At 38.2% G+C, this 128,561-nt stretch overlaps 3 protein-coding genes across 15 annotated transcripts; all 3 read left to right on the top strand.

Annotated features, from left to right (window-relative positions):
• Positions 1–9,309: 9,309 nt before the first annotated feature.
• Positions 9,310–12,245, top strand: LOC307137557 (granzyme K-like). Its single transcript, XM_079835296.1, has 5 exons — positions 9,310–9,438; positions 9,542–9,686; positions 11,147–11,285; positions 11,378–11,632; positions 11,732–12,245. Exons 1-5 carry the CDS (start codon positions 9,375–9,377, stop codon positions 11,900–11,902), a joined length of 774 nt encoding a protein of 257 aa, XP_079691422.1. The 5' UTR covers positions 9,310–9,374; the 3' UTR covers positions 11,903–12,245.
• Positions 12,246–19,372: 7,127 nt separating this feature from the next.
• On the top strand, positions 19,373–80,427 carry rai14 (retinoic acid induced 14). 13 transcript variants are annotated; one of them, XM_079835287.1, is made up of 18 exons: positions 19,373–19,676; positions 20,321–20,392; positions 52,317–52,447; positions 57,864–57,952; positions 58,067–58,131; positions 62,890–62,947; positions 63,705–63,775; positions 68,426–68,532; positions 69,078–69,265; positions 72,112–72,137; positions 72,593–72,673; positions 72,861–72,950; positions 73,261–73,380; positions 73,890–73,991; positions 74,212–75,753; positions 75,836–75,988; positions 76,528–76,593; positions 78,763–80,427. In XM_079835287.1, exons 2-18 carry the CDS (start codon positions 20,357–20,359, stop codon positions 78,838–78,840), a joined length of 3,003 nt encoding a protein of 1,000 aa, XP_079691413.1. In that variant the 5' UTR covers positions 19,373–19,676; positions 20,321–20,356; the 3' UTR covers positions 78,841–80,427. The 13 variants fall into 13 exon arrangements, with proteins under 13 accessions (XP_079691413.1, XP_079691415.1, XP_079691407.1 ...); XM_079835289.1 differs by having other exon boundaries at positions 19,409–19,676; positions 76,981–80,427; XM_079835281.1 differs by having other exon boundaries at positions 19,409–19,676; positions 74,209–75,753.
• Positions 80,428–98,231: 17,804 nt separating this feature from the next.
• Positions 98,232–127,337, top strand: fgf10a (fibroblast growth factor 10a). The gene is made up of 5 exons (XM_079834693.1): positions 98,232–98,279; positions 108,468–108,604; positions 108,789–110,009; positions 124,919–125,022; positions 126,393–127,337. The coding sequence occupies exons 3-5, from the start codon at positions 109,703–109,705 to the stop codon at positions 126,585–126,587; spliced, it is 606 nt and encodes a 201-aa protein (XP_079690819.1). The 5' UTR covers positions 98,232–98,279; positions 108,468–108,604; positions 108,789–109,702; the 3' UTR covers positions 126,588–127,337.
• The last annotated feature ends 1,224 nt before the right edge of the window (positions 127,338–128,561 follow it).

Here is a 128,561-nt window from a genome sequence, read left to right as displayed (position 1 = left end):
CCTACCCTTAAAGGGTTAGTTCACCCAAAAATTAAATTTCTTCCATTAATGACTCACCCCAATGTTGTTCTACACCCGTAAGACCTCCGTTCATCCTCCGAACACAGTTTAAGATATTTTAGATTTAGTCCGAGGGCTTTCAGTCCTTTGAATGTAAGTGTATGCACACTTTGCTGTCCACGTCTAGAAAGGTAATGAAAACATCATCAAAGTAGTCCATATGTGACATCATTTGGTTAGTTAGACTCTTTTGAAGCGTCAGTGACGTCAGTCAGTCTTACGTCTTTTTTGGCGATTAGGGCATCCGGGACATGCACACTTACGCACCATTTAAAAAAAAAAATATAGCAATACAAACAATGTAGAACAGCTTGTTTACAGCGTGCGTCTCCCTCAGACTACAAACGAAGCTCTGTCGCACCAGATAACACGTCACAGCGTCTTACGTCAGTAGCGTCACTGTGGCGTCGTGAACGTGGATTCAAACAAAACCGGAAGAGAAGACAATGCTTAATAAAGTCTTAGTTTTTGTTATTTTTGGACCAAAATGTATTGTCGACGCTTCAAAAGAGTCTAACTAACCAAATGATGTCACATATGGACTACTTTGATGATGTTTTCATTACCTTTCTGGACGTGGACAGCAAAGTGTGCATACACTTACATTCAAAGGACTGAAAGCCCTCGGACTAAATCTAAAATATCTTAAACTGTGTTCCGAGGATGAACGGAGGTCTTACGGGTGTGGAACAACATTGGGGTGAGTCATTAATGGAAGAAATTTCATTTTTGGGTGAACTAACCCTTTAAACTTATCCATCCCACCACACCTGTCCCTAACCCCATATCCCACCTCAATATCAGCAAAGGTGTTTTGCAATACAATTTGAACACAGTATGTACATTGTACTTATTTTTTGATGTAAGTACATAGTACTTAAGGCCACCTAATATAAAATGGGGCCCATGGACATTATGTTGAGAGTGTGTCTTAAGAACTAAACTCTGACCAACTGGCAATTAGTTAAGGAGTAATCAGTCTTACTTTTCAGATTCAAATTATACCAATCTATTTTGTTAATATATCTAAAAAAAGTTATGACCAGTCTTAATGAAACAAATTAGATGGCTAATTTGTAAGAAGCAGTTTATGCAGCGGCCACTGTTTTTACATTTTCAATAACTCTTTTTTAAATAACAGCTGTTAGTTAAACAAGTTTTTTTTTTAAAACCACACTGGCATACTTTCAGGAAAGTGTAATGAGGGTATATGACAAAATTAGGACAAATGTATTTTTCATAATTGTCATAATCATTTTATATGTTGGTGCAAGTTGTCATGTTTTAAACATTGTAAATACCATTCATTCATTCTTTTAAATAAACGTTACATTTATTTATTAATGACTATATCTAAAGATCTGTTGACCAAAACAATGCTTTTTATGTATTTGATTATTCATGAATGGTTGTTTATATATAACAAAACTAGGTTCCCACTGTGACAATGTGCCCCACTATTATGAAAATATATATCTGTGGAAATTATGCTTTTTTTCCCCTTTTCTTTTTTGTGGAAAATAAGAATTTTAGGTATGCATAATTTGACTTTTAAAAAGGTATTAGCCCTTGTTTCCACAATATCTTCTACTTTGTGTCCTCAGAAAAGATACAGATTTGTATATAAAGTGTTTTTGACCTCTTCAGTGTGATAAAGTAGTCTCGCCTATTTTCACACCTTTTGTCAGTGTAATTTATTTGATTAAAGAAAATGTTAATGTTCTTCATTGATGGCATACTGATCATATTTGATTTTGCTTTGACATATGAGAGACCAGGCTAGCAATATTATACCACTTTGACACAAGTTTTCTCTGACAGTTCAAGTTTATTAGCACCATGGCTCCTTTAAAAGTTTTATCATGTTTATCTTAAATAAAATGCTGGAGGGTTGTTTTGCGCATAAGCTGCTGTATCAGGTCTGATCTAATGAAGTGATCTCTGCCCCTATCCAAATCCTCATCATCAGCTTGTGAAAGTGCACAAAACCAGTTTAATGAAGCTCTGCGGTGCCTGTGGGATTAAAGAGGCGTGAATAAATGCAGTAAATGTGTTTCGTTTTGAAAAACATGTTTACTTTAAAACTATCTTTTAATTAACATTTAAAAAAACAAAAACAGAATGACAGTTTGAAAAAATCAGTTTGAAGCAGCAGATATTCCAAGGTATAGATTGTTAATGCTGACCTGAGACGCTCCCCAGCAGGGATTCTGTAATCTCTCATTGCTGTATTTAGTAATTTTGCTCTTTAGTTATGGGACTCTAACAGCTTTCTAAAGGCAGCTCACCTAGCAAAACAGTTTCTTGGCAACCATGTTGCATTAACTATTGTTACAACTTCAAAGGTCAGTTCGAATCGGTCTCTTCCTAACAGAACAGGCTCAATTTCTCGCTTTGGGTGCCAGTGGCGGAGCTTGCCTTCCAAGGGAGGAGTGTTTCTCCAGAAACTGGATGAAGGATTCAATCGGAAAACATGGCCCAATATTCTTCATTATATATTTATTTACCATAATAACATAATATTATTGTAACGCATATAGTCAGATAATGATGATGATGAAGATACAAAAGATCATATTTTCTCTGGCAGGTGCTATGGTTTAGCAGCAAGGATAACCGGTATATCTAATAGTTATTACTAGAGGTTTGTAGGTTTAGTCATAGTCTGTCTGCTCTCAAACAAGGTCACCGGAAACATTACATTTTCTACTCTGAATATGGAAAATATATATTCAAAATAAGTGAAGGTGGAAATCATATCTGACAAATCTAAATCTGACATCAAGCGGTACACAAACATTGCTCTTGACAGGACTTTTATTAATCTGAGTGCATATCTAGAAAGTGGCAGCCCAGCGATCAATCAATTAAGTCTCCACAGCAGCTGTTTTTTGTGCTCGTATAAATAATGAATCAGATCTCCCCACGGTGTCCAGGCAAGGGAACATGTATGTCCGAGGGTGGAGCACAATATGGTCAGAGCATTCCCTCAGTCCTTTTTGAACGATACATGAAACAGTCTCAGCTCATGTTTTCAAAGTGGAACACAAGCCTGTTTGTGTTCTGTTGTGAGTTCAAACCTAGGTCAGACATTTCAGGTGCGAGTCTTGGGAAGATTTCCTGGTGTCACTCCATGCAAGACAGAATGAAACAAACATCTATTGCTGAATATTTCATTAAACATGACAAGCTCAAATGGAGTGAGAAGGAAAGTAAATGTAATGCTGCATGACAGTGTTATCATGTTCAATTTTTTTATTTTTAAATGAGCAGACTGTGTATGGCGGAAAAGATGCATGAAATTATCATAAGCTTTGTTAATGCATAAATTGTAACAATTTATGCATACAATTTCAGCTAACATATGTGAAACCAGCTGGTTCCAGGGACAGTTTTGAAACTCATAAACTACTGTTAGGGACTTGTGCACCTATTTTATTGTTTTCTTGGCGCAACAGTGATGACAAGACTAATGTGATACACACAGACTAATGACAAGACAAGTGACACCTGTGAACAGTGATTAAACAATGAACCAATGACATGACACAACACATGAGGGCATGGGAATCACATGACAAAAACAGGAAGTGAAAGAACAAGACAAACTTAGAAACATGACACTCAAACATAACTCGAACATAATCAACTTAAAACATGAACAAGGAACAATGAACATGAACCAACACCAAAACACCCTGTGACAGTTTCAAGTTACATAAGGATTTTAGATACTTGTGTACATGTACATTAAAAAAAAAAAAAAATTCACGTTATGTTTTTGTCACATGTTTACTTTATATTTTATTTGTCCCTTTAAGGGAAATTAGTTTTGGACAATACAGGTGAAGCTGTATAACGATACCCACATGGCCAATTTAATATCAGTTGTATCTAAACCTTGGGGTATGAAAACGTCGACCAGATGGAAGTGCTTCGAATTCTAGATAAAGCACATGAGAAGGATCATTTTGAGAAGAGTGAGAAGAGTCATTTTCCTTGCCTGTTTAAAAATAGTTTGCCATATGCACCAAACGGTTCAACTGAGATCTAAGGATAACTGTCAAATGACCAAACCAGGCCGCTATTCCATACAGTAAGATGGATTCAACACAGGCATGATAAAACAGCAACATGATCTAAAAAGTCTGAGCCTCCGTAAAAAAATAAAAATAAATCTTGCACCGTTCGACACAGATTGGTGTCAATAATTGTATCAACAATTGCTCAATCATCTGAATATTCCACCAAAAAGCATTTTTATTTTGAGTTAACTTTGATTTCATGCATTTTCTTGGGGAGTAATTGGCTTTGGTGTTTGCTTCAGGCTGTGAGAAATGAGTCACAAGCTTGTATACAGGTAGCTGCTCCCACTGTGCCGCATCTACTTTGTCGATTGATTCACCATTCTGTCATTTTATTTCCCCAAGGAAACCAATTCCCATTTGAAGCAAACATACATTGGTAAGGCAAGGCAATGCAAGTCAAATTTATTTGTAGGTATAGGTACAGATTAGCCCTTGGTCTCTTAGGCCATGTTCAGACTGCCAGCAAAAATCAGCAAATGCTGCCTACAAAGTCAATGCCTGATAAGGCAGCGAGGCAACAAGTCGGCTGCCTACGTTTTTGGACGCAGCCAATGTTAAAACCAGTGACAGAAATGCCGGAAGTATTGAATTAGAGTGGAGATGCGAGCCAGGCCTTCTCATCCTACATCAGTGCCTGACCTCACAAATGTGCTTCTAGAAGGATGGTAAAAATTCCCATAAACACACTCCTAAACCTTGTGGAAAGTCTTCCCAGTTGAAGCTGTTATAGCTGCAAAGGGGCTAACTCCATATTAAACCCTATGGATTAAGAATGGGATGTCATTCAAGTTCATGTGCATGTATCTAGTGTATATACATACTGTATACCGGTCTCCTGCATTGCACAAGAAAAAATACACATGGTATATATATGTAGGAATGTATGAATACTTCTGGCATCTCCATCAACAGTTTTGACATTGGCTGTGTCCAACATTGGCAGTTCTGCACCATGACTTAACAAGGCGCTTCTATAGGCTGCATCTGAAAACATAGGCAGCTGACTTGTTGCTCTACTGTTGCTCAACCGAATTGAATGCACAGGATTGTGGGATATCAAAGGCAGCGAATACATCTATACTGCCTTCAAAAATCAGATCAGATGAAGGCATCTCATGAGACAGGAAGTGAAGCTAACTTTGGATTCGGAAGTGCCTTGATGCCTTCCTACCTTGGAATGCATCCTCTGAAGGCAGTTTTCGGATGCAGCTTTAGAGAGCAAGATGATGTACCTCCATTTTTCCTGCATCCATTTTGAAAGCCTCGTCACATACGTGCATGGGTACGCCTATGTTGTTACCAAAGCAACCCATGCAGATAGGTTGGTTATGTCCGGACACACAAATCTTATTTAATCACTCGCAGTTAATAGTGCGGACAGTCTGCCGGAAAATATCTGATTTGAGAAAAATACGATTTGCCTGCAGTCTGAACATAACTGTACACTGCGTGCAGAATGGTTGATTATTAGGCATGTGGATTTTTTGATCATATTTTTGTTCCAGGCACATTACCAATTCCAAACCACATTAACACTAATAACTACTATTAATTTTGTATTTAATAATTTATAAGTTATATGTAATTGCTCATGAAAGCTGGAAATGAAAAACACTGTATTCAGGTGTGCAGAATTATTAGGCACGTTTTCTTTTACAGATAAAATGAGCCAAATTTTTTTTTTAAACTCAGACTGAAAAGTCAAAAATTATTATAAAAAAAGAAAGAAAGAAGAAGTTATTAAGATTAATGTGGTTTTGGAATCTGTAAAATGCGCCTGGAACAAAAATATGATCAGAAAATCTATTTGCCTATAATTCTGCACGCAGTGTATTTGTTCAACAGGTGAGTAAATCAGATGTCCTGAAACTCTGTGTGATATTTACTTGGACATGTGTCATTTAATTTATGTTACCTAATCCAATTACACTATGAAAATGTTTGACAGGTTACACTGAACTTTTTAAAACAAGAAATAATACATGGCATAAAGAACTGTAAAAAATGAAGATGAATAGAGGTGTTGTGGAAGATGTTGCTTTGTCAATGTGACATTCTACTTAGCATTTCTTACTTTTATTGATGGAACAAAAAACAACTAATTTGCTCTTGCTCCCTATGTTCTGTTTTATTATTTCTGAGTAAAAAAATCCCACCACAAAACATTCTAGAGAGGCTTGAACACGTTAATTAGAGAGAAATGCGTAAAAAAATATCTCATTTTTGCCTAGACATTCGTAAAGAACATTCAGACTTTGACTTTCTTTGTACGGATAAAAACGGATGAAACATTAATTAAAATATTTTCTTTTGTGTTCCACTGAAGAAGGAAAGTCAAAGAGGTTTGGAACGGCATGAGGGTGAGTAAATGATGACAGATTTTTCCTTTGTGGGTGGACTACAATCTCCTGAGCCATGAAATGAAAATATTTGTTTTTCTCTGCAAAGGTCCATACGCCAGATCGTCTCCGTAGGCCATTTTCTCAAGCCTCCTTTTAACAAATCACCTTTCGGTTCAGCAAATAAATATACAAACATATAAATAAATACTCCAGTTATTTTTGAGAGATCTCGTGGAATAACCTCTTAAGTAAAGGCTGTCATGCCATGGGCATGAATTGGATAAAGCCTCTCGGATTTCATATCCATTAATAAATACGCTGAAGGTGCTTGAACTCTGTAATTATGCCTTCAAGCACAAGAATCCCTTGATGAAAATGACGCCACACGATTTGCATCAAGGGCATGTATTTGAAGCTGCCTGTTTACCCAGATTTACTCTGCCAAGGCATGAGCACAGCCAATTTAATCATGCAGCTGTAAAGCACAAACCACCATCATGGAGCTGTAGTGTGCTAAAGGAGTGTACCCATTCATGCAGATCTGAACAAGGAAACATGTTAACAGCAGCTCTTCCAATCTCAAGGATCTCTTTATGACCTCACGAGAAAATCATTGAGAGCTTATGAATGGAGAAGTGACACAGACATATTTATTGTACTAAAGGTTACTAGTCGGCTATTTTCTGTGGTCTTGAACTGTATTTGGCCTTAAGAATGTCATAGAAATGAGATTGTGGGTAGTTGAAGCATAACTCTGCATTCTTGAGTCCCTCATCTTAATGATAGCATCTGTGCAACACACTTTAGAAATCTGAAAGGCACTCGATGATTGTTAGCTTTCTCAACACATAACCACATGGGAATTCTGGGAAGTTCAAGTTAAACACTTCACAGTCAAAGGTCTTTAGTAGTTGCTAATTAAGATCAATTCTGTTTACTCGAGATTAGAGTCTTATCATTTAGCTCTAATAACCTTTGATCAGTGATGAAACTTTTCGCAGCTTTTGAAATCCATCCCATCCAGCTGTTGCCAGCGGTTACATTATGGCAGATGGGTAATGTGGCTTGAATAAAGTTGACAGCCCCTTAGGATCTCCTGTCAGTTTTGTAGTTTTCGTCTTATTCACTGTGTTTCTGTGTTGACAGAGGAGCTGTGCAGTTCTTCAGTCTATTTGGATTAAGATTGTTAGCATAATTCAACATAATGCGTGATGCCGATGCTTGTTGTTAAAGTAAAACTTAAATAATTGTCTTTTTTTTTGTTTTTTTTTGAAAAGCTTTAATTATTAATGTGATCGCTGGTAATGCGAAAAATATTCTTGCTTTAGGAGCGTGTTAAATTGAACGTCTTTTTCAAATGTTGATAGGTATTATACAAAAAAAATAACGATAAACTAAAATTTTAAATGTATTGATGTTTATGCCTGTGTAATGTCATATCAACTGAATTGATTGAAATCTTTTTCCCCGTGTTTTCAGTCTAGCAAGCTGAGGTTTGATTTCAAACCTTCCGAGTGCCCCTAGAAACAGTACATGAAAAAGAAAATGGAAAATGTAAACCTCACATTTTTTTCCATGTCCTTTTTGTTTGTCATGGTGGTATTTTGATGCGTATTTTGCTCTTCAGCAGAACATGATCAGCAGATGTTCAAAGGGTGTTCATAAATGTGATCCCACATCTGGAAGAATGTAGCAGTGTGTGTTTGTTACCAAGACCACAACATTTTAAACATGAAAATGTGTGCTTCGTTTCCTGTTCTGAAAGAAAGTTTCAATTTCCCAAAGTTTTGCTTTGAATGCCACTTCCAGTTGATTGTGGCATTCATGGTGATCATTTGACCTCAGGAGCTAGGCTATATATTGTTTTTTCTTTCTCCGTATTAATGTATCTGTATTATAATCTAAATTATTGCATCATGGTATTATGAAAATCAATGATAATTAACCACAGCACAACTCTGTTACAGTCGTCTTGAAATTCTTTACATCAGTTTTTCCAAAAGCCTTGTATTTGTAAATGTCAAAGAAAGTAAAACATTCTCATTTGCAAGCATCAACTCATTTTTATAAAACAGTTTCATTTTACACTCCAAATATCTTTTATTTGATCTCCTTTAGGTTAAATAAAAACCTCTGGGTCTTCATTTAAATCTCCAGCTGTGATTCACACGTTTATGAGTTAGGCGCAGCAGGAGACTGCAGCCGTGCGTTCTACTTTGAAGCTTCTGCTTTGCTTCTAAAGGTGTGAAAAACCGTTAGTCATTTTAGCTTCACATCAATCCTTCAGTGAGAGCTACATGTCCCCCAATGATACTTTTTACTTTCATTACTTTTTTACTGAACTCATGTCACAAAGAGACCCTCTCAGACTTATTTTAATAGGGGAGGAATACTTTATAAGAATGTAATAAGAATGTCCTCTGTTTACTGATTAATGTAGAAAATACGTGCTTGGTTTGTAGAATACAATCCCTTACTAAATAAGTCTTTAGGGATAACTGTTGCTGTTCGTTGATTGTTCCATAGAATTTAGTAAATTCCTTTCTGTCAATGTAAATAGTGTATGGGTTCAAATTATTTTCTTATCTTCACTTTTATTTTTAAAGTTCTCCTCTCTTCTCTAAGGTAATTATTGTTAAATAATTGCTGTTTTCTGTTTTGGATTCTTAAAACAGAGATTAACTGAATGTCAACTTGTTGAAATTTGCAAAAACAGATGCATCACATTGCACTCCCACATCTACACACCTTTTGTTTCTGCTCTGACCACAAAGTAACCAAAACGTGCATTGAAAAACAGTTATTTCCTCATTGCTCTTACACTTGACATTGTTGGATGTCTGAGGCAACACATTGACTTTTAACTGAGAGAACAGTCTGCAAGATGGATGTTGGCAGATATTTGATTGTGTATCACTTCTTGGCGTTCACCTTTTTCAAAGTGGCAGGTAATGGTTATTTGTCTGTCAGGGAGTTTGATTAAGTTCATAAAACAAAATCATCAGTTTGCTTTTGTTGAATCTGCAACTGTTTTTAAAATCTCTATTCCAGCTTGTTCTGAGGTGTCCATTATCGGAGGCAAAGATGTCAAAAAACTTCAGCCGTGGATGGTGTCAATTCAGAAGGACCAGATCCATGTGTGTGGGGGAATCCTCATTAAAGACCAATGGGTTTTGACTTCAGCGCAATGCGAAGAGTAAGGCAACCACTTTGAGCTAGAAAAAAATCAACTTGCAAAATCTATGTGAAGCATAATATAATATAATCGTCCAAATTAAAGATACAATTATTATTTAAATTTTTTTTATATATATATATATATATATATATATATATATATATATATATATATATATATATATATATATATATATATATATATATATATATATATATATATATATATATATATATATATATATATATATGTTTTAAAGTTGTAATTTATTTATTGATCTATTTGGTCAAAAAAAATGTAAGGTGCAATGTACTTATTGAGTTCCTGTTGTATTTCAAAACAATTTTGCTGCTATTGAGGTGGGATACAGGTAAGATTAGGGATAAGTTTCGTGATATGGTTAGGTTTAAGGATGGGTTGATAAGTAAGGGAAGGGTCAACAGTGTAATTACAGATGTAATTACAGAAATTATGTATGCAAGTGTAACCTTTGGCTAGGGGTACTACAAATCAAAAGAGCCAAACGACGGCACTCAGGGGATATTACCACCCAGGAAAAAGAATATGAAGGAAAAAGGGTAATTTGAAGGACCCTGCCAATCCGTTTTTGGATTGAGACATGAAAAAAAAAAATCTTCACATAAAATTATAATGCAATGAAATAAAATAGCTTATATCTTCCCTTCGAATGATGCCATGGAGAATGTGAATATACAATTTAAAGGCAAAACCAAAAGAAAAGGTGATCTGTATTAATCCATATTAATTTCAGTATCAGTTGTAGAGGGCGATCCTCTTAAGATGGAGGCGCCTTCAGCATGCAATTCGGTGTTACGTATAGCTTGACATTCTCTATTGACAAACACAAATATTTAGACTGAATCATCTTGACTGTGGGAAAGGAAATAATAGACACAACTCACCAGGGAAGAGAGAAAGAGATAGAAGCCTAATCAACCTTACAGCCCCCCCAAAAAGCATGAACCCGGCATACAGGGAGGAGAACAACATTCCGACGCTACATGGTGGGGTTTTTTTTAAGCCACTGAGACTTGTCACCTACCTAATGTGCCTCAAACACAAAGCTACACAGATGTGCTCAATGTCGAGACAAGGCTTTACGCCAGTGGGCGTCTTTACCCTTTTGAAACGTATACGCAAAACTCAACTCAGAAAACCAAATTCTAATTAACTAAAAAAAGTTATATTAGGGACATTTGCCTGGTCTAACAGATTTTTTACAATGTAAAGGCACGAATGAACAATAAGTACATTGTATCAAATGATTAATTTAAATGTTAGTACACTTAATATAAATTGGCTCCATCTATTTAATGGAAAAAATCATATATTGCAAATTCACTTGACCAGGACATATTCCCCTAGTTTTTTTATGCTAAGCCCTCAGTTTCTTAGCTTAAAGTGCTCACTGTAAAGTATCTGAACCTAAGCACATCTAAGTCAGTTTTCTATTTCAGAAAACCCATTACATCTGTGACAGTTCTCACAGGAGCTCTGTCTCTGAGTAAAGGCTCTCAGCGGGTTGGCATCCTCAGTTATGCGAAACCTAAAACATTTAATGCAAAGACTAGACAAGATGACATCATGCTCATTAAGGTAAGGATGAATTGAATGTGGTTTTTGTTTAGATATGGCGATCGTATGACTTTTTCACAGTATGCATTTGAACATTGGCTTTTATTTTGCAGCTAAACAAAAAAGTGAAAGCAAAACCCAAAAAAATCCCTAAAAAGGAACAAGATGTTCCACCTGGAACAAAATGTGTTGTGACAGGTTGGGGAACTACTCATTTTAATGTCATGGAACCTTCCGATAAACTGCAAATGTTAGAGGTGACAGTTGTGGACAGAGATCAGTGCCACCGCGACTACAAGAACGATCTTGTGATCACCAAGGACATGCTGTGTGCAGGAAACAAGCAGGAAAAGAGAGGCACCTGTTGGGTATGTTATATTGCTGTCTTTGATATATGGCTGTTGCAGGCTCTTTGAAATCATCCCTTTACCTGTCTGAAGGAAAAAGAACCTTGTTGTCTTTTTCAGGGAGATTCCGGTGGACCTCTGGAATGTAAGAAAAACATGGTTGGATTGGTATCAGGGTCGAGAGGATGCGGTAATCCCAAGAAACCAACTGTGTACACATTTCTCTCCAACAGACATATCTCCTGGATCAATAGCATACTGAAAAAGCAATTCAACAGCACAACTTTTTAGGAACCTAAAGATTTCCATATACTGTTGTTTGTTCAGATTACTGTAACTTTAAAAATGTTAAGATTCTGGAATTGGGGTTATATTCACAAAGCAATGCCAAACTTTTTTTTGTAATTGTTTTTACAAATAAACAAGTAAAACAGAGCTAAATAACAATCCTGTAAAAGTATCTGATACATTAATACATATTCAATGAAGATTTTCCACTGTGTTTAGTTAGTGATGGACACACTCTTGTTATGGTTAAACAAACATCAGAAAAATGATTTATTGTCTGGTGAAACTTATGAAATGGAATAAATCTTTTTTTTGCCAACCGAAAATAAAATAAATTGTATCCTCAATTTGATGATTACATTTTTTTTTAAACACGGCAGATTTGTTTAATTAGTAATGCTTTCTGTCTTGTTTGTCTTCCATTACATTGAACACATTTCACATTAAGACACTTCCTCTAAATAATTTAAAGTCTCAAAAACAAACTGATACCTCCTGGTGAGGACGCAACAAATCTTATTCAGAGTCAAGGAAAGAATTGATGGGGCAGCATCCAAAATCACATACTCTACTTATTTTGAATAAGTACTTACTTTGCGCACGCTAAAAAATACATTCAGTTTGAATGTGTGTAGTATGAATGCAATTCGGACGTACTTCCTTCGCAATGTTGTCATTATCATGAGACCAACCAGCATCAGTTGTGTCGCTTCTCTGGCTGTGCCCGAAAACTGGAAAATGCTGCCGTCAGAAGACACATTTCAAGGTAGGAAGGCGTCAAGGCACGTACGAATCCAATGTTAGCTTCACTTCCTGCCTCCTGAGAGACCTTCATCTGAGGGACTTTTGAAGGCAGTATAGATGTCTCCTTCACCGCCTTTGATATCCCACAATCCTATGCATTCCATTCAGTGACAGCTGAGCTAAAAAAAGAAAGATGGCGTCTGAAATTTGCGGTTGCTGGTCAGTTTGTGTGCGTTTAAATGTACATTTTTGACCAACGATTTCCACTTCTGATGCCGTTTCCAGCAAGAAATTACTACTCTTCTAATAAAATATTTGTTTAGTTCTCACTAACGCTCACGTTATTTTGCTGTAGATCATTAAACTATTGTGCTGCCTCAGAAGTCTGTCCGAATTCAGTTTTGTGAGGTACCTTCATGCTTACACTGCCTTACAAAACATTGCCTGATAAGGCAGAGAGACAACAAGTCAGCTGCCTACGTTTTCGGGTGCAGCCGCAGACATTCATAACTCCTTTCCTGTGGCATCATGGGATAGTAGGCTTAAAGGTTACATCATATGCGCACTTCAGAATCTTGGCGGAAGAAGTAAGTCATTCTGGTACTTTTTGTCTACTCTTTTATGAGTGGGCTGCAGTGAAATTGAACGTACTTCTTTCATCACATACTGTTTTTCGCCTATGTATAAAGTATGGAAGTATGCGATTTTGGATGCCACCAAGGTTTGAAAGTGCATCTGAAAAATTGTGCAACGGATATATATATTAAATATTTAAATTTAATGTTGTGTTTGGTGCATGGTAAACCCCATGGAAATCAATAAAAATGTATTCAGTGGCTAATATGAAATTCTTATGTCATACCATTAAAGATAATGTAAAAGTCTTCATGTCATTATGCAGTATAGCCTATTCCTTGAGTTGCTACATTTTTTTTTTTACTGTGGATGCTGTGTTGTAGGGACTTTAATCAATGTAAGTGGAGACACAAGTCACCCATCAATATATTCAGAATAATTTGTGTGCTTGTGAGCTTATATGCCTGTGCTCACTGCCAGGTTACAGCTCAAAGTGGATAGCATTCAAAGGTCTTTCGTTGAAAGCGTATGATGCAAGACCCACTTCAAATCTGCTCTTAGCAGAAGGACGAGAGGAGAGGGGATGCCAGAAGGTGTCAGTGAAATTGAGTGGTAGTTATCACAGAACAGTACTACCCCCTCCTGGACAGAAAACTTCAATTATCAAGCACGTTTGAGAGAAAATCCCCAGGAAGAGATGAGGTGTTTATTTACACGCTGTGATCCTTGCCTTCTTTACATTTTTAATTCAGTTCAGGAACAATCCTCCAAACATGCCGAGTGTGTAATCACTGATGCCCTCATTTGCCTTTCAATGTTGTTTTGAAATCTTCACATCTTTCATCACAGTTAGTTTTCATTTTTAGTTCTAAACTGAATGGTGCATGTCTAGCACTTGAGTATTTTGGCATGCATATAAAACTACTGATTTGCATGTGTGTGCAATATATTATTCATGATAGGGGAATGGTGCAAGATTCATCTTTACTGAAATATTTAATACAACTAACTGTGTGGGAACAGTGGACACATTGTCAGCACCCAGAGATGGGCATACATGCATGGAAATGTATTTAAAATACAAATACAAAATACTGTGTGGAAAAATGTATTTAAATACAAAGTGAGAGCACATTAAGCATTACTTTACTGAGGAGCGCGCGCAGTAAGCAGGTTTGCGGTGTAGAGCCATGCGAATTGCGAAAGTATAAACAAGGCTTCAACCAGTGTTGCCAACTTAGCAATTTTGTCGCTAGATTTAGCAACTTTTCAGACTACCTATAGCAACAAATGTAGCTATTTTTTTATTTATTTGGCAACTTTTAGCAACTTCTGGAAAGTGACTCTAATCCAAACAACACACATACAAGCTAGCTCAATAGGCCGAGCGGTTCATTCATAATTCCTTAAAGCTACACTGTGTAACTTTTTGAGTTTATTCTTAGCTAAAAACACTTAGTTCTTTCAAAAATATATGTGCTCATTAATGTATATTTACTTCTTTCAAGTAATAAAGTATTCTCGTAAGTTTATAATATGCCATTGAAAATACATACGGGTAAGGGGTTCGAATGCGGGTCACCATGTTGCCCCTCCATCTTGAAAGTACATTAGCCAAAGAGGGACACACCCGTAAATTCAAGCTTCGCCTTTCGCGTTTTAACACTCGATGGCACCGTGTCGAATGTGGACGAGGTTGAACTGGAAGCCATGTTAATCTTGGACTAAATCGGCCACTGTAGGAGTTAAAACGAAATCGGAATTGAGAGGAACAGAAACTAAAATACACTGGATGGTCATATACCTTTTCACCACTAGATGGGGGAAAATATCACACAGTGTAGCTTTAAGATCGCTGTGGAAATGTGGAAATCGCTGTAAAAACCGAAAGATCATTTAGGGAACATATCACGGAGCCCTGCATGAAAAAACTAGTAGGCTAAATCGTGCACACGATTTATAAATCGAGCCCATGCAGGAAAAAAACTAGTAGGCTAAATCGTGCACACGATTTATAAATCGAGGGAACAAATGCGTAAATTGTGTGGACGGTTTAGCAAATCGAGGGAACAAATTAGTAAAATTTGCGCACAATTTACTTTTTTTTTTCTTTCACGTCATGTGTGGGGCTCCGTACATATTAACTAACACATTGCTTTTGTTTATTTTACAAATAAATCAAAATTAGCATTTAAAATAATATCTACGCGTTACATAATGGCGTAGTTTTCCCTTGCGATTACATAATGATGTCATACACAAAGACGTCACAACGTCATTTATCAACTTTTAGCAACAACTCGATCTGCCTTTAGCAACTTCCCCTGAAAATTTGTTGGCAACAGTGGCTTCAACATTCAACATTAAAAAGTCCTTTAAGTCAAAAGTGTAGGCCTATTTGTCAGCGTTCAACTCCGTCTCGGAGCGCGCGTGCAAAAAAACTGCCTGCCAACGTGCAAGTGCAAGTGCGAATTTGAATTTCCTTTTGCGTCAGTTATAATAACACAAATCACATAACGCCCAATAACTCATTCACCCTTTCTTCTTTTTCCGCTCCAACATTTCAATTATTCCTGCCCACTAAAAGCTGCACAGATATATTTGCTTACCCCAATAGGCCTATGTAAACGATTTAGAAAAAGTTCCATCGATTCACAATTGATATCATCGGTACGAATCTACGATAAGTATTGTCATATGATATCACCCATCCCTAACATGCAGTAACGTTAATACTTCAAACACATTTGACAAGCTGTCAACAAGTAGAATTGACCATGAATGTTGGGGTTGGGGGGAGGGGCATGTCTGGTCTGAACTAGTTGATGCATGAAAACAGCACTCTGATAAAGAGGTTGACTGAGTATTTTTAAAATACAAAAATACTCATCTTAAATGTATTTAAATACAAATTACATTTGTTTTTTTCCAAAGGCTTTAAAGTACAAAATGCAAAATAGTATTTTAGTATTTCAAATACGTATTTTAAATACATGTATCTGAAATACTGCCCATCCCTGTCAGCACCAATGGACATCATGAGCCCATCGAAACTAGTACCTGTCATGAGAGGTTTTTTGAACTGGAGACATTTTATGATGAAAAGCTGAGCTACATCCAATATTTGGTTGGTGACATATAGCTGTTCCCGTACATTGCTAGCTCAATGAAATCTTCCTGCAGCATCAGTTATTGAAGTGAGGTGAGGGGTGTCACCTCTAAGCCTACATCCAATCCAAACCTTTATTTAGCCACTGAATGAAAAGATAAACCAGCATATTGGCCACGAGAATGAGTGCGGGGAAAACAGAATTAACAGCCCTCTGCAGATTCTTATTTTTAATGAATATGCAGGAACACATGGCTTTGGTAAAGGCTCTAATTATTCTGTACTGTGTGTAGGCCATTTGGTATGTGTAAGGCTGTACAAATGTTGTTGTCCTTGGTTGTAGGTTACAATGAAGCCAAATAAGCAGGAAATGCTGCACCTTTTAATAAGTATATACTTAAAACCCTCTTTATATAATTCTATATGCAATACTGCATACTGTACTGCACTGCTCACCGCAAAATGTATACCACTTCTGCGGAGGTGAATATGTGGTTATTGCACTTTCTTAGAAGTCCTCATGCTCTGTGTATAGTACTTTTGTATACTGTTTAGGCTACTACCTGTATTTGTGTCCCTTATGTTCTGTGTATATTGCAATATGTGTGTGTGTTGTTAATACTGTACATGTGTCTATTGTGTATATTTTCCTATACTTGTTAACCATACTGTCATGCTGTGGAGATTGCACCAAAGAATTTCACCACCGGTACACTTGTGTTCGTGGTGTTGTTACAGTAAAGTAATTTGATTTGATTGTGGGGCAAGTTGTCATGCGTTTTACATTTGAGAAAATTATCAAATATAGTACAAATGGTTTGATCTTTTTGTATGTTATACATTTTCAGTTTCTGTGTTTCAGTGTGTTTGATATATTTTGGTGTTATATGTACCTTTCAAACGTTATCCTCACTTCAAAACGGTTTTGTTGGGATTTACGCATTTCAATTAATAGTACAATTTTAATTGAATATTTGAACAATCCTTAATCAATTATTCAATTAAATTATGTAAGGATTATTCAATGCAATTTGATGGAATTTTACTATTAATTGAAATGCGTAAATCTTTTTTTTTAAAAAAGGCTTATTTTTTGAGTGCCTCTGGGTTGGTAATATTTTTTGTTTTTGAAAAAGCCTCTGCATTTATTTGATTAAAAACACAATAAAAAAAAACTGTAATATTGTGAAATATACCATAAAAAAAACTGTCACATGATCCTTCAGAAATCATTCTAATATGCTGATTTGGTGCTCAAGAAACATTTCCTACTATCAATGTTGAAAACAGTTGTGCTGCTTAATATTTTTGTGGAACCCATGATACATATATTTTTCAGTATTATTTGAAATTTGAATAGAAAGTTCAAAATAACAGCATTTATGTATTGCATCCATGCTGAATGAAATAAATTACTTTGAAATAAATCTTTCTGACACAATTTGGGTATATATTTTATTTTTATTTATTATTTTTAAAATAAGCTCAACTTGTGTTGCAACTCTTTCTGTATAGGGGCTGTGTTGCTTTTATATGATATTTTCATATTCTCATCATGACAATGTTTTTATAGGTAACCTAAAAAAACCTGTTGTTTAAACTTGTTGTATTTATTACTCTGTCGCTTGTGGCAATGGACCACCAAGGCACAGACCCACCACACTAACCAAAGAGACAAGCATGGGATTGGTGTTATTCTTTGTTCTGGTGCTGCATGACCACAGATGTGTTACAGCTCTGAGGAAATTACAAGGGCGGGCTTCTTGTCAGTCTATTAGCCCTACTATATCAACGCGTTTTATTCTCCAGTGAAAGCCAAAATTACATAACGAAGCATGTATGTGCTTGATGTTACAGCAGTGATTCTAATACAAGCCCTTTATTTGTCTCTGGTGGTTTATTTGGAAAGAAACAGCAAAAATGAATTCTGTCAACTGCAATTTTGAGTAGCCTATGTGGGCCACACAGTTCTGTTTGATGCAATATGTGCTACTATTATCAAGCTTTTGCATGGACTTGGTCTGATTTAGTATACTGTACACTGGCAGTATATAGTAGCCTATATGGCTTTAAAATCGTTGAACGTGTCCACCTCGCGGCGCCCTTCCCCAGCACTGCACTGGATAGTAGGTCACTATATCGAATCTGCACGTTTGGCTTCAGAGTTCAGACCCCGAGGACACTTTTATGGTCCCAGTGGAAAGTAGGCTATTGCATATCGCTCACAACTTCTATTTGCAGCCTATATACATAATCCTAAAGATATCTGCTCTCGAGCGATTACTGACGCTGGTAAATTCCCCGGATAGAATAGAAACATGGTCTCGTGAACCTTGGTAATCTAATCTAAGGGTAAAATAATATTCTTAATAAAAAATAAAAAAACGTAAACGTAGCCTGTAGCTTTAAAAATCAAGAATATATTGCCCTTATTCGATATGAAGCCTACATCAAAAACCGCGTTTGATTGATCTTTGATGGTAATGGTGTTGACATTTTTTTCCCCAGTATTTTAATGAAATATTTCCTAAATTAGCTGGCAGTCAATAAATCAGAAGTAGTCATTTGTTTATTAATTAAAATTCACAAATCATGGATGGTTTGATAATGACAATAAAGCTCACAGAACACCATGTAAACACTTTAATTAGTGAAATTAATTTTAAAAAGCGTTAATCTAATTATGCTACATTTCCTGGCAGATGTCATACACGTAGGCTACAAACGTTTATAACGGATAAATTGCACATAAATACCAAGTGATCTGAAAATATTATTTGCACTTATAAGTATAATAGCTACTTGCTGTATACTTTCTAAGATCGTTGGGGAAACGGCAACATAGGCTATTATGTACCCTACCCTTTTTTTAAAAATTATTATTATTATTTTTTACATTTATTATAGAGAGAAACTTAAAACGTCTCGGGACATCCTAAGGGGAACAAAGTTCCTTTAATTAAATAATTAAAACGATATTTTGGCGAACATTATTTCTATCATGGTACACATGTAGTAAGGAGAATATAAGACATGTATCGTGTAGCTACTGTAAGTATACAGTCAAGCTCGGTAGTCACGAGGACACATGGGTGGTGACGTCACTCTATCTGCCCGGGGAACAATCAGAGGCAGCGCGAGCGCCACTTGAATGGATTGTTGTCGGTGAATAACTTTGCTCCTGATTTCTCCCCTTTAGCCCACCGCTATCGGTCTCCGACTTGTTTTCTAATATATACGAGTCCAAATTGCACTAAATGGTATATGAAGCACTTAACACCACTCGGAAAAGTGTGTTAGCAACAAACCCCTGAGGTCTGTGTGTGCGGCTTAACTTTTGCAAAGTGGGTAAGTGCAGAAATCTAAACACTCTTTTCCCGTGTGTTTTTCCGTCCAATTTTAAGATAGTCCAATTGGAACTCTGCTGAACGTTATAACTAAACATTTCTGACTTCACGCTACCGAATGAAATAGTTGTAATTTCGCTTCAACGTTACATTTACATGTCATTGTTGTTTACAATCATCATTCCTGTCAGCTATTAGTTGGACACAATGTTGCCATTGTTCCTCAGTGAAGCGCGCGGGTCAGTCCTGTTTGCTTTTCTTATCTTGTTGGAGTCTTTCTGAACACTCCATCTAAACTTTTCACTTTCCCGCGGAGACTCCTCAGGAAGATCCAAGAATATCTGTGACCCCAGTTTATGTGTATTTATGGAGCTCACAGTCAGTCACAGAGTGTCTGGACGGAAGTGTCTGGAAGGGAACACAAAATGCTCTGACATTGTAAAATTTGCACAGTGAACACACATTAGATTCAGTACTACTGCCACTGGGGCCACTGTAACCTGATACACTGTTTTGCCTCCAAAAGCTTGGTTCTAGTTTTGCCATTAATAACAGTGTTGACCTGATCCTCAGTTTCCGCCGTGTTGAGCAACCGTTTGCTTTGGAGTATGCGTGTATGACTAACTAAAGTTTTATTTTATTCAGGTGTCTTGGGATCTGCTCAAATCTGAATGGACTAATATGAAGAGCCTGAAGGCAAAGTTTAGGAAGAGTGATGTAAGTATGACCTAGTGTACTTTCAGCTTGGGAACTGAATGGTGTTGTGCTGGGCTTGAACGCTTAGTTCCTCCATGAAATAAAATGAAAATGTAACACCTTATTCTCATGCATGACATTCAACATTTCATTCATTTGGAATCTGAAGTTTCCTAATCTGCTTCTGTGAATGTTCTAGACTGCACGATGAGTGAATGACTCAGAATCAGACATGTCTGCAGCTTTATTATGATGACTGAGTCATAACTGGGAGTATAATTTTAAGGCAGAGAACTTCTGCACTCCCAAAAAAAAAAGAACGAAAAGACGCCCCTCAGAGGAGCTTCCTGCCACCAGATGTGATTCAGCAATCATTTCTAAGCCTATAATAGAACAACATCGGTCTCAGGCTGAAGTGTAGGAATGTGCACGAATGAAACGCCGTTGTGTATAATTTCATGTTTTGGCTTGCCAAATCATTGCCACTTGGGCTGAGTCAGCGGATAGAGATTACTGTGAAATTCTATGTGATCATCAAACCACAGTACTAAGCTGAGTTTTAATATACTTTCTGCCAGCACATGGTCACAGTGGCATTTTGAACATTTGCACGGAATGTTGTTAAGAGCAAGCTCGCCATAGCCACATTCACAGCTCATTATATTGATTTTCTCCTTGTATGGAAGCTAAGTCATGCTTTACTGTTTTTATCTTTACTAAATGGTGGGTGTTTGCTTGCACAACAATGTGGTTGCCTAGAAACAATACTTCAACATAATTTTATAGAGAAATCATAGGTAGAACTTTGCTTGGCTGTCTTTGTGCAAGATGCGATAGTGGAAACCATAGTATGGGATTGTATAGTCCAGTCAGTTGGTTGTTACTTACTTTTTTTGGCATCTGGCATTTTTAACAAAAAATTGGAGATGCACTAGGGATGTGATGGTGAGGAAATTTTCCCACTGATTAATCGACGTGTGGCGGGGGCTTTTCAAATCGCTGATTTTAAACCTAAAGTAAAATGCACACGGCCGCTCGGGCATTCATAACGGAGCGGTGCGGAGCAAAGCTAGTGTTTTCAATGAATTCCTATGAAAGTTAAGCTTCCATAGACATGAACTGAAAACGGGCCAGACTGGACACGCACCGTGACTGTGCGGCCGTGAATGACTGCCCGTGCGGCCGTGCTCATTTTTCTTTCGGTTTAGAATTAGCGCCAATTTGGGGGCTGGTTGCTCGAATTGTGGGTTCATTAGCCTATTATTCTTAATGAAAAACACAACAATAAAACAGTACATTGACAAACTCACTTAAATAGGCGTTTTTACATTTCACTTTGAAACCAAATCTTCCGCGATCATCTTGTCTGTCAGCTGTTTGCTCTCGTGATGAATGACTCCTGCTGCGTTTGTGCTGCGACTCCGCCTCACAATGTATTGAGCAGACTAGGGATGTCACAAGTACCGGTACTTCGGTACCAAGTCGGTACTGAAATTATAAAAATGTGACGATACCAGCATTTCTGTAGTACCGACTCCCGAGTATTTTCGGGTATGCAACAGCTGCGTTCAGTGGCTTCCGTTTTTATCTAAGCGCAGGGCTCCAGACTGTAGCCGAATATACAGGGTTTTTCCTGGGTGAAAAATGGTCTTCGGTGGTGGCTGACAGACATGGTCACACACACACACACACACACACACACACACACACACACACACACACACACACACACACACACACACACACACACACACACACACACACACACACACACACACACACACACACACACACACACACACACACACACACACACACACACACACACACATAAATTTGAAATAAATTCAAAGAAAGTTTGTAACTTTTGCTTATCTTATTTTGATACCTTGATGTTTGTTTTTGTTCCTCATTTTTACACGATTTACTGATAATTGTTTTGGTAATCATATCAATATTAAAAAATAGTATTAAAAAAATGAAAAAATAGCCTAATTTCCTGCCATATACAATTTTCTGCCATATACAATCAGTAATCTAACAACAAATTTGTTCTGGGTTCACCTCACTCCAGTCTAAACTAAATGATTTTAGGCTATTTATTTTACTACACATTGTCCACATAAATAAGCTGAAAGACTGTTGATAATTAAAAATAATTCTTACTATCTACTCTTGCTAAATTGGGTAAGCACACTTGTGTTCTCATTTCAGGTGTTGTTCTGAGTAAATGATTAAACTGATTTGTGAGTTCAGTGTTGGACAGATCAGTTGTTCTAACCAGTCGTTAAAATGATTCGGTTCAAAGGAGTCATTAGGTCGCGAATCGGACATTAGCTGACGCGTTGTGTGTGAATCCCGTCTTTAGAACATCGCTAAAGATTTGTCAACACACAGAAAACACTTCATAACCGGATAGGATTTGTTTCCTGTTTATTTAAAGTATGCTTTATGTCAGCTGGTCAGAGAATAAGTCAATGTTTTTTGAGCGCATTTCACACCCAGCGGTAATTAAAGGAAGACGTCTGATAGCGCCACGTCTGATAGCGCCACGTCTGATAGCGCCACGTCTGATAGCGCCACATGCAACATGGATTCGGTCTTCCGACCTTTTGATTTTGATTAACGTAATGTATGAAACATTAGAAAGCTAAGAATGCTTATTTTGAAGACAGAGAGCGTGCGAGCGGGGTAGGAGCTCTCTGGTCGTTCTCTCTGTCACTCGGTTAACAAGTGCAGCAGTCATCTGTTCTACATCACTCATAAATCACAATAACTGATCAAATAAGGCTTTGGCGGGACAAAAATTAGTTTTGGCGGCCTCCAAAAAATGTTCAATGTAGGAAAAACCCTGAATATATACTAGTATCTGTGGATATTAAACTGCAAAATACTATTTAAATATTACTCCTCCATGTTCTGCGTCTCTGTGTGAATGACGGGGCGCAGAGGCGCAGGCGCGCGCGACACTCGCTGTCTTTGTAGTCTCTGCCGTGTGTCACTATATGAGGACACGAACACACAAACCGTCCCTTCATGAGAATTTACCGTTTCATTTGAGAAAACTGTCATATCATGAACACAGACATTCAAAGGTCACGGCAACCCGTCAAAATAAAAGTTTGATTTAAAAAATTTAAATTGACAGAATATATCAGGCTAGCCTACTGTTGTAGCCTACAGTAGATTCAGCTATATGTAATAATAATACGTCTCTACAAATAATAATAATTATGCCTAAATGGTTGATTATTTTTCTCTTGATTTATAAACAATGTTTACTTTTAAACAGCATACAGCATTTAAATGTTTGTATTATTTACTTATAATGATTATCATCATAAATAATAAACGTAATACATTTAATATATATTTTTTAAATAGTTAAATAAATAAGAAAACCATTTAGCTGTGGTACCGAAATTGGTACAGAGTACCGTACAATTTTTATGGTATTGGTACCGACTACTGGAATTTTGGTACTTTGACATCCCTAGAGCAGACGCGTTCGGTTTTGAATTGTAGTGTCCGTTCTCTAACTGAACTAAATAATTTTATTACTGTAAAAATCAAAACGAGGGTGGGGAGCGGTGCCGTGGTGGGCGGTGATGCAGATGGGCAACACCACCCATCGCAGCAAGCCTAAGATGCATCATGCACCGATTGCACTTTTCTTGGCCGATTCCGTGTTTATATGAAATAAACAGCTTTAAGTTTTTCAGGTCGGTCTAACAGTAGGTTAGTATTCAGGTAAGAAATACTACAGAAATTAAAGTAATCAAGTGTAAAATAATGGTGGATAGTCTTCATAGTAAAAATTAAATGCAGATTAATGCTTACAATTAAAGTTACAAAAGTTATTCTGTGAAGAGCAGAGTGCTTTTCTTTTTCTTTTGTTCTTTGATTTACATGACAGACAGCAAAAGGAATATCAGGCTGCTGTCACTTTAAGAGTTTATGCACAGATCCAATATACTGTTAAACAACACAGTTTAACAGTATATTGTTATTGTATAAAGTTATTTCCACTATTTACATTCCAGAAATGATTGTGTTTAACTGAATACTCTCCAAGACTGACATTTTGACATTTATTTTGTGTGTGTTTGATCGTTTAAGCTCAGTAAGCCACTCATTTTGGTACTTGCGACTCACAAGCTGTTTGAGAGGGAGCTTTATTTGCGCGCCACTTATATCGATCAGTTGTGTGTGTGCTTTTGATCTCCTGTTTTGCTCAAGAATGAAAGCCTGGCCTTACATGAAAATTCCTGTACAGTTCTGGGCTGACACACAAAACCTAAAATAGAACAAGGAGGATATTTAGTTTCTCTTGTTCTTGATCACCTTTTTCCACACACACACACACACACACACACACACACACACACACACACACACACACACACACACACACACACACACACACACACACACACACACACACACACACACACACACACACACACACACACACACACACACACACACACACACACACACACACACACACACACACACACACACACACACATAAATTTGAAATAAATTCAAAGAAAGTTTGTAACTTTTGCTTATCTTATTTTGATACCTTGATGTTTGTTTTTGTTCCTCATTTTTACACGATTTACTGATAATTGTTTTGGTAATCATATCAATATTAAAAAATAGTATTAAAAAAATGAAAAAATAGCCTAATTTCCTGCCATATACAATTTTCTGCCATATACAATCAGTAATCTAACAACAAATTTGTTCTGGGTTCACCTCACTCCAGTCTAAACTAAATGATTTTAGGCTATTTATTTTACTACACATTGTCCACATAAATAAGCTGAAAGACTGTTGATAATTAAAAATAATTCTTACTATCTACTCTTGCTAAATTGGGTAAGCACACTTGTGTTCTCATTTCAGGTGTTGTTCTGAGTAAATGATTAAACTGATTTGTGAGTTCAGTGTTGGACAGATCAGTTGTTCTAACCAGTCGTTAAAATGATTCGGTTCAAAGGAGTCATTAGGTCGCGAATCGGACATTAGCTGACGCGTTGTGTGTGAATCCCGTCTTTAGAACATCGCTAAAGATTTGTCAACACACAGAAAACACTTCATAACCGGATAGGATTTGTTTCCTGTTTATTTAAAGTATGCTTTATGTCAGCTGGTCAGAGAATAAGTCAATGTTTTTTGAGCGCATTTCACACCCAGCGGTAATTAAAGGAAGACGTCTGATAGCGCCACGTCTGATAGCGCCACGTCTGATAGCGCCACGTCTGATAGCGCCACATGCAACATGGATTCGGTCTTCCGACCTTTTGATTTTGATTAACGTAATGTATGAAACATTAGAAAGCTAAGAATGCTTATTTTGAAGACAGAGAGCGTGCGAGCGGGGTAGGAGCTCTCTGGTCGTTCTCTCTGTCACTCGGTTAACAAGTGCAGCAGTCATCTGTTCTACATCACTCATAAATCACAATAACTGATCAAATAAGGCTTTGGCGGGACAAAAATTAGTTTTGGCGGCCTCCAAAAAATGTTCAATGTAGGAAAAACCCTGAATATATACTAGTATCTGTGGATATTAAACTGCAAAATACTATTTAAATATTACTCCTCCATGTTCTGCGTCTCTGTGTGAATGACGGGGCGCAGAGGCGCAGGCGCGCGCGACACTCGCTGTCTTTGTAGTCTCTGCCGTGTGTCACTATATGAGGACACGAACACACAAACCGTCCCTTCATGAGAATTTACCGTTTCATTTGAGAAAACTGTCATATCATGAACACAGACATTCAAAGGTCACGGCAACCCGTCAAAATAAAAGTTTGATTTAAAAAATTTAAATTGACAGAATATATCAGGCTAGCCTACTGTTGTAGCCTACAGTAGATTCAGCTATATGTAATAATAATACGTCTCTACAAATAATAATAATTATGCCTAAATGGTTGATTATTTTTCTCTTGATTTATAAACAATGTTTACTTTTAAACAGCATACAGCATTTAAATGTTTGTATTATTTACTTATAATGATTATCATCATAAATAATAAACGTAATACATTTAATATATATTTTTTAAATAGTTAAATAAATAAGAAAACCATTTAGCTGTGGTACCGAAATTGGTACAGAGTACCGTACAATTTTTATGGTATTGGTACCGACTACTGGAATTTTGGTACTTTGACATCCCTAGAGCAGACGCGTTCGGTTTTGAATTGTAGTGTCCGTTCTCTAACTGAACTAAATAATTTTATTACTGTAAAAATCAAAACGAGGGTGGGGAGCGGTGCCGTGGTGGGCGGTGATGCAGATGGGCAACACCACCCATCGCAGCAAGCCTAAGATGCATCATGCACCGATTGCACTTTTCTTGGCCGATTCCGTGTTTATATGAAATAAACAGCTTTAAGTTTTTCAGGTCGGTCTAACAGTAGGTTAGTATTCAGGTAAGAAATACTACAGAAATTAAAGTAATCAAGTGTAAAATAATGGTGGATAGTCTTCATAGTAAAAATTAAATGCAGATTAATGCTTACAATTAAAGTTACAAAAGTTATTCTGTGAAGAGCAGAGTGCTTTTCTTTTTCTTTTGTTCTTTGATTTACATGACAGACAGCAAAAGGAATATCAGGCTGCTGTCACTTTAAGAGTTTATGCACAGATCCAATATACTGTTAAACAACACAGTTTAACAGTATATTGTTATTGTATAAAGTTATTTCCACTATTTACATTCCAGAAATGATTGTGTTTAACTGAATACTCTCCAAGACTGACATTTTGACATTTATTTTGTGTGTGTTTGATCGTTTAAGCTCAGTAAGCCACTCATTTTGGTACTTGCGACTCACAAGCTGTTTGAGAGGGAGCTTTATTTGCGCGCCACTTATATCGATCAGTTGTGTGTGTGCTTTTGATGTGAGCGTAAAACCTGCGGGAATTAGTAAAATTAAAGAGACATGCGCAATACAAACACTATTTAACCAGAGCGAATGAGACGAGTGAGAGGAGAGGCGTATTTGTGTCTCTTTGCCGTTGTGGAGAATAAAGCGAGAACTCGCATCTGACGTTATTGCTTGTTATTGCCAGCAAAACGGACCGGCTCAGAATTGGAAAGACGTGAGACTGCGAATGACTGCCGAGCATGCAGAAAATCGGCGGATTCCGGTCCATGGCTGGTCGATCGGTGCATCACTACAAAAAAATAATATATATTATTTATTAATAAAAAGTAAAAAAAGGAAACTTCCTCTTTAAGATTTTGTTTTAAATTGTTTTATTCGTATTTTGTCATCATCACTTCTGCTTGTATCAGTTGTAACCTGTACAAACCCAATCAAAAGTCTTGTTTCAGTACTTTGCCATACAGGGTGTTTTCTGGAAAAAGGTGATCAAGAACAAGAGAAACTAAATATCCTCCTTGTTCTATTTTAGGTTTTGTGTGTCAGCCCAGAACTGTACAGGAATTTTCATGTAAGGCCAGGCTTTCATTCTTGAGCAAAACAGGAGATCAGAACTGCCAGTATAAATACTTTTACAAGAGCATCCGATTGCCAAGTTCTTGCAATATGTATGGTGTTGCTCTACCAACACTTCATGTGTTTGTAGTCCCATTTGAACCATCCTAGTGTACCCATAACATACTGCATAACAGAGAGTGAGAGAGAGTGCTATTATTCCACTTGTTGGTATTTGTGGCATGTTTGAGAATTATAAAAAGCTTTTTCTAGCTTCTTGCTCAGGGTGGCGTGAAATTCCAGTCCTTATGTGTAAGGAACAAGACATTAAAAACAGCTTGTTGTAGACCAGGTTTATTGCATCTCAGTTGGATAGCGGCATTATTGACTTCCGTCATTCATCTGCAAGGATAGACCTTTAGTGCACACAAATCAATTGCTGGTATATGTCTCGTTTTGCTATGTTAACATGATGAGAGCTGCCTTTTTTCTGTTCATAGACTCACTTTGGGTCTGCTTAAGTCATTGAGAATTTGGAAAACCTCCACTCCTGCTTGGGGTTCTTTTCCCATGTTAGCATCTAGTTGTTAGCTGATATTTTTCTGGCTGCTGACGTTACCGTCTAATCTCTTTATTTATTTGCTTGTCTCTAACGAGCTTTTTAGTCAATTAACATTTATTATGTAATGTAGTTAATAGGGTCCCTGGTTTTCTTATCCAATCTCATTTAGTTGTTAACTTTATTTCAATGATGCAATGGAAAAATTGTATCACAAATTGCGGGATAATGTTGCATAACATTTAATCACACATTGTGGCCTGAATGCACTGTTAATTGCTTAACAGACAGATTTGCAGATTTTAGTTTAGTTTAGTTTAGTTTATTTTCTTATAGAGCACATTTCTACTGCCTCAGGTGCTGCCCAAAGTGCTGTACAAAGCAATCAATAAAACCAAACAGAGAAAAAACAAAAACACCACAACATTAAAATTAATATTTAGTTCTCTATAGGGATGAAACGGTATGGAAATTTCACGTCACGATTATAGTGACCCAAATAATCACGGTTATCAATATTATCACGGTTTTGTTCCAACGAGATGAAAGTGTTCAAAAAGAACAGATGCACACACTTAAAACATTTCAACAAGTTTTATATTTGAAAATCAACAAACAACAAATAAATCAAGCAGCTCTTTGCACTTTTTAAAGCAAGGTTCTATTCTGTGGGATTTACTTCCTTTATAATGGCCGTCGTCAATAGCAACGCATAAATAATAATAATTTGGTGTAAATATAATCTCTAATATTATCTCTGTAAATATATTCTCAAGCAATATTCTCATCAGTGTTCAGCTATGATGCATTTAAATCTATTTAAAACATATTTTGTGTAAGAGCCCAAACAGTATCTTAGTGAAATAATGCATATCCATATTTTCATGATTTGACTGTTTATTTTATTAAATATCAAAAGGTGTGCATCATACCTGACACCTAGATGAACACTTTACAGTCAGTTTTATGACTGGAAGTCATTCTCTTCAAATGCTATTGAAGTAAGAAACGCGTATAACGTTACCACTGTTGTATGTAACTTTAGAGACGGTCCCTAAATTCGCCAACTTTACTCCAGTCATATCAGATGCGCTGTGATTCTGCTGTGTTTGTTTGTAACTATTTTTGCTGCTGAAATAGAACAGAAACCACGGTATGATGAATGAATCTCCTGTGTACATCGCACGTTTATCTCTGTGTTGAGTGCAGATTTCAGCGAGTGAGAGCGGCGTACGCTCTGAACATACATTCTGCCATTTCTTCTCATTCAAAAAACAGCGCTGCGCCAGACTGACGCTGACTGGACAAGATTTACCGCGAGTTTTCAAAATCGTGATAATCACACGCGGTTTTAATGATCATTACATTTTAAACGATATTACTAACCGTCACTAAATTTTATCGAGGTTTATCGTGAAACCGGTAATCGTTTCATCCCTAGCTACTGGGTCAGAGTCAAACGCCAAGCTATAAAAGTGCTTCTTCAAAGCTGTTTTAAAAGCAGTCCAAGTGGGGACAGAGCGGACGGCAAACGACAAGTTGTTCCATAGCCTAGGGCCGGCTATCGAAAAGGCACGATCACCTTTTCTCTTGAGTCAGGATTGTGGTACATGGAGCAATAATTTATCTGCCGATCTCAGATTCTTTACTGGTCGGTGCGGAATAATTTGGTCTGACAAATAAGAGGGCGCGAGACCATTTACAATTAAAAGAAAGTCCGAAATCTGATAGGAAACCAATGAAGGGAAATAAAATCGGGTTGATTCTGACCCTCTTTCTTATACCAGTCTATAGTCTAGCAGCGGCATTTTGAACCAGCTGCAATCGATTCACCCATGACCGGGAGAGTCCTAATTACACGACATTACAATAGTCCAGTCTGGATGATATAAAAGCATGGATGATCATCTCTAGATGAGAGCATAGGTTTCATTTTAGCTATTAATCTTAACTAGTACAGGGTTTTTCCTGGGTCAAAAATGGTCTTCGGTGGTGGCTGACAGACATGGTCATCCATACACACACACGCACGCACACACAGTAAAAAAGTACCCTACCCACGTGATCTGCAAGCACAATACTGACAATACATTTTATATAAATTCAAAGAAAGTTTGTAACTTTTGCTTATCTTATTTTGATCCCACATGAAAAAATACTAGAGTATATTATAGTAAAATTACTCAAGTAAATACTATAGTGTTTTTGAACCTTACTATAGTAAATATACTACAGTAAATTAACAAAGTGTAGTAAATACTATAATATACTACAATTTACTGTAGTATCTTTACTATAGTATGGTTCAAAAACACTATAGTAATTTTACTATAGTATTTTTCCATGTGGGATACCTTGATGTTTGTTTTTGTTCCTCATTTTTACACTATTTACTGATAATTGTTTTGGTATATAATCATATCAATATTAAAAAGTAGTATTAAAAAAATGAACAAATAGCCTAATTTTCTGCCATATACAATTTCATAAAATTATCAGCTAGCTAACAACAACTTTGTTCTGGGTTCACCTCACTCCAGTCTAAACTAAGTGATTTATAGGCTATTTATTTTACTACACATTATGAACATAAATAAGCTGTAAGACTGTGGATAATTAAAACTAACTCTTACACTCTTGCTAAATTGGGTAAGCACACTTGTGTTCTCATTTCAGATTGTTCTGAGTAAATTAATAAACTGATTTGTGAGTTCAGTGTTGGACAGATCAGTTGTTCTAACCAGTCGTTGAAATGATTCGGTTCAAAGGAGTCATTAGGTGGCGAATCGGACATTAGCAGACGCGTTGTGTGCGAATCCCGTCTGTTAGAACATCGCGAAAGATTTGTAAACACACAGAAAACACTTCATAACCGGATAGGATTTGTTTCCCGTTTATTGAAAGTATGGTTTATGTCAGCTGGTCAGAGAATCAGTCAATGTTTTTTGAGCGCATTTCACACCCAGCGGTTATTAAAGGAAACATAGGCCTATTGTCTGATAGCGCCACGTGCAACATGGATTCGGTCTTCCGACCTTTTGATTTTGATTAACGTAATATGTGAAATATTAGAAAGCTAAGAATGCTTATTTTGAATACAGAGAGCGTGCGAGCGGGGGAGGAGCTCTCTGATCGTTCTCTCTGACAGTCGGTTATGCGCAGCATCTATTCTACATCATTCATAAATCACAATAACTCATCAAATAAAGCTTTGGCGGGACAAAAATTTGTTTTGGCGGCCGCCAAAAAATTTTCAATGTAGGAAAAACCCTGTAGTAGAAAAACTAGTTCACAGCACAGCACTAACTTGTTTAGCAAAATTCAGCTCTGAGACAAGAAATACACCCAGAGTTTTTTTGCGCATGGACAAACATTTCTAAAGAGTGTCCCTAGGTAGCTAGAGATAAGTGGCAAAGAATTAAGAGGACCAAAAACAACGTCAGTTTTGCTCTTATTTAAGTGAAGGAAATTCTTAGCCGTTTTATCTAGATTTATCTAGTTATCCAGAGTATTTTAGGTGGTTGACAAATTTATAAACAGGAAATATGATCCTTTTTTAGCACGATTGTGTCATTTTCACTTAGGCTAGATCAGATGAACTTTCAAGTGTAGCTTTCCAACCCAGTCTCATGAAAAGTCATAATTTGTAGGAGATTGCAAAAGCATTAGAAACCAGACATAAACGGTATAAAACGAAACTGCCTGAACCTAAACCATGAAGTCCAACTCCACAACCCAGCCTTAAATTTGTTCTGTCGATCAATAAATTAAATATTTTTAGATAGTCAGGGCTTTTCTCTTGATATCTGTTTATTACCCATTCACACTCTGAATTAGGGCTGTCACTTTTTATTCGATATTCGAATATGCATTCGAACATGACGTGAAATATCCGTAATCAAAACTATCCGGTTTTTAAAGTGCCATGCAGAGTCCTGCACGGGTGCGGGTACCCGCGAATATTGCTGAAACGGGTGAAAAACATCCTAACTGTGTCAGATACGGGTGCGGGTCAGGTCGGACAAGGGAGAACACGGGTCTAAACACGGGTTTTAAACACGTGCAAACGAATATATATAAAAATATATATGCATGTATTTTGTAGATGTACAAAATCATCTACAATACTTATGCCTTGCCTGTATTTCAAGATGATAAAATAATTTCAAATCCGTTCATTTGATGCCAGCGCAGCACGCGCGCCCTCCCAGGAGAATCACAACCGCGCGCGCGCGATCTGCCTGCACTCGTCGAGATGGATCCTGAGGAGTTGAAGAAAAGATAGCCGCAAATCGTTCATCGGAAGTTCATCGCTGAGGAAGCACGCAGATAACTGTGGTAACAAACCAAGTACACGCAGTTCTATCGAACAGTATTTTTGTTATGTTTCCTGAGTTTGGTCTCTTAATAACACTGTCTTTGTACATTAAGCCACGTTAAGCGTTTTCTTATAGCCTAATGGTTTTCTATGGGAGAAAAACGCTTAACGTGGAATTAAACGTGTTGCGTTCATATTCTGGGGTGCTCGTAGATATTCGAATATATTCGAATACATTGCTTGATATTTGATATCCGTTCAAATTAGATTTTTCTCAAAAATGACAGCCCTACTCTGAATACAAGTTTTGTTTTGTCATGCTGCTAAGTACGCAAAGTTTCTGTTTAGCGGCAAGATTGTTAAATTAGAATTTAATTAAATCAGAATGGATAAGTGTCTGTGATCCATTAAAAACAAAATGTAGTTTAATTTTTAATTACGCAAATAGCAGCACCTGCGGAGCTTCTGTGACCTGAGAAAAACAGAATAAAATTATATACATAATAGGCCTATACTCAAAATATATTTTACTTAATTAACAGATTAACAAAAATAAATAAAAAACAGTGCGACAAGTAATATCATTTTCGGTAAATTTTGACAAGCTCCCCAAAAAAGGAAACCGAGATCCTGTTTGTCGTCTTTATATTACAAAAGCACAATGTTTTGTTTTTATTGTGAATCAAAACCTTTCACCGCTTCGAATGATGTCTAACTCATCTTATCTAGTATTTTAATTTGTTTCTATTGTTATAAGGAAAAAATTCAAGCGATCACGCAGGCGCCTCAAACATATCAGTTTTAGCATTGCTAACTTGACATCTCAGCCAGTTCATTATCAAAATAACATTCTTCAATTGAAATAGTCCGTAGCACAATCTGTGGCCTTCGGCACGAGCACCTCCCTACTGTGAAGTTATGCCAAGCACATTTTTGCGCACATGAAGGAGGATGTTTTACGTCGATATTGGGCCATGAGTGAAGGGCAAAGCCAACAGTTTGGCATCCAAATACATCACAAATATGCAAAAAACATTTGGATTTGTGCTGAATGAGCCCAACGCCAGTTTCTGTTTCAGTTTTGTTTTAAATATACCTATTTTTTTCATAACTAATCCCTTTAATTATAACCATGATTATAAAAACAGGATAAAAAGTTGTACCTTTTATAATTTCTCCATATTGTATGAATTATATCAAGTCGTCACAACACAAGACGATGGTGGTTTAACTTCAAAGAGTGCATCATTTAGCCAACATCAGGTGTGGCCCCACATTAACAATCAGGGGCCCGTTCTTCGTACCTCGCTAACTCCGTTAGCTGGATTTGATTGTTGACGATTTGGCATGATCTTGGATTGTTTGGTTCTTCGAAGCTCATCCTGGACTTGCTGTCATAGTAACAGGTCCGTAAGCTTAAACCTGCTCGGGAGCAGGCTTATTTCATGTAAACAGGATTAGATTGCATCTTGAGGTGATACTTAAAATCTGTCCCAGCCACTGCTACTTTATTACAAGAGTTCATTACTGAACCAGGGGCAATAATAATAATTTTAAATAATAATATAAAAATTTTATATTGTATATGTATATGAGAATGTATAATGTTGTGTATAATAGGCTACTATAGACACAGCCACTTGATTGAGCGATTTATTTGTGATGGAATAATTACTTTATATAATTTTATTTTTATTGGTTTACACACGTTGTACAGTTAATCTGAGCCGTGCATTAAGTGATCACGGATATTATGGGAGTGGTTTGATGCAGTGCAAGAGAGGATAATTTGATCTTGACCCATAAGAAACTTGAATACTGTCACGTTACAAATCCTTATAAAGGTTCAGAAATTCGTGGTTTTTTTTTGTGTAATTTGTCAAGTTTTTTGCCAGGTGGCTTTTTAATTATATGATGTCATTACGTTGCTTTCTTGACGCCAGCCAATCGCTGCATTGCTGATCGTGGTTTCGAGTATCGATGCATCTGCCCTCTTCAGGGGAAAAAAGAACGCTCAGTAATCTTAGATCATTTAATCCAGATATTTTAATCCAATCCGCAAATTCGTTTGAAGAACCAAATTAGCCAGAGATCAGTTATCACGATTAAAAGATCTGGGATCTGTCTAATCATCTTAGATGTATTAAGCGAGTTACGAAGAACGGGCCCCAGGTCAAAATGTTAACGTAAAGCTAAATGTGTTGTGAAATGTAATAGATTATTTTTCTCTTCCAAGCCTTTTCCCTTAAGAATGTCAGTTCACATCAAGACTCCCAGCAGACTGGATTGATCTAATCTGGAACATAGCCACGTCCACGGCGCTTAATTAGTGTCCTTACCCTTTTCCCCATTAACTACAACCTTTAACATGATGAAACCCTCAGTGAAATCTATCCTGAGCTGTCTGAGGAGATAAGGACTTATTTTACTCTTCCCATAAAACTTTAGTCAACAGAAAAATGTGGATTAATGGTATCTTAATGTTGTTAATGGTATTTTGGTTTCACCTTAGGTCAGTGCGTCCATTCAGGGAAGAAATAGATGTGTCCAGTGCCGAGGTTAAAGTGGTTTAGGAGGGAGGCAGGATTGTGATAAGGCTAGCTGTGCTTTTGTGGAATTACCTCATCAGTAAGATATGGCTGCCAGGGGATTTAGAAACAGGGTCTCTGCCATGTGAGGGTAAAACACACAACCCTTCATTACATTGTATAACCTCAAATGGCAAAGACAAACGTCTCCTGTGTGATATTTATTTTGTGGGTTGAATCGGAGTCTACACTATTTCACAGGCCCTGTAAAAGTATTTGCAGTGAACATGCGTGTAGCATCCCTTCCCCCTCCCTTCTCGGTGTTTAACTGTATTTGCTTGGCCGTAGCAGACTGCCCAGACGCTAAATCCTTTCTATCCTCCTCTGTCGGAGAATGACACCTTTCATTCAGTCTTTGCTGCTTAATTCAAACCTTAAAGGGAGTGGATCACGGTCTAGGCTGACCGAGTAACGGCCCCGTAGCCTTTCCAAAAGTAGGTTGTCTTATAAATAGCACCTTCTATTGACAGCGCCAGGTGTGTATTAATCTCATATATTTGGTTGTGCCAGCCAAACATGAAATGATTGCTAAAAATGACACCAGTATAAGTGAGGTTTATTTTGACTGACTGTACGTGTCTGGTCATTGTCTACTCAAACAACTGACCCCCATACCATCTCTGTTTCCAGTTCAGATTTCAATGACCAATCAAATGTTTACAGCTCTCATCCATTTGGTCCAGGACCAATCAGATGAATCCCCAGATGACCAATCAGAATGAATCTGGCAGCAGTGCCGACCGTAAAGCGGATGAGAATGGGCACAGCAGGTATCCGCACTAAGAAGAGGGTTTCTGTATTAGCCCAGACCCAGCTGCCTGTCTCTTAGAGATTAGCAAATCTAGCCCCAACAGCCCCCTCCCCTTAACCTCAGCCCTTCCAGTTCACATCCCTTCTGGTCTACATATTGCATCCTCCGACCTAATACAGCTATCACAGATTCCAATTTTCATTTGCCTGGTTTTCCCTGCATGTAATTGTGGTTTGATAAAGTGCTGTCCTGAGAGTATAAAATGGCCTTTTGTATCTCCCCAGTGACATTCTGTGAGCTTTCAAATTGTTTTAGGCATGAGCCCTCTCAAGATTCAAGAGTTTTATTTGTCACATACACAGTTATATACACAATATACAACTGGCAGTGAAATGTAAACAGGTCCGCTCCATGGACAGTGCAAATAACAGTTACAAGAAATTAAATAGAAATAGAATAAAATTAGAATAAAAAGTATTAACATAAGTAGAATTATAAATAAATCAAGTAAAAGATAAAAATAGGAAATAAGATAAAAATAAAAATATAAAAAATATGTGGATATGATAAGTGAGATAAACTGTAGACTTAAAAATAAGTGGTTAACATAAAATATATAATATGTATATATAAAGAAGTATAATGTGCAAGGTTTATTACAGGTTGTTACGCAGTAACAATAGGGACGTAAAGTGCAGTGCAATTGCAGTATGTGGATGTTAATGTTAAAAGACTGTATGTTTATGTGTGTGCGTGGGTGAAGTGAGTCACGTGACTGAGTTCAGGAGTCTGATGGCCTGGGGGAAGAAACTCCTCCTGAGTCTTTCAGTCTTTGCCATCAGGCTACGGCATCAGTAACAGTTGTCATGGTTAAGTAATGACAGGCTTTACAGGTTGAGAAATTAGCCGTCAGGTTGAATCAAACATGTCTGGCTCCCTAAACTGGTGCATTGAGACTAGGAACTGTTAGTTTTACTGCTTCAGGAAGCTCATCCCAGATAATGGTTTGTGAGTGTGTTGATTGCTTACAGCAATGCAATTTATTTCAGCTGGGGGTTTTTTTCTTCATTTTTAGTATATTATCTTAATAAGAATAGAATGTGGGGTTGTCCCCTGGTGTAAAAATGTGGGGCTGATATTTTAATGTCATTAATTATTTAAAAACAACAATGCAATTAATCATGTCCACTAAACCATAGATTTGTAATGAAGAGTTATCCTAAAGAGGCACATCCTTTATGTGTGCTTTTGCCATTTAAAATTTACAAAATGCTACCTTTTACCATTCAAAATTAATCACTCTAATCCAGTTTACTCAAATACATGGTCATAACTTTGTTTAGAGCTAAAGGGAAATGCAGGAAAGGGGATCTCGAGGGCCAGAGTTGTCCAGCCCTAGTCTAGAGGTTGACTTGCGAGGAGTGCTGGGTTTGAAATCTATATAATGCGAAGTGACTTGTATAATATAAAAACTTTTATATATAATAATACTGCAGCTGTATGTCAGTGGATATATGTCAGGAGTTGGGGGTGTATTTGTATGCATTTTATTTTAGGATATCACTGCAGGGGTTAGCGAGCCGCGGAAGAGAGCTGTAAATGAGAGAACGGTGTTGTTCTATAACAGCAAATGTTGACAACCACAGTGAACACACAGCAAATTTAACAGTAGTGATCACCACCAGAATGATGTCACTCACAATAATGTATTGTTTTTTTTAATTTTCTTAATTTGGGGGCTGATTTATCAATTTATTTACACAATTTATAATGGATTCAGTACATTTTTACTTTTTAACAGATTGACAGCCCTTAAAAAATAAAAATCTGTTCTTAGGCTTTATATTTTTGCAGACAAATCTCACTAATCTTTAATCACTACCAATCCAGACCTTCTGAACTTTTCAGAGTCCTCATGTCCTCTGAACTTTCACTGTCTGCAACATCTTCCAACCCGTTGTTTAATCTCTTTTCAGAGGCAAATTACCTAGAGTTCCTCCAAGAGATTTGGCAGAGGACCCAATTCAAGTTCAAGGGATTAAAAAAAGCACATTCTTTTTGAGTGGATGAGTTTGTTGGAATGTGATAATGAATGTTCAAAGTTGGGTACAGAAGGTCTATTTTAAGTCATGTGTTTTTTGTCTTTTTAATCTTCATATCTATTCAGACTAATATAAACTACCCCACATTCTGCAATTATTTAAGAAGTTGCAGCTGTAGTTTAGTAGAAAAGGTGCATTGTTTTTCGGAAAAGGTTCATATGGTTGGCATTAGAAAGTACTGGAAGTCATAACATCACAATTATTTCACAGAGCTACAGATACTTGCCCCTCATATTACTCAGGTCTGCTTTAGATTGGACCTAGACAACATCTCTGGGATTTATTTAGAGGTTAATCCACAGATGAACCACAGAAGAACAGTTTCTGGCCAAATAGGTGCAGTTATTACTAGGGCTGGGTAAAAAAAATATTGATTTCTCAATTTTAATCGATTCTCATTTTTACAAACCGATATCGATTCTTAAATCCCAAGAATCGATTAGTCATCCTGTTTTCAGTTGATGAATGAACGGGACATTGTAGCACACCTCCCATCCAATAAATCGTAATAATATTTGTGCTTTGCTACTATTGATATGAAACACATGGGGATTTGGTGATTGGCATAAATATCGATTTCGGTCTTGATTCAGTATCAATTCATATAGCCTACTGTACATATAGGGGAAAATAAGTTTGCATTTTCAGCACTATTTTAAACTTTTCTTGAGTTAAATTATATTTGCTCGCATTCATTAATATTCACTTGTGTGTGCTTATATGAGTATCATTCAAAAATATTAGGATGTAAGTTATATATTATTTATACATCACACAACTATTTACAACACAACAGAGGTTGGCTTTGCTTGAGTTGTTGCTCTGGATTTTGTTGCTTTTAAGAAAAAAAAAAAATGTTTTGCCTGTTTAAGTTCGTCACCTTCTCCATTGCATTTTTACATTTTTACCATTAAAGTTATTACACGCAAATCCGTGTTTTTTTTTTTTGGGGGGGTGGGGGGGGGGTATATTTCAGGGCTCAATGCTAAGGATTTTTTTCGGGGGTTCAAATTTTTACTTGCCCTGTCAGAATTTTCACTGACCCCACCACAAAAAAAAACGACAAATAAAATAAAATAGGCCTAGTATTGTTTTTGAGCCATATAAGCTTAATAAATAAGGTTATCCCACATTCTGCAATTATTTAAGAAGTTGCAGCTGTAGTTTATATATAAATACAGATTAACCCTTATTAAAAGGGTTATAAAATATATAAATACAGATTAACCCTTATTAAAAGTTATTCAGTCAAGAGCAGTGAGTGATTTTTTTTTTTGTCTTTTGTTATCTCAATATTTATATAGCCAATGACGATATTTTCCGGCTTTCCATGTGTGTTCACTGTTATACGGTAGGGGGCGCTGTAGCGCATTTCCTGCACGAGAACAGAATCTCCTGATCAAAACAGCCGAAGAAGGAGGAACGTGCGCTATCATAAGCAGATGCATATGTAAAGTAACGCGATCATCACCATTAAACAGCATATAAATCACAACTGCCTAATGTTATTGAATGAAATGTCAACCCAGGACGAGTTATAGGACTGTCAAGCTTTGGGGTGTTGATGGACTCGATCTACAACATCTGTGTTTTGTTCATCGTTCGGACGTAACGTTTTTACAAAAACGTGATTTTTTTCAGCTTTATGCTCAAAATGTTGCTTTTTCATGAAACTTGCAACATTCAAGTGTTGATTTAAAAAAGAATATATGAAGCTGGAATAAAACAGTGGGTCTGTTCTTTCTTTTGATATATTGCATGTTTAGATATTCTGTGGACCATTAAAACTTGTGAAAATGACCATAAATGATGGCGGTGACTGGCAAATTTCATGTTTACGTTCATTTAAAAGACCTAACCGACTATTTTTACGATGATACTAAACAAGACAGTCATTTTGATATAATTTTGTGTGAATATTCGCGCGCTGTGAGAAGCGTGGCCGTGCGTGGCCGTGCGTGTGTGTGTGTGTGTTGTTGCCCTTCGCGAGTATCAAACTGAGAGAGAGACACTTTCTCGTCTATGAGCGCTTGAATATTTAAATTGCCAAGGCTTAAAAATGCGCAAATGATCAGTTTCCGTGAAGATGCAGCTCTGGGAGTGTCTTTCATGCTGGCACTGAACCATCGGGCAATTCTTATTGTCGACCGTAATGACAAATATTTTTTGTCATTCATTCGGGGGGGAGGGGGGGTCGTTTTGGGAGGGCGGGGCGCCCCCCCAAAACAATGGTAGGGGAAACACTGATATTACAAGAAAAATATTTTAATTAATTAAATGGTCATTAATGGACCATAATTATTGCACAAATAGTAGGCCTATTTAGTACCAAAAGATCTCCTCAAAATATTCAATAAATATTATTAAACTAAAATATAGAACATTTATTTAATTGAAAAATAGTTAAGGTGTAAGGTCACATTTGATCACCAATGAGTATGAGTGTGACCAATTAGTAAGGCATACCTGAGGGCTAAATACAAGAAAAACATTAACATTAATGTGAACAATGTTGCATCTCCATCACTCTCCATAATAAAATGATACTGTAAATGGTTGACGTAATAATCAATGCTCACTATGCCGTACTTTTTACCAAAAAATGCTGCAAACAACTGTATAGTGAAACTATCGTCTATCCAGTCAAATGCATTGACACTGAGCGCAGGTTTGTTTGGAACTATTGAGCGCTCCGTGAACCACGTGACAGTGCGCGCCGCCGGGAGATGAGAGCATGTCGCACCTGTTTTTCAACGCCTCTGGCTTTAACTGCCTCATTAGCGTTAAACATTTTTAAAGCTTAGACTTTTTCATATCAAAAGTAGGTTTGGCCTTTTGAGAGCGAGAGGCGCGCGTGAGTGACAGAGAGAGAGAGAGCAGGGAAAGGAAATGCAGCTGAACGAATACGCTGCGTGTTTTAAACATGGTTTTAAATAGTGTAAAAAAGAAAAAGAAAAGATTAACGACGCGCAATATGTGGCGGCCGGTGATGATTCTGTGGTGCGCCGCCACGTATTAGTCTGTGTGTGGGAAACACTGGCATGAAATAAACATGAATGAGCATCTGAAATTGTGTTAAAAGATAGAGTACAAGTTCAAGTTACCGAAATCCGTATCGTCACGTGAAATCTCTCAATCGATCGTTTCAACCGTGGAAAGACGTCAATAAAACAGCTTGTTAACAATGCCTTGCTCAAGGACAAACTGGTGGTGACCACTGGGATCAAACCAGCAACCTTCTGCGTATCAGTTCCATGGTTTAACCCCCTGGACCACCATCTCATAATGTATAATGTTTTTTTTGACAGCCACTATTTAAATGTTTGTATTTCAGGAAAACGAATTGGAGAAGAAATATGATTATGTAATTGTAAAGTTAATGTTTGTGTAATTTAAGTGTTTGTATACAAATCAGTTAATTTTTACCTTCAATATTATAAACTAATGTAGCCAAGTAGGCTGACCTCTGACTCCCATAGTTTACAACATTAGTTAAGAGATTTGTTTTCCTTGAAAAAATTTGCCATATATTGTACCTGATATATATATATCCAAAATAATCGATATCGAATCAAATCGAAATCGAAATTGAATCGAATTGCAAGCTTGTGAATCAAAATCGAATCGAATTGTGAAATTTGTGTCAATACCCAGCTCTAGTTATTACTCAAATCTCTGGACTTCCATGGTATGTTCGCTTCTGAACTTTGTTAAACAAAAGGAGGCATTTGTATACCGTGTAAAAGTTTCCCACAAAAAGACTCTTTGCTCTTTATGAAAGGTTACTTGAGTAGAGTATGCTTTTAGTAAGTGGGGGGTTGGGGAACGGTTCAAAAACCAGATTTGAAGAACATCTCAATATGTGTGAAAACAAGCTTTAGGGAATAACATAGTGGCTTTAACAGCTGTTGTTTATCTGCACAGACCATTTGCATGAATCTAAACCAAGGATTTTCTCTAAGACATCTCAGCAGATCTATCTGGATGCCTTTTGTACAGTGCAGCACTGAGATTTGCACTCAGACCATGCAAATGGTAAACCCCTGAATGGATATCCAGAGCCTTCCGTTTCAACCCCTCAAGCTCTTCTCTATTCACTGGGGTTTTATCAATATGCCACATGGCTGAAAATCTAATAATGAGATTAAGAGGGAGATTATGTCTTTAGTGTACTTTCACCCTCCTGAACTGGCATCGCTGGTGCAGGCTGGCTGGACAAATATTAAAACTAAAAGCGTCATATTTCATTCATATCATCCTTCAGATTTTAGAGCAAGCAGCTTTAATGGTCTTTTTGGACTGCATAGAGAGTTTTGAGTGGCAACTTTTTTTCTCTACTATATAACTTCTATATAGAAAAAGTGTTTTTGTTAATATTCTACTTCAAAAAAATGCTGTTCTTTTGAACTTTTTATTCTTTTGAACTTTCTATTCATCAATGAATCCTGAAAAAATATATATTACGGTTTCCTCAAAAATATTGAACAGCACAACTGTTTTAAACATTGATAATAATAAGAAATGTTTCTATCTGCATATTAGAATGATTTCTTTAGGATAATGTGACACTAAAGACTGGAGTAATGGCTGCTGAAAAATAAATTACATTTTAAAACATGCAAATAGAAAGCAGTTATTTTGAATCGTAATAATATTTCACAAGATTACTGTTTAACTTTTCAGGGCTCTAGACTGTGACCAAATGGTCGTGTTATGAGACTTTTATCCTGCCAGTGCGCATACATTTTGTTAGAGGTTGCACTGGTGCCACCACCAAGTTGCCCAACTGATAAGAGCTGCCATTGCTGTTACATATGAGAAAAATAAAACGGCAAAGGAAACAAAAGTTAAACAAAACTGCGTGACCCGTTACTACGCAGTGCTGGGAGATCCAGTGAGAAAGCATTTGAATTTGCCGCAAAATTACTGACATTGCAGCGAGATCTAGTGGGAGGCATTCAAATTCGGCACAGAATTATAACATGTAATATTAGACTGTGAGCGAATTGAGGGAACAGTCAGAGGAGCGGAGATCTTGCCTTGGAATTTGTAAACCGTTAAAAGTTCAGATAAATATTCTGGTGCCAGACAATGCAAGGCCTTATAAGTAAGCATTAACATTTTAAAAATGTACATTTTAAAACCTGACAGGGAGCCAGTGTAGAGATTCCAAAATAGGAGTGATGTGCTCTCTCGACCTGGTCTCTGTCAGGATTCTAGCGGCTGAATTTTGAACATATTGCAATTTATTTAGGGTAGTTTTCGAGACCCCTGCAAGCAAAGCATTGCAGTAATCAATACGAGAGAAGACAAATGTATTGATAAATTTTTCTGCCACAGAAAATGACAACATGGAGCGCAATCTTGCAATATTTCTGAGATTAAAAATGTTAAGTGTTCTGGACATGAGGGTCAAATGTGAGTGTCAAAAATCATCCCCAAGTTTTTTTAATTTTTGTTTGGAACTCCAAGACAGAGCCATCTACATTAAGTGTTAAAGATCCGGCTTTACGCACCTGATGGGTTGAACCAATAAGCATAACCTCTGTCTTATCACTGTTAAGGCAAAGAAAATTGTGAGACATCCATGTTTTTATCTCAGAAATGCAGTGTTCCAGAAAAGCAACAGCCACATGATCACCGGGTTTTGAGTGAATGTAAATCTGGGTGTCCTCTGCATACAAATTAAACTTGAGTCCAAGAGTTCTAAGGAGTTGACCAAGAGGGAAAATATACATACTAAAGAGTAAAGGACTCAGAGTAGATCCCTGGGGAACACCAAATCTGACTGAGCCAATTTTAGACTTGTGTCCACCCATGGCAAAGTCTTCGAGATGCCAAACACAGATTCCATACGAGAAAGTAAAAGGGAATGATCAACAGTGTCAAAAGCCACACTGAGGTCAAGAAGAATCAAAATTGACAGGCAGCCAGAGTCCGCAGCAATTAACAGATCATTAGAAACCTTCACTAATACTGTTTTGGTGCTGTGATATTTGCGAAAGCCAGATTAAAGGGGCTAAAAACTGATTGTTTAATGTAAGATGAGTAACCAATTGCGATGCCACAGTTTGCTCAATAATTTTAGCTAAGAAGGGGAGACGGTAAGAAATCGGACGGTAATTATTGCGATTGTCCAAATCAACTTTTTAGGTACAGATGTAACCGCAGCAATTTTGAAAGCTGTAGTGGGATCCGGTATTTATCCCAGTTCCTGATTAACCCTTAAGATACAATTATATTAATTGCAGATAAGCAGTCTTGTGCTGTCAGGTCAGTATTAGGTCTACGCCTACACTAGCTCGTTATCTCATACCATTAATCTAGTGATATGAACATCTCGCCCCTTAATGAACAATACAAAATCAATAAACAGTCAATAACCCTTGTAATGAGACCATACTCACCACCCGGTGGTTTTTCTCAACGATGGTTGCTTGACCCCTTGGCCGTGTCAGATGTGATAAAAATGCTCTATCTATTCTTTATGCAACTGACTTTATAAGCTGAGGTAAAAAACTGAAAAATACTTTTTCTTTATAAAATGAAAATTTATTTATACAAAAGATAAAAGTACTGGTTAAACAATGATCCAAAAGTAATTAGCAAAATAATAAAAGGTTACAGGTTATAATACTTCAGCTTATCCAATCTCAGACAATCATGAATGAGTGGGTCAATATAAAGGTTTAAAATACCTTGTATGCAGTTTCAAGCAATAGATGTAAAAAAGTAACTTGTTCTCGTCCGAGCAATACAAGTCAGAATGATACAGCAGAGCAATGCAAATAAAAATACAGAGAGAGAGAGTAATTCTCAATGATGGTACATCAATCAAAAGAAATCGAAAAGGAATGCACACCGACAGAAAAAATACGGGGGTATTTATACCGAGCTGTTTACATGTTAAGCAATCTGGGTTCTTTCCAAAGAGGAAGTCTAGTTTGTCTGCAAAGGAAATCAAGTGTGTCGATATCTTGTCATCTTAGTTACTCTTGTACAGACGATGCTGGCTCTTGCAGATTCTTCCATACTTTATGGTTCTTCCTTCCTTTTCTCCCCGTCATCTTAGGATGTCGTTTAACATGAGTGTGGGTGTATAATTCAGGAAGTGTTTTCGTTAGTTCATTTATACTCATATAGTAGCTTTCCCTCACAAAGCTGCTGGCACCACACCAGAACACAGCGATTTAAAATACTCAAAACAGCAGAGCTAACAGTGGCAAAGCATGCTTTAAACAAACCAGTTGGTATCGGCAGCCTTCATTAGTGAAACTTCTTTGCCCATAGAGATCAAATCAAGTAGGGAGAAATTAGAAAAAATAGTGCCAGAATATTGAGAGGTACTGTGAGCAAAACGAGCTGGGATGGTAGAGATAATCATACAACTACATGCCTGCACTTATTAATGCAAAACAATAGTCATTTTATGATTAAATTAACTTTGATACATTTTCCCCCAGCACTACCAAATCAGGTGCTGGCGCCACCATCTGTAGAATTTAGTGGCACTGGTGCTACTGCTCTCAAATGTTAGTCTGGTGCCCTGTTCACTGTCTTTTTGATCAAGTACATGCAGCCTTGGTGAGCATATGAGACTTCTTATCTTAAGACTTTGTACTGACCCTAAATGTTCGAAAGGTAGTGTATTGTGAGTAAGCCTTGGACAAGTGCAACAAACCGCTGCAAATAGGAAAATTGCCATCTTTCATTACATTTATTTAGCTAAAGCTACAGATTTGATCTTTTTACTTCAAGTATTTGTGGACATTGAAGCTTTTTTTGGATCATGATTTATCCATAATGTAACAATAATAATACGTGAGAGAGTGATTCTGAGGTTTAAACATTCTCACGTAGGAATGTGCTTTTCCGAGCATTCACTAAACTGTTCTGAGCTTATCTCAGGAATCCTAGAAAGAGAAGATGTCCAAATTTTAGCAATGTGAGTGTAATCTTTCAAACGGAGAACTTGGCTAGTGCCAGGCTTAAACAGAGATGAGTGTGATAAGAGGTCATAGTCCAGCCTGTTCTCAAGGTGCTCTGCTGCCACACTAAATGTGAGAATCCATTAGATAACTAGTTCACACTAGTTGTGAGTTCACATGGACATGGTACATGATTATTTGATCCATTTGGCTTATGTACAGCTACAGGCAGTATGAACCCATTTACCACCATATCAGTTTTCTATTTAGCACATTGTTACACTTATTTTGCATGCAAACCAAAGTATAGTCTCTCAAGTTTGATTCAGCATTAGTGCCCAGTGTGCTGAAAATATTCTGCATGACATGTCAAGTACAAGGGCCACAACTTGGCCATATGCCTACATTGTTTTGCCAATGGGAAAGAAAGTAAAATGATCTATTGTTTATTTTACTTTCGTGAGGTAGTGTATGAGCACTCAAAATCAAGGAGATTATGCAATGTGCTATAGAAATATGCCTTACGTCCATTGATTCTCAACGTCTAAATAATGAAATTGCCATGTTCTATCCTACTTAGTTAACTGCGTATGTTTATGAGCAGATAACACAAATTCAACATGAAAACCGTTTGATCTGAACCACTTCTCTTGCCTCTGGCTCTAAATATTGCACAGCTGAAGAGGACCTTTATCAGATAAAAGTTAAATGCTTACACTGAACGATGGGTGGAGGTAATGTTTGTGCCATGTGTCCCTGTTCTCCACTGGTTATTTAGTCCAACAGGCCCTTAAGATAATGTTAAGTGTTTCCTGTTTTTGCAAAGGCCCACCATGACAAAAAGGAGATCTCCAGGCTATTGCTAGATGTTCAAAGTTTCTTTTGGAAGTTTGTTTAGATTTTCACATAGCTGGAAAACTTATGTCAGTTCTTCCATTCCCACTTAACAGTGGATTAAAAGCGTATTTATCACATTGGTTCTGGCATTAGACTGGCAGTTTGTTCTTTGTGGTCCTTTGTGATATTGTGTCATCTAACATTCCTGCTTTATTTGTGTTTGCTTATGTTATATTCTACTACATGCTATGCATTCTGTTCAAGCATTAGATTATTTATTTTTAAATTGTGCACCATTCTATTCTTCTCTCTCTCCAGAAGCTGTTTGTTCTGAGATTAAGGATATTAATCCAAAAAATAAATATAAGGGGTGTAATGGTTTTCGGTAAAAAAAAGCAACCATCTTTTTCCACCCACGGTTAGGCACGCACTTGCACCGCAGTTCATCTCAAATCTGACTGTATCTATAATATGGTTTGTTGAAAATAACAATAGAACAACAAACACACAGACAGAGTTCGGCTAATGTATGTTTCTGTCGTCGGATTCCCAATACGTTACAACAGTGATGATCAAAAAAACATGGACAAAACAGTTACTCTTTATAAACTTAGTTCATTAGGAGGTTAATATGCTCTAATCTGACCAGCCATTTATTCTACTATCTGTTTAATGTTAATCAAACAACAAAAGACAAGGAAATCCCTCACTGATCTTGACTGAATAACATTTGCAACTTTAATAATGATTCATCTTTATTTAATACAGTAAAGAATATATGCAATGCTATTTTACATTTGATTACTTTATATAATTTCTGTATCTGAAAACTACTGTCGGGCCAGTGCGAGCCAAGGCTAAAAACGTGCTGGGCGGGGCCAAATGGCCAATGGCCTCAAACCTCAAGCACCGAGACCAAAAAGTTGCGTTTCCACTACCGCAGCACTACCCTAAAACCCTTCCTTAACTCCTACAACGACGTCTATACTAGGGCGGATTACAACACAGAACCCCTGGCATGCTTAACAAAATTTTTACCACCAGACCATTAGGGCACACAAACATTAATGGCATATCTATGCATTTATTATATTGTATTATAGTAGATGGAAGGATGAAATTTAAAATCTTAAACATGAGTTTTATTTAAATTGATTTCTGGACATTGTAATGTATTTTTTTCTGCAATTATTATTGTATATACAGTATTATACTTCTGATATTTCATTGTATTAGCAACCCCGCCCCCCACCTGTCCCACTTTTTAAAACAAAGTTACGCCACTGTCTGAAGTACATCATTGTTAATGATGTTTGAGCACCCTGGGAAGGGTGCAAGGCTGATCCAGACTCTGTTTCTTTACAAATGTCTGTTTCTTTTACAAATGATGTTCATTTGTTTCATGAGTTGACTTTAAATAGCTTCAGCTGATTGCAGAGAGTAGGCCAAAGTCAAACAGGTCCCAAAATAGTGCTGGGTTTACTGTGGCTCGTGTAATGTTACACTGCATTTTAAAAATAGTGACAGACTTAAGTAGTGGCCTCTGTGTTTTGCCGGCTGACCTCTGCGGTCTATGTTAAGAGCCTAGACTACATTTAGAGCAAATTAATTTAGGTTTGTTTAGAACTCTTCAACATTTTAGTATATGTGGCCTTCTCAAAATGTTTTCTTGTTGCATTGATCACTTCAAAGGGGTCTTCAAACAGTTGCTCTGATTTGCAATGTTCAGCAATCGGCATTGTTTCACTGTTATGCACAGCTACAAAGACACATTTTAAGTAGATTTGTCTGCATATGAATCTCCGCTGTGAATAAGCCCTTGTTAGGAAATCAGTTCCTGTGGTGTCTGAGAGGTTTTAGAAAAACCGGAGGGAAATAATGTGATTCATGCCACAGGCATTTCTTCCCCTTGAGATGACTCTAAATTATAGGTGAAATTCAGACGACTTCATCTATTGTTTATATGATTGCTTTACTTTTGACTTGAACTCATGTTCTTTGAGTTTGAATTATAATTATACATTTTGTGAAGGTCATGGGTGAAGACAAATGGGGAAAGCTGATTGATTTCCGTTATGGTATGCTAAAGACAGGAAAAACGATGTTGTTAGCGGATATCAATCATGAACTTAAAATATTTGCTCTTTTAAAAATTACATTTCATTACACAGTTACACGACTGAATTTACACTGAGGAAAATTAAATGGTGTTTTAACAGCTCCCATACAATAAACCTTATTTGTGGGAACGCTTACAAAGATGCACATTTTTGTTTGTTATTGTAAGTCCCTTGTTACTGTCAAAGTTCAAGTCTTTATCATAAGCCTATATACAGTGGAGCCCAAAAGTCTGAGACCACCAGAAAAATGTTTTTCTTTTGAATGTCTTCACATTTTTTTCCCTATCATTACAAATGATTAGGGCTGGGCTGACACTATCAATTTCTTAATTTTAATTATCTTTTTTGTAGGGCTGTAATCTCCCAGTCGATTAGTCGATACGTTCTGGCTCGACCAAAATTCTGATTGGTCAATTTTTTTGCAGCGTTCATTTCAGTAGTTTTGCCTCGTTCATTTCATCAGTTTTTTCCGCGTTCATTTCATCAGTTTTGCCGTGTTCATTTCGTCAGGTAGAAAGCACTAATTGCTAATGGGGGTGTTTTCAGAGCACCCCTGTTTCACAGGTAACAGTCTGTCTTCAGAACACCCCCCTTGTTTTCACTTCTTTTGGATTAGCCCAGCCCACTGGAGAAGAGAGACAGATTGAAGTAGCGTTTAGGCTACTTTGCTGTATTGGCCTATTATTTATTTAATTGTGAGAGCGTTTTCCTAGTCAGTCCACTTCTACCATGTCAACAAAGACATTGGCAGTGTGGCAGCATTTTTTAAAAATAGAAAAAGGGGAAAAAAGTCGAATGCAAAATTTGCAAGGAACAGTTTGCATATCACAGCTCGACGACAAACATGTCATATCACCTAAAAACGGTAAGCTAACTAGTCCGCGTTAGGTTGCCCCGTCTGTTTTGCGGTGCCCCATCCCTTTTATTATTGTGCATACTGCAAATTTATTTCTAGTATTATTTATTGGATTTGTGCACTTTATTATTATTTTTGTTATTTGGAGCCTAATGCGCGATGCGATGTGCCCACTGTTTGTATTCGTTTTGAGCCTATGCTTTATTTTTCAGTTATGCACTTTATTTTGTTTCTGCTCTTGATCGTGCTTGTTTAATAAATATTCCTTTTTTATTAAATTGGACATGCCTTTTGTGTTTAAGAGTAAAAGCTTTAAGTTAATAGTCTATTCGTGTCTCAGCCGCGAAGCTGAGCTGAGCTCCTGTTCGAGCTGCACAGAGCGGCTGAAATGATAGTGTCTGTCAGTTATTATAATACATTTGACAAAAACAATTGTCTAAATTATGTTGCATATTCCTCAGAATTCTTGTGATATCACTAGTTGACAACATAGTACTATATTTTCGGAAATCATAGGCTATGATATTGCGCAGGTGCACGTGCTGCAACGCTGTCAGAGCCGACAGACTTGTGTGTCAGACTCATTTCAGTCCAAAATAAAAATGTCAAAAACGATTTAATAATATACTGCAAATAACCTACTAGTTTTTTATGTTTATTTATAATTAATATAGGCAAACAACAAGGCCACCAAGTAGCCTACTGCGCACAGTGCGCAGCTAATTCATTTAACGTTGTTTTTTTTTTTGTAACGTCATTTTTAGTCCATTTTTTGTCTAAAATTTTAGGACTTCAGTCGACCAAGATTTTCTTTGGTTGATTACAGCCCTACTTTTTTGATGAACCGATATGATTTCTTAAATCCCAAAAATGATCTTTTCGTCTGTGCTGTTTTCTGTTGATGTGTAAACAAAAATGCACTAAACATGCCTTGTGTAGCATGCCTCTCATTCAGTAATCACAATAATCTTTGTGCTTTGTTAGTTTTGATAAGAAACAAAAAGTTTCAGCTTTCAAATTCTGTAAATTGTATCACAAAATTCAAACAATAAAGTGTCATGTTGACGCTCTTTAATGTGGTGTCACAGATTGCTGTACAACCTCAGTTCAAGTGGCTGCACAAAGCGTACATCGACCAATCATCCCTTCCTCTTTACTGCTAGTTATAGCATGAAATAAACAATAATAAACATCAGAAGGTATGTTGAAAGAAAACGTACAACTTTTTAAAATCTGTCATTTTTCATGTAATCGCTTAGTGTTTCAACCACTGAAAGACATCAATAAAACAGCTTGTAAACAATATATCAATGTCATCATTCTACATTTACCTCAGGAAAGCCATTCAGTGTCTATAGCTCGTTACTTAGCTGAGGCTCCGCTCTAGAGACAGGTACATTTGGCTAAATATACATATTCTTTTATTAATTTACTATATATATTTATAACTGCTCTCTGAGCAGTTTTTATTTGACTGTTGAACAAATATATATGAATATTCACATTCAAAAATTGCTATATATTTAAAAATAATAATTATATATATATATAATTATTATTATTATTATTTTTTTTTAAATATATAGCAATTTTTGAATTTGGCCTCTGTTAATATTATATTATTATAATATATAATACCAACTGACGGGTTCCTTGTACTATTTACATTTTAGAAAGATATTTCCTTAAGAAAATCTGACAAGTACTGTACCCGTTATATCTAGCCAAATGAATTGATTGGAATTTAATCCAGTCGAATCGAGAGCATGTGAATCAGAATATTATGTGTCAATACCAAGCCCTACAAATTATATTAGCAATCAAAAGTCTCTATATGTCTCAGGGTATACTCACACTAGGCGATCTGAACTGTGCCAGAGCGTGTTTGACCCCCAAAGTCTGGTTCGTTTGACTAGTGTGACCCCTGGGCGCGGTTCGTTTAGCTGCCTCTGGCCCACTTGGAAGAAGTGGGCCAGAGCGCGGTACACATGTAGTGTGATCGCAAAATGCGACGGAACAGCTGTGCTCTGCTGTCATCATTACGTCAGCAAACACCAAACTATTTCTACTTGGATACACTTTTCAATTCATTAGAGTATATTTTATAAAGGCTCTGTTTCTCACTTTATTGACGAACAGGGATTGTAGTTTGCGAGTAAAGCTGCAAAGTCCTCCATCAAAATCATATGCCTCCGTAATAATCTTCTGATACGTGCAGTACAATCAATTGAAAATCGCTGCCTGGCATAAATTATAAATCTTTTATACCTAGAAATAGTGAAGAGTCTTAAATGTTTTTTTCTGTTTAGATTTTTTCAAAATCCTAAACCTTTACATAGATAATATAATATATTGTCAAAAGATTCAATAGTCTTTGTCCAGCTGATTTTGCAGTGCTTTTAAATGTTTTAAAAATTCTTTATAGGCTCATGAATGGAACAAGAACGATGAGCGTCTCCTCAGTGCAGTGGAGCATGGAGAGGCAGATAAAGTCACCTCCCTCCTGTCGAAGAAAGGAGCCTGTCCCACCAAGCTTGACAGCGAGGGCAAGTCTGCGTGAGTACTGGGAACTGAAGTTGCTCTCATTCCTATTTGATTTAGACATTTACTGCTCTAATTGAGACTTCAGAAGTGTTTCTATAGAATTTCTAGACTGTTTTCAGCTATCAACTTAATAGTTTGCACGATGTGGGTGTTTATACTCCATCTGACGGAGAGATTTGAGTTGTGGGTTTTTTTTAGCATCCATTCATCAGGGTGTTTATTTAGCAGTAGAAATTATAATCTAAACCTCACTTGAACAAATTTAGTCCTTCATTCATCCCAGCAACATTTTGTTTCATTGCATTTACATCAGTCTTCATTTTCCCTTATTTACCATAATAGGCACACAGATGTTCAGATGTGAATGCTAGATTTGTTTATGCTAGTCATCCAGTTTTAAAATGGTGTGTGAACCAACAATGTCTGTAAAACCTCCTGTAAAGAGAGAGCACAGCTTTTCTGACTTTTTCATTAGCAACTTTGTGTTATGCTTTAGAAGTGATATAAAGAACACTTAAATATATGTTTTACTATTTCAAAGAACTTTGAATGCTTTGTTTCGTTGTCTTGGCAGAGATACTGTAAATACAATTTTATTTTTATTGGAGCCTGAACCTGAATAATTACATGCTTGTGTCTACATTTTCAGGGGAAAATATACATGTTTTGAAATGACGTGGACAGATTTGTAGTGTTTGTAGGAATAACAGGAAGTTTAAATCCACCATAAAGGAATTTTCTTAACATAATATTTTAACTACAGTCATGGCCAAAAGATTTGGCAGTGACATACATTTTGTTTCGAAAAGTTTACTGATTCAGTTGTGGTGTTAATTCACATTGTTTCTAGATTATTTGTATTTGGCCCTGGTACAAAATGACCAGCTAACATCATTTCACTAATTATATCATCAACAGCACATGGGCTGGTGTGAACAAGTACTAGTTATGATCCTATCATTCTGGTTAGATTAAAAGGAGATAAGTGCTTCTTGTGTTAGCAGTGGTTTCCTCCAAATAAATGTAACGTTAGAAAGATGTGCAGAATCATCGCTTTGCATCAAAATGGCCTCACATGCAAGGAAATTGCTGCAAAGAATATTGCATCTGAAAGGACCAATTACAGGATTGTCAAGAACTTCAAGGAGAGGGGTTCAACTGCAGTGAAGAAGGCTTCAGATTTCACAGAGTGTCCACGTCCAGCAAGTGCCAGGGCTGAATTGTGTCACCATCAGGGCAGATCTTGCTCGATATTGGCAGCAGGTGGTAGAAGACTTTTGGACAACCGTCTGGTGTCAAGAAGGGCAGTAAAGCATCCTGAAACCATCCATGTGTGGGGTTGCTTTTTGACCATGGGAGTGAGCTTTCTCACACTTCTGCCCAAAAAACACGGCCAGGAATAAAGAATGGTATCAAAACTTCCTGCTAGTGTAACTTCTACCAACGATTGAGGAGCAATTTGGTGATGATTCATGCATTTTCCAGCATGATGGAGCTCCATGTCACAAGGCAAGAGTGATAATGAAGTGGCTCTGAGTCTGAGATCATTACATTGAAATTTCGGATCCATGGCCAGGCAACTTCCCGGATCTTAATCCAATAAAGAACCTGTGGTCTATCCTCAAAAGGCAAGAACTAATAAGGCAAGAATGGATCACTATCCATCAGGATTTGGCACAGAAGCTGATATCCAGCATGCCAGAGCGAATTGCAGAGGTCATCAAAAAGAAAGATCAATGCTGTAAATATGATTTATTTGCATATATTGAATGTTTTTGCCAATAAAACCCTTTCAAACGTATGAAATGCTTATAAATGTTTACCAGTATACCATAGAAACATGAAAGTATTATCTACAAATACTGAAGCAGCCAACATTATTGGCAGTGACATAAACAAAATTTGTCTCTGCCAAAGCTTTTGGTTATGTTTCCTAGGATTTTCTGAGTGATTTCTTGCTGGTCTTAGAGTAAATGAATATAAAATGAAATGTTTCAACTGCACAACAAATAAATGGATGATGTGCAAAATTTCCTGTAAAAGACTTTCTAACCGAATGTGTCATGAAATGCATGAGAAGAATACTCCCTCTCAAGTTAGATGCAGTTAAATGTAATTATTAACACATACGCAACCTTAAAAACATCAGCTATAAAGAAAGTATCAAAATTCCTAGCAGCACAGTATAGATGGATGAGTGATGAATGATGAGATGGATGAATGAGCTCCAGTGAATGCAGAGAGATGAGCTTGCTCTCTTCACTCTGTAAGTAATGAACTCAGACACTGCCGACCTGAATGAGTCTCCAGTGTCCTGCGTTAGGACGGCTTGAGCTGAAGCGCTCTCATAGGCTCACAATAAATCCTTATCTTCCTATTTGAGAATTTCATTGTGTTCGAGTGCTTGCGCTCCAGAGGGTTCACGAGCCAGAGAGGCACATGTAGAACACAGAGCCGTCACAGTTCCAAACCGTCACAGTTGCCATGGAGATATAATTTCCTGATTATGGAGTCGGACACGAGACCCAGTGCGATTTGGTAAAAAAAAAAATGCTCTCGTGACCATGCCGTTTAGCTTGAAAAGGACTGCAAGAGAGCACTTGATAATATTAATTACAAAAACTTGGGAGATATGCTGCAGCAAATGCGTTACCTCTAATTTTCAGGATTACAGAATCACCCTATCTTGTGGAGAATGCGGAGTGACTGAACATTTAATTGACTTTTAATTAACATTTAATGAAATCTAAGGACACCAGTGATCAGGATTCATAATTCCCTATATTTCAAAACTTTTTTTAGCAATAAAGTTTTTCTTATTTTTCGAAGAAATAAGAATAAAGGTATAGTTCTGTCATCAATTTACTCACCTTTTATGTTATAAGAATTTCTTTTGTGGTACTCAAAATAAATTATTTTAAGAAATTTCTTTTTTTTGACAATAGTAACCAAAACTTCTTCAAAATATAATCTTTTGTGTTCCGGGGAACAAAGTCATATAGGTGATGACTTGCTTTCTTCTGTGGAACAGAATGGTCATTTTAGTTAACTATTCCTTTATATTTTATGTTTCAGACCAATTAAAAACAACTATGATGTGTCACGTGTGTTGCTTTAATTGTACCAAAAACAGTGAAGTTTTTCCTGAACTGACCTTTAATAGCATTAGAGTGATGTACATTGTGCTTAAATTGCCATATTTTAATATTTAAAGTTCTTGGTTTGTTCATTTAAAGGTCAGAACCATGTAGCTGTCATGAGTGACAAAATCATCAAGGTCATTATCAGGGCGTCTTGCATAGCTTTAGTTGTTAGCTCCTTGTGCATCTTGATCCTTATCCTCCAGAAGGGTGTAATCAATTTCATATAGATTAATTTGTGTTTTTTTCCCTGAAGTTTGTCCTTAATTGTCCTAAGAGCCAATTAATGAAGCAATGGTCGATGTCAAACCAGTGGGATTGACTGAAAGCTATTTATTAAGTGTGACAGTGACAGAGATTAATTAACTTTTTAATCACAAGGAAAGTTTTGAACTTTTCTTCATTTTTCTGTGCCCTTAGGTCAGGGATTTCATGACTGATAAAGGATTTAAAGGAATAGTTCACCAAAAAACGTATATTTATTCTTTATTAGCTGGGTTTCCAACTATGTATTTTAATGTGAATTTTAGGATTTTTCTTTTTATTAAATTTGGGTTAATAACGGATGTAAACACCAAGATGCAGAAAGAAATCTCCAAAATATGCATAAAAACACTAGCCTGGATGCCAGCCGAATTTAGCCCCGCCCACAATTTTTTTGCTCGGGCAATTCGGTCTGGACTCGCTCCATAGAGGAGTAATTATGCCCGAACAGAAACTGTTCGGACCAATGAAATTGTCAGGGCGGGCTTTAGACGATGATGGACAGATGATCAACAGTAACGTAATCATCCACGTCATCGAAGGCTCTTGGGTTGAATTTGCTCTTATCCTAAACGGAGAACTTGTTCGTATGCATTCACCTTCACTATTTCTCTCAGAAACGATGATCGTGTTGGTAAGTACTTTGTGTATCCTTAAATTATTGTATTACTGGCAAAGATCGTTTACACTCATATTTTTCTTGTAACGTTACTTAATCCAGCGTGCGTGCAGACAGGGTTTCCAAGTGTTTTTGCAATGTCGCGCACAATTGCTACTCAAAACTATAGCCCAAAACAATAACTTTCCGGGGTGTTCTCCGGAAAAAAATGGCGTTTGGTTGGCAAAATATGTTATTTTGGCAAGGTTGCCTGCTAAAATTCGCATTCCTGGGTTTATATAATCACATAATTGGGGTCGCTTCAACCCGCGGACATGGAGAAAAACACGGACTTGGCAACACAGTGCAGTTGAGTTCTGTTGACATTTGACAACTAACGTTACGCGTCGCTCCGTTGCTCTGATTGGTTGTGGGTCTATCCAATTGAGGTCTTTCCTGGCTCGGTTGAAACACGCCCCATAATCAAAGCTCAATGGAGCGGTACCAGACTCAAATTCTGACTAGAATTGAGTATGGCCACGCCAGGCTATAAAAACACACTACAGTTCAACATTTTGGGGTCTTTAACTTTTATTCAGCAAGGATGCATTAAAGTGATCAAAAGCGCTAAGTCAAAAGTGACACTAAAGACATTTATACTATTACAAAAGATTCATATTACAAATAAATGCTTTTTTTCGTTCATCAAACTTAAGTATAAGAAATGTTTCCAGATCAGCATAGAATGCTTTCTGAAGGATCATGTGACCCTAATGGCTGTTTACTTGAATGTATTTTCAAATAAACAGTCATTGCTCCAGTCTTCAGTGTCACATGATCCTTCAGAAATAATTATATGCTGATTTTCATTCTATGCTGATATTCCTGCTTTGCCATCACATGAATAAACAGTATTTTTACATTTAATATTGCACAATATTACTGTTTAATACATTTCACAATATTTCCTGTATTTTTGATCAAATAAATGCAGCCTTGGTGAGCATGAGAAACATCTTTCAGAAACATAACAAACAGTACTGTGTATGCATATACTCATTTGGGGTGACTTTTTTTCTTTCTTTGGTAAGACGAAAATGACCTTGCATATGTATGTTCATGGGTCCTAATAAAAGTTTTGAGAATGGACAGTTCTGAAGCTTTGTGTATTTTGACAACAATGTTAATTACTGTTTTGTGTTCTAATTGCTACACAGAATGAAAAGGATTGATCTAGTGTCACTCATTCACACTAGAGTGCTTTACAATTGCCTTAGGACAAGTATATATGCAGAGCATGCAGGCATTGACCTACCTTTTGAATTAAAGAGCCCTCTATTTACTGCATGTAGGTTACAAGCAAGTTATACATGGCATAAAAACTTGCCAACGTGACATGGCTAATCTGTAACTCTTTCTTTCTCAGTCTGCATGTAGCAGCCACACAAGGTCAAGCTGAGTGTCTTGCTGTCATCCTGGCTCACGGGGCTGATGTTTCTCTGCAGGACGCTTCAGGTTGGTTACAACTTGATCAACATGTTTTCTTGCATTGCTTTTATGTTACGTCAGTAATGCATAATGAATAAAACTATGTAAATAACAAGCCTTGTTTTTTCCTTTTAACATCAGGGTTTACTGCTTTACACCTTGCTGCCAAAAACAACCATCCTGAGTGTGCCAAAAAGTTGCTTCAGGTAATTTTTTCAATTGATGGTGTATTATAGACTGAGATTTTGATGTACACACAGATGGAGCGAATGCTAATGGGAACAACAGCCATGTCCGTTGCCACGCTATGTGTGCCAACTAAACAAAGGGAGCAGATTTTGTTCCTGCTGTTTTGTAAACTAGCAAATCCCACGGCCTCCCTCTGTGATCTTGGAGTGTTGCATGTTTGGATCTGTGTGTGGGCAGGTTGGCATGTTCGAAGACTCCCCTCGGTTTGCTGAAGCACCTTCTCTAGTGTCTCTTTTATCATCATGGCCGACTCATTCGCCACTCCATGTGATTCTACTAGAGCTGCACAGATCTGAAATATCCAGAGCTTGTCAGCTCTGTTCATTAAAAGAGGCTTCAATATTAGCAGTTTAACACTGCACCAGAAATTGTATTCGCAAAGTAAAAGTGATAAATCTCCCCCCAAAAAAGATTTGAAAAAGGTGAAACAGGCTTAAAAATGTAATTTAATTGGGTATTTTTTTTGTAATGTTTTGCGTGAAAAGTGTGATTGTCTTCTTTTTTAAAAAAAAATACATACCCATTTATTTATCTAATTCGATACATTCATACATATTTAAAATGTTCAGATACTTTTTCTTACTTTTGAACTGCAAGTCTGGTTTCAGAGCAGCATATCATCGTATTTTACAGGACCCTCACAAAAAAATTCTAGAAATATTACTACTGAGAATGGGATTATACAAGCGATGTGACGCATAGAGCTATTGCGTTTTTGTGATTTATTTTGTGAGTTTATAAATAAGTGTTTTGCCATACCTGGCCGAGTGGTACTATGCATTGTTTAAAAAACGTCTTTTAATTCTGGCTTTTAAAAGTTTATTTTTTTATCTACTGCAATGGCATCTTAAACACCTTAAAGGCACAGTATGTAAGTGTCACTGCTAGAGGTCACTTTTTCACAACAATAACAAAGGCGTAGCTTGATGACACCGTGAATTAGCGTGGAATCATGGGAGTTGTCATCTTCACCTCTACAGCTGATGGAAAACAATACGACGAGACCCAGTCAAAAATCATGTTCATGGATGATCTAATGTATTAAACTTTTATTAACGCTGCTGTGGTATGAAGCAGGGTGGGGTCGAGAGCCTGGGACATTTTACATCCCTGTTTTAATGCTTATATTCTGCAGTCGGCCGCTGCCACTCCTTTTGCTTTGTTGTTAACGAATAAATAATAATGTTGTTTTTATGATTAAAGTTACGTTTGATCACATTATAATTTTATTTGTGTGACAGCAAGGACATTCATAATATACAATACATTACTAAAGGTTTCTATTTCATATTAAGGCTGTTCTATTGAACTTCTTATTCATCAAAAAAAATTCGAAAAATATATATCATGGTTTCCACAAAAATATTAAGCAACATTGATAATAATTAGAAACCAAATCAGCACATAAGAATGATTTCTGAATGATCATGTGACACTGAAGACTGGCGTAATGATGCTGAAAATTCAGCTTGCAAAATTAAATTTTACAGTATATTAAAAACAATATATTATATTATGAATTGTAGTAATATTTCACAATATTACTTGTTACTATTTAGTTTTACTGTACAGTATTTTGTTGATCAAATAAATGCAGCTTAAGATGAGCATAAGACATTTCTTTCAAAAACATTAAAAAAATGTTTACCAACCTTAAATGTGTTCTACGAGTGAAAAATGAGAAGTTTCGAATGGTGTCTTTTCACTGTTGAAAGTCTTGCAAATATATTCCCCTTCACAGAGCCAGGCAAGTGTTGAATTCATTAGCCTTTTTCCCTTGGAGATCCTGTGAAACAGAAAAATTAACTGCTGCACAAATAAAAGGGCCTGACCGTAGTAATTTGCTTTCATCCAGCAATCATAAACCTAAACTCCTTGCCTGGCTTCCCAAACACAACAAATGCGCTAATGTACCCAGTGCCTTTAGATTCTGCAGAAATGTTCCCTGAAAATGAAAATACTTGCTAGGCTAATTTTCTTGCTGATTGAATGGATGGTAATTTATAATGATAAAAAAGTAATTGGTTTATAGACATACAAGACGAGTTATTTAAGGATTTAAAAGGGACATATGGAATCTCGTTTAGTAGCAGAATATATTTGAGGGTTAATAGCTGGCAGTCAGTTATTATTAGGATGCAACAATACAGTTAGTCCACGGTTCAATGCATATCTCGGTTTTTAACCACGGTTTTCGGTTTCGGCTCGGCTCGGTTCTTTTGCTATTCTATTTTTAGCCGACAGGAACAGCAAGAGGTTAAGGAGAAAAAATACTATTTTTGTTATTGCAATACTCTTTCTTTATTTTACTTAAAAGACTTGAAAAACCTTTTCTTAAAAACCCCTTGTACACATTCCTAGTGTATTGTATAATATAAAATAAATATATATATATAAAGATTTACACTGGCAGCTCAGAGCTGTACTGCAGCATTTAAGTATGAAATTGAATGAATAAATGTAAAAATAAATTACTGCATCAGGGCTCGACATTAACGCTTGTCTGCTTGTCCAGGACAAGTGTATTTTGAAGGGGCAAGTGAAAAATAATTTTACTTGCCCAACGGACAAGTATCCTGAGTAAAATGTCAACACAAAAAATAACTAGGGAATCACCAAAGTGCAATAATGATTCTGCATTCAGTTAGTGTAAGTGGAGATCGATAGTGGATAATAATATAAAACGAACTGACAAGGTTGTGGTGTTGAGGCTCGCGCAGCCTCACGAGGAGAAGATCGAAAACAAATGAGCGCTGCTCATACAGAGAAACTCAGTTAACATACACGGTTAAAATTGTGTAGTTTTTATATTTATAACATATGATACAGTTAAGCAACATTACACTAACAAGAGTGTTGTTTTCCTGAATACCATCACGACTGAAAATGACACTGATTCCATACGCCAGTTACATAAACAATTAATTAACATTAAGTCACTACATTTCAGATGCAATATTGACTGTTTTTGTTCTATTTCAGCAGCGAAAATCGTTCCAAACAGATATCACAGCAGAACCGTAACGCATCTCACAGCAACATGTGTGTTACTGAATGATTCAGCATTTTAATGAATCGGTTGAATCAAAGATACAATGACCTATTCGTAAACGACCAGCAAATTCTTGAATGAATCAGACGTTTCACTGAATCGACTCAATGACTCACTCATTAAGACGGTCACATGCTGCCACCTACTGGAGGTTTAGTTTCATCATATTTCTTATTTGTAAATTCAAAAATATTTAAAATAATCTCAACATTATTTAATGCAGTTGTCATTTTTCAGTGTAAATTATTTAATTTGATTGGTAACTGCCCTATAGTGTTTTTTTCTAATTTAATTTATAGATCAAATTTAAGAATATAAACGGAAAGCTGAAGCATATCCTATATTTAATAAGATTATGGAAAAATGCCTTTTATAAAAAGGTAAAAATATCACAAATATGCATATTTAAATATGTCAAAGCTGATTGAACACTGGTGAGAATGTTGCTTCAGAATAGATTATATTTACAAAAAAAAATCTGGACAAGCAAATTTTTTACTCGGACAAGTGAATGACAGATTTACTTGTCCGAAGGACAAGCGTGTGAACAGGCTTAATGTCGAGCCCTGCTGCATTGACTTCACTATAAAAGATACATTGATTCTTATTAAAGCTACTGTATTACAGTTTTTCAGTCAAGAGTGAGTGAGTCCGTGAGTGATTTTCTCTTTGTCTTGTGTTGTTTTATTAACATTAAAGGGATAGTTCACTCAAAAATAAAAATTCTGTCATCGGTCTTTCTGCTGTTGGAAAATAAATATATTTTGAAGAATGTTGAAAACCAAACAGTTGCTGGTCCCCATTGTAGGAAATAATAATATGGAAGTTAATGGCTACCATCAGCTGTCTGGTATCCAACTGTGTGTGTTCAACAGAAGAAATGAATACAGGTTTGGTACAACATTAGAGTGAGGAAATAATGACACAATTTTAGAGGTGAACTGTCCCTTTAAGGACAGCGTGTTCACTAGGCTGCGCTGCTGTCAATTTAAGACCTGCACGCATCTAATATACAGACACACCGATTTTACTTTCACTTTAGACATAACCGACTGTGTTTATGTTAAACTTGTGTGTATTTGACAGTATTAGAGCAGTAAGACTACTTAGTCCAGTAATCGTGTGTTTTACAGGCTTTTACTCTACCACTAACGTGTGATGTGAATGTATGTCGCGTTGTTCAGTATATTGGGATGGAATGTGTAGAAAAATAATTAATTAAATGCAAAACCGAAGGGAAAAAAAACGCAATTCACAAGTGCGTATTGAACCGTGAATGCCGTACCGAACGGTTCAATATTATATTGAGAATTGTGGCATCCCTAGTGATTTTATATTTAATGGACATCCACATTAGGCACAATTTTAGTCTGATTGGCTGCTGCAGTCAGGTTTAATATATTACATGCCTTACCTTGGATGATTCCTGTCAAATAAATGCCTTGTTCCTGTTCATCCATGAACACTGGCCTGACATGCTGCTAAATGTTTAATAGGAGCACAAATCATTAACTTGCACCAAAAAAACCCTGCTTGGTGAAAGTGTAGCTGTTTTGATTGAAAGGTTGTAATTGGTGTCTAGCAGTGCCTTCTGGGTAGAACATGTCATGGTGGTTTTAGATAATGAATTTGAAGCAATAATCTAATGTTCTTCATTCTTCAGACTAAGTGTGTGGTGGATACACCTGACAGCTCAGGGAAGATGGCTCTTCATCACGCAGGTGAGGTGCAAATTTTTCTTGTTTTAAAGATTATTCTGTTTACTAAAATACTTCTAAACTCAGAGAGAAGCCCTTTAAGGGCTTTATCTTCGGTATGTCTTGTTTTCTTTCATTTATTGTTGGTTTATTGATTTTGTTCTCAGTTTGTTCAGAGTGGGACAAATGTTGGCGCAAATGTTTTTAACATCAATCCCACGGCACAGTTATTCCACTCCCAAGTATAGAATGACATGTTATTGTGGACCATTTGTTCCAAATTGCCAGGCAGCGAGGGCAAACCCAAAGAAAATCATGTTTTTATTTGTGGATAGACCCTTTGTGAAAAAAAAAAGAAAAAAAAGAAACCTACCTTGTCCTTTTCAGTCTGTGTAGAAGATGGTAAAGAAAAAACTGACAGTGTGTCATCTGTTAATTGAGCCTTTTTGTCAGCTGTGAGGGATTGAACCAGGGTGGGATCGGCCACGAAGAGTAAGGAGCTTTCAGCCACCTGGAGGTCAGAAGTCTGCTGACAGGATGCCATTTATCCTGCAGACAAAAACTTTTACGAATTTTTTTTAAAGGGGGCACTAATAATTGTTGGGGAATAGGTGGTGTCTCACACTATAAGCCTAGTTTTGGTCTCTGTGGGAAAGCTTGAAGTGTTCATAGTAATTACTCTTTAAGGAGTTTGTTGGCATGCTGTTAAACCAATGTTTGTGTCTCTGTGAGGGTAAAGAACTGCTTCTTATTATCTGATGTCTTTTTCTCTCTCCCATAGCTGCCAGCGGAAACACGGTGATAGTTCAGCTTCTGTGCGAGCACAAGTGTCACGTCAATGTTAAGGACTCGGTACGTATGAGTCTTATAAGAGCTATCTTAACTGCTGGGAAAATGGTCTTTCTGTATTTCTCTGCATGTGTTTTGCTGCATCTCAGAGCTGCCTGTGGTCTACCTCAAACATGCACATTGTCAAGCACAACTCCTCAAAGACTCTATTCTCTGTGGGTTTGAATCCGTGTTTCGGCTGCATTGATTAAAATCCCCATGGCACACTTGAGGTCACTGTTACTGGGAGATTGCCTGTCCAGGGTTGTTTTTTACTTTTTCTTTACATTGTGTTTTCTTTTATTCCTTCAAAGTCTCACAGTGGTGCTTTTAAAGGGATTCTGTTTGGTTGATGACAAGAGCACTGACTAGCAGTACAAAAAGAACTTGTATTCTGTACTTGCTGGTAGTAAGGGATTTTTTTTCTTTCGTAACTGTCTACTACAGATATCTTTGTCATCTTTTTGGTATAATAAACATTTAGATTACCATAAAATATTATATTGAGGGAGTTAGAATTTATTAAAAAATAGCAGTGTTTAACAATATTTGTACAATTATTTGTACATTATAAATATTAATTAATATTTAATATATTGGCTCATATTAAATTGAAACTCAAAGAATGTGTGTGAGTCTATATACATATGTTAGCATCTACCTAGCTTCATGTTAATGTGTAACCATCATCCTAGAGACAAATTAGATATAGTGTTAAATAATTAAGAGCCTTAAAACTTTAGATAACTCAAGAAAAATATAGGCACATCCAAAATTATGTATACCATTTTGTTAAATGTTTTTGTAAAGTTAAACGATCACACTACTAAAACTCAAGGTATTTATCCATTGCCCATCACCCTGACCTTACTTACTCTGTGTCGGAAATTCATTAATATGCATCTGCATAATCTGGGTATCTTTTAAGAAGTAAACAAACAAAACATTCTTATTCAGCATTCATTGGGTTGTCTTTGTAGTGTATGTTCTAATTCAGAAATAAATCCTCAATTATTCACAGTTATTCTTTAATAGTAGCGTTTTCTGTTAAGACCCACAGTTCTTTTATCCCAGAGATTAGACTGACTGCGGTGAAGGATGAATGACCCTGATGCAACTCAAGAGAAATATTTCATGCTAATAATGCATCAAATTCAAGTGTTCTGTCAGGGGAGACCGCTGCAAGAAAGCGGTAACGGCTAATCAACCTGTATTAAATAGGGCTGTCAAGCAATTACATTTTTTAAAAATCTAATTAATTACATGATGTGCCGATGAATTAATCAATTAACCCCAAAAGATCATTTAAATTCATTACTGTGTTAAAAGCGAAAAGCATTAAATAGACATTACAAAAAAAGAAATATTTTATTACACATAAACCTTTAGGCTGCAAGGGCCATTATTTTTTTTTGTCAGAGGCTGCATCTGAATTGGTATTTAGATATATTTTACCGACCCAAACAGTTTGGTTACTAATATTCTTCAATATATATTATTTTGTGTTATGCAAAAGAAAAACGATACAAGGATGAGTAAATGTAAATAAACAGAATTTTCATTTTTGGGCAAACTATCCCCAAAATATGAAATTATTTTCTTAAATAAAGTGATGCTCTAAAATAGAAACTAAAACTTACCAGTAGGTTGTGGTAATTGTTAAATAAGTCAACAGTCATTCATTAATTCGATTCTTTCAAACGACTGATTCATTCATGAATTAAGTAAATGGTGCTCTTTATTACTGGCCGATTGAATCACTGGTTCACCCAATTGATTTGCTCAATATGCAAATTAATTCTGAAATTAATGCTGATTTGAAGTGGCGCTGCGCAGACAGATCAATGTATGACATCAAAGTACAGCAAGAGCGATTCGGAAGCATACAGAGCCGCCGTCTGCTCTCTAATCACTCTTGCGGTACCTACTTTGTTGCTCAGAGATGCACAACAGTTCTGCTGTGGCTAATTAATTATAATGAGCTGCTTTATCAAGCATAACTTCCTTTAAAGTCCATTTTTGCAGGTAGCAGAACAGGATTCATATTTTTATATTTTTGCTTTGTGCATAAAAAGGTCCCAAACCTCTTTTACGTATATCAAAAGCATGTCTTTTTCATAAACTTTACTTAACCACTGTGCCTTTGTCTGCCATGTGACATTATCATCCATTCTCTAATTCACACATCTCAATTTTCATAATGTCAGCATGCAGCTCAGATGAAATGAACCATTTTTTTTCTTTTCAAGCTGTATATTACTCAGAGACAGAGGGCCGGTGTGGGAGGCAACAAACCCCCAAGCTGTGACTCTCTCATTTAGACAACCATGACTAAAGAGCTTCAGCAGTCAGAAATGAGAACGAGAGAGAGAGTCAAAGTAGATGTGAATCAGAGACTGCTTCTGCTTACGGTCACTGATTATCCACCGTCGTCATCCTCTGAGGCAAGCTTGGCACATTCATGCCCACTCAGCCCATTGCTTTGAACATTGTGGAAATACCTGCTTTCTCTGCTAAATTATTAAGCGTAGCCCAACTAATGTCCCAACAGCATTCTGGGCCCAAGCACAAATAATTGAGCTTTGATGCCCACTCAGAAAACACTGGGCCTAATTTTCAAAATGTAGACTGTTGGTAATGAGTCCAGTGATGTATGCCTTTTTTCTTTTTTTAATTTAAACTCATCTTGGATTTTGCCTTTGAGCTGGAAAATGGATGGAAAACCTTCATCCGCCCAACAGCTTAGCAAAAGCCACAAGTCTAATTTAGAAAACGCACACCTGGTACTTTTCTTCTTATTTTCCCTTGCAGCATATGAGATGCTCATACCCTCAGGAGCATATGACATGCTGTATGTGCACAGTTTTTTAATTTACAGTGCAGAAATATGTTTAGGATACAGAATAACAGGATAGTTCAACCAAAAATGATAGTTCAGTTATCGTTTACTCTTGCTCATGTCATTGCGAACCCATTTGACTTAATATTGAAGGCTGTTTTTCATGTGGCTTCAATTAACAGGACCTGACGCACACACTAAAAATTGCCTTGCTTGGTTTGTGTTTCACAGAGAAAAGAAAGTCTTTCGGGTTTGAAATGACAATAATTTTCATTTTTGGTTGAACTATCCCTTTAATAAGTTTAAACATTGTCAGACAAAATGTGCAAAAACAAATGTACCTGTAGGGGAAATCAACTTTTTCTCAAAACCTGTTTTACATTAATACTGATGAATGTATATTTATTGTTATGTAAACAAACCAATCAAGTCTGCTACAATTATGTCATTGTTTCTATTACAGTGACAGTTGTAAATGCCCATGAGGTATATGTTGTAAGCAAACTTTCTCCACAGCAACCTTGTGCTGTGTTTTTCAGTGCTGAATGCGGATATAACTAATTGGGATTGATGTGGTTTACTCTGTGAAGAAGATAAATTATTGTTCTCAAATTGAAGGCCTTGTGAAATTACGTGTTTTATGTTTTCACAACAATTTGCCTAGAAAATGTCAATTAACTTATAGGTCGCTCCCAGAATGTACAAAAAATAGACTTGATGGGATGTTTAATAGCTAAAATAAATTGGCAATTATTTTCTATTTTATCACTCGAATATTGGGCATACAGATCTCCCTGTTAGCATAAATTGTAGTTATAACATTCCCTGACCCGTTGGGCTGAGTGCTGACCTTCCAGATGTCTTAAATGTTAGCTTGTTAAGTTTAATTTGGTTCTGGCTCTTCAATGCATGCCAGGGTAGAAACAAGCCAGCACATAGGATTGTATTTAATCATTTCATTTTCTCTGCTTGATGCAATATGAGCTCAAATCATCCCCTGGACTGCTATGACTAAGCATTTGCCAGTTAAGATGCAAAATGAAAAGCAACTAAAAAGGTATTTAAACCTTTTTTTGTATACCACAAACACGCACAAGATTTAAGATGTTATGCATAATGGTTGTGCTTGAACCATAAATAAATTAGCATCAACACAGAGTTGTTTCCTCCATTCACCCCCCCCCCCCCCCCCAAGGAAAAACCGCACCATGTTGTGAGCTCCCACAGAAAGTCTAGATCTGCACCTCTTGCCCCCCCCCCCCCCCCCCTCTTTATAAATAATTCAAATATAGCATAACGTCAGCAGAATTGAAAACATTGCTGTATAGTTTTGCATGCACAGGCTCTTTGTTGTTGTTGTAGTAGTTCTAACTGAGAAAACCTAAATGCATTGGTGCAGTGCTGTACAAAGTCATGGTGTAATTTTCAGGGTGCAGCTCATATTCAGCCTCGTCACCCTAAATGTGCTTTTGATGAGGTGTCGGGTTCTCTCGCTCTGGAATAATTGGCAGAACCCTCTGTGACCTCTAGGGTCACTGGCAGGAGGCGTTGAGCTCAGTGAGAGGATTGTTTGCCCGTAGACGTTTGGAAAAGAAAGGTTGAAAAGTTCATACACTTTGATATCATGTAGAGTTTAATGCATCAGGTTTTACATCTGTTAATATTAGTTATCTGAAGCTCTATTACATTTTGATGATAATTCAGTCTTCACTGTCTCACTGTTTGGTGCCAGTTCTGTCTAATGTACTGTCTATTCCTATAACGTAGCCTCTTAACATGCAAAGGATTGTTTTTGAAGGAAAATTATGTTGACTTAAAGCTCTTTTTCCATTTAGGACGGCTTGACACCCCTGCTTTTGTCAGCTAGACATGCACACACAGAGGTCTGCCGGAGTTTATTGGACTGGGATGCTGACATCAACGCTAGAGACAAAAATGGCAGGTATGTTTCTGGTCATCAGTCATAATATTGAGACCGCTGATAAGAAAAGTTTTTCAATTTAAACACTATGCCCTGCTATTCTAAAGTGTCAAGTGAGCTGAATAAACTAAATTGGGATGCTAACAGAGCAACTAAACTGCACAACATAAATCATTTTAAGACAGAACACACTGCTTTTCAAAAGTTTGGGATCAATACGAAGGCTGATTTTGTTTGATGAAAAATACAGTAAAAATTTTTATATTATTTATAATATTATAAAATAGTATTTATTAAATTATATTAAATAAATATTAATAAATATGTGATGTCAAAGCTGAATTTTCTTTCAGTCTTTCAAAATATTTTAGAAATCGTTCTAATTTGCTGATTTAGTTCTCAAGAAACACTTAAATTTTTTTTCAGGATGAATAGAACGTTCAAAAGATAAGAATTTGTTTTATTTTATTCGAAATAGAAAACTTTTGTAACAATATAAATGTCTTTACTGCCACTTTTGATCAATTTAATGTGTACTTGCTAAATAAAAGTATTCATCTGTTCAGAACCGCTGTGATGTTGGCTAGTGAGAGCAGCTGTCCGGCCGCTGTCGAGCTGCTGGTGCAGAGGGGAGCTGACCTGCACATGGTGGACTCACTCGGCCACGACGTGCTCCATTATGCTAAACTGTCAGGCAGCAGCGAGGTCCGAACCGTTCTCAATCCGGCCCTCCAAAGACAGCAGTCGGAGTCAGGTAATTTAAAAGTGAATGTCAGTGCGAAGCCAATTTAGCTGTGAAGTTGTCATTTCAGATTATAATTGAAATTCCATTGGTCATACTTTACAGGTATATTCCTGTCACTATGAAATCTAAATGTACAATTCTTATTTGTATGGAGTTTTATTGCAGTATTTGCTATAAATAATATATCGTGCACATCATTTTTTAATTCATGTGCCCTCATAATCTTTAATCAAAATACCTTTCCCTCCCTCTTGCAATGACATCTCTCTTCGCTGATGATGTGTTTACTGGCGTTTACTCAACCCTACATTTTTTTGTTTTGTTTGAGAAGCCGTTTTACTCGAATATTCATCACAATAGGGAATAAAAGACTAACACAACTATCCATTTCATGACAACTTTAAGTCTAGTGCTGAAGTACATGTTTTTGCCATCTAATAGTCTTTTGGAGCTGCTTATAATTCCACATAGTTATTACTTTTACTAGCATGTAATATGAGTATTATAATGTAAAGTGTTGCTGTTCTATAATAACTAAATGATATTCCACTCAAAACTGAAGAATGTTAACAGATTTCTTCACATACTGTTGCAAGAATGTTGTTTGCTTAAGCAACTTCACACAAGCCAGAGTGCTGTTATACCGAATGTCACATCAGTGCAGCTGTGATTTTGGCTGTAAGCATGAGGCAGCTGTTGTTGAAGTAAGGGATAATCCACGGCTAGCCATGCATTAAAGGATTTTAATGCACAACGTAGAGGCGAAGAACCACCCGACGCAAAGCGGAGGTTGCCTCTGTCGTGAATTAAAATCCTTTAATGCATGGCTAGTCGTGGATTATCCCGCTTATACCTTGGTTATTTGCTAAGTTTAAAACAAGTTAAAGCTGTAACTGATGTTTACAGTGTAATTTTTTACAGACGGGTTAAAATGACGGTTATTTTCTTAAGTTACGGCTCGCTAGTTCTAGCACTTCGTCCGCTTTAAATAAAGTAGAGCCGTCGGATTGTTTTTATTTGAACAAATTATCACATTTATTTAAATTCATTATAGAGAGAGAGAGAGAGAGAGAGAGAGAGAGAGAGAGGAGAGAGAGGAGAGAGAGAGAGAGAGAGAGAGAGAGAGAGAGAGAGAGAGAGAGAGAGAGAGAGAGAGAGAGAGAGAGAGAGAGAGAGAGAGAGAGAGAGAGAGAGAGAGAGAGAGAGAGAGAGAGCCCAGCGAACGCACACCTGGCTGCCCGGTACGTGAGGTCCTGTCACGACAAATAAGCCTCCAGCAGGACAGCTACCAACTGTGGAAATATTAGAAGATTAGCATAGCAGAAGATTGCTATGTTTATTTTCATGTCATTTCTATTTTATATATAGAGAGAGAGAGAGGCGTGCACATCTCTTCTTTAAAGTCTGAAGTCCCCTCGTTGCTTAAGCATATAGCTAACATATGCTAACTTAATGATTCTTTAATGGATTTATTAAAATTATTTATGAATGACAGTCAACACTGACAGTGACAAGGCAATCTTTATTTGAACTAATCATATCATTTAAATTAATTATGTAGTGTGAAATAAAACCGGCGTCTCTAACCACAGTTTAGGCTACTATAAATATAAAGACACATTACATTTATTGAAATGCATGCAATTAAATACAATCAAAAAATCAAACAGTTGGATATTTCGTCTGGGGATTGTTTTACTCATCGTTATACTAATTGATGTTAAACTCAACATTTCCATTTATCGTGAAATTAGACATGGAAAAGGGTAGGGTTATTTCAGGTTTACGCTTGGAGGTGAAATTATGTTTCACTTTGCTTGTTGAGGTTCTAGATGTCAGTATGTCGCAATGTCAGGCAAAAATAAAGGTTTACAGTAACGGACGCGACTGTTAATGCGTTATTCGTAGTGACCCATGATAAATTTATTTCGTGTTTTTCCTAGAATGGGCCGTTTGTGACATTCAGTGGCACATGCCAATCAAATACAGACATGACACAAATAACACCTTTGAAAAAACTGACTTTAATGCGTTTTATTGACATTTAAAATACAACAAAATTAGGCTATTTATTTAGGATTTTGTGTCACAATTACGTCAGTATAGGTGCTCGAGTAATCTGTCAGTCACTACTGGAGGTGTCGCAATAATGTCAGTGACACATGCCACTTTCCACTGGCACATGCCAATGAAGACCGGATGTGCCAATATGCATAGTGACATGTGCCATTGGCTTCTGTGCGTCAGATGTCATGTCACTTAATGTTAATACTGCTACTGTCACTCTGTTTGCAAGCGTAACTGTGTTACTATGGTTACCAATGTTTATAGTGGCGGATTAATTTTGAACTGTAATCAAACTGACTGGAACTACCTGTGCATTAAACGGTTTTATTGCACACCTTCAAGCCAGTCAGAATCGAGTATTTAAACAGACCAAGGTATAATGTAAAATATACACTGGGATACAGTGAGGAAAGCCTGAGGGCTGAAATGTCAGTTTTTCCCCCCCAATGGCATTTAATAAAATAAAACAGTTGATATTATTTGTACGCGTATCATCATCTTGAAAGTTAAATTCTTTTAAAAGTAACTTGTGTTTTCTTTTCTGTCCTCATGTTGCTCACAGCTTATTGGCTCAACACTGCCATCTAGTGGCTTTTTTATTTTAAACCTCTTGCTTTCACACATCCAACGTTTTACAAATTTTCTCAGATATGTTTGATGAATTAATGAAAAAAAGGAAAGATAAAGACAGCATAACTAATGTTAGCACCAGGCAATGACATGCCATTTTCATTTTCCCCTCATAACCACACTCCATGTTTTCCCCTCCTGTATCTTTGCATGAGCAGATAAGAGTTCGACGAGAACCCCTCAGGTAAGCATTTTCATTTCATTCATTTTCATCCCCTCAACTTTGATGGTTTTTCTTATTTTCTGATTGACAGAACCTGCAAAGTTTCTCCATAGACAATTCAAATTCACATTTTAACTGAATGCTTAGTTCAATAGGAACAGTAGTGTCAGCCTCAAGCCAGGAGTTTTGATTGGATATTCCTTTATTTTTACATTTGACAAACATTCCCACAATGCAATTTTAGAAACCTGCACTGGCATTTGCCTCACCCTGTAGTGATAGTCTTCTTTTCCTAAACTAAGTGTGCAGTGTTTATTTCACTAACCACTTAAACACTTTACTTCGTCTTCCTCTCTCTCTCTCTCTCTCTCTCTCTCTCTCTCTCTCTCTATCTCTCTCTCTCTCTCTCTCTCTCTCTCTCTCTCTCTCTCTCTCTCTCTCTTTGCCACTCTCCTTATCACGCTACACAATCTCAGCATGGTCAAAAGTTAAATGAGGACAGAAGCTCCACTCCCAAAAAGAGAAAAGCACCTCCTCCTCCCATTAGCCCGATCCAGGTAAAGGCACACAGTGCTGAATCTGTAATCGGTAATGATCTCTGCACTTTCTAAAAGCTTTAGACGCAATTCTTTATGTAATTACTTCTGAATATTCAGCTGATAACTATTTTTCTGTATCCATATTGACTCTTACTGTCTCTAAACTTAGCCTCACTTTTACACTTTCCTTTGTCTTATTTTTCAGTCGGCTGGTATATTCTCACCACCTTATTTTACTCCAACTGATACTCCTTTGTCCAGCAAAAGTGATTCATCCAAAAGATTCAATTACAAGGTAAAATATTGAGCGTTAAGTGGTATCAGTATTAATAATACAAAAAAAAAATATATATATATATATATATATATATATATATATATATATATATATATATATATATATATATATATATATATATATATATATATATATATAAAATATATATGCCTAAAATGCTCTCTAGAATGTTAGGTTTTGAAATATTGTCAGTGGTGTAACAAAACACCTGTGTTAGATAGCTAATCTATAGGCATGTTGCTGTTATATGTTGTTCGTTATTTAATGACCTGATTAACTGGGTGTTCTTCACTTCCTGTTTGTTGAGGAGGAGGAGCTGAAAAGTGCTGTACTAAAGGATGAGATCGAGAAATTGCAAGAGGAAAAGAGCATGCTGCTCGAGACCATTGAAGATCTGAAGCAGATTGTGGAGCAGACTGAGCCCAAGGCGAGTACCGCATAGCCCTTTAATATTCCTTCATGTGGCAGCTGCTTTGATCTTCAGCCACTTTTGCTCTCTGGAACCCATTTTAACAGCTGCATTTTTACTGGCACTGGCCAGGTGAAGGACCTTGCTTTAGGGGACACGAAAGCAGACCTCTCATCCACACCACCAGTCTTGGCCTCAAACTTGCAGATGAGTTTTGTTTAAGTTTGTGCATCGTGTTTGAATTTCGACTAGTGATGCAAACCCGTGGGTCTTTTTTACGTGACTTACAGTCTTGAGTAAGCATTGAAAACCTCAACACCCAGAGAGACACTGTGTTTCGTGTTCAGTAATGATGTTCTTCAAAACAGCCTCTTATGTTTGGGAAATTTTGTGGCCTGCATGACTTCTCTTCATGTAGGAACAGAGCGTAAGGAATCAGTTTGTTGGTCTCAAGTGAGATTTTGATGCCTAAGGTCCAATAAAAAGGATATATAATAATCTATTGATGTCCTCCTGTTTTGAAACAGATGGAGCAGTCTGGGAATGCACATTTGTCATTGATTGCAGCCATGCAAGCAAAGATATCCTCTCTCTCCCTGGAAAACCAGCAGCTTGCCCAAATAATAAAGGTAACTCACTGTAAAAAAAACTAAAAAACAAAACATTGGGGCAGAACTGTCTGTATAAGCAGTGTTAGACTGGGAAACCTGTTTGGAAATTTTTACAAATCTGTTTTGTCGGTCGGAAATTGCACACAGAACTTTAAGTAAAGAGTATTTGGAAATAATTATGGGCATTGCAAGTCATTATCTTGATTTTCAAGAGCATTTATCTTTTCTCACCAAGCAGAAACGTCCAGCTCCTCAAGGAGAGGAAGGCCAGGGAAATTCCCGTCCAAACAGCATCGAATCCAATGCCTCGTACCACTCCACCCGTGCTGATTTTGAGCTCTCCAGCGACGTGCACATCCACACAGGTGACGAAGAGGATCTTTCGGAGATGTCTGTTCTGGACATTAGCAGTTCCTCAATCAAACATGAGATGGAGGAGGATGGGAGGTTGAGTACAGATAAAGAAATCGGACTGCTACGGGATGCGCTGGAGAATCTGCAGTCTAAACTTCTTGAGTCCAGAATGGAGAACCACTCCCTTCAGGCCAAACTCAACACTGACCTTGAGAAAATTGAAGTTGCATCTAAAAGCATGGGCGAAGATAATCAAAAATACCAAGAAGCTTGGCAAGAGTTACAGCTGAGGGGAGATTCTGTGATTCCACAAGAGGACAATGTGGTGCAGAAGTTTCAGTATTTGAAAAGCTGCCTGGAGCAGGAGGTCAAAGATCTGAAGGGAAAGTTGGCCAAGTCGCAGGAGGAGCAAAAACAAGATGCTTGTTTGATAAGGGATCTTCAGGCTCAGCTCAAAAGTGTCCGTTTATCTGAAGTTGAGCGCCAAGAACTGAAGAACACCTACAGCGTTTTGGCGGAGAACATCAACCAGGAGAAGACACTGTTGATTGAGAAGTACAAGGAGTCTCAAGAAGAGATCAAGATGCTTCAGGAGGCCCTTCGTGGCACTGTGCCGGTGGAGGCTGCTGCCAAAGACTTTGAGGAGATGAAGGCAGAGCTTGGTGAGATTATCGATGGGCTGCAGCGGCGGCTTTTGGAGCTCTCAAAGTCGTACAGCGAGGCTAAAAGCGAGCTTAGCACTGCGCGCAACCAGCTGCAGGCTAAAGCTTCAGAGCCTAAGGACAAGGCAGATGTGGTCTGTTTCACCAAGGAGGAGCATGAGCAGAGAATTCAAGAGCTGGCGATCAAGATCAAGGAAATGCAGAACGTTCTGAAGGACACTGAGGCTAAGCATCAAGCGGCGCAAAAAGAAATTGCCCAGGTTAAACAAGATGCCGAAAACCAAGCTCAATCATCTGTAGACATTGCAGACCACACCCAGGTTGTGGCATCCATGGGGAACGCTATCAAGAACCTAGAGTTGGAAGTTGAAGATCTTAAAGAGCAGCTTGCCCAGAAGACCTTGCAGGTGGATGCTTTGCAGAACAGACTGACAGTTGAGAAGGATGTAACTCCAGATGATTCATTATCCCGACTGGAATATGAGCAGATGAGGGAGACGCTGGAGGATGAGATAAGTCACCTGAATCACCTACTGAAGGATGCTCTCAGGAAACAGGATGAGATGGCCCTGGAGGTGACTGCTGCTTGGCAGGAGGTGAAGGATGGCAGGAATGAGAGAGAAGCGGCGCAGGAGCTGGCGTTGTGCAGGGAGCAAGAGTGCAGTGCATTGAATACCAGGTACAAGGAGGCTCAGGATATCATTGTCCAGATGAAGAAGCAGGTTGAGAACCATGTGATCTCAGAGAGAGAGAAGAATAAAAAGGTGCTGATTCTCCCACACACAGTTCTGTCTAAATTGTTGTGTCATATGAGCACCTAATGTGCCGTGTGTTTGTTATCTACAGATTGATGAGCTCTCAAAAGAAATCATGAAGTTGAAGGATGCTCTGAACAGCCTTTCACAGCTGTCATACACCACTAGCACCCCTAAGAGACAACAGAGCCAGCAGGTGGACTCGCTCCAACAGCAGATCAAACAACTGCAATATCAGCTTGCTGTATGTTACAAATCTTGTTCTGCCATAAATTAGCAAGCTCGGTTTCACTATAGGAAAGATAGCAAGTGAACTGTTCAAAAGTTTGGGTTCGGTAACTTCTCATGTTCACCAAGGCTGCAGATATTTTTTACCAAAAATACAGTAAAACTGTAATATGATAAAATATAACAATTTAAAACCATTTCTATTTTAATATATTATATATATATATATGTATATATATTATATAGGTTAATATATATTCTTTGATGAATAGAAAGTTCAAAAGAACAGCATTTATGTAAAATAGAATCTTGTAACATTATAAATGTCTTTATTGTCAGTGTTGATCAATTTAGATCATGCATCCTTGCTGAATAAAAGTATAATTTTTTATTAATTTCTAGCCCCAAACTTTTGAACGATAGTTTGTAATATAAAGCAGCATAGAAAATTTTTTTTTTTTTTTTTTTGAGCATGACAGATGCATCATACACTCACTTTAGGGCTCAAAATAGCTTTCCAAACATATAACAGTATTTGCTTTTTTTGTGCAATAGGAGTCCAAGAAACGTCATCATGAAATTGTCTCAGTCTACCGGATGCACCTTCTTTATGCTGTCCAGGTCCGTATTGATTTCTGATCAGTTTTTTATTACAGTGTGTACACATAATATATCAACATTTTAATGTTTCCTCCTATGTTAAAGGGATAGTTCAGCCAAAAATGAAAATTAACCCAGGATTTACTCACCCTCAAGCCATCCTAGGTGTATATGGCGAATACATTCAGAGATATATTAAATAATGTAATGTTTAATAGCTTTTTCAAGCTTTATTCGGTTGTTAAGTCTGACGTCACGCAGCAGCGCTTCCGGGTCCTAACGCATCCAAATCTCATGCCACAAGAAAAACAACAAACGGTGCTAATATACACACACACAATGTGGTGTAATACTAAAAAAAAAAAAAAAATTCTAATCATAACCTTTATCTCCATACCAAAATTCCAGATGGCCAGACAGTGATTCATCTTTAATAAAGGCCTTCCGGCATGCACTATCAAACCCTTGCAACTGATCCAGAATGCAGCGGCAAGGGTGGTCTTTAACGAGCCGAAGAGAGCGCACGTCACGCCTCTCTTCATCAGTCTGTACTGGCTGCCAATAGCCGCTCAAATCAAATTCAAGGTACTCCTGCTCACCTACAAAGCAACCACCGGCTCTGCACCAATATACCTAAACTCGCTTCTTCAGACATACACACCCTCCAGAAGCTTACATTCTGCAAGTGAACGACGCCTTGTGGTGCCATCCCAAAGAGGCATAAAATAACTCTGACGGACCTTTTCCGGGACCGTTCCCACCTGGTGGAATGACCTGCCTATCTCAATTCGACAAGCTGAGTCTGTAGCCATTTTCAAAAAACATCTAAAGACACATCTTTTCCAGCAGCACCTAACCAATCAAGAATAGCACTTACCATTCTATTCATTTTCTGTTTGTCTATTTATAAAAATAAAAAGATAAAAAAGTTCTGTCCTATGTGTTCTGTGCTAGATTAACTGAGACATGTTACAGCTCTTGCATATTGTTGCCCTTGACTGTTTTAAGTTGCTTCTATTTCTCTCAATCGCTTTGGATAAAAGCGTCTGCTAAATGACTAAATGCAAATGTATAAATCGTTAAAATATTAATGTCTGTGGCGCTGTGAGCACAGAGACTGTTGTGTAGACTGTAAGTATTTAAAATATTTAACTTTTTAAAATGTTTGATGTTTAATATGAATAAAAAGCGCTCATAAACGTCCGTCAAAGGCATTCTCAAGTGAAACGAGTTGAGGCTTGGACCCAGAAACGGCGTTTCTTACGTCACAACTTAACAAACGGATAATGGCAGTGAATAGAGGATGATCATTTGAAGCCCAAAAAAGTGCATCCATCCATCATAAAAGATATCCACGCAGCTCCGGAGGGTTAATAAAGGTCTTCTGAAGCGAAGCTATGCATTTATATGAGAAAAATATCCATATTTAAAACTTTAAAAACTAAACAGACGGACGTACGCATCAATTTACGGTGAAAGAGTAACCCCTGACCTGACGCATGGCATATTGACGAACACGGAAGCACAGAGGTAGTTTGGCCCCACCCTCCTACGTACTTCCGCTCAATTTTATTTATTTTTTTACTTCAGAACGTTGTCTGGGTTTGCGGTATATTTGCTGGTTTTCTCCAGCCAAATTGTGTCCAATCAGTGAACAGAGGGAGTGGCTGAGAACGTTGATGTTGTGCGCTAGTTTGAGTTGTAGTTCAGTAATGGCGGCGGAGAAAAATGCGAGCGAAGCCATTCGGTCCGTTGTGGCACAGCTGCCGAATATCCAGACACAGTGTCGTGTGGATTACTGTTATGATGGATGGATGCACTTTTTTGGGATTCAAAATCTCGTCCTCTATTCACTGCCATTATAAAGCTTGGAAGAGCCAGGACATTTATTTAATATGTCTCTTGATTTTATTCGTCTGAAAGAAGAAAGTCATATACACCTAGAATGGCTTAAGTGTGAGTTAATCAAGGGGTAATTTAAATTTTAGTGTGAACTATCCCTTTAAAGAGACTGCAATGTCATAGTACCACTGTTACAACAATATTGTATTTATGTATTTAATAATATTGCATTTATTCCCATCCATATACTGTTTTATCTTATTATTAAATTATTTCAGGTTTTGTTTTGTTTTTCTCACAGCTTTACTTTTACTTTCAACTTTTAAACTCTGAAACCTTTCCTTTCAGGGCCAGATGGATGAAGATGTGCAAAAGGCTTTGAAACAGATACTTGTAATGTGCAAAATGCCAACCGAGGCCAAGTGAAGGAGCCAGTACTGCAATTGTTCATGATATGCCAAAAAACATTGATGAAAGGAAATTCATGTGAGAACTAAAGTCCATGATCCATCAATCAGAATGACACATGTAGTCAAGCATTGCAAATGAAATCGCCATTGGCTTTCCCCAGATATTTTGGAAACGTATAGCGAACTTGAGTGATTTACGAAAAGAGTGTGCACAGTGACTTAGTTCATGCAGTGCCAGACAAAAATCCAATCTACAGTCTACAATTTTCAGAAATCTATTTTGACAACAGTTTTATTTTTGTATATTGTCAAAGAATTTGATCAGTATTTGATCCTGTTTGCAAGGTAATCCAAATTTGTTTGTCAGTTTGCATTGAGGTAGAATGCAAAAACGAAGCACAATGTATATTCTAGTATGTTTGCCTGCAGAGCAGTCCATCACAATGCACCTTTTACAACCGTATTTTCTTTCTTTTTCAGTTGTAATGTGTGGACTTTCTTAAATTGCAGCCACCTGTAGTATCTACATGATGTGAAAAGTGAAATGGTGCAGTGTTGTAGGACGTTGTGACGCTTTCAGTTGTTTTTCAGAATGTGCTTTACAAAATGCCCATCCGTCAAATGCACTTTCTTCAGTAAGTAGTCAGTATTTCTTTGATGCCCGCATTTACCTGCCATTTCCAGGACACCTAATGGGTTGTGTCCATGTGCCTCTGCTCATTTGTAAGGCCCATGGTAGTGTTTTGGAGACCATAACATATGAAGCTGCACTATATTTCTTTTGCATTATGCTTGGCCCAGCCAGCCTGCTGCACTAAAACATTTTAGTTTTACAGTCGACTTTGCCTGCACATCCTAAATATGTAGTCTGTAATGAAGTCATCACACGTTAAACAATTACTGTAGTTAGTTATGTACTAAAGGCTCCAGTGACAGTGAGGGGTGAGTTAGCCCTAGCACTTCAGTGTAGTTGTGGAAAAAATGAGATGGTAGTTTGTTTGTCAGTGTAAGAATAAACACTTTAGGAGTTGGGCCGTATGAAGGATTTTTTGACACCTAAAGAGTTAACAAGCTTTGTAAGTGTTAAGAAACATACAGTAGCACTTGAAACATGCTATTCACCTGTAGAGCATGGTTTAGATGTTATTTTATCCATGCACTAAAGCCTAGCTTATTACCTGGTTTAGTATAATGTTGTAGCTTTTTGAATGTAATTTGAGGGACGCATAAGATCAACTTTTTTTTTCTTTTTTTTAAGTGTCCCTTACCTAGAAATTGCCATCTTTGCTTTTTGTTTATCCGTTAACTGTCCTGAGAATCTTGCAATTGCTTGCAGAGTGCCATTGCATTACTAAACAAGTTCATAATATACAAAAACACATTTGTCATAGATCATAGAAAATGATCAACAAGTATCTGATGCTCTCGATTTCTGTTGAAGTGAAGAGTTTGCATGCAAAAAAACCTGCCTTGTTGAATACTCATGATATTGTCGTTGAGCTCTTACCTGTCATATTATATGATCAGTTCATAGTCAGTTTTTTTTCTGTTGTCTTTGTTATTGAGTCAGTATTTTGCTTAGTAATTAAACTCATGAACTGGTTCTTATTTGTCTTCAATGTAGCAAAAAAAAGTTCTTATGTAAGAACTTGATTCTTAGTTTGTATTCTACAACTGTGAATACTGCTTGAAATACAGATTCACAGAGGCAGGAAAAGTCCTGTCTTCTATTGGCAAATGGTGATTCTGCATTGAGTTTTTATTGTTATTGTTTGGTTTTATTGTATAATCTGCTGGAACACTGTACATTGATGCTCATGGGCTTCTTGTGCGTCATCAACAAACTTGCTATGAATTCTAACTAGCTCTTAGACCTTATGAGTAACAGTTTTGTGGTAACACTTTACAATAAGATTTAATTTGTTAACAGATAATCAAATAACTAAAGTCACAGTTACCAGCATTTTATTAATCAATCATTTGTATTAACTAACAAAAATTGCTCATTGTTAATGTTAGCTAATGCTTTAGCTAATGTTGACAAAAGAAGCTAAAGTAATGGCATTGCCGTCATATTTAGAAAGTTGTATAACAATTTGAAAACATTTTCTTGGGCTGTCAAAATAATACTGTACAAATTGAGGATTTTAATATTTTACATGCCTCTATTTTGCAAAGGTTGCCCTGGAAAAACAAACGCAAGAACAACAACTCAGGCCAGCATGTGAGTTCCATTTCCTGTTGGTAGTTTCTTGAAATTGCTGCTTTGGTGAAGAAGGCCACTGTCAAGGTGTTTTGATGCCATTTTGGCAAGGAGAGCAACCGTCAGCGCCTGAAGGCCGATCCAGGGACAATAGACCATCTTACTCTGAGCACACAGCATTAGAATGTTCTTGGATGTCATGCCAACTGAACTCTGGGTAATGTCACCACTGTACCCTCTGGTATGTTCCTTCATAGCTTTGTCCTTAGGCAATAGCAGAAATACCAGTAGCTTTACTTGGACACAGATTAGTTTTAAGATTTTAAGCTATATGTATTATTCTTCTGCCCCAGCAAATGGGATCAAGAACAATCCCTCTGCATCCCACCTTTGCTAATTATGTTTTATTTACAAAGTTCGGGAGGAACTTTGACTAAGTTCATGTCATTCCAACCTGGGGCCTGTACCATGATGGTAGTTTAACAAACTCAGGGTTACAGGATTAGTTTCGAGTTGACAAAACCAAACCAATCTATTCAGGCTTTGTTGGTCCCATGATGCTGATCATCAGCTTTCTCTGTCAACTCAGGCTTTTATCCTGAGTTTAGCTGTGACATCAGCCAATCACATGCTGTGGATCAGTGAAACTTCTCACGAGAGAAGCAGTGAGATTAATTTCTCTCTTCTGCGGAATATTACACGATTGAAAAATATTAAGAATTTAATCAAATTTACACAGCAAGAAGAAAAGAGCTGTCTATGAAAGAGGACAACTTAAAGAGAAATCTTATTCGTCAATGCAAGTAAAAGTTATAGTTTAGTTGATATATAGAGAGATTTTAACATTTAAGCTCACATGTAGTAATTTTTATAGCTTTATTTATTGATTTTAAAGCTTATTTGTATGACCTTTTATATAGGCTATTTATATTAATTTTAACAAAGTGCCTATAAATGATTGATTAACTAGAATGATACATGTGTAATTGATTATGGGTATAATAATTACATAAACGATATCTAAATCATTCAAAATTATTATTATTATAAATAAGCATGGTTAAAAGCCAGACGCTTTAGTCTTTAAAAACCATTTGCTATGTAGTAACCTTTAATTTGGAGTAGAAACTGGGGGAGTGACTGTATTGCATCAGAGGTGTGCCCACAGCAATTTCAGTTTGAGATCTCTTATCTAGAACATAACCTGCCTTGGAGCAGGTTAGCCGTGGAGCATAAGTTACTATGGAGATGAACACTGCTAAAAGGCAAACCACTTTAATGGTACCTAAAACCCAGGATTGGCACAAACTAATCCTAAACATATCTGGCTAGCCAGCTAAACTGGCTTCATGGTATAGGCCCCAGCTGTCAGAAATACATAATCAACCTGTCTACCCAATCAGCACAAGTGGAGGATTATATAAATACCCAGTCAACTCACCAATGTTCCTCGACAGTTTTTCAGCATCCCTCCACCTCCCCGTCTTCTTCACACTCACCTGGTTAATTGCTAACCAGAGACAAGGGGGGAGTACTCTGGGTTTGGGCCAAATACTGAGCTCCGAGCCCTCTCCTCGGACAGCACGCCAAATACGCATAATATTTACTTTATGATTATTTGTAAGTGTGAACTCGTGAACGGCCCTTGTTGTAGTACGCCAAAGTAACAGTTGTTTCAGCTAGATGGTGCTGTTGACCAATAATACTTAGAAAAGTACTTCAGGCTACATTAAGGATAAAGCATTGAAATCAAATATTCAGTCATTCAAATCATATTCGGAGGATATCAAGTTTTTTTTTTTTTTTTTTTTGATGTTCCATTTTATGCTGAATTACATGTGTAATGAAAATTTTGCTCTTCATCGTTTTAATGATATTTTATGCATTTAAAAGCATAACAGAAAGGCCCATGCAAAAGGCCTTTAAACACTCAAAATAGTTTAGTTTATCTCTATATCAGATACGCTTGTCTTTTAAGCATTTATTCCACCTTTGTCAAATACACAATTTACGTTTTATTTACTAAGATTTCACTGGGGGTTTTTTTTAATAGTTAAAGTTAAGTTGTGTTTCATCTTGACTAACAATGTTCACTTACCATTAAGCGCAAGGAGCAAAAAATGGCTTATTGAATAGTAACCTGTAGGATGTTGCAGAGGGACCATGTTTGTTGAGGTGCAGTTAGCTACATGAAATCCGTTTATGTGTTAATGTATTCCACACACGGGTGCAGTTAGGTGCATATTAAGTTATTTTCCCTTGATTTGAAGCTGGTATTTAATTTATTTATTATTTTTGCCACCTCAATGAAATCACTGGGTCTATACTCTTGACATTTGCCGCAGCTGTGCTTCAGGCGACTCAAGTTCGAGTCCTGGCTCAAGGTTTGGGCTTCTCAAGCCAACATCAAAGTTTACTTCACAAACTTTAGCCTCTAGTTTCATCGCATCAAGTTGACAATGCATTTTGCCTTCAGAAAGACCACATGCGTTCTCCAAACCTTGACAGCATCGTCACCAGAATCTGATACGCCTAAATGGAACCAGATGTAGTAATTGCATATCAAAACAGACAGGATCATAGTATTAATGACATCATTCCCAAATCTGCTGTCCTTTATTGAATAGACCGTCGAAAGCGATGAACTTGTGAGGAATTAATGCAGCTCAGGGACTTTCGAGCCCCTGAAGTCTCGTTCCCTCTAATGGCTGCTTTTATATTCAGACACACCTGACTCATTGAAAATCAAAGCGTGGAGGCCCCTTTTCACAATGACTCAAAACTAGCTGGAGGATCAACCTGGTGAGAGGGGCGACCGTGTTTGCAGCCAAGTGACAGAGAATTTATGGGAGCACTTAGGCTTCTCGGGAAATAAGTAAGAAAGAGAGAACGAGTAAAAGAGGCAAACACTTGTCTATGAGTGGCTTATTAAAAAGGTGAGAAGTGAGTGTACTGTCTGGAAGGGGGAATAATTGTGCTCTTAAAAGGGACTTCAAAAGGCCAGTCGTGTCGGTGGAAAACCGTTAGCAACATGTGAAGGAAATGGCTCATGAGGGTCCGCCGCGCTATTGGCATGTGGTGGATCAAACCGTCTGGGGCGGAGGAACAGTAGACACCATATGTCAACTGTCCTCTTGTCCATCTTTTTTTGTGAAACCACATTTGTCTCCCTGCTGTTATGTTCTTTGAAATGGGCTAATATGGCACAATATGGTTGGTTATAACCTGCATTGCAGTTAAATCTATCAATGGTTTTCAAGATAAGCTGCTTCCCAACAAACACAACAACGTTGTAAATTGTATTTAGTCTGTTTTTTTTTGTTTGTTTTTTTCACTTTATAAATACTCAAATCAACACTAGCTCATAATGTGGAGCTGTTGAACTTTGGTCTGGTTTTGTTTCTGTAGTAGACTAAACACGATATTCACATTTTTAAAAAAGACATACAAGGTTTTCACAATGCAAAATGTTTTACTTTGTTTTTTGTTTTGTTTTTAAACCTGGTTTCTAAAACATTTTTTAAATGAAATGCAACCAGAATGTGTCTTTTCTATGACTAATAATTACAATCTACACATGTTGTACTAGAGAGTACAGTAATGTTTTGAGCTAGCAGCAGTTTGTTAATTTCAGGGCTAATACAGTTTCAGTTATTGCAGCAGAAAAGGCTACAAGGTCTGTTCTGCAGAGGCTGGCAAACAACCAAGCCTCCTTCCTTTGCTGGTTCTGCGTTGCAGTGGGGATTAGATGTTCTCTGCAAGTTTATTCATGGTATTATAAAATGATGATGTAGATTCAATGGCTTACAAAGTGGATACTGAACTGATTTTACTAACTCACTGGATTGAGCAGTGATATCAAAATTATGGTCTCCTTTGATTTATTTCCAACCACTCCAGATGTGGTTTATTAAATAGCTTTAAGGGGATAGTTCATCCAAACATGACAATTCTGAGATCATTTACTCACAATCATGTCATTCCAAATCTGTATTACTTTCTTCTTTAGGACAATGCTTTTGGACCCCAGTGACTCATTGTATGGACAAATGGACACATTTTTTTTCTGGGGACACAGCGACGCGAGGGCTGGGTCTGTCCTCTCCATGGCCAGAGCAAGCAAGTTCACCACCTTGTCCTGAAAAGGAGTGGTGGGAACTTTGGGTACATATCCTGGCTGTGGTCTCAAGATTACGTGAGTCAGCGGGCCCAAATTCCAAGCACGTTGCGCTGACTGAAAATGCCTGCAGGTCCCCACCCTCTTGATGGACGTGAGTGCAGTCAGGAGTACTCAGAAGTTTTAAAAAATAAAAAAACAGTTGCCAGACGCCACCAGCATTTTTGATAATTTTCACAATTTTCATGGCCCCCAGAATATTTTGTTGTATGAATATCTGAACATGCAATATATTAAAAGGAAGAACAGAAACATCTCGGTTACGTATGGTAACCCTCGTTCCCTGAAGGAATTGAATTGGAATCATTTCAGGGAGCCCCTATCAGCTTCGAGATATAGAGAACGGGCCAATGGGCCACCGACTGCCACGGGTTGCGGAGGACTCGACAGGGTTCACCTATCCTTAGGGGAACTCGACTGGAGCAGATAAGCGCACATATCCGTTCCATGGGGAAGGGAATGGCGCAGCAAGCCGACACTAGAACGGGCACTCCGGTGTTACTGACTATTGGAAGCGAGCACACGGGAAGCTAGCGGCTCTACACGCAGGCTATAGAATCTAGCAAACGTGTTAGGTGTTGACCAGCCCGCAGCTCTACAAATATCTGTCAGCGAGGCGCCACGAGCCAACTCCCAGGAAGAAGCAACACCCCTAGAGGAGTGGGCTCTTAACCTGAGCGGGCAGGGCACGTCTTGGGTTTCATACGCCAAGATGATGGCATCCACTATCCAGTGGGCCATCCTCTGCTTGGAGACAGCCTTTCCTTCTGCTGTCCTCCGTAACAGACGAAGAGCTGCTCTGAGGTCCTGAAGCTTTGTGTTCTATCTACATAGGTCTGCAGGGCGCGGACCGGACAGAGAAAAGCTAGGGCTGGGTCTGCCTCCTCCGAAGGCAGCGCTTGCAGGCTCACCACCTGGTCCCGGAAGGGAGTGGTGGGAACCTTGGGCACGTATCCAGGCCGGGGTCTCAGGATTACATGAGAGTTACCAGGCCCGAATTCTAGGCACGATTCGTCGACCGAAAATGATGAAAAAACGATTCGTCGGGGCCTGCAGGTCCCCTACCCTCTTGATAGAGGCCAATGCGGGCAGGAGTACTGTCTTTAGTGACAGAACTCTCAACTCAGCTGACAGCAAAGGCTCAAAGGGCGCCCTCTGCAGTGCGGTAAGCACCAGAGTTAAGTCCCAATAGGGTATAGAGGGAGGGCGAGGCGGATTTAGTCTCCTCGCCCCCCTCAGGAACCTGACGATCAGATCGTGCTTACCTAAGGACTTTCCATCTACGAAGTCATAATTAGCGGCAAAAGCGGCAACATACACCTTGAGGGTGGAGGGAGACAGCCTTCGCTCCATCCTGTCTTGTAGAAAGGAAAGCACCGAGCTGATCGTACACCTTCGGGGGTCTTCTCGGCGAGAAGAGCACCAGTCGACGAACAGGTTCCACTTCAACGCATAGAGGGAGCTCTACCACGTTCTGTGGCAGGCCACCTAGAACCTCTGTGTCCCGTCCAGGGACCAGAGTCAGGAGGTCCTTCCTCAGAGGAATGGGCCAAGGAGGTACTGTCGCGAGGAGCATCAGTTCCGGGAACCAAGTCCGGTTGGGCCAATACGGAGCAACCAACAAGATCTGCTCCTCGTCCAAGAAGGCTCACTGGGGGAAACGCATATATGCGTAGGCCCCGGGGCCAGCTGTGTGCCAGAGCATGTGAGCCAGAATAAAACAACTGGCAGTGGGTTGTGTCCGGGGCGGCAAACAGGTCTACCTGTGCGGTCCCAAAGCGACTCCAGATCAGCTGGACCACCTGGGGGTGGAGTCTCCACTCTCCGGGAAGCACCTGCTGACGTGAGAGCTCGTCGGCTGCACGATTGAGCAGGCCCGGAATGTGAGTGGCACGAAGCAACCTCAGATGCTTCTGACTCCACAAGAGGACATGGCGGGCGAGTTGTGACATGCGATGGGAGTGTAGACCACCCTGTTTGTTGATGTACACAGCGGCTGCAGTGCTGTCCGTACGGACCAGAACGTGCTTGCCTCTGAGCGGCCCCTTGAGGCGGCTGAGTGCAAGACGAACTGCTAACAACTCCAGGCAATTGATATGCCATTGCAGTCTGGGCAGCCGAGAACTGTTGGGCGAAGCTCTCGACCGCGTCGCCAAACAACCCGGCCGATGAGATGGGGGAGTCCAGGAACCGGTACTTGTCGGTCTCCCTCATGTCAGCCAGGTTGAGCCAGAGATGTCGCTTCTGGACCACTAAGGTGGACATCGCCTGACCGAGGGAATGGGCGGTGACTTTCGTCGCCCGGTGGGCGAGGTCCGTCGCCGTCCGGAGCTCCCGGAGGAGCTCTGGGTCAGGCCAACCATCATGCATGTCCATGAGCGCTTGGGCCTGGTGCACCTGGAGCAAACTCATGGCTTGCAAAGCGGACGTGGCCTGTCCACAGGACCTGTAAGCCTTCGCAACTAGGTTGGAAGAGAACTCACAGGCCCGGGACGGGAGACGTGGGTCACCGCACCAGTTGGAGGCGTTCGCCGGGCACAGCTGCATGGCAACGGCCCGCTCAACTGGTGGGATCCCCACGTAACCCTTAGCCTGTCCGCCGTCGAGGGTAGTGAGGAGGGAGGAGCCACTAGGTCTGTTTCTGGCACTGAAAGGCGCCGTCCACGACCTAGTCAGTTCCTCATGCACCTCCGGGAAGAATGGTACCGGAGCGGGACGCTGAGAACCAGCGCGACCTGCCCCGAGAAGCCAATCATCCAACCTGGAAGGTTCGGGACGTGGTGGAGGGTTCCACTCAAGCCCGACCTTCCCAGCGGCCCGGGAAAGCATAGCCCTCAACTCGGGGTCCGACTCGACCGTTGTCACTCTCCCAGAGGGAGGCAGTACAGCCGAATCTTCATCCTCCGAGGACTGGAACTCCCCCTCCGATGCAGCGATCGACATCTGCTCATCCGCGGGTGCCCCGAAAGTCACCGCTGGACGCCCATGGGAGGGGCCAGCAGTTTCCTCCGGAAGCACCACCGGCTGAGGGATCAGGGGCCCGCGGAGGCTCGCTCGGCGGGTTTGCCCTTAATGTAATCCTCAGATCACCCTGGGCATCCGTCGAAGTAGGTCTATCCTGCTGGGCAGGGATAGCTCTAGATCGAGGTATGCAGAGGGGGACTCCACCTTCCCGAAGGTAGGAGAGTCTAGATCTAAGCTCCAAGATAGTCATGTTCCCGCAGTGGGAACACGAACTATCCACAAATGCTGCCTCAGCGTGCTGAACGCCCAAACATGTGAGACAGCGATTGTGACCGTCAACGGGTGAGAGGGAACGACCGCATCCAGAAACGCACGGGTGGAATGACATCTTGAAAAAGACGCAGTGTCACACCCATGTTGCTCTTTTTGTGAGGAAACGCTCTTAAAGATGTGCTGAAGCACCCAGGGATGACCGCCACAGAATACAGGCGATAGTGCAGCCTGTATCTGTACTCACTGTACGCCCTCACCAAACCTTACAGAAATTTGGGTTGCTGTGAAAACAGCAGTTTTTGTGCAGCTGTGAGCACGCGGTCGCACTGATCTGTGCTTTAACGCCAACGCCTGCGATCCTCTTCTTCCTCTGGTCTGTAGTAGACTCTCTTTCTCTTTGCTGATACAGCAGTCGAAACTCCGTGATAATGCCTGTTCGGCTCCGAAGTGAATGACAATAGTGCACTGCTCTCGCTTCCTGTTCCCGGAGAGCGAGATGCAAATCTTGCACGCCAATGGCCCATTGGCCCGTTCTCTATATCTCGAAGCTGATAGGGGCTCCCTGAAGTGATCCCAATTGGTCGATGACGTCCGACGTACGTCGAACGTGACCGACTGAAAGGGAACTCTGCTTTTAAACAAAAAAAAAATATTCTAGCTTAATGCATGGGTTTTTTTAAAGTTTCATAAAAAAGCAAGATTTTGAGCAAAATCGCAAGACTACATCCAGATTGGATTCACAACGATTATCAACAGCTGCTATAACAGCTTCAACTCTTCTGGGAAGGCTTTCCCAAGGTTTACGGGTATGTTTATGGAAATTTTTGACCATTTTTCTAGAACCACATGTGTGAGGTCAGGCACTGATGTTGGACGAGAAGGCCTGGCTCACAGTCTCCTCTCTAATTCATCCCAAAGGTGTTTATCGGGTTAAGGTCAGGACTCAGGTCAGGTGCAGGCCAGTCAAGTTCCTTCACACCAAACTCGCTCATCCATGTCTTTCTGGACCTTGCTTTGTGCACTGGTGCGCAGTCATGTTAGAACAGGAAGGGGCCACCCTTACACTGTTCTGTTCACATAAAGTTGGGAGCATGAAATTGTCAAAAATGTCTTGGTATGCTGAAGCATTAAGAGTTCCTTTCACTAGAACTAAGCGGCCAAGCCCAACCCCTGAAAAACAACCCCCACACCATAATCCCCCCACCACTAAACTTTATACTTGGCACAATGCAGTCAGGCACGTACTGTTCTCCTGGCAACCGCCAAACCCAGACTCGTCCATCAAATTGCCAGACAGAGAAGTGTGATTCGTCACTCCAGAGAACACGTCTCCACTGCTCTAGAGTCCAGTGGCGGCGTGCTTTACACCACTGCATCCGAAGCTTTGCATTGCACTTGGTGATGTAAGGCTTGGATGCAGCTGCTCGGCCATGGACACCCTCTCTGTGATTTTACGTGGCCTACCACTTTGTGGCTGACTTGCTGTTGTTCCCAATTGCTTCCACTTTGTTATAGTACCACTAACAGTTAACCGTGGAATATTTAGTAGTGAGGAAATTTCACAAATGGACTTATTGCACAGGTGGCAACCTATCACGGTACCACACTTGAATTCACTAAGCTCCTGAGAGCGACCCATTTTATCACAGATGTTTGTAGAAGCAGTCTGCATGCCTAGGTGCTTGATTTTATACACCTGTGGACGTGGAAGTGATTGGAACACCTGAATTCAATGATTTGGAGAGGTGTTCCAATACTTTGGCAATATTGTGTAGCTCTGGCTTGAGTGATAATGTCTACCACCGGCCATTTAAAACTGCTGCACATGGAGGTTCCAGAGATCTGGACGCAGGTGTCAAAAATGGTGCCCTCTCCCTGAGAAAGCAGGTCCTTCCACAGGGGAATCCACCAGGGAGGGGATATCACAAGGAGCATAAGGTCCGAGAACCAGGTCCGGCTGGGCCAGTAAAGCGCAACCATCAAGAAGTGAGCTGTCGTGAGAGCGCGTCGGCCACACGATTGAGCTTGCCCAGAATGTAAATGGCACAGAGCGACCTGAGCCGCTGTTGATTCCAGAGGAGGAGATGGCAGACGAGTTGTGACATAAATGTAGACTGCCCTGGTGGTTGATGTATACCACCGTAGCAGTGTTGTCCTTTCGGACCAATTGCATCAGCAGTTGAAACCAGCGCAGGGCCAGCAGTACTGCTAGCAACTCGAAGCACTGCAGACACTGATATGCCACTGCATTCGAGGTCCTGTCCTGGAGCCTGAGGCTGCATCCCTGGTGCATATAGCACCCCAGCCCGTTCTGGAGGCATCTGTTGTAACAACCTTCTAAGGGCGCTCAGTCCCGTAGAAAGGCAAGGTCCCACCACAGGCTGAAAGTGCAGCAACAGATCGGTGTGATGATCATCCGATATGTGCTGGAGCGCCATGCTCATTTCCGGACTCGGCCATGTAGCCAGTTCTGAAGCGGTCTCATATGCATCAATTCGAGTGGCATGACCACGGCTGTGGATACCATATGCCCCAGGAGCCTCTGAAATGGTTTCTGTGGAACCCCTGTCCTGCTCCTTAATGAGTTCAGGCAGTTCAGCACTGACTAGGCATGCTCGTTCATGACGCGCCACCATGTTGACCAAACTCTATTCAGAGAAAAGAGATACTCTGATACTCGGGACAGTTTTCTCTTTTCCTAGTTGACCCGAAGCCCCAAGTGGCTGAGGTGTCAGCGCACCATGGTCCCTGTGTTTGTACAACGGACCTTGAGAATGAGCTAGAATGAGCCAGTAGTCAAGGTAGTTGAGAATGTGAATGCCCACTTCCCTTAGAAGGGCAAGGGCAGCCTTTGCGACCTTCGTAAAGACGCGGGGAGACAGGGACAGCCCGAAGGGGAGGACCCTGTACTGGTATGACCGAACTTCAAAAGGAAACCGTAGGAATGGTCTTTGTCAAGGCAAAGTCAAAACATGGAAGTACATGTCTTTCAGGTTGATCGCTGCAAACCAATCTTGGGGGCGAACGCAAGTGAGTATGTTTTTCTGAGTTAGCGTCTTAAATGGGAGCTTGTGAAAGGCCCAAGAAACACAGATCCAAGATTGGTCATAACCAGGCCCACACGGAATCTGTGTGCGCAGAAAACTCGTAGATTGTAGTGCCTGTCATTTGAGAATCGTGTGCATGATTGTGAGGGGTAGTAGGCTGTGCTTATTGATGTGACTTTTTTTTGTGAGAGAGATAAAAAATTTGAAAATGTCTAAAATAAAATTGAACGCGGAAGAGTTAAGGGAATGTCACTTGTCTGCAAAAATTACTTATTTATAGCTATTAAAAATGGTTAATTTATTTACTTCGGTAGGTATTTATTTATTTTGCTCTATTGTTGAATTATATTGAATTGTTTATTTTATAATTTGTGTACAAATACAATTGATAAAGTAATATTTTCTGTCTTTTAGTGGATGTACTATAATAGAGATCTAGCTTTGTTTAAAAAACAAGTTGTTCTATTTGGATGGTAAACCATAAATAATGTATATTTTATACTTTATTTGTAATGTTTTCAGTTCCAATACTCACATTTAAAACCATTCCGCAGATTTTTCAAAAAATTCAGCGCGGGAATCACAAAAAAAGTCCACAGATTCCGTGTGGCCCTGGTCATAAACCCACCGCCTTTCTTTGGTACGATGAAGCACGGGCTGTAAAACCCTGACTTCATCTCATTTTGTCTAGATGAAAATGTTTGTCTAGTTATAAAATCTCTTGGAGCATTGGGAAATCAAACTGCTCATATTCCTGAGGCAGATCTTCAGAGATTGATTACAAATTGTCACTTAGCACCACATCATAGCTGAGTCTTATTACTCCCAAAGCTTTTTTCTCTAGCAGCCAAGTCTTTGTCATTTTTTTACTGCTACTATTTCAACATCTGAAGGCCTTTTTGTTTTTTATTAATTGAGAACTTTGAGCTCTTGACTCTTTGACAAGGATCTGACAATGATTAGAGGGGGACAAAATTAATGGTGCTTTTTAGTATTTCAGCAACTTTCTCTGCAGGCTAGCGCTCTGACCTTTAATAATAGCAAATACCAAAATAAACATGTTATATAAACATTATAAATTTGTATAGTAAGCATTACTCATTTTCCCTCAACATATTTTGCAAATATTACACTCTAGCTATTTATGGCCAATTAAAAAAAAGAATTTACTACTTCACTTTCAACATCAACGTCACCAAACCGATACAACTTTGCTGTCTTGCCAAATGTCAAGGCCTGTTTTTGAGCTAGCAAATTGTGCATTATTTAAGGGTATTGGTTTATTTATTTTGCGAAGTCCAACTAAGGCTGGATCCATCGCATTGCACCAGGCCCATGTGTTTCTTGTGAGTGTGAATGAGTTATTTTGAATCTGGAATCTCAGCCCTTTCAGCTGCAGTTTGCTTCATCTTGCCTGCCTTTTATCTCTCACAGGAGTGATCCAGAGCAAATATCATGAACAGGTGCAGTAGTATAATTTTTAATCCGTTTAGAGGATTGGAATTTAGGAGTTCTCATTTGTAACTGTAATTGCAGGTTGGTGCAAATTGACTCTTCAGAGAGAAAGAATGATTATGGGAGAATGGCAAGACGCTGGGAATGTGGGGAGGGATGTGGTGGTCATTGAGGATGAAATATTGTACAGCAGATACTGAAGAGTGGAGTTGAGCCGTTATTTATATGAATTGGCAGTCACTGATTCTGAGATTCACGGAAGAATAACAATTTTTTATAAGAAAATTTGTCAACTGTGTGTTGAACAAAGCTGTGGAATCTTATAAAAGTGGTATATTGTTTAAAAATGAATGTCCTTCTGTTTGTACTTAGTAGTCCTGCTTCAATTTTTTTAACGTTATTTAAAGCATATTTAATTTTATTATGTTTTTAAATGCGGTAAATGCTGATTCGTTTTCTGTTAACTTTCTGTTATTTCATACACTGGAGCTAAATGGTTTAGCTCCAGTGTATTTAACGGCTCTTCTATCGCCCTACAATCCATCGCGCTCTTTAAGATCACTAAACTCGAGGCTTCTGGTCATTCTGGTGATTCTAGGATATCTAAGTCCACTAAAGGAGGGAGGGCATTTTCACATTTAGCTCCTAAACTCTGGAATAGTCTTCCTGATATTGTTCGAGGTTCAGACTCGCTGTCCCAGTTTAAAACTAGATTAAAGACGCATCTCTTTAGCCAAGCATTCACATTATAATTACCTTTTATACTACAGTTAAATCGGATCAAAAGCATTAATATTCTGAACAGCAGCTATATGCTTATTATTTCCCATCTGCTTTTCTGTTGTTATCTCGGGACACTAGTCCCGAGGTAAATAGTTTGTCAGCTCCAGTTTGTATCCAGCCTCTCATGGAGACTTAAGATGCCCCAACACCTGTGATGAGACGACTCGACGCCTGTGAAGAGACGACTCAACGCCAGCGTTGTTATGGCCTAAATTAATACATGATTGATCAACTTTTTCTAACAGTTTTCTTTAACATTCTCTTTCTAACATTTTTCAATGTACATTTATGAAATGCACTTTCTGTAAAGCTGCTTTGAAACAATGTGTATTGTGAAAAGCGCTATACAAATACATTTGAATTGAATTGAATTGAACAATGGGTGGTGAAAGTGATGATACATTATTATTATATTGTTGCATTAGCTAATTTTATTATATAATTATTTTGTATATTAATAATATTAATATAATAATAAAACATTTTTGAGTGAAAAAGCCTGCTCGAATGATCCAAAGAGCATCTAGGGCCAAGAACATCATGACCGTACAAAGGAGTTCCCATGATCAATACCATAATTTTTAACTTTTTAATACTAATCATTATTTTTCCCTGCATCATCTCTATGTTGCTTTGAATAATTGCTTTACCAAACATGAGCAGCCATTGATTGTTGTAGGAAATCCCACATCCTGCTTACCGTAAGACGGGTAAGAACCCCTGATGTGTTCACAAGAATATATAACACATGCTTTGTAATCCACAACCATTTATTCATGTCACAGCTAACGTATTAAGGAATGTTCCTGGTTTAATACAAGTTCATTGATGGTATTTGTGGAACAATGTTGATTGCCACATATAATTATTTTCCCTCATTTGTCTTAAGAGATTTGAGATAAAATGAGTGAACTCAAAACTGTCTGATGCATGAGCACCAACATAACCTAACCACTGCACCATATAGAAAACCAGTCTGGCAGAAGTGCAATATTTGGCACTGCATTGTATTTCCCAACGCATTTGGCCTCTTGTTATTAGTAATTTCATTGGCAGTCTTTTCTCTGCCAAGAGTCCCTCTTTCACACATACAGGTTTTACATTTATTTACTTGGCAGGCGCATTCTAACAAAAACAATTTACAAAAATTCCTGTTTATTACCTGTTAAATAAACCCAATTCTCGCCGTTATAGTTGCAGGCTTCAAATAAATGCACTTAGGGTCAAGCAAAAAAAAAAAAAAGGAGAGTCATAAATATCCAGCATGATTAAATATGAGCAGATGATACCACACAGGAGAAATAAACAGAGGGAATTATCAGGTCCATTGGACCATGCTCATAATTGAACATGCGAGACACCGCAAAAAACACTCTAACGTCTGAGATCTTGTGCAGCTGAGACCACAAGCAGAAATGGAGCTTGGATGGGATGTCTGTTGCAGAAACTCAAGAAGAAGAGAAGTCAAAGCAAGATGACTAATCTGCGGGCCCTGGATGTTTTTGTGCAAAGATAAATCAAGTGAAGCAACGTCAAGTCTCGTTAGTAAATGATGAATCAGGTCGAATATTTTGCAAATACAACCCAGAGCGGTTTCCTGGAAAGTCTTGACATCATTTACACAGCTGCTCATGTAAACGGATCATCCTGAGCCTTTATTACACTTGAGAGCCCTGTGGTGGAGTTTCCTACAAGTGGTCAGGTTTTACCTTAGGATCCGTCAGGGAGGTGAAGACCTCCCACTGGTGTCTGGGTAGAAACGGACCAAAGATAGACAGGACTAAATGTAAGGTGATGTTTTAATGACATTTCTTAATGTCTTTCAACTGCTACGTGTGTTTTTGTCGTTAGAATGTAGACAAAGTACGTTTTATTTTACTATTAGACATCTTAAATTCCATCGTGAGGTTTGTCCATTAGATCTTGCTCATTTGCAAAGTCTGTTTGCTTAAGTCTAGAGGCGTCTAGCATGTTGACAAAGAGAGAACTTGGATTAAAACAAGAATGTTTTTGAGCGATCCCAGACCTCATCCATGACTTATACCTTAACCTGACAACATATCTCTCTCAGAAAACTGATACTGATGACTCTTCTAACTCTTATTTCACACCCTTCCACTCGGCAGCATTAGAGTCTCGTGGTCACGCACTAGCCACGGAAAATTTTGACTTTCAAACATTTAACTACCTTCTTAAGGAAGTGTGGCAGTGATGTGATCTGGATGGCAGTGGGTGCTACTGACGTCTCATTGGAGGTTACGGGAGGTGAGATAAGCCGAAGGGAAGAATACGGACTGAACACTTCAAAGCAGAACATGCCCACTATGTCATTGTAAATGGGTATATGGCCAAACTACTGGGGGGAAGAAGATAATGCTTCAAAAGTATTTGAAAGTTGGAGATAAAGATCTCATCAGTGCCCAATAAATAACCTTCTGTGGTGTCTGTTCACAGTAAGATGTCACGGATGTGGCATGCAGCCTTAAAGCATTAAGAGAAGGGTATCACAGTTTACTTGGTTCAGATATCTACCCCTGGTTTCACAGACTAAAATGCATGTTGGAGCTGTTTTAACTGAAAGCAACTTGCACTTAGACTGCGTAAACCCACCCCGGCGATTTGATTTCGCCCTGCAGCTCAGGCTGGAAACCTGTACATTTTTCTATCCTGCTTCCATTACAAATCTGCGGGGACCAATCACAAATTGGCTTATCCACCTGGTGCGCTACTGGCGGGTTTAACGCGATGACGACAGAGAAGGCAAGCTTTTCATTTACATTCAACATGGTGGCCACCGAAGCGCAGCAACCCATTGATGCCACTGTCGCTGCTGTTTTAAAAGATTTCAAAGGCGAGTTTTCTTTGAAAACAAAACAGAAATTTGCCCTGGAACAATTCCTACAAAAGAAGGATGTGTTTGCCTTACTACCGACCGCTCTGCAAAGTACGTCACCTGGATCATTGGTCTGATTGGTTGAAGGACTGTCCAATTGCGTACAGAGTCATTTGAACTATGCCCGTTGATCAGTAGAAAATACAGAGCAGACTCCCCAGACTAATGTTCAATCTTAAAAGATTGCGCTTGGTCTGGTGATAGCCAGACAAACTTGCACTAATATATCCTGAAATATATCAGTGCCATTGTTTTGCCATTAGATCCACACCAGATCCACACAGTAATGTTTTTAAGGCACATTTATAAAAGCTAAATTTCCTAATTCAACTAAGGCCCAATCCTGGCTTAGTCTAAGCCCTGTTTGTGAAAACAGGCCATAATGTCAGTAAATAATAACACACATTTCTTTAATTTTTTTCCCTTCTTTTTATTTATTCAGCAGATTTCATTCATTTTGATGTTTTTCAAAGCTAGACTGAAGCAGTGTAAAAGTAGTAAAAGATGTTAGTAATTATAACGGAAAAAGAATAGAATAATGCTACATTAAAAACCTGTTACCTTTTATAGCAAATATTTTATTTCAAAGGAATATATAGGCTACATGTACTTTTTGAAGTATAACGTTTTCTGAAAGTAATATGTATACATCTATGATGAAAATATTGTATTTAAGTACATGTATTTACAAAAAGCATAATTTTAAAACACTTAAATGGTAACTTCAGTGATTTAGCATTAAGCTTTGTATCAGTAGAAACCCTGTAGTATATGGTACTGCATTCTGGGAGTTGTTGTCTTTCATCCACATGAGACAAAAATACATTTTCTGTCTTTTCTCGGTCTAGAAGGCACCAAATTCAAAAATAATTTCACATATCTACTACATAAATTACATAGTTTAAATACACATTCATCTTCCCAGCACTGAAGTGACCCTTTAATATATATGAATATAAGTTTTCTTATAATTTACAGTGAAAACAGACAAAGGATATCCCTGTGTGACGTAACACGTTTAATTGTTATTTAAATAGATCTATATCATGTTTGTTTGTCCCTATCGTTTTGGCACATTCTTGTGGTTTACTGTGTTACATTTTATGTTGTTTAGTTCCTGTTTATTAGGTCATTTTAATGTCGTGTGTGCTACCCTGATGGTGTTTAGTAATTGTGTGGGCAACATAAACTATTTACGTTCATTAGTCATAGGTCAAGGAAAGGCTAGTTTTGAAATACTTTAAGTCATCGAGTGGCCTTGTTTTATGGCTTCTAGGTTAGTAACATTATAGGTTAATTAACTGTAAACTATCACATAATGCCTAAAATATGGTTGCTTTCTGGCAACCACAGCTGCCATTCTTTAAATTAAATCTTTTTTTTTTTACAGTATACTGTATTCTTAATACGTTTCTAAAAAAATAAAAATTTTAAAGTACAGAATATGACAAAGCTGTTTGACAGTGAAGCTGATAACTTCATACAGTAATGCAAATGTCCACTGGGATTGCTGGGTTTGTACTATAGCTGTTATTTATTGGAATGTTCTCTCTTACAGGCAGTGCTCAGTTAATGTTTTCTGACAGCACATCCAGACTGATGAAATCCAACCTTTTTGGCTCTAAAATATTCATGCCGATGCTCAATGTCTTTCCGCTCTGTAAGTATGCCATGCTTTGTTCATCTTGTTCCAATTTCCTTTAGTGAACGGCCTGTCAGTTCTTAAGATAATCAGGCAGTTCATCACTCTTTTCACGCTTTTGGACTATTGGGCATTTTTGTACTTTCAGCTCTGTCCAGGAGTTTGTAAATCATTTTACTGTCATCACATTAGACTGTATTATCTGCTGGTCAGTTATCTGTCTGTCTTACAATATATTTACAAACACCAAACGAAGCAAATGAAAACGGCTACCAAAAAAAATACCAGATTATATTATATAAGAAATTATATAATATAGACCGTACTATACATGTGGTCCACTTTTAATTAAGTGTTATATATTATAATATTTATTCATTTTGAATTAAGCTTTTATTTTTATATTTTCATTTCATATGATTTTATTTTAGCCATTTTGTTGTGCGCTTTTGTCATTTTTATTCTTTTTTGTTGCTCTTTCGGTTTTAGTTTGAGTAATTTTAGTACTTCTACTTTTTCTGATTTTCATTTGAGTTTTTCATATAATGTTTATGTTATATTATATATCGGTTTTATTTCAATTAATGAAAAAGATTTATTATTTTGAGTTTTAGTTATTATTTGTAATGATTAACAATGATTCATTTGTTAAGATTAGTTAACTATGAGCAATAATTCTGCAGTATGTATTCATCTTAATGTTGATTGCAACGTTTACCATTACATTATTAAAATCAAATTGTATCTGTTACCATTAGTTGATGCACAGCGAACTAACATAAACAATAAACAATTGTATTCTTATTAACAAACGTTAATGATGACTAAATGATAACAACACTGACACTGTGTGGTCGCCCACTAGAGAATCTGTGGGGATTTATCGACTTGATGGCCACAGGTCACAGGACCCATAAACCCTAAGCATTGTAAAGTGCCAAAACGAATGCATGGTGAGGCGGTGAGGGTCAGGAAAGGGAGTCAGAGGAACCTTTCAGTTTGTGGAAATCTATCTGCAGCTTCTATCTCCTGATGCTTTCATGAAGTTCTCATAGACAGTGGTTCATTATACTTCAGCATATGAGTGGCTGGTTACGCTATAGGCTCTTCTTTGACAGTACCAGGCAGAGAATGTCAACACTGGGGCGGGATGAGATTCAGGGAGCCTCTCTAGAGTAATGTTCACAGAGCAAGAGGAGTAGAGGCCTGTCTGGATGAGTAACAGCCCTGTCTGTCTGAGACAGTCCAGCAGCCCCTCTATCAACAGCCAGAATGCTGTTTTCTTCCAGAAATAGAGGTCTGGGCTTCACGGTTTCTGTGTAGGTGAAAGGCGCTGGCACTCTTGCCATTTATAGGTATGAGACCAGCTCTGGTTGTAGTTATGATTACTAATTCTTACAAGTGTGCTGTAATGTAGTTTGTCATAACATCAGACCTTCTAGTTTAGTGCCAGTTCCTTTCCCATAGATCATGTACTCCAAGTGGGGGAACATTTATTGTCATCGGGACAGGCCACTGTCTCATTTATTAGCTCAGTGTTGGTATATATACGCCATTTTATTCGAAGAATCCTAAAATATTAAGCTGCTACTAAATATTTTAGTTTTCAAAAGAACTTTATTTATTAGCTCAGTGTGTGAAGCCATTATAGATAGATTGATGGATTCACATTATTACTGTTTTTACTGTATTTTTGATTAATGCAGCCGTGGTGAGCATAAAGAGACTTCATTCAAAAATATCGTATTAACCACAAACTTTTGGACGCAAAGTGTATATATAATCCAATTGTGCAGCAATACTTTAGACATAGCCTATTAAAATTCGAAAAAGAAAACTAAAGTAGGCAATATAGCAGGTATGTTTGGGAGATTTTCTGCTATGGGTTGTGATAAGCTATTACAATTCTTGGCCTATTTTTGTTCTTTCTTAGTCTCAGTTCATTACTATCCTCCACTAATGGTTTTTAATGTAGTGATTCATATTTTTTCCATATATTTTATTATTAAAAAATGTTTCATTAATATTTTGCATCTAAAGGCAAACTTCATGATCTAACTATTGTTAAAATGCTGATGGAGAGCAAATCTTCTGAATGCACTGTAAAAGAAACACATGAGAGGAATCCAAAACAATACTTTGAAACTGATGGTGTGACCGAAGCCTGGAAACATGCCCAAGATGATTTCCTTCACTTCTGCTGAATCATTCCGAACTTTTTTTCTTTAATGATACATTTTGAAGACTTTAAAGAGCTGAATGCTCTTTTCCATGCAGTTACAGTGAACAGACATAATTTCCTCTTTTGTGTTTCTTGAAAGAACAAAGTTGTACACGTTTGAAACAACCTGAGGTGTGAGTAATTGATGACAGAATTTTCATTTTGGAGTAAATTTGTCATTTGATTTCACATATCGTTTTATAGCTTGTTATACACTGTAGGTATAAATCTGAAATGTATGTGTTAGAGATTGGCTGTATGAGTCACGTGGTGTTGGAATCGTGCTGCACTCGGTGAGAATCATAAAACTTTACAGCTGCTTTCATCTTTGTTCACATTCTTTAAGAGTCAAGGCACTCTTTGATTCTGGTGACCAGTAAAGGCTCGTTTCAGACTGTACTACCTGGATGAGAGCATATGACTAAGACAGACCAAACCAAGGCATGAGCAAACGGGTTAATTACAGTTTATTAGCAGAATAATGACTGTGTTTGTCAAGATATCTCTCTGTAGGTTAGTACGTTTTTTTTTTTTTTTTGTGAGAAAGCAGCTGGAGATCTCTTGACTCAATCTTTTGATTTTCAGCTCATCGGAATCAATAGATGAGTAGCATCATGCACAACATCTGATATCAGATGCATTTGACTCATTTCATAATTAGAGTTGTGAGGAAGTTACCAGCATAATGCAAAATTAATGAGGAGTTTATCAACTTTACGACTTGGGTTTATTGTTTTTTGGTGGCTTGGCAGGATCAACCCCCTTCCCACATTACAGATGAGGAACTTGCTTTAGTAATTAACACGTGTTGATGTCTCCTTCACGCTCATTATGGTTTCATAGAAGCGTGTTCCCCTCTCCGCTTCAGCTCCGCGTGGCTTGTGTCAGTTGGTTCATTCCATGGAAGAGTGACATGTGGCATGTATGACCATCAAAGGACTTTTGCACAATATGGAGAACTTGTCCTCTTCTTATCTAGCTCATCACAAGAAGATATTTTTAGTGGATGATATGTGTGGTATATGGTCTGAATCAATATCAAAATATAGCTGCAAGCGATAATAATAGAGGTCCAAGCATTGGAAAATTTTGAGGCCACATTTCAGTGCTGCAGTTGTTTTGATGGTGAATTTCAACTTCCTTGATTTAAGATGCTTAGTTTTAAGGATTTTCTTACAAATGACATTATACCACTACAATTGTACACAAATTGTGGGAAATATCACCGAAGTAAAAAAAAAAAAAGTCCAATTAATTAAAAATGACTGAATTTTGGGTAACACTTTGGGCCCTATTTTAACGATGTGAGCACATGGTCTGAAACGCATGGCGCAGGTGCCCTTAGGGGTGTCCAAATCCACTTTTGCTCGTTAAAAACGGTTGCATGGTCCAAAAGGGTTGTACCTAGTCTCTTAATGAGTCATGGGTGTGTTTTGGGCGTAACGTGCAATAAACCAATCAGTGTCTCATCTCCCATTCCCTTTAAAAGCCAGTTGCTGAAGGCTGAATGGTTCTCCAGAGAGGAATCCTTTTATTTTTTATATTTAAAAATGTTTGTTTGCTGCTCTGTGTGTAATAAGCAGAGTGTACGCGTGTTGTGCACCCGCCTATAGATACATATTACAAAAGGGCCCTTTAAATAACACAAAAAAATGCTGCACTATTGACTTTAGACAAGGTTTTTATTGGTCAATGGCGCAATTGTTTTCAGTTGCCTCAAAATAGCAACGCCCCAACAATGCACTTCGTTTTCAGACCAGCACACCCATGGGCGAACAGATGGGCGCGAGTGCGTTTGCTATTTAAACAACATGGCGCTGGACATGAAAATGATAACTGGGTCGGGCTGAAACTAGCCAAAAAAAAACCTTGCGTCGCGCCTAGCGTCTCATTGCTCCGGTTGTATGATAGGGCCCTTTATGGGGCTAAATGTAGAATACAGAAAACCCTTGTTATTTGCGACACCGGTGACCGATTAGTGAACTGCAGTAACATATTGCTTGTGCTCACACTCATGAATATGTAACGTACAAGAGACTGAACATGATTCAATACACATTGAATTTCATGTGCCAGAGTAAGAAGTGCGTAAGCGTCACATACTTTCCATTTTCCTACAAATCGGTCTACATGCTTTCATAGACAACATAGTAAGTCGTGGGAAGTCTTGTTTTGTTACCAGATTTCTGAGATGGCAACTGTGGCCAATTCTTACAACATTTTATATATATATAGGTTTCACAATACAGTTATTTTAGTATTACCTCTATACCGCTATTGCATTTACTAATATTTTAAATTGGCTTTAATTTCATTAATTTTTTTCATTTTAGTTTTAGTAATTGTGTTATGTGCTTTTAAAAAAAAATGTTGTTTCGTTTTTTTATTCTAGATTTAATTTTTGTTCCAGTTAATTTTAGCACTTTACCTTAAACGTATTTGATTTCAGTTAGTTGCCAAGGCAACATTTCTAATTTTTAAGTTTAACATCTAACATCTAAGTTTCATCTAATATTTATGTTTTAGTTAACAATAATGACACAGGCACACATGCTCTGAACCACGGTCACCTGGACTCAGCATTTAAGAGTAATTGAAAAAAGAATGCCATTGTAACAGAATATACAGTATTGCGTTTCACAGCGGCCGCAGGGTAAACTGGACACACGTATTCCCTCTGTTGTGCTCTCTGCATGATTACAGTGTTCCAGAGCATCTTTCTCTTTCCTTTTGCCTTAATGGGCGCTGAAACTATTGAGAGACATGTGGTCTATTCGCTTCACATCATTGCAATGTAATTGCTGAACAAGAGGGGGTTGAGAGTTCAAATTGGAGCAACAGATGGAAGGCACACTTTGATATATTAAAGGGGGAAAACAGAATATATACACACACACACACACACACACACACACACAGCAATATGTGCACTGGACAGGATATATTTGTTGGACATGTCTGGTATGAAAACAGTGGAATGTCTGATATTTCGTATGTGCTTTCATCAGCTGTGTTTGGCGTGAGCGAGCCAGGGGATCATAATGTTTTTAGGTCATGTTATGGCAACTGTTACTGCTTGAAAATATCAAGATTAAAATGTAACAAAGTGCATTCAAGGTAGATATTTTACTGTGTGTTTCTTCAAATCAAACCCATGCCCATTTGCAAATTAAACTCATAGCCATTTCTAGTTGCAGTTATTATTCAAGTAAGCTATAGTAGCTGCAAACTGTGAAAAGATAGATTATTATACTGAGTACATTTATTACAATGTTTGTTGAAGTGGTTTAATCAAAGCTTGAATGATTTGTTTTAGGAAAAAGAGGGAACCCTCGTCCTCATCTATATACATTGTTTATATTTTTGACATTTACAGATAGTTAGAATAACAAGCTGAACAGGAAAGAGTACTGCAGTGTGAACTTTATTACATTTACATCTTAATTGCTTTATTTTCTTAGATGACTGACACCATGATGTGAAAGCAAACTGACCAACAGTGTCTCTTGCAGCTGCTCTGCTCCCTATTAATGGGGACAGTCTGATTTTTTTCTTCTGTTTATCAGAGACTACATATGGATAGCATTGACTCCATGTTCTTCAGTCTGTCCTTGTGGAGCTGCTTAATAGTGCTCTGTTGTAATCATTTCGATTTTAGTTTATTCTTTATAATTATTTTTTAATTGAATAATTTAATTTAAAACAATAGTAATAATAATAAGAACAACATGTAATAATACATATACAAATATATGTTTATTCATTTAATTATAACTTCAACTAACTAAATTGACAACAGTTAATGTCAACAAAAAAACATTTTACTTAATACATATTTTGGTATTTATTTATATGAATAAATATTTTCATTATTAATTCATTTTGAACACCTGATGCACAAGTTAAACTTAAGTTTTTTTTGTGTGTGTTTGGTTTAGTACAAGGGGTAGAACATATGTTTCTGTCTGTAGTAACGCTCAGTAACCTGAGGCAGGCATTGATAGAGTGATCCTGCACACACTGACTCCAGTTCAAGTGTGACATTCAACCTCCACCTCCTGCTTAGGGAGGGCAAAGGTACTTCTGGTGTCATCCTGTCGATTAGCCGCCCGTGTCATTACTTGGCTCTACTTTTTGTGACCTCTGGATGACTGTAGTTTGCTTACCGTCCTCCTACAACTCCTAACAGAATTTTATAATTTTAACTTTTATACATTGGCTATACGTGTTAGAAGCAAAAGAATCTAAATAAAAGATAAAGAATCTAAAGTCACTTATACACTCGATTGAGTTTATCAGTCTCGGTTAGATTTGACTGGAGGGAGATTGCTTTGTCCTAAAGGGCCTGGGAATATTTTCGTCTCCAGTCTCCTCCCACTTAAAGCCACCTGGGCCTCATTTCCTCACTTCCTCTCCTTACACTTCATATCTTTCACTGAGAGTTAAAACACCTGATAAAACGCCCTGCTGACACCTGAGGCCAACTAAAAGATTCATTTCTGAATGAAAAACCCCTGGGGGGCTTTATGAAAGTATGACTTTGTTTTTCAAGAAAGATTATCACGTCAGTCTTTATTACCTAAGTTAGTTAAAATTTGGAAATAATATGTTTGTATGATCTGATTGAGCTAGTTGAACAAAACTGTTAGCCTGTGTTTATTTTCTGTACCAGTCACAAATGTCGCGTTTCCTCAGTGTGGCATTTTCTTAGCATTGTCCCGAGTTGAGGACCCATGAGCTGCCGCTTGAGAGATCCAGATAGATTGTGTTATCATTTATTCATTCCGCTTCGCTTTCCCTGAAACTAGAACTAATCTAACCAATGTATTATTTACCATTAGTGAATACTTACCTAATGCATATTTCAACACCGGGCAGCTGGAGTCTTTGTCTTGGAGGTGCTGATCACTTAGCGCTATTGAATGAGCTTGGAGATTGTGACAGGTCACAGGTTCAAATACCCAGAGGTCAATGTCACACACATATAAGCACAATGACAATTAAGGGTTTGTCTAGATCCGCCCTGTTATAGCCTTTGCAGCAACTTTAACGGTCACCGCCCTGGGTATTTTTGGTTGGAAATTATACCAATTCTGAGATACAGATGAATGTATTAATGTGTAAAACCAATTGTATACTGTTAAGAATCATACACTCTAAAAAAAAAAGGTTCTATATGGCACCAAAAATAGTTCTTGGCTCGTAATCATAGGGGAACCTTTTTTAGTGCTATATAGCACCATTTTTGGTGCTTCAGTGGTTCTTCAGCGGTTCTTCAGAGGTTCTTCAGCGGTTCTTCAGAGGTTCTTCACCGGTTCTTTGACTAAGGTGCTATATAGCACCTCTGAAGAACCACTGAAGCACCAAAATTGGTGCTATATAGCACTAAAAAAGGTTCCCTTATGATTACGAGACTTTTTTTTTAGAGTGACATCTTACAAACTCTGTTAATCAAACCTGCTGCACATTGCTGATATGGATTCTTTGGCATAGCATGCAAAAGAAGTCTTGAACTGCTTTTTGTCAGGAAAGTGTGAAACGGTTAGAAAAATTAGGGCAAATTACTCTCACAATGAAGGTTGTCAGAGGAGTCAAACAGTTCACATTGTAGCGTCACTTGTGCCAGATGTGAATTGCATGAACTGCGTTGCACAAATAGTGAATTTTCGTAGTACATACTGTTTAGAAGCAAGATACTGTATTAGCTTATTGGTACCAAGCTTAGGGGCCCAATGCCATTCCTGCATAGAAATGCAGGAATGGTATTGGAGTTTCCTCTTAAATATTGTGGTTGGCTTGTAAATTAATCATTAAGAAAATCTTGGATTAAATGAGAGCAAGATAAATGTAGGCTTTGAAACTGGCCAGTATATTTACCCATATTTAGCTTTCAACATAGAACTTAGGAACAAACAGTCCTTTGGAAGTTCGCTGCCTGAAACCCTCTCTTTTAGCTTGCACAGTGACACACCTGAGAGAGAGAGCCCAGGCAAAGGTCCTCGCTGCAAGAAAGGTTGAATTTCACCCCCTTTGAAGTAACAGAGAAGGATTCAGGCCCCTCATTAGCCAGATAGAATCTACACTCAGACATGTAAGTTAGCGATTCAAATCTATTGGGACAGATTGAATTCCGTTAAATAGTGCTGTTTTTTAGTTTTCTCAGGCTCTCTTGGCTATCTCTTATGAGGCAGCAAACAATGAGAAACACTGCAGGACATTCAGTGGCAAAGGCTGGCTGGGAAAAATCCTCTGGCGGTCTCATATTCGCTCCTTTCACAAATCCCTCCATAGATAGGTTATCTGCGTAAATGGCAGTCTGTACCCTGGAGTCTTTACTTTTAATATGATAATGATTATTTTTAGAGAGGACAAGAAAAGGGAAACTTGGTCAGCAGAATTTTGTGTCGACATTTTTTAAGTTTGGCAGCCAAAATAAGTGAAATATTCATGGGATAACCGTTAAAGTGCACTAAAGCAGACAACATGCAAAGGTAAACGTACCCATTTTTTTGGAAAAGCTTTCGAACTGTACTGTTCTAAATTTTCGTGAATTATCTAGGATTTATCCAGTGTTACGGATGTTCTCTCTCTCTCTTTTGTTTCTGTTAAAAGTAAATTTGCATATAAAAATATCAGTTGTTAACCCTATATTTTTCAAATAGGTTAAATCTTGTAAAAAGCACTGCCAAACATGATTATTGAACATGATTTAATTTATAAATGTATACTCCTAAATAGGCAATGTAAAGATACTTAACTGTACAATTGAAAATAAAAGCATTATTCTGAAGAAAAAAACATGAAAACTTCATCTTGGTGTAACAGCAAATAATAATGATGATGATAATTGTGAAAAATTAAAAGCACTCAAACCCTTTAACGGGTTAGTCAGCAAATATTAGAATTGGTCAAAAGTCACAATGTCACCCGGTGCACTTTTATCTTCAATCGGCTAGTCCATGGTGGTCCAATATTCACTAGAAACCAGAAGAACATTCAGTTCCTCTTTAAAAATCTATTAAGTGTGTCGCAATAACCAGAGTTCTCTGAGTTCCCAATCTTCTGATTGGTTCCTTGTCCTTAGTGTTGGCAGGAAATGTCTGACAGAGGAAGTGTGTGATAAGACCAAGGTGTTTGCAGGGAGATGTGAGATTAAGTGCTGAACCAACACTTCTGAGGACCCCAGGCACCGGGTTAGTCAAGTAATAGGCAGATGGAGCTCTTGAGGGTTACGGGGAGAAGAAAGACACCTTCATCCTCAAACCTGAGCTTTTGAGAGGATTAGTCTTGGGTTTGGGGTTTTCTCCTGTTGTTAAAGTTTGTCTCACTAGAGGGACCCAGTGCCAGTGAAGTTTTGTTTTAACTCCAGACCCAAGAACAAGAACAGCGTCCCACATCTTTGCCATTTCGATGGCAAAATGCAGATAAGAATGCGAGAAATAGTACATTGAACTTTGTGCTATAGAAAATGTTTTGCAAAACAATATGCCCTACTAAGTAAACCATGACTGAAATTGGCAAAGGTATATCTGCTTCTCTGAACACAATGGGACCTAGACTTCTTGGCATTATATTGACAGCAAATCATACCGTTTTATGAATCCATTCAAATGCACTATAGGCACAGTTTAGTTGTACTAACACATGTTTCTTTTCCCTCTTCTTTCACGGCCCTTCCCCCCACCCTTAATGAGCAAATGTCTCCCCCGGTTAGTGTTTGACTTCCTCGCTCCTTTGCGACTCCAACAGATCTTTTGGCGCAAGATAAGTCTGCCTTGAAGGTGAAATGATTATGCAACATGAGAATTTCAATTAATAAGCTTTTTCCATCAGGACACCCCTCACGGAAATGTCTAAAGCAGTCACATAATCCCTTAAAGAGCTTCTCACACCAAAGTACTAACTGACTTGGCTCTCAGCTGCACTACAGGTTGGAATTTAGGACCGAAGATGTGCCCATGATATAAATAATATTTACTTGGCAGAAGTCGAATTTTCCACTGAAAAACAGAGGGATATCGAGCATGAGGAGAATAAGCGGAGATACGGATTCTGTCTGACAATATAAAAAGGAGGTGAAACAACACACAAACCAGATTTGAAACAAAGATCTTTTTTCAGGGTGAGTTCTGTCCCACAACAGCATTGATGTCTCATTTTGTTGTAGGAATTCCCTTTTAAAGGTAGTTTTATGGCTAAGACTTTTATATCGCTACTATAAACTTATTCCAGAAGTGTATTCAATGTACAAACAGTGCAGGTACATCCGAGTTGGTTTTTTATTCTTCTTTTCTAACGTAGGACAGAAGACTGATGAGGATGGCGGTAAATGAGGGGAAAAGCAGCAACCAGCTCCAGGTGTCTCTGATAAGGCTCACATGCCACGGGGGGCTGCAGCAGTTAGCCGGAGGAGACCTGTACGGGCCGACGCATGGGGCTCCCAGCCCAGATGGGAGGGAACGGGGTGGGAGTGGCAGTGAGAGAGAGAGGGAGACACTGAGAATGGGTGAGGCAATTGGGAGAAAGAAAGTGAGACAGATAGGAGAGGGGCGAGTAAAAATGCCCCTCGTCGCCTCTCATTCTGACGCACACATGCAAGCAAAACATGCACGCGCACACGTGGATCTTCAAAGCCGACTGCTTTCAGGCTCCCTATTAGCTAAAGAGATTACATCTGGTGCCCTGAACCAAATAAATAAGGTGAGAGGAGTGTCAGAGCTCAGTCTGCTCCACCTCAGGATCCTCTCAGCACTTCAGTGGTGAGCAGAAAGGAAGCACACTCTAAATCAGAGGGACATTGAGAGAGCTGGACACAGCAGGGATTACACTTTTTTTCCTACTGTGGATTCCTCTCGTTTCATCAAGAACAGATTCGCTGCCCTGTTGCATTCGGGTCGTTTTGCCGTCCTTCTCCAGAACATTTTCCTTGTCTCTTGCTGTCCTTGTTTTCCCCCGTCCGACAGGGGGTTCTTCAGTGGATTGTACGTGGGAGAGCAGGAGGAGGTGAAGCGGTTCCCCACGGAGGTGTTTTGAGTTATGGATGTTGACACATTCCTTCTGGACACGAGGGGAACTGGATCCAGCCTGAGCAGCACAAGCAGACGCGACCGCCTCGGACGCTTCACTGGGCTTCACCTCCTGGTATCACCCTTTCTCCCGTCCAGCTCTTCAGCATGTACCTTTCTGTGAGGCTCTTCCCAGTCTTCCGAGCTCCAGGACAATGTGCAAATGGAAAGTGACTAAGGGTGCCTCAGCCTGGTTCCGTCTGTCCTGCCTTTCCCTGCCGCTGCTGCTCCTGCTCCTGTGTTCGGCTCTGCCTGTGGCCTGCCATGACTCCCACAGGGCCGTACGCGCCCCGAGGGGCGCCAACTTCTCGTCGTCTGCCGTGGTGGGGCGGCATGTGCGCAGCTACAACCACCTCACGGGGGATGTGCGCAGGAGGAAACTCTTCTCCTACCAGAAGTTCTTTCTCAGGATCGATAAGAACGGAAAAGTCAATGGCACCAAAAGCAAGGATGATCCATACAGTAAGTAACGCCCGTTCTCTCCTCTTTCTTTTCACATGTGGGTCCCATAGAAGAAATGGCACTGCTTATTTCCTGTCTCCTTTGATTTCGGAGTCAAACATCCAGCACATAATATAAAGCTTACTTGATGTTGGTGGGCACGAGCTGCTGTGCGTGGAGTTGGGCTTCAGAGGTAGACAGCCCTAATGTTGGTCCTTAGATTTCAGTGTGCAGATTTATTCATAGCAGGTTTCCTGGAACCAATTTTAAAATACCACGGGAGCCTTTTTTCTGTAAAATACGCAATATGTTGGAAGTTACCCCCGAACATCACATAGTACATCAGTTATCTTTATTAGTGCTCCCGTAACTCCCTGTTTGCTGCAATAAATGGCTTACTTTCAAGAATGTATTTATTTAAAGCATATGTCAGGTGGTGTTACACTTTATTTCTGTGTTGAAAGTGTCATCACGTTCAATCATAAATAATCTTTAAATAATCAGAAGAATTTCAACTTGATTTTACTGTTTGTGGCACGTCCAGACACCCGGCGAGGAGCTCGAAGCACCTGGTCACCACACTCCGAAAACTCCCTCTGCACTTTTCCGTTAGTAGTTTGCGCACACATTGCCACTAATAAAAAAAAGCTTTGACATATGGGTCCCATGTGCGTGCTGCTTGGCTTTTTTAGACAAGGGTGTGCTGGAACTCCGCAAGACATGGCTGTGGGTATTTCAATTAGCCCAAAATGCCTCTTAAATGTGCTGCACAGAAAGTCTCTTAATAAATCCAAGCCCATGCTTGAAGAGTTTTGGAAAGCTTTCAACTACCATCAAAGAGTTTGTCCAGAAAGCTGGACAGTGTTAGATGTCCAGTGTTGTAGATGGTAAATGTTTACATAATTATAATTTTAATTTTTAGTTAATTAAAATAAATAGCTGGCACTCATATATTCATCATTCATTCATTTATTTTATATATATAAATTATATATATTATACTAATCCCTATCCCACTGATCTCTTTACAAAAAAATTCCCGCCACTGGCTTACCACATGTGAAAATTGCACTGTCCTTTTTAGCTCCCACAATGGCCCTTAGGCATGAAGCATACTGGTAATAATGTTCCGGCCAGATGCACTGGTCGGGATTCACATCTCGTTTCAGTGCTGATATATCTGAAGTGTGGATATGGCCTGGAATGTCTGCGGGAGGCTTAGCACAGGGGAGCCACTTGTTGGTGAATGGATCATTTCTCCAAAACAGATTGGGTCCCTGCCATCCCTCTGCTTTCCCTGCGCTTTTTTGCGGACGCTATAATTGAATTCGAAGGCCCTCTGGTGCCCACAAGGTAGCAGCAGCGTTCCCTATGTCCCCTGCTTTAAAACAGCGGCACAGTGCAATGTTAGTGTGCAGCGTTTACAACAGGCATGTTTGCTTGATTTATTCTGTAATCAGAGACCATTGTTGTTGCCGCAAATGCCCGTAAAAAAGGCCAGAAATGAGTGGCTTTCTATGTTATGTATCATCATGCACTTGAAACATCAAAACATCCTCAAATGATTTTACTCCAGTTGGAGCCACTGGCATTTTAAAAGGAACCAGTCCCTTTGCGGTGTAATATTTCTCTCGGGTTAACAAAAGGAATATTCCCATGAACAGCACGGCATGTTATTGTATATAGTCTGACGTCATGCCGACAATAATCTTTGTGTTTGAATACAGCTGAACTTTATGAAGAGGGAAAAGGCTGTGCACAATATTTCTGTGCCTGTCAAACTCGTTTAAAAAAATTATGATATATATACATATACATTCAATGTTTATGAAAAGCACACTTTGCATTTTGCTGAAATTAATAGTCGAATGAACTGAAGGTCAGTCTTTTTTCTGCATGAGCATAACTTCAGCCAGAGTTACAGAATATAAGAAATGGCATTTGTTTACCAAACGCTGCCGTTTTAATGAGACATTAATATAGTCTATTTACCAGCAGTGCACATATAAAATGTCACATCTTGATGTGACATTTACATTTACACCGCCGTAAACACTCGCAGTAAATCAAAAGCCCGGATTTTATGAGAGGGCCAATATTTGTTTTGCATATTTGATGTGGAAAAATATTTGCAGAGAGCCTAAGTTTGATAGATTGTTACATTTCCCAGATTCAAACTCCCAGTCAGAGAGTCTCTTTGTCCATGTTTGAGGTTCTCAAGTCCAGCCTTCTTTAGTTTTCAAGTCCACAAAAGACCTGTCTATGTGCAGCTTGAAATCCTATCCCACCCATATTGTTTGATTTTCTTTCAGAATCCATCAGCTCAGTATCACTTTTGTCACATTGTGTCTCCCCCAAGACATTTTTGGAAACGGCACCCCGTGCTGGAACTCGGAGCTGTCCTCGGTGTATTGAGCGAGCCTAACAACAAGCTCACTGTGATGCAAAAGCTCTCACACGGACCGGCCCGAGTTTAATCTTTCTTTCCCTGTTTTGATCTTGTTTGCCCTCTCTTTCCTCTGCGCAATTGTTTTGTGTTTATCACACGGTCCTCGTGCTGAGGAAAACGTCAGTATCAACACGAGTGCAAAACCTCTGGTGTTGTCGTTCAGCGTCATTGGCATGGCCGGAGGAAATTGTTAATGAGGATCATTAGGCCTTGACAGCTTTGATTGAGGGGATGTGTCCGATCGGAGTTCAACTACTGGTTGAATCGTAAGGTCTAAAGTGCAGGGGTCTTTCCAATCATCGTGTCAGCTCTTGGGCAGCAGATCAAACAAGGGTCAGGCCAGCGGTCATTATACGTCTCTCACTTCATTTGGGGTCAGTTTAATCTAATAGGGCTCAATTAAGAATACAGATTATTGCTGGTCTAATGAGGTGTTTCCAGGCCAAACTCCATTAGCTGTGCTCAGAGTGCTACTCTTGAAGGTTTTTAGACTGCTTTTCTTCATGAGAGAACATTTATATAAATTGCTACTTTTATTTCAGGTGTTAAGCTGCTTTGTATGCATTTGGTTGAACCGTAACAACTGTATAGCAAACAAACCTCTTACTGGATGAAATGACTTGTTTGCTAAATGATAGCTATTGCGCATAACTTGTCTTTCCCCCTACGTTCCATCAGCTTCTGTCTGTTTACCTCATATAAGAGCTGTTTTGTCGTTTTAATGAGAGAGAAGGATGGATAAGCATATTCTGCCAAGTGTTTCTCAGAAACTAGAGTGCAGGGACACTGACTGGCCTGCTGCATTGTTGTTATGGTTCAGAGGGCCTCTGACTGAGGCTGGTGTGACGTTAAATGCTTCATCAGGAACCGTAACAAGATAACTGCAAGCCACTCTCAGCAAGTCTGCTGGAACAAATTGAAAAACAATCAGTTGATGCTAGTTAACTTTTTCTCTGTCATTGACGGAATGTTCCTTCATTTATGAGACAACGCTTCCCTGCCATTGACTGAATTTTCCAGCTTTCTGTGTTTTCACTATTATGCGGTAGGAGCGCTATTACACATCTTCTAAAAGAGTAGAGAAACTCCGGATCAAAGTACAGACAAAAAAGAAGCAGAACCCATACAAGCCATAAAAGCATTGCTTATGGGCATTGTCTTTGAAGATGTTTTTTTTTTTAATTTTTTTATTTAAATTTTTTTGTGAAACTTACCCACATATAAGTATTGATATAAAATAATGCATACAGCTAGATGAAAGATAACCAGATAAGGGCCAGATAGGGCTTCTGACTATCCTTTTTCAAACGGGTTGAGTATTATGTCAAATATTAATTAGATTTTTTTTATTCGTTTGTGTATTTTATTTATGTTTCTTTCTTCTTTTAATAATTCAAAATAAAGATTTCATTAATTTCATTTCAAAATTATTATAATTTTTTTTTTTTAAGCAGAGGCTCTGTTCTTTCTTTTGATATATTGCATGTTCAAATATTCATACAACAAAATATTCTGGGGGCCATGAAATGTTTGGGAAAATTATCAAAAATGCTGGAGGTGGCAAATTTTTTTTTTTTTTTAACGCTGGCAGGGAATGAGTTAATGGGACAATCATTTTAAAGGGGTCATGCACTGGCTTTTTTATTTTTATACTGTTGTCTGTGGCCAACTTATGACGTTTGTGTTTTTTTTACATTAAAAAAATATCATAATGAATAAGTAATGGGCTATTTTCTACCCTGGTTTTGAGCCTAGCTCTTGGAATGTTTTTTATGGGCATGCCGCATTGAAGACTTGGAAGTAAATGCCCACTGCTATGATTGGATAACAGTTTTGCATATTATAATGAGCTTCGACTCCCCCGTTAGTACATGTGGGAATTGTTTTGAAAACGTGTGGAAAAACGGCAACCGGAATCATTCGCCCACAGGGCTCGCAAAATGTCTTTATCAAAAAAAAACAATGATTTAGCTCTCATCCACCCGCAATTAATTGGAATGTTATTTTTTATTACTTAGCCAGACCGATCGGTGGATATAACCGCGAACTGTGCATCACTTACACACAAACACACACACACACAAGCCAAGAACGTGCATCAGCAAAACTGGAAAACACATTAACCCCGGGACGTCTGGCTTTGCGAGGCCTGGCACATACATGTTCAAGTCTGATCCCAAATCGCAGGACAATGAACCAACAACACCTTAAATACAAAGGATACTCCAGCCTGTGACAGCCGGGTAAGTTATCGTTAATTATGTTTAGTTAGACGTGCACATAATCCAGTACATAGATACCAAACAATCTATAACAATACAATACTATCTCATATAATTTTTATTTTTTTTACTCGCATAAGCGTGTTGCATCATTCTTGTTGGTTCCAATATAGAAGGCACAGCATCGTTTTTTAACCTCATTCTGTCTGCAAATCCAGTCTCTTGTTTTCAAACGAGTCCGCGGTGAAGTGAATCTATCAAACGCACAATGTCTTACCCACGTGAGCTAGAACTTGCAGCGACTGTGTTCTTCCAAAAACAGGCACTGCACAATATTTTGTGATCTTCAATGGCATGTTTTTTGCTTGGAAGTTTGATCCGGTTTAGCCTATGTTATTTATCTATAACATGTCAAGTGCGCGTTGGTGGGCGGGGCTACAGAATTAGGCTCTTTTTCTGTTGAGGCGGCAATTAATTGCTCTCTGACGTCACAGTGAAGCAAATTCGTTTGCCAAATCTCTTGTTTGCAAAATCTCTCGTTTGATGAGCCAGCTGTCAACAAAAGCTTTTATTTGACTAACAAGGAAGTTTTCAGCATTGAAACTCACAGGATATTCTTATATTACCATGACCTTTTATATATCAAAACCTCAAGGGAAAGTTGATTTCTCAATTCATGACCCCTTTAAATAAGTTATTTATGTCCCTTAATATTGTAATTGCCATTATTCATTTGTATTAAGAAAAAACTTACATTAAAATACTTATTTTGTGTCGGACATCTCCAGATATTTTATTTTTATTTTATTAATTTCTGTTCTGCTAAACACCATGGGCCTCATTTATAAAAATGTGCATATGCACAGATTTGATCTTAGAGTGTGTGTATGATAGAATCCATGCCAATGTTTAGTTTTTGACGTGGAAAAGTGCCTAGCGCACGTCAGGTTCTAAGCAGGTGTACACACTTTTCCTTGTGGCCGAGTTGGAATACTGCAGGTATTTGGAAATCTAAGCAGCAATAATTATAATAATAAAACCCGTCGGCACCAATAGCCTTGTGGCCAGTGCGCTGACATATAGCGCTCTTGCGCTTCAGGTGACCCGAGTTCGAGTCCCGGCTCGCGGACCTTTCCCGATCCTGTCCCCCTCTCTCTCTCTCTCTCTCTCTCTCTCTCTCTCTCTCTCTCTCTCTCTCTCTCTCTCTCTCTCTCTCTCTCTCTCTCTCCCACTTTGCTTCCTGTCTACCTATTATCCTATCATAATAAATCTTTAAAAAAATAAATAATAATAATAAAACCCTGTTAGCATAATAACACAGCATTAAAGTTCAATTTAGTATGCATACTTTGGTTCCATACATTATTTCTGCTATAAAATGGCCTAAAATGCAGAAATAGATTTCACATCTGGAAGAGAGGTGTTCAGATTTATTTTTCTCTGTATCATACATATGCACATTTGATAAATTATCTTAGATCAAATGTATGACGGTTTCTACACAACATTTTACAAATAAGGCCCCTGGATTAAATCTCTTAATTATTTTTTTCATCTAGCAAATTCCAACTTCAAAAAAAGCTAAATTACCCACTTTAGTGCTGAACCTTTTTCTTGAGCATCAGGTGATGTTTGTTCAGCATAATTTATTCATCAAGATCAGCATTGAAGTATCCTCATTTAAAGGAGGCCAGCTAGTAAAGAGCTGTGCAAGTAAAACCTGACTCCCCTTGTCTTAAGACGCACACTAGCGACTGACGTTAGAGGTTGCAGTCTTTAGCGTCCTTATTAGCATGCCTTCTTCCCATGACTCTGGTTCGAATCCTGCTCGGAGCGGGTGGACCAGTGCTGTGAACCGGATAGGAGTGAGGTTTAGGGGTGCGAGTGTACCAGACAGACAGAAAAGAGCTGTGCAGGTAAAACCTCACACCCCTGGCCTCAAGAGGCGCACTAGCAACTGACGCTAGAGACTGCAGATTTAGCGTCCTTTTTAGCGTGCCGCTCTGAGTGGGGGTGAGTAGGACCAGTTGCACTAGCTTAGTAGCTGTTTTTACTGATAGGCCTATATACTAATATAAAAGCATTGGTTTTGCCATTGCAGTCATGCACACAATGGACTGACTTTGATTTGGTCATCGTGCTCAACCACTCCATTTTGACACAATGATTAATTGTGCATTCTTACTAGTTAGTGATAATTTTAATATTATATTTGATCAGAGATTTATCATCTGTATGACTGCATGTTCATCATAACATCAGTATATTCAGTCAGCTCCTGCATTATAGCTCAAATGTAGCTGTAAAATGACTCACTGGTGTAAATGAACATATGCAATGTGTGAATTTAAATGACATGTTGCCAGCCCTGGCCACATGGTTGGCACTCTTCAGAAGTGTGTATGTGCTCTCTGTGGTTCTCTGCGGTGCCCGTTTATAGCTCCCGTGGGAAATCCCAACCACACAAGTAATAAAAGTGACTTATGAGGATTGAGCTGATGTGCAAAAGGTTAGTGTCAAAGTGTTTCATTCTCTTTGACCTTGACGTCCTCATATACTTTCTCCTTTCTGATTCATAAATAACAGAGCTGTTTTTACAAGACATCTCTACATGATCTAAGAAAAAAAAGTATTAAGCAACACAACTGTTTTCAATGATGATTATAATGTGTTTCTTGAGCACTGAATCAGCATGTTAGAATGATTTCTGATAGATCATCCGAGACTGCAAACTGGAGTAATGGTGCACACAATTCAGTTTTGCATCACAGAAATAAACTACATTTTAAAATATATTAAAATAGAAAACAATTATAAATTCTAATAATATTTTTACAATGTCACGGTTTTTACTGTATTTTTGACTATATTGAAAATTATTTTGCCATTTATTGTGTAAATTTAGATCAAAGTAAAAGTTTTCCGAATGACATAAAAGTACACTTGAGTCCATTAAACCCACAGTATGTGTAAATTCTGTAGCAGCATCTCAACATCTTCATCTAGTTAATGCATCCATTTTTCCAAGCTGAAAGTTCAACCTGGAGGAGTGGAAGACCAGATGTATGCCTAACCTCTGACCCCATTACCTAAAGCAAAGCACCATTTGGTGTGCTGGGGAGAAACACCACTGTCTCTTTTCTGCTATGTCTCTTTTTCTGATTGCCAAAAGACGGTGACCAAAGGCACACTTGCCCACTGGGATGACAATTGTTTACTTTCAGGAAACAACCACTGTACAATACTACTGATCACAGAGCAAATCATGGTGTAAGACTGAGATGTAATACATTTTAAGCCAGGTACAGGGAGTCTTGATAACTGAGATATACCCATTGGTTTCTTTATAGGATCAAGCCTTTAACCAGGAAAAGCTGAGGGAACAGGACTTTGTCTTTCAATGTCCTGTAAATCTGTTACGTGTTTGACGTGCTACAATACTGGACAAATGTATAGCTGAGAGCAGGGTGAAGCTTTCCTCAAACAGATCTTCTCACAAGCTCCAAGGGGAATTTCTATAAGCGATGTGTTCTTGAACAGATGGAGGCGGTTGGGGCATCAAAGCACTGAAGTGAGACCAGGGACAGTGTGAGCAGAGATGCATCTGGCCAGTCAAAGAAGTGAGCAGGAAGTTTGAACGGGCTTGCTTTGGTCCTTATTAAGATGGGTGTCTGCTCTGACATTTAGGAGGATGGAATCTGTTTGCCACCATAGAAGGTCGTCTAAGTGTTTTATCTTATGTGTGTGTTTGGGGATGGTGCATGCATGGTTTCATGTGCTTGTGAGCGCGCAAAGTGGTTCAGTGGTTTCATTCCCTGGCAATGAAAACATTGAACAAATCTGTCTGTCATCAAAAATTAGTTGAGCAGTTTACAGGGTGGTTAACAAATGCCTGGAGAGTTAGTCAAACAAAAACATGATACTTAACATGCTCTGATGGCCTGGAATATGTGAAAAGAGAATTATTACAATTCTGTCACCAAACCCGTTTCTTCTGGTTTGGTGACAGAATCTTAATATTTTGAATCAGTTGATCAAGTTCACAAAACTGGAATATATCAAATTATAAACTCTAAATTTGTATAATCCCAGTCCTCTCTTAAATAAATCTCAAAACAACCCATTATATAGGGGCACTGTGTATATGGAGCCTATGCAACTGGAAGAGAGAAGGTACTCATTGTACTCATTTTCTGACTTTCTCTTCTTTATGTGCTGTTTCAATGAGTCACATTTTAGCAGATTTATAGCAAGAGAATAGCACTACTGTTTTCAATACTGCCACTGCTGACCCATTACGTAACATGAAATAGAGTTATTTCTTGTGTATTAAGCTCAGACCAAGACATGCACAATCAAACCTTATGCCCCTGGGAAACATAATGTTATCATGTAGTCAAATACACAATCCGAATGGCAAGTCGCTGGCCTTAAATCATGTGTTCCTTTTATTTTTCTTTAGGCCAAGCACACACTACAAGACTGAAGGTTGCCTGTGCAAATGTAAAGATTCACAGGTTCTTCTGAGCACTGTCACAGACTTTCAATTATAATTTTAAACCAAAATACAACATTTGACTTCTGTTTCACACTCAAACGCTTTTTGCTTCAGTCTTGTAGCGTGTGCTTGGCTTAGGAGGCTGGTCATAATTTGCCTCAAGATATGGATCTAGAGCCCTAAAGAGAGATATTTACGGGCAGATGTGCAGTGGAGTTATGTGCTATGAGTTCTCGGAACTGGTGGATGAGAGGGGGAACGGATTGCAAATGAGTTTGCATTGCTCTCTATTAGCAAGTTTCAGTAGGAAAAATCAGCGACGAAAGCCTGTTTATGAGGTGCTGAAAAAATTAAGAAAATAAATTCATCAATCATCACAAAGATTTTAAGCTCTCAAAGAGTAGAGCTGTTATTCTGAGTATGTCTGCACGAGTCCACATATGCTTTCTGTAAACTATCCTGTGCACTGCAGAAAGGCTGATTTAAAAACATCAGGTTATCGTGATCTGATCTGATTCGTGGCTATTAGCAAGAAAAACGTTGGCTTTCTCCTATCCAGCACACTTTGCTCAGGCGTTAAAATCGTATGGCAATTCGTCATTATTTTCTTTTTGTAAATTGGTGGCTTATTGAGAGATGGTGGTCCAGTGGGTTAACCCATGGAACTGATCAGCAGAAGGTTGCTGGTTCGATCCCAGCGGTCACCACCAGTGTGTCCTTGAGCAAGGCACTTTACTCCATGTTGCTCCAGGGGGATTGTCCCTGTAATAAGGGCACTGTAAGTCGCTTTGGATAAAACGGTCTGCCAAATGCATAAATAAATAAATCATTGTACAATCTCATTCATACGTTTTCGTACAAACTGCGTACGTCCCAGTGACAGATATGTTTAAGGGTCCACGCCATTCAAATTCATACGAAATCGCCATCTCGTAACATAGTTACGTTTTCCCGTAAGAACAGGTTGTAAAATCATCAAAAGGGCTGCATACAAACACATTCACAGCCCTCCCAGCCTGAGTTCATTCAAAGTCACTATTTCAGCAGAACCAGGAGAGTGGGTTAATGAGACCGGACCCCCAGACACGTCCACTGATCTCCCCGAGCCCAGGAGCCAGGGGCCCACAGAGCCCAGATCAAAGGTGCAAGTCACTGTCATCAGAAGCCAATGACGGGTCAGCTGCAAAGATGCCTTTTAATGGGGACCCTTTTACCTTTATGGTCCTGTAGACGGGGGTGCGGGGTAATTGAAAGGACATGCATGTCAGAGGCGTGGAAGTCTGAGGTTCCCAGGACAATTAAGCACCCTGGAGTAATATATGACTTGACTTACACGGACTTTAAAACAGTGTGGAGGGCTGACGAGCAGTTGAGGGTTCCCAAGTGCAAGTAAGATTTTTATTTTGACAATCTGAACGCTGCTAGGGAAAGGCCCGTCTGCCTGATAAAAATTGTTGTTTTCAAACATGTTTGAAGTGGATAGGGGTCTCTTTCACTCTCTCGCAGGCTTTGGTTGTGATGCAGGTTGCACGAGGCTACAAATATGAGGCTGCAGGGTTTTTGTAATTACCACAAGATGCGATAACCTGAGTTCTGTCACCCTGCCAAGAAAACACTGAACGCCGTTAAACTGGAAGGGGGGAGGGGGGTGGCCACCTACAGAGCCTGGGGCAGAAGCCAAGTCTACTCAGGGAAGATCACGCTAGGCTACGAGTGGGACTCTCTGGACCACCGTTGGTCCACGGGCAGTGTAATGTCACAGACACATGGCCGGGTATGAGCAAGGTGGGGCCAGGCTTGTTAAAACGCCAAGGCTTTTAAGTCTTTGTAATCTGAGCCCTAACGGGGAGTAAAACAAGAATACTTGGAGGATTAGGTTGCACCACAAAAGAAAATTCTCTCACATTTTTTTAAGAGAATGTCTTGGCTAGTGCTTTGAATAATGCAGGCGGTGAAATCGTGTTTGTCAGAATACCGGAGCGCCATGATATAGATGTAACAAAACATTGGGTTTGCCAGGAAAACTGTTTAATAGTAATCACGCTCTTATGAGTCAAGGCATTGCTGTCTGTTGAGCAGCGGCTCTCAAACTGTGCTGTGTGAGGGATTCCAAGTGGCTGGCAAGTTTAGAAAATATAAAAAATAAAATAAAAATAATAATAATAACCGGCAAGTTGGCTTGGCGATATTAAAAAAATGATAAATAAATATTTAGAACTGACATGATTTAAATGTTTTTATATTTATATATCATTTTTAATATCATTCAAAAATATACATTTGTGGTAAAGGGCTGCTACTTTGATAATGTAACTGATAGTTATCAGTAATAAGCTATTTTAAACTACGGACAATTTGTATGCCATTTAAAACTGTGTAGGTAATTGTTTTTAAGTAATTTGAAGTTCCTCCCAGATTTGGGGTGTTAGGTGGTCTGCCAGTAATGTTAAAGTGGTCCACCATCTGATTAAGTTTGAGAACCACTGCGATAGAGGTTTGCTGAGTTTTAACTCTTACATGACTGCGCAGACACACTTTAATGAGCCAAATAAAACTGTAACAGACTTGTTGCACGCACAGCTGTTGTTCTTGGTAATGTCTTAAAAATGTTGATTAGATAATATGTGCTTGCGAGCTTACTGCACTTCAGACACTGGCCTTAAAACGTTTCTCTGTACTTTTAGGTCAAATCTCACATGAAATAACTGGTATTTGACAGAAATCTGAAATGAAAGAGACCCAGATCTTAAATGTTTATGGTGTGGAAGAAGAAAGCATGCAGCGAGACCTGTTGCTTAGATGCCTCAGAGATGTTTTGGTTTTGTAAATCCAGCCCTTTGTTGCAGACCTGCATTTCAGCTTCAATGCAGACAGGGGAAACACTCTTGGAACAGAGGCAGTCGTATATATATATATATACTTTCCATATATATATATATAAAAATCAGCATGTTTTGGTTTGACAAACCATATCAAATGGCCGAAAGCAAACAGGTGCTTTCTGCCAGAAGATTCAGGCTTTATTTTGACATTGCACGCTTTAAAGAGCTGCCACCAAATGGACTGTAGACATGACATGTTGTTTGCACACGACATCACTCACATAGGGATGTCTGTGTCTGCATGTGTACACACAAATGTACCGTATGTGTCCGTATAATAGATTAGTTTGTTATATATTTGGGATTTTTTGGTAAAAATTTATATGCGCTTGTATCATTTTGGGCAGCGGTTCCATTGCTTTTGTCCACTCTATTGCTCTTTGATCATGGATTATTCCCCCTTAATCCTACCAAGTCTGTGATCCCATCTGAGCCCCCTCCTTTTATTCTGTGGCTCTTGTTCATGAACCTGAGGCGAGGGAGGAGAGAGGATAGGAGACGAGGTCTACTTACATCTTCTCTTGGTGACTGCAACCTGAGCCCATGTGGAAGAACTGCCTTCAGATCCACTTAATCCTCCTGTTGTAGCAGCGCTTGTGTCCCTGATCCACAGGTGTGGATTCAATCCCTCTGCGTCACAAAACTCTGATGTCAATGTGAGGCATTTACAAACCATCCAAGATACAGAGGGTTTTACATAGTTCTGAAAGTAGATATGCAATAAACTGACTTTTTGCTGCAATAGGTCATTTGACTGACATATAAAGACTTTTTTTTGCAGGTTTAGTAAACTAATAATTGTTTGATTAACTGAAATAAAATATAAATTAACATAAGCGTAAAAACAATGTCGCCTTGCCAACTTAAGGAGATAAAATAAGTTGAAGTTTAGAGCTAAAAGAAAAATACATTAAAGCTCAAATTAAAGCACATAAAATTACTAAAACGTAAGCTAAAATTAAAATGGAAAACTTAAAAGCTAAAGCTAAAATATCCATATGCTATAACACTCTACATGCTATAATACTACTATACTATAAATACTATAATAGTATATAAATAATACTAAAATAACACTGGTTTAGGCTTTTTGAAATAGATGAAATAAAACAATTTAAATAATTGTGGTAATACTTAATAATAGAAAAAAACAATCAATTTCATAGAGACATCAGTAGCTGTATTAGTATCAGTGATGCTGGCCTTCATAAAAAGATGCCATTAAACAAGTATTTAAAATATACTGTCTTTGTGTTGTTTCAACATTAATTTGGAAATTCATTGTGAAATTATTACATTATAAAATATTAAAACGTATTATAATAAATATTTAAAAAGTCTTTTGGTAACACTTTATTTTGATAGTCCACTTTAGACATTCTACTAACTATAAGTAACTTTGCAACTACATGTCAACTAACTGTCATTAAAGTATTTGTAGACTGTCTGATTAATATTTACTAAAACTTTATTTTGTTGGTCCCCCCAATAGACATTCTACTGACTATAAGTAACTTGCAACTACAACTACAATTCAACTTATTCTACTAACCCGAACCCTAAAACCTAACCATAACCTACCAATCTACTGACAGTCAACTAATACTGTAATCACAGTTATTTGACATGTATTTGCAAAGTTACTTATAGTTAGTAGAATGTTTAAAGTGGACTATCGAAATAAAGTGTAACCAGTCTGTTTAATGGCAATTAATCACATAAAAATGTGTGATTTAATCTAGTTTTTTTTTTTTTTATCGACTGATAGCACTAATATATATATACAGTATATATATGCCAAATGTATTTGTAAACGTTTTAAGGAACGCTTAATACTAAAGCAATTAATGTACAATAAAGGTTATGAAGCACATAATTAAAGAAATTTTCAGATTTGACATAATTCCATGATTTTCGATGACCTGTAAAGTATTTACAGTTAATAAGTTGTTAAAGCATTAAAAAAACCGAGCTGAGTTAGTTAGTAGGTTAGTAAACAATAATTATTACAGTGACAATGAATAAAGAACTCACTATTTGTATATAGCCTATAACAATGTAGAGACTACAATATATAAACTATGCATTAACTACAAACTAATAATTAGCAAATGATTTGTGAGTACTTTATTACAGTATACTTATTATAGGTGTTATCATAATTGTTACATTATTATAATAAAAAAAAAATGTTTTTTTTGTTTGATGTCTTGTTAAATAGTTGCAGATAAAAGCACTGAGTTCACTTAAGCAGCAAGGTAAACTGAACTGCTCGTGTTCGTCAAAGGCCAGAAGCTGCAGGCAAAAGCTCTTTTAACCCCATACACAAACAACATAGGATCATATAGCCTTGTTTGCTACTAGGACATGCTTTGGTCTGGGACTAATCCCATCTAAAGCGTGATGGCTTTATGGGTTTACATAATTGCCTTTTAAAAAGCAAAACCGTAATGGTTACCACAACTTGAATCACTAATGGCTGCAAACCTTTGCTTTCAGCTCTGTACGCCTTTCAGCTCTGAAAACAATAACAACAAAGACAGCAAAATATGACTTTGCAGCTTATACATGAGCACTTTTGAAGATAAGTACTCTTTTTTGTCTGGGAAGATGGAGAATTTCTGATTGTGGGTACAGTTTGAGGAGGTAGTTTCTGTAATGCCTTTATCTTTTAACATGTTGATATTTGTTACCCTGTTCTGTCAAAGCACGAATGTTCCTTCTTTCTATGTTATCATGCAATTACATGTTTCATGTGATACCGGCGGTGCACCTTGTTTAATGCACAATAAGTATTCGCATAATTCCAAAACTCTAAAAATACTGAAATGCTTTCATGTTGACATTATGTAAATGATATGTTTACTTTTGTTTTGTAGGTACACTCGAAATCAAGTCTGTGGATGTGGGCATCGTTGCCATCAAGGGGATTCAAAGCAATTACTACCTTGCAATTAACAAGAAAGGGGTGGTCTACGGGGCGGTGAGCATCATTTTCTCTTCATTTGTCTTTTAATTATAGTAAATGACTGGACTCTACAACAAATAATGATAACGTCTCACGATCCCATCCAAACCGAAGTCGTCCTTCTTATCGGGAATTTTTAAACAACATTCAGAATTTCTAAACTATTTATAGAAATTCAGCTTTTTACAAGCTTCCAGAAAGATCCATCAGCCCTCAGGTCCCTCTCAGAGGCTTTGATGTCAGAGAGCCTGCTCTATTTCTCATGTCTCGGGGCACTTAAAAAGCCCGGGGTTGTTTTAAAGGACAGTTCCACTCCATTGCCTGTAAATAATCCCCCAGCAAAAGTCGGCTTGAGCAAAAGAGTTCTGTTATCTTTGAAAAAGTAAGCTGAGAAGGCCCTCTTCCTTACACTGTAGTCTTTCCTCCAATACTGCTCCATGCATGCGTTCTCCTCCATTCACAATTCAGCCATACAATCCCCAGCTCCCTCTTTGTTCCGAGTTCTCTCTAGCCCCATCGCCTTTCATTCATCCGCTCTCGTGAATGGCAAATGTTACCTGAAACAGGAAAAAATAGTGCCATAGTTTTCCCAAAAGTAAAATCAACTGAGAGGAAGGGGAAAGTCCTAAGATGTAATCGCCTACGCCTCAGGTCTGTTGTCCTCAGAGCGAAAATATCAATCAATATATTGACGTATGCTACCATTTATTCTATTTATGCTTCGGAAAAAGGATACAATGTGGAATGAAAATAATCCTCATGATGATGCTACCATGAGTAAAGGTCAAATTGGTGGCGGACACAGGTCATATTTATGATACATATTCATTCTGAAACAAATCATAAAATAAAGTATTACAGATATGTTCAATATTAATATGTGCAGTCTGATAACTTCAATGTGTCAATATTATATTGATAATATTATAACAATAATTTGTATGTAAGATAATAACACATTAACATATATTTTTTATGAGGTGCATTTTTTCTGGAAGTAGTGGCAGAAATATTGATAATAATGTTAAGATGAGCGAATGTGAAAATGGTGGCGGATACAGATTATCTTATGATTCATGTTCATTCCATTCCAAAATAATAATATTTTTATTATTATAAAATATAAAATAATAAAGAGTATAAAAACATACTGATCATATGTGAGGATTCATATATTATTGTTATATTAATTATATTACATTATATAAAATATGATATTTTATTAAATGCATTTTTTTTCTGACAGTGGTGACAATAGTATTGATATGGTTTGCATTCAATCAACAAACTGTTTTTAATAAATCAACAAACTGACAAATAGACATTTACCACATGACCAAAGACAATATCTAGAACTCACTCACTTACACATCTTCTTCTTTCAGAGGGATTTCGGCATTGACTGCAAGCTGATAGAGCGGATAGAGGAGAACAGGTACAACACCTACGCCTCGGCAGAGTGGAGGAACAAGAAGAAGCCCATGTTCGTGGGCTTGAGCGCCAACGGGAAGCCGATGAGAGCCAAAAAGACCCGGAGAAAAAACACAGCCACACACTTTCTCCCCATTCCTATTGTGTAGCTACAACCCCACCAAAGGGAACATTACACTGCACTGAGGAAAGACTTGGAATTTTTCGACAGTATAAAAGGGAACCGTTTGGAGAAAAGGGCACTATATTAAGGAACTAAGAGAACTCCTTTTCACTGAGTCAGACTGTTATCGCATATTTTTTTAACTTATTGGCACCAGGGAAAATATGTGACATTTTTTTATGCCAAACCCTTTTCTAGCGAAGGAAAGGTTGGACCAAAACCGATGGAGAGGAATCGAACATTGCAACCTCCCAGAATGAACTGAAGAGACCTTTCACAGAGTGTATTGCTTGTGTGTATTTGTGTGTGTGACCTTTGGAAGCAGTTATTTATGCTGTACTAACTCATACGAAACACTCTAACAGACTCTCAAACTCTGTGACTCAGTGGACTGAAAGTTATGCAAACACTTACTGGAAGCACTTGCTCAAGGTGCAAGACTGAGAGGCCGAGACGGAGACCCCGCATCCTACCATCCGAATTTAGTCAAGCTAGCACCATAGCGTAAAGAACTCTAATATTATTAACATGCAAAAGCCACTGTATTTGATATCTCCATTCTTTACCTGACTGCTTTGGAATAAATTATTTATTTTATGTAATATTTAAAGAAAAACAAAGACAAAAAAAAAAAAAAAACATGGAATGGACATTTTTTTATCATTTATGCTCCTCTTTTAAAAAGCTATTCTATCGGTTACACATGAATAAATAAATATATTTCTCTTTACCTAGCAGAAGTTGCGTCTATGATGCTGAGAAAAGCTCATTTTCTTTTTTTATTCACTGCTCGGATCTGTAAAAAATCATTTATTTCATGCACTTTGGTTTTTCGGTTGATTTTCTCAATCCCATAATTAAAACCACACCCTAACTGTCTAAAAAAAATCCTAGTGATATGAGCTCATCTTCAAAAGCATTCAAAACACATAGGCCTACTGTCTTCGGTCACACGCCACACATATTGTCTTACTATAAGTCATGGAAAGGACTTTTATTCTTTTAAAGCTGAGTTCACTCGTGCCCAAATAGTCTGAATTGAAAACATTCATACTTGTTTATATATTTCAGCTGTTATCGAAAACCACATATAAATCTAAATCCACCCTCAATGCACTTTTGCCTCATTTTCAACTTTAAGTGCAACTTTCAATCATCAAACTGTGCTTTACTAGCCTGCTCACTTCAAAAGAGTCGATGTGAAGGGCATGTGGTGTGTATGTAAATATTGGCAGTAGATTATGGGCTGATTCTGATTATCTCTACCGGCCTAACGCTTTCTCCCCCTCTCAAACCTTCGGAACAGTTCCAGCAATTACTAAGTTAAAACTGAGAAGCTTAAGTTTAAGTCTCACCTTTTATCCCTCTTGCGTTTTTGCGTCCACTTGGGAACAGTGACGTTGACTCATGGACTTTCCCAGGCAGTTTCCATGATTTCAGGTCAGAGTATTGATGTGTTTGTTTAGAGGTTCTTTTAGGTGGTTCGTAAACCTATTTTCATGTACAATTACACTGAAATGGATTCAAGACCAAGGCTCGGAACCGAAAACCGGTTTCAGAGTCGTATGACGATCGATTCGTTAACTAAAGTAGCTATTCAACGGCACTGCAACTCCGCAAATGAACGGTATAGCGCGAGACCGACAACATGATCGTTCCCTTATGAGAGTACTCTCGTATTGCGTTTGCTAAACGCTATGGGGGAAATTCCTTTCCTTGAGATATTCGAGTCCGATATTCGTCTCTCTCTTTGTGAATCCGAAACAGCAGCACTTGTAATTTGATTCCAGAATGAGTCGTTTCTTTTAGTGAATCGGTAACAGAACCAGTGAAGTCCGCTTTACTTGAACGAGTGACTCGTTTGTTTATAGTGAATCAATTATTCGAATGCATTTATGTGGCCTTAAAAAGATCTGCAAAAAGCCACCTGATTTTAAATGTATTTGGTATTGAAATTAAT

Source organism: Gobio gobio, assembly GCF_949357685.1.
Source record: "Gobio gobio genome assembly, chromosome: 14".
NCBI lineage: Eukaryota > Metazoa > Chordata > Actinopteri > Cypriniformes > Gobionidae > Gobio > Gobio gobio.
This window is presented reverse-complemented; position numbering and strand designations above follow the sequence as displayed.

Excerpts from the sequence above, each read along its gene's own strand:
- LOC307137557 (XM_079835296.1), top strand. The coding sequence starts at position 9,375 with ATGGATGTTGGCAGATATTTGATTGTGTATCACTTCTTGGCGTTCACC. Across the intron at positions 9,439-9,541 it reads CACCTTTTTCAAAGTGGCAG|CTTGTTCTGAGGTGTCCATT; the intron begins GTAATGGTTATT and ends TCTCTATTCCAG. Across the intron at positions 11,633-11,731 it reads AAAAGAGAGGCACCTGTTGG|GGAGATTCCGGTGGACCTCT; the intron begins GTATGTTATATT and ends TGTCTTTTTCAG.
- rai14 (XM_079835281.1), top strand. The coding sequence starts at position 20,357 with ATGAAGAGCCTGAAGGCAAAGTTTAGGAAGAGTGAT. Across the intron at positions 68,533-69,077 it reads GCTAGAGACAAAAATGGCAG|AACCGCTGTGATGTTGGCTA; the intron begins GTATGTTTCTGG and ends TCATCTGTTCAG. Across the intron at positions 75,989-76,527 it reads AACTGCAATATCAGCTTGCT|GAGTCCAAGAAACGTCATCA; the intron begins GTATGTTACAAA and ends TTTGTGCAATAG.
- fgf10a (XM_079834693.1), top strand. The coding sequence starts at position 109,703 with ATGTGCAAATGGAAAGTGACTAAGGGTGCCTCAGCCTGGTTCCGTCTG. Across the intron at positions 110,010-124,918 it reads AAGCAAGGATGATCCATACA|GTACACTCGAAATCAAGTCT; the intron begins GTAAGTAACGCC and ends TTTGTTTTGTAG. Across the intron at positions 125,023-126,392 it reads AAGGGGTGGTCTACGGGGCG|AGGGATTTCGGCATTGACTG; the intron begins GTGAGCATCATT and ends TTCTTCTTTCAG.